This window comes from Hyaena hyaena, unplaced genomic scaffold (genome assembly GCF_003009895.1).
Source record: "Hyaena hyaena isolate Hyena2069 unplaced genomic scaffold, ASM300989v1 scaffold_1438, whole genome shotgun sequence".
Taxonomy (NCBI): Eukaryota; Metazoa; Chordata; class Mammalia; order Carnivora; family Hyaenidae; genus Hyaena; species Hyaena hyaena.
In genome coordinates this window covers 181,214-320,252 of record NW_024082061.1, presented here as the reverse complement: position 1 = coordinate 320,252, position 139,039 = coordinate 181,214, and the positions used below count along the sequence as shown (strand labels likewise).

The 139,039-nt window shown below is 46.5% G+C and overlaps 9 protein-coding genes and 1 non-coding gene across 13 annotated transcripts in view; 3 read left to right on the top strand and 7 right to left on the bottom strand.

Annotated features, from left to right (window-relative positions):
* LOC120225541 (paired immunoglobulin-like type 2 receptor beta) overlaps nt 1–11,993 on the top strand; it is a 16,490-nt gene extending 4,497 nt beyond the window's left edge. The window contains 3 exon segments of the mRNA XM_039223730.1: nt 4,078–4,245; nt 10,821–10,900; nt 11,308–11,993. Coding sequence (XP_039079661.1) covers nt 4,078–4,245; nt 10,821–10,900; nt 11,308–11,313 — 254 coding nt within the window. The 3' untranslated portion in view covers nt 11,314–11,993.
* Nucleotides 11,994–13,139: 1,146 nt separating this feature from the next.
* Nucleotides 13,140–14,774, bottom strand: MBLAC1 (metallo-beta-lactamase domain containing 1). The gene has a single exon (XM_039223720.1). It carries the CDS (start codon nt 14,122–14,124, stop codon nt 13,372–13,374), a length of 753 nt encoding a protein of 250 aa, XP_039079651.1. The 5' UTR covers nt 14,125–14,774; the 3' UTR covers nt 13,140–13,371.
* Nucleotides 14,775–15,395: 621 nt separating this feature from the next.
* On the bottom strand, nt 15,396–19,209 carry CNPY4 (canopy FGF signaling regulator 4). The gene is made up of 6 exons (XM_039223721.1): nt 18,952–19,209; nt 16,952–17,078; nt 16,758–16,854; nt 16,390–16,512; nt 15,764–15,881; nt 15,396–15,670 (listed from the first exon to the last, which is right to left on the bottom strand). Exons 1-6 carry the CDS (start codon nt 19,064–19,066, stop codon nt 15,510–15,512), a joined length of 741 nt encoding a protein of 246 aa, XP_039079652.1. The 5' UTR covers nt 19,067–19,209; the 3' UTR covers nt 15,396–15,509.
* Nucleotides 19,210–19,404: 195 nt separating this feature from the next.
* On the top strand, nt 19,405–28,315 carry TAF6 (TATA-box binding protein associated factor 6). 2 transcript variants are annotated; one of them, XM_039223718.1, is made up of 15 exons: nt 19,405–19,508; nt 23,295–23,510; nt 23,612–23,698; nt 23,846–23,999; nt 24,193–24,249; nt 24,359–24,478; nt 24,904–25,049; nt 25,172–25,249; nt 25,359–25,460; nt 25,565–25,747; nt 26,003–26,077; nt 26,202–26,327; nt 26,845–27,018; nt 27,293–27,490; nt 27,734–28,315. In XM_039223718.1, the coding sequence occupies exons 2-15, from the start codon at nt 23,355–23,357 to the stop codon at nt 28,112–28,114; spliced, it is 2,037 nt and encodes a 678-aa protein (XP_039079649.1). In that variant the 5' UTR covers nt 19,405–19,508; nt 23,295–23,354; the 3' UTR covers nt 28,115–28,315. The 2 variants fall into 2 exon arrangements, with proteins under 2 accessions (XP_039079649.1, XP_039079648.1); XM_039223717.1 differs by lacking the exon at nt 19,405–19,508 and adding an exon at nt 19,518–19,613.
* Nucleotides 28,252–32,453, bottom strand: AP4M1 (adaptor related protein complex 4 subunit mu 1). Its single transcript, XM_039223719.1, has 15 exons — nt 32,248–32,453; nt 32,058–32,146; nt 31,628–31,734; nt 31,452–31,548; nt 31,211–31,321; nt 31,051–31,131; nt 30,805–30,867; nt 30,634–30,700; nt 30,143–30,196; nt 29,897–30,003; nt 29,705–29,799; nt 29,386–29,430; nt 29,093–29,143; nt 28,848–28,959; nt 28,252–28,708 (listed from the first exon to the last, which is right to left on the bottom strand). Exons 1-15 carry the CDS (start codon nt 32,303–32,305, stop codon nt 28,484–28,486), a joined length of 1,362 nt encoding a protein of 453 aa, XP_039079650.1. The 5' UTR covers nt 32,306–32,453; the 3' UTR covers nt 28,252–28,483.
* A 166-nt stretch (nt 32,454–32,619) lies between these two features.
* Nucleotides 32,620–39,769, top strand: MCM7 (minichromosome maintenance complex component 7). 3 transcript variants are annotated; one of them, XM_039223725.1, is made up of 15 exons: nt 32,620–32,738; nt 33,915–33,994; nt 34,264–34,428; nt 34,580–34,704; nt 34,784–34,964; nt 35,252–35,389; nt 35,676–35,825; nt 36,017–36,131; nt 36,220–36,351; nt 36,547–36,630; nt 36,878–37,271; nt 37,516–37,599; nt 38,190–38,358; nt 39,114–39,223; nt 39,387–39,769. In XM_039223725.1, exons 1-15 carry the CDS (start codon nt 32,708–32,710, stop codon nt 39,586–39,588), a joined length of 2,160 nt encoding a protein of 719 aa, XP_039079656.1. In that variant the 5' UTR covers nt 32,620–32,707; the 3' UTR covers nt 39,589–39,769. The 3 variants fall into 3 exon arrangements, with proteins under 3 accessions (XP_039079656.1, XP_039079658.1, XP_039079657.1); XM_039223727.1 differs by lacking the exon at nt 32,620–32,738 and adding an exon at nt 33,286–33,304; XM_039223726.1 differs by lacking the exon at nt 32,620–32,738 and adding an exon at nt 33,526–33,629.
* A 634-nt stretch (nt 39,770–40,403) lies between these two features.
* COPS6 (COP9 signalosome subunit 6) lies at nt 40,404–43,070 on the bottom strand. The gene is made up of 10 exons (XM_039223728.1): nt 43,001–43,070; nt 42,654–42,779; nt 42,314–42,445; nt 41,872–41,960; nt 41,716–41,778; nt 41,330–41,377; nt 41,139–41,253; nt 40,954–41,046; nt 40,773–40,873; nt 40,404–40,667 (listed from the first exon to the last, which is right to left on the bottom strand). The coding sequence occupies exons 1-10, from the start codon at nt 43,056–43,058 to the stop codon at nt 40,527–40,529; spliced, it is 966 nt and encodes a 321-aa protein (XP_039079659.1). The 5' UTR covers nt 43,059–43,070; the 3' UTR covers nt 40,404–40,526.
* Nucleotides 43,071–61,476: 18,406 nt separating this feature from the next.
* Nucleotides 61,477–95,585, bottom strand: LOC120225535 (zinc finger protein ZFAT-like). The gene is made up of 11 exons (XM_039223723.1): nt 95,534–95,585; nt 91,169–91,322; nt 86,554–87,039; nt 85,427–85,616; nt 82,609–83,432; nt 71,662–71,894; nt 71,379–71,493; nt 67,862–67,946; nt 66,524–66,615; nt 66,115–66,241; nt 61,477–64,234 (listed from the first exon to the last, which is right to left on the bottom strand). Exons 3-11 carry the CDS (start codon nt 86,938–86,940, stop codon nt 63,165–63,167), a joined length of 3,123 nt encoding a protein of 1,040 aa, XP_039079654.1. The 5' UTR covers nt 86,941–87,039; nt 91,169–91,322; nt 95,534–95,585; the 3' UTR covers nt 61,477–63,164.
* An 11,357-nt stretch (nt 95,586–106,942) lies between these two features.
* ZKSCAN1 (zinc finger with KRAB and SCAN domains 1) lies at nt 106,943–130,032 on the bottom strand. Its single transcript, XM_039223716.1, has 6 exons — nt 129,922–130,032; nt 119,236–119,748; nt 118,837–118,987; nt 116,837–116,928; nt 116,434–116,560; nt 106,943–114,035 (listed from the first exon to the last, which is right to left on the bottom strand). The coding sequence occupies exons 2-6, from the start codon at nt 119,659–119,661 to the stop codon at nt 113,143–113,145; spliced, it is 1,689 nt and encodes a 562-aa protein (XP_039079647.1). The 5' UTR covers nt 119,662–119,748; nt 129,922–130,032; the 3' UTR covers nt 106,943–113,142.
* Nucleotides 122,967–123,070, bottom strand: LOC120225542. Its single transcript, XR_005526827.1, has one exon. It is a non-coding gene; the product is annotated as a U6 spliceosomal RNA (small nuclear RNA).
* Nucleotides 130,033–139,039: the final 9,007 nt, after the last annotated feature.

Sequence of the window (139,039 nt, the reverse complement as noted above, 5' to 3'; positions counted from 1 at the left end):
GATTTGGAGTCTTTTGTTGGTTCCATACAAATTTTAAGATTGTTTCTTCTAGCTCTGAGAAGAATGCTGATGCAATTTTGATTGGGCTTGCATTGAATGTGTAGATTACTTTGGGCAGTATTGACATTTTTAACAATGTTTATTTTTCTAATCCATGAGCATGGAATGTTTTTTCCAATTCTTTGTGTCTTTTTCAATTTCTTTCATGAATTTTCTATAGTTTTTAGCATACAAATCTTTTACCTCTTTTGTTAGGTTTATGCCCAAGTATTTTATGGTTCTTGGTGCAATTGTAATTGGGATCAATTTCTTTCTTTTTGTTGCTTCATTATTGGTGTATAAAAATTCAGCTGATTTCTGTACATTGATTACATCCTGTGACTTTGTTGAATTCATATATCGGTTCTAGCAGCTTTTTTGGTGGAGTCTTTTGGGTTTTCCATGTAGAGTATGATGTTGTCTGGAAAAAGTGAAAGTTTAACTTCCTCTTTGCCAATTTGGATGACTTTTATTTCATTTTGTTGTCTGATTGCTGAGGCTAGGACTTCCAACTAAATGGCCTTTTTTGAGAGGTTTTTGCTTTCTTCAGACCCCTCTTTCTCCTTCCCTGATCCTCCTAACTCTCCTCATCTTTCAGTTCAGTCACATTTACCATGAGTTTTTCATTAATAAGCTAATTTTTCAATTAATACAATTAATTGGATATTTATGCTCATATTAAAAATACAGGAAAGTAATAAAAAGAATTTTTTTAATGTTTATTTATTTAGAGAGAAAGAGTGTGAGTGGGGGATGGGCAGAAAGAGGGAGAAAGAAAACCCTGAGCAAGTTCCACACTCAACGTGGAGTCTGAGAGTCACTCAATCTCACTACCTACTGTGACATCATGACCTGCGCCGAAATCAAGAGTCTGAGGCTTAAGTGACTAAGCCACCAATGCCTCCAATTACGTGTTTTTTAAAAAGACTGCAGGGTGTCCCTTTGCAGTAATGTATCATAATGCACTTATTCAAGTCTCCTATATAAAGACATTTAGGTTAGAGGCTCCCGGGTGGCTCAGCCGGTTGAGTGTCCAACTTTGGATCAAGTCATTATCCCAGGGTTCTTGGGTTTGAGCCCTGCATCAGGCTCCATGCTGACAGTGTGGAGTCTGCTTGGGATTCTCTTCCTCTCCCTCTGTCTACCCACCCCCCGCTCATGCCTTCTCTCTGTCTCAAAAATAAATAAACCTAAAAAAAAAAAAAGGCATTTAGGTTGTTGCCACAACACAAAGCTGCAAAAAATACCCTGAAACACAGGCCTTTGAAGACTTGCCCAGTATTTCCACAGGATAAATTCCTAGCACTGAAATCACTGGGTCAAAGAGCATGCCTTGGTATTTTGCATTTTGATAGATATTCCCAAAGGCAATGCCAACCTATCCATTTTCCTATAGTGCCAATACTGGGTATGTCCCTCCACTTGGATCAGTAAAAACAAACAAGTAAATAACACCCCCATTGGCTTCTTATTTTAATCTGTATTTTTAAAAAATTATTCAGAATAGCCTCAGTGTTCTCATATTATAAGATTTAGATTTGCAAAGTGTTTTAGAATTGCAAAGATTGGGGTGCCTAGGTGGCTCAGCTGGTTGAGCTTCCAAGCCTTGATTTGGAATCAGGTCATGATCCCAGGGTCATGAGATCGAGTCCTGCATTGAGCCCCATATCAGGTTCCATGCAGAGTGTGGAGCCTACTTAAGATTCTCTCTCTCTCTCTCTCTCTCTCTCTCTCAAATAAAAACAATTTGGGGGGCACCTGGGCGGCTCAGTTGGTTAAGCGTCTGACACTTGGTTTCGGCTCAGGTCACGATCTCACAGTTTCCTGAATTCAAGCCCCACATCAGGCTCTGTTCTGACACTGTGGAGCCTGCTTAGGGTTCTCTCTCTTCCTCTCTCTCTGCTCCTCCCCCACTCACTCTGTCTTTGTCTCTCTCAAAATAAATAAACTTAAAAAAAATTTTGGGGGTGCCTGGGTGGCTCAGTCAGTTGAGTGTCCAACTTCGGCTCAGGTCATGATCTCACAGTCCATGTGTTTGAGCTCCACGTTGGGCTCTGTGCTGACAGCTCAGAGCCTGGAGCCTGCTTCGGATTCTGTGTCTTCTTCTCTCTTTGCCCCTCGCTCTCTGCCTCTGTGTCTCAAAATAAAATAAAGACATAAAAATTAAAAATTTTTTTAATTTAAAAAATAAAAATAAGAATTACAAAGTTTTCCATTTCTCTGTGTTCTGAAACCTTCTGTTTAGAAATTATCTATTCCTTGACTTTTCCAACAGTTTACTCATAAAACCTTCTGAGCTTAGAATCTTTATAAAAGGGAGTTAATGGTGTTCTCAATTTCATCTCTGACTACCTGTGAGTCAAAGTTTTTATGTTTTTTTTAACATTTATTTGTTTTTGAGAGACAGAGAGAGACAGAGCATGAGCAGGGGAGGGTTAGAGAGAGAGGGAGATAACAGAATTTGAAGCAGGCCCTAGGCTCTGAGCTGTCAGCACAGAAGTCTCCCACGGGGAGATCATGACCTAAGCCGAGTTGGACACTTAACTGACTGAGCCACCCAAGTGCCCCTGATTAAGAAATTTAAAAATGTTTTAATTCTCAATTGAGGGATGGTATTTACACTTTTATTCTTCATTTCTAATAAGAGTGGATAGTGAATTTGGTCCACACTTATCTGAAGATTTTATTCAAATGGGATTTTTTCCTTTGGCTTTGGTCAACTTTTTAATGGTCTATTAAAAGAAAATACAATCTGTTTGTAAGTCTTTATTAATTTAACCTTAAAAATACATTCCAGGTGGCTCAGTCGGTTAAGCGTCTGACTTTGCTTCAGGTCATGATTTTGCGGTTTGTTAGAGCCCTGCATCAGGCTCTATGCTGACAGCTCAGAGCCTGGAGCCTTCTTTGGATTCTGTTTCCCTCTCTTTCTGTCCCTCCCCTATTCATGCTCATGCTCTCTCTCTCTCTCTCTCTCTCTCTCGCTCTCGCTCCCTCTCAAAAATAAATAAAACATTAAAAATTGTAATACATTACAATATAAATTAGAGGTGCTTCACAGATGTTTTCTCACTGATTAGAACAATCCTGAAAAAGGACAAATACTGTTAGTTTTCACTTGTAAGAGGTCGGTCCCTAGATCAGTCAAAATCATAGAGACAGACTAAAACATGTGGTGTTTTTCCAATCAGACCGGGGCCCCCAAATATGGGGGGATGATTGGTGGAAGTAGGTGGCCCAGGCAGGTGAAAGGATGCACCCAAGGCAGAACAAAGGTGATAGAAGTTTTACTGACGACACCCAAAGGGAGCAGCAGACAGGACAGCAGAGGAGAGGCTGTCTGCAGCAAGGCAACGGGTAGGAGCCGTTTTGAAAGCGGGGAAGGTGAGGAGGTATGGCGATGTATGGAATTTTCCCTTTTTTGGGCCCTTGTGCCTGGTTGTAAGTAGCCCATTGGTCAGTTAGGGCTTATGGACATTTTGAGGTCACCTGATAGGTCTGTCTGTGTTCAGCCAGGGAATCCATGTGGGCCCTTTTGCCTTGATCAGTCTCCATTGCTCAAGCCTGTTGTCTAAAAGCAGCCTCTACAGAACAGTGGGTCTCAGTGGTGGGGCCGGTGGGGGGCAGGGAATGTCTAAGGGGTATGCAGAGTTTCAGTTTGGGGAAAATGAAAAACTGGAGAAGGATAGCGGTGATGGTTGAACAAGAATATGAAGAAATTTAACACCACTTAACTATACACTTACGGCTAAAATGGTCCATTTTGTTACATATATTTTACAATAGAAAGTATTTTTTGTCCCTGTGGATTTAGTGATCCCTGTTTGTCAGGGATGAAATGAGGTTCTGAGGTCACACCACGAATCAGAGGTAGAGTCAAGATTTAAGCTGAGTGACGTGGATTCATCATCCTACCCTATGTGAGCGCTTCAGAGTCGCTCCCCCTAACATTCCCCACCCTAGGGAACAAGGTTTAACAGTTTCATCCAGCTATCTCCAGGCCTCTGAGGCGGAATCTGCTAAATTCTCATGTTTTCTCAGCTGCCCAGATGACCACTGAGGGCCCTACCACCACCACACTGGTGGCTGTCACCACCATCACAAAGGACATGAGTATGGAAACCGTGGTCAAGGTGGCACTGCCCATTGCTGTGTTCAAAACTGCAATTTTGGGACTGGTTGCCTGCCTCTGGTGGAAGAGAAGCAAAGGTAAGTTATTCTGGGCCACGCCCCCAACCAACCTCCACACCTAGAGTGGTTCTTAGAACCCATCTGCCTCAGAATGACCGCAGGTGCAGGTTAGAAAATGCAGGGGCGCCTGGGTGGCTTAGTCGGTTAAGCGTCTGACTTTTGCTTAGGTCATGATCTCGCGGTTCGTGGGTTCGAGCCCCGTGTCGGGCTCTGTGCTGACTGCCAGCTCAGAGCCTGGAGCCTGTTTCGGAGTCTATGACTCCCTCTCTCTCTGACTCTCCCCTGCTCACGCTGTCTCTCTCTCTCTCCTAGAAATGAATAAAACATTTAAGGAAGAAAGGAAGAAAGAAAGAAAGAAAGAAAGAAAATGCAGATCCCTGCAGGGCTTGAGGTCGGGGCTTGGGAGTCTGCATTCCTAAAGGTCTTATCAAGTGGTATCTGTGTGTGATGCAGTTTGAGAACCGCTGCTCCAGACCAATCCCTCCCCACAAATCTGATCATTTTCTAGTTTTTTGTCTCTTAATCATTTCTCATCAGTTCTCAACTTTTGGTTCATGGGGAGGGGAAGGTCAGCCCTGGGAAGAGTAAGGAGAGAGCAGAAGGGAAAGGAAGTTGGTTCAGCTCAGCAAGCATTGGTTGAGGGCCTGGCTCTGGCATATATATATATAATTTTAATATTTAAAATTTAATTTTGAGAGAGAAACACAGCATGAATGGGGGAGGGGCAGAGAGAGAGGGAGACAGAATCTGAATCTGAAGCAGACTCCAGGCTCAGAGTTGTCAGCACAGAACCCAGGGCTCAAACTCACAAACCATGAGATCATAACCTGAGCCAAAGTCAGACGCTTAACTAACTGAGCAACCCAGATGCCCCCAAGGTCTGGCTTACAATTGGAGATATAAATGTGAATAAAACCTAGGTCCTGCTTTCAAGGAACTCAGTGACAGAGGTAGAAGAAAGGGGGTGACTGCCTCATTTAGAAAGGGCTGTGGTAGTCTGGGACAGAGGAGAATCACAGAGAGCTTCCTATAGGAAGTGACACAACAAAAAGTCTCAAAGAGTATAATAGAATTAGCCAGGTAACTGGTGAGGGTGGTGAAGAGGTCACTGTCCATTCAGGCATGGGAAAGCAGTGGAGGAACTCTAAGCAGCTCCGTGCCGTCAGGAGGCTGGAGATGGGAGAAGAGAACCTCCTAAATCACACCCAAGAGCCTCTGCTCCCAGAGGCAACATGAAGCAGTTTGCCATGCAGATACATCAGTCTGGGGTGGAGGCGCCCAAGGTGGACCAGACCAGTCTAATGCAGTGGCAGTGTGGGTGGAGGGAGAGAGCCAGACCTGGGAAGAGTTCAAGAGAGAAAATCAGTAGGACTCGTGATCAGGCTGGTATAGGGGTCAAGGGAGTGGGAAGAACTTGGATGAAACCACCCAGCAAATTAGAGAACACAGGAGGTCAAAGACCATGTTTGGAGGGGAATGATGATTCCTTAGCGGGGGACATGTTAGACATACCCATGTGCATCTGAGCAGAGATGTTCATCAGGAACTTGGATATATGCATTGATAGCTGAAAGAGAGGACAGGGCTAGAGACATTAATGATTTACACCCCCAACACCTTCCAATACTGATTTGAAATTCCTCTAAAGAAAGATTTCAGTGAGAGGAGATTAGCCCTATCAGATATTAAAGCGCAGAGGTGAGCAGCATAGACTCTAGATTGCCTGCACTCAAATCCTGGCTGGGGAATCTCTGGTGCAATGGTTGTATTACTCTGTGCCTCAGCTTACTCATCAGTAAAATGAGAATAATAATAGTCCTCACCCTGGGGGGTTGTCGTGACAATGAAATGAAATTCATTAAGAATAGATCCTGGCACAGAATAAGGACTATGTAGCACTAGTGCTTGTAATTATTAAGCTGCAATAATGAAAATGATTCGATGTTGTCATATTAATACACAGATAAACCAATGGAACAAAAGAAAATATCCCAAATACAGACAGGACAACAACAGACCCAAATGCACATGAGATTTTAGTAGGTTAAAAACTAGCATTTCTAATGAATGGGGAAAGATGAGTAATTCAGTACCTGGTGAGGGATCAATTGAACAGCCATCTGAGAAAATAATGTTATCTCATAATTTGCACCAAAATAAATTCCATGGAAATCAACCAAAGAGTTAATGAGGGGAAAGAAGCCTAGCACCAGAAGAAAGCATGTGAGACTATTTTATAACCATGAAGTGGAGATGATCTCCCTAAATATGACATAAAACCTAAGAGCCATGAATAAAAATATTGATGAAGTCAATGATATACAAAGTGTTTTTAATTTTGCAGAGGAAAGATCAGTGGTTGTCTCTAGAGTGAGGATGAGGGTTGGAGATGAAGAAAAATGTGACATAGTCACTGAGGAAATGGAAGACAGTATTTAAGATTTCAACGCAGATGAGAAGCCATAAACTCTGTAAAAGCATCACCGCACATGATCATGTTTTTCCCCATGCAGGTTAGAAACCTCTGGGACTTGTGGCGCCTGGATGGCTCAGTCGGTTAAGCGTCCGACTTTGGCTCAGGTCATGATCTCAGGGTTCGTGGGATAGAGCCCCGCATCAGGCTCTGTGCTGACAGCTAGCTCAGAGCCTGGAGGCTGTTTCAGATTCTGTGTCTCCCTCTCTCCCTGACCCTCCCCTGCTCACGCTGTCTCTCTCTCTCTCTCTCTCTCTCAGAAATGAATTAAAAAAAAATAAAAATAAAATAAAAAAAAAGAAACCTCTGGTACTTGTTCATTAGGAGTTATGTTCACTTGTTGGCACCAGAGACCAAAAGTAACAGCGCTTAAATAAAACTGCTATTATTGTTTTCCCTCATATAAAAGGATGAGGAAGCAGATATCAGGCCACTGTCCTTAGGATTCAGGCTTCTATCTTCCTGTTTCCTGTCCTGGCTACTGGATTCTTTCCTGAATGTTGCCTCATGATCCAAGATGGCTGCTTAGACTCCGGCCATTATTTCTGAATCCAGACAGGAAACAAAAGGAAGGAAGAAAAGAAAAAAAGACTATGCCACACCTATCTGTCCTCCTTTTAAAGAGTCTTCCCGAGGGGCGCCTGGGTGGCTCAGTTGGTTGAGCATCCGACTTCTGCTCAGATCATGATCTCACATTCATGGGTTTGAGCCCTGCATCTGGCTCTGTGCTGACAGCTCAAAGCCTGGAGCCTGCTTTGGATTCTGTGTCTCCCTCTCTCTCTGCCTCTCCTCTGTCCCCACTCTGTCTCTCAAAAAAATAAAACATTAAATAAATTAATTAATAAATAAAGAGTCTTCCTGAAAATCCTACCCACAACATCCTCCTGAATCTTACTGGCTAGGATGTAGTCCTATGGCCCACATCTATCAGTAGGGCAGCACACTGTCACCCCAAATGAAATCAAGGTTCTGTAACTGAGTAAGAAGAAATGAATGGTGGGGCGCCTGGCTGGTTCAGTCAGTAGAGCAGGTAACTCAGCTTGAGGTCGTGAGTTTGAGCCCCATGTTGGGTATAGAGATTACTTAAAAATAAAATTTTTTAAAAAGGTATGAAATGAATGGATATATGCAAATAGCATTCCCTGCCATCAGCCACATCTGGAATTAGAGCTGTGTCAGCTAAGTGTGACATAAGGATAGGGGAACACAGGCAGTCAGGGGGCTAGTGAAAGGGCAGGAGTAGAGAGTAGAAGATCAGCAAGGAGCTTGAACAGCTCGAAAGAAAGTAGATTATTAAGGACAAGAGTTCATGAGGTCAAAGCACAGATATAGCAAACAGGCTGATGGCAAAAGAGAGCTGGAAAGAAAGGAAATTGTAGCATAAAAATGACACTGGCATTTAATATTTCAGAGTTCTCAATCCCAGGGATTAAGAGTCCACGGTATGGTTGAGTGGAGTGAAGGTCACTAGAGTTTGGGGGACATAGGAGTCCCGTGTGTTCAGAGGGTTGTCCCTGTCGATGATGGGACCTCCCAGGATGGTATTGGGTGGTGGAGGGGATGTCTGTGAACCAGGAGCTGATCCTTGGGAAACACTGTAGACAGACCCAGAAGGACAGGAGGGGAGATGGTGGCGGAGGGACAGCAGAGGTTTCAGTGGCAGAGGTTGGAGAGGAACTGGCTGCAGTGCAGACACAGATTCCAGCCCTGAGGTTCAGGAGGTGGGAGAGAGAAACAGCCACCACTCCCCTTCCACTGGCTCACCGCCTTTTTCTTCATTCTCCCCCAAGATGAGGCCCAGGATGACATCGGCATCCTCTATGCCTCCCTCACCCTCTCCAGCCCCTCCCTGCACCCCTCCCATGAAGAGCCCCAGGAAACCCTGTACTCTATCATAAAGGCCCAGTGAGTGGGACTCAATGGGGACTCCCTGAGACTAAGCTGCACAGAGGGTCACAGCTTCTGGTAATAACCCGGGCCAGACACAGACAGCTCAGAAGCCAGTGGGTATGGAAAGCCACCCAGGATCAGAGAGAAACAGAGCCATCTGCTTCCATTCCCTCTTCAACTTCCCAGCCTTTGCCCACAAAAATAAAAGTACCAGTAGAATTTGCCTGAAGGCACCCAAGGAGAAACTGATGGCACCTCTGTCTTTTCCTTCTCACCCAAACTGAGCTATTAAGAAGTAGCTCACACCCAGGATTCCTCCTCCATTGCTGGTGTTCAGTGACTTCCTCCAGGCAGGAGACACCAAACACTGGCAGCCAGCGCAGAGCCCAGGGTCTGTCCCCTAATCTAACCTTTCTACTTCCACTACAGTAACAACCGACATGTACCCATATGCCTTGTTAAGTGCATCACTCATGTAAGCATCACCAACAACCTTATATGGTCCTGAATCCACTCACTGGAGGCATAAAGAGAAGACCCAGAATGGTTAGTGCTTTTCTCAAGGCCACGCACTTAGTAAGTGGCTGAGCCAAGATCTGAACGCAGACCTGCCCTTCTCCATGGCCTCCTCCCAGGACTCAGGTCTCACTGCCTTCCCAGATCCCTATACTGTGCTGGCCTCGCACCAGAAACAGGGACTTGCCACAGGGACCAGAGGGGAGGGAGAGATGCCAAGGGAAGCATGTGGTTAGAGATGAACTGAACCACTTAAGCTGATGACCTGTTTTATTAACACATAAACTGCACAGCCGTGACTTTAGCCAATTGACCTGTAGCCGACAATCCCACACTTAGCAACTTCTCAGGGACCCTCTGAGGGGCTCTCTCTGCTGCTCCTTTGGAAGCGGATGAGAGAGCAGCAGGAGGCAGGAGCACACAGCTATTCCTCAAAGAAGGCTGTGGGGAACTCCCCAGCGTCCTCTCCACATTGCGGCTCCTCCAGCTGCTCCGGCTCTTCTCCAACATCCTCCAGGAGTTGCTCCAGGTCCAGGTCACTGGAGGCTTCATCGTTAGGAGCAACACTTCCAGCCTCCTGAGGATACTGCCAGCCTTCTTTCCCCACCATGGGACAGGCCCCGAGATGAGCTGGTGGGGTCAGGCCCTGTGGCTCCATCCTGGCTTCTTTGTCTTCAGATAAGCTCGTTCATGCAGCCTTACTGTGGGGAGCTTCCTGTTATCTAGCCTGTTATGTTTTTCTCCCTCCTACAGCTTTGACCCATCGACTCCCATACCACCCTAGGGTCCCGCCCCAAAGCCCTCTGGCAGGACACCTGGAGCCTCATGTAGGTAGAGGTGAACAGGGAGGACTTTGAGTGGCACCCCTTTGTTTGCAGAGTGCACAGTCTCCTGGAACTTCGCCAGAGAGTGGGGAGAGACAGACCCTGAAGTCCTGGGCAAGGAGTCAGAGCTGAGAAAATTGCATGTATCTATTACATGACATTTGCAGGCATAACGCAAGCTCTGGAGCATTCAGAGAAGTAATTTTTTTCTTAGTTTCTGCTCTCAAAGGGCACAGTGCAGAGAGAACATTTCCAGAAAAAAAGTGTCCAACACAGGGTATATCTAACGCTCAGTGATAGAGAATGCACTGCAAGAGTTTGAAGAAGGGTTGGAAAAATCAGGGGAAGTTTTTCTGTAGATGAGCTGAGTTGAGCCTGGATCGCTGGATGGTACAGAACAGAGGGAGGCCAGCAGGAGGATCAAAGGCCTGCAGGAGAGAAGGAGGAGAGAAGTCTGGAAGGAAGCAGGCAGTCCTGCCAAACTGGAGCAAGGAGCTGGTCTTGGAGAGGACTGGACAAAACAGTTTGCAATGTGGAGCCACTGAAGACTTGCGAGTACGAGTATCTAATCATATGGGTCAAGTTTTCCTAAGAGTTTACACAAAAAAGAAGCTAAAAGAAACTTCTAAGAGTACAATCACTGTGGGCCGCCCCCCCCTCCTGATGCTGCTTTCCCACTGTTCCCGAGGCCTCTCTAATGGGTCATTTCCACCAATGTTTGTATCCACCCAGGACTCCTCTTTTCTGAAAACACAGTCAAAGCCGTTCGGGCAGCAAAGGGGTTGATTAGCCCCAGTGACTGAAGGGTTCCGCCGTGGATCTGGCTAGAATTCAGCACTCAGATTTCTCCCAGGGTCTTTCTTCTAACTGCTCATTTCTGCCCCCTACAGTTCAGCTTCATTCTCAGCCTCCACTTGGCCCCAGTGCCATGGGCTCTTCCCACAGGGTGGCAAATGACCTATCCTCTCAGGTCAGTGTGTTTTGCTTTTCACTTTTTTAGTTTTTATTTAAATTCCAGTTAGTGAACATATAGTGTAGCATTTAGTTTCAGGTGTACCTATAGTGATGTATGTAAATATAGTGATTCAACACTTTCATACATCTCCCATGTCAGTCTTGCAGGAAAGAACTAGACTTTTCCACTAGCTCCAGCAAAACCCCTAAGATGACCAAGCCTGGACTAGCTTAGGTGACCTGTTCATCCTGGAGACAGTCAGTGTGGCCAAAGAGGTGTGTTGGCTCTAGATGACCAGACCAGAGTCATAGGCAAGAGTACCATGTTCTGGAAAGTAAGTCGGGACTGGAATTGTATTTGTACAAGTTGAAAGTGCATAGTTCTCAATAACTCCCATCCCCTCCTTTTCATCCCCCTTACAGCCCTGAAGCTATTGGATCTACACTCCACATATCAGATGGGGCCGCTGATGGCCACGGAGGCACAGTGCTGCATTGGTAGGCCCACGGCTGGCCCCTACACTCCCTCTGCACACCAGTGCCTTCCTCGTACTCTGTGTCCCAGAAGCTGGGGAATCTGGCCAAGGGCCCCCACACCATGGTAGTTCTGAGGCTGGGTGCCCACAGCACCATCTTTGCTTCATTTATCTTTATCTGATGACTGGCAGGGATCTGGGCAGCTGTGGCTGCACTGCTGGTCTGGCAACCGTGCACTCTTGTGGTCATCAAACTGGCCAACCCCAACTACAGATCTATGTATAGCAGCTTCCTCTTTTTTTTCACCTTTGGTGACCTCCACCTGGCCTTTGTGCATGCCTGGAAAATAACTCCCAGTCTGGCCCTGTCCCCACAGCATCGACCCAGGGGACTGTATGGATGGAGGGCCTGGGGCACAGTTGTGAAGAGGGCCACAGCCAGAACAGCATTTCTGGGAGAAGAGAAGGTACCACTGACTTCTCTTGCCTGGAAGTCTGCAGTAGTTTCCTAACCAGTCCAGCTAATTCTATTCTTGCCCTACTCTGACCACTTGATTCAGAGTAGTACTTTAGAACTATCAGAACAAGAGTAGTTACTTTAAAAAAAAATTTTTTTTTTAGTGTTTATTTATTTTTTACAGAGAGACAGAGCATGAGCTGGGGAGGGGCAGAGAGAGAGAAGAGACATAGAATTCAAAGTAGGCTCCAGGCTCTGAGCTATCAGCACAGAGCCTGACACAGGGATTGACCCCATAAACCGTGTGATCATGACCTGAGCTGAAGTCGGATGCTTAACTGACTGAGCCACCCAGGCACCCCAAGAGCAGTTACTTTAAAACATAAATGAGGGGCGCCTGGGTGGCTTAGTCGGTTAAGCGTCCGACTTTCGCTTAGGTCATGATCTCGCGGTTCGTGGGTTCGAGCCCCGCGTCGGGCTCTGTGCTGACTGCCAGCTCAGAGCCTGGAGCCTGTTTCAGTCTGTGACTCCCTCTCTCTGACCCTCCCCTGCTCACACTGTCTCTCTCTCTCTCCTAGAAATAAAAAAAAAAAAAACATAAATGAGACCAAGTCACTAGCCTGCTCAATAGCCAAGGCTTCTCTTTCAGTACAAATCCAAACCCTTAACCGTGGTCCATGATTGCCCGGCCTAACTCTGTCCTCATTTGTTGCCATTCTTCCCTGGCACTCTACGATCTAACCCCAAAGTCTTGCTGCTCAAGCAGGTCAAGCTGTCCTGCCTCAGGACATTTATACCTGCTGTTCCTCTGCCTGGTATGCACAACTGCCAGATCCTCATATGGTTGGCTTTCTTCTCATTCAGTTCCCTGTTCAAACATCATCTCCTCAGAGGCTCTTCCTAACCACCTTAAATGAAAGAGTCCATGTTCCCATCTTGGTACTCTATCCCCTTTTGCCCTCCTTTTCTTTCATATCACTAAGCACAATCTGTAATTATTTGGTTTACTGTTATTGTTGTTTAATTGTTTTTCTCTCTAGAATGTAATCTCCATAAGGGACAGGGAGTTTGTGTAGGTTGCTCACTGTTGCATCCCCATGACCTAGGGCAGTGCTTGCAACATTGCAGATGTTAAATATTCCTTACAGATGGATGAAAGTCAGATGACTAAGGTGTTATTTCTAAGCCCTGCGCCTTCACAGCAAACCTCTATCTTATGAGAAATAAGCAATTGGCCCAAGTGTCCCCCTGCTGCTGGTGCTGCTAAGTACCAAATTTTATGATTATCACTATTAATCATTCACATTTATGTTAGGACTGTATGATTTTCCATGCAGTTTTCTATTTTTATTTTGGACGACTCTCCCAAGAACATTCTCCCATTTTACGGAGGCCCAAAGAAGTGGCACACAGCGGAGCCAGTCCTTGGTCCTAGTTTCGTTGCAGAAAGTGATATCAGTGACTGTCCTTGCTGGAAAACCGGCTTCTTGCAAGAGCTGTAAGTGATCACCCCGATTCCTCCGACTCAGCTGACTGGGTCTTCTGGTCTAGACGTCAGTTCGTTGGCTGAGGGGCTTCCCTGACCACCCTAAAGGGGGCTCCGTGACCAGGCACAACCACGTCCGCTGTGCCTAGGACCCTCTTTCGGCTCCGCTCCTGGGCCACCGGGTCTTCGCTCAGCGCTTGCCAGGAGTCTTCGTCTCCACTGCGTTCAAACACGTCACCGGCCACCACCACGGTGCCCAGGGCCGTACCCGCCACCACCACGCTCACGTCCCTCTGGCCCCCATGGCCCGGCGTGGCCCACACCTCGAGCCCCGGCCCCAGCCTCAGGGGCCGCTCCTCACCTAGCCCGTGGGTGAGGTAGCGGCCCCCGGGGAGGCAGAAGTCGTGCGAGACCAGCAGAGCCGCCCCGGGAAACAGCCCCAGGTTCCCGATGTGGTCCGAGTGTCCGTGGGTGCCCACCACCAGAGTCACGTCGCCGGGGGCCACGCCCTGCCGCGCCAGGGCCGCCAGGAGTGTCTCCCGGGCCCAGGGGCCCCCGGTGTCCACGAGGATGGGGCCGCGAGCTGCCTCCTCTAGGGCGGTGTTCGCTCCGCCGCCCTCGGGCGGGGACTCTTGGTGCCCGGAGACCGAGCCCCAGGCGTGGGGTAGCACCAACGTTACGGAGCCGTCTGCTCGCACCACGTCGCCCACCCCCTCGGGCTCCGCGTAGCCCTGCAGCAGGACCACCACCGAGTAGGGGTCGCCGCGCACCAGCAGAGGCGGCTCCCCGAGCAGCGGCTCGGTCCGCACCAGACCGCTCATGGCAAGAGATGGACGACTGGGGAAGGAAAGCGGGGTGTGGGATACTGTCTAGTCCCTTCAGGTTCCCACACGCGCCCTGCCTCCGCCGAGTGGCACCTTCCAGTTCTTGGTTCTTTGCCACCCCCTCACACCCTTAAGGTGGTATCGCCCCAACCCCGGCCCGTAGATGGTATCGTCCAATTTTCCCTTAGCGTGAGCTCGCCCGGCAGTCCCTCAGTGTCTTCGACCGTCGCCGCGCTCCTATGCGGTAGGTCCCCACCCATCAACCCTCTAAGGATATCCTCTTTATTCCCCTTATTCTAACCGGAGCCGCTCCCGGCCTTGGACATAGTTTCATCGCTTCTTTTAATTATTGTCCCATTCCGTGGGAACACGGGCCCTCGGAAAAGAGTGAGGAATTTTGTCCCCTCCGAGCTCCCGTAAGCCCACAGTACGGTGGCCGAGACGCACTGCCACACGCTGCTTTTTCTCACGCTGGCGCCTAGAGGGGCTCCTTGCAAGTTACTGGACTGGACTGCAAATTACCAAGCACTACTAGCTTCTAACAGACGGCGACCAACGGCCTTATTCTCTGGGCGCTGCTATATCGGCCAGCTATGTTGTATGCAGGTCAGTTGTTTGAAACTACAGGCCCGGCTGCTATTTTAAAAAATTTAAATTAAAAAAAAAAATTAAATTAAAAATTTAAAAAAAAAAATTTACTAGCGATGTAGAAAATTTGGCACCTGTGATATTCCATTGTGGGCCCTCGGTGAAGTTAGACCGAATATCTGCCCCACCTAACTTATCAACATCGCCCCATTCTGATACAGCGTCTCCCTCGCGTTAAGTTTGTTGGCCCGTAGCCTCCTAGATGCAGGCAGTGTGTGTGTGTGTAGGTCGCAGACGATGTCCTCGCTGGCTTCTTCCTTGCAAGGGTCTAAAAACAGATCCCTGAGGGGGCAAAGTGACTTTTCTGTGTGACTTTTTCACACAGAAAAAGTCACACACTTTTTCACTTTTTCAAAGTGACTTTTCCAGTGCCTTCACTGACCTCTGGGTGGGGTGGGGAGTAGTAGAGATATTTAAAGTAGAGATATTTAAAGGGGAAAGCCTTCAATACTGTCACCACACACACCTGACAGTTAAGGGCTAGATGGCAGGCAAAGGGCTCATCTGTTGGGGCAGGCCTTCCCCTACTGCTCCCACCTTTGTCCCCATAGCCATGCCATGCTGTACCACCAGGATCCTGCCTGAGACCAGATAGGAGAGAATAACTACAAGCTCTGGGGTGGGATCACTAGCACATATTCACAAACCCTTATGTGGGGCAGGGATTGCTCAGACTTCAGACGGTTCTTCTCCAAGACCCCTGCCCCTCCTGGGGTCTCAAACAAAGGCAAGGGTCAAAGATCCTCTGGGTCATGCTTGGGATGCCCTGGTGTGTCAGTCATCCCTTCCTGCTCTTCCTCTTCTTCCTCCGCCTCCTGATCTTCCTCCTCCTCTTCTGTCTTCTCTTGCCCATCTGTGGTCTTTTCATTTCCTGTCCAAGTTTCCTGTAGACATGCTAGTTTGGGTGATAGAAAACAATGTGGATATTAGTCCTGGGGGTAGGGGAGGTTGTGGCCTGGCAGGAAAGGGGCCAGCCCCATACACTTACCAGTTTCAGCAGCGGGGAGCACGTGACCTTCACAGAGAAAATGCTGTAGGGGCTGCTCCTGATGGTGGAAGTACCAGTCTCCCACGACATCTTCAAATTCCTCCAGCATCGTCTCACACTGATCAAACGGAAGGGTCAGAAGGAGCTCTGCTCTGCTGGGCTTTGGAAATCCTCCTTTCTGCTCTTCACTCCCTTTCTACCCACCCCACCTTGGAGAGGCAGGCAGTCAGGAGACTAAACTCTGCTTACTCGCTGTGTGATCCTCATTCATTCACCAGACATTTACTAGCACCTATTCTGCCAAATAGGCTATTAAACTCTATGTCTCAGCTCCTTACCTATAAAATGGGAAATGGTAATAAATACCTACCACATAAGGTTGCTGTGAGGCAGCAGCTGGAAAGTATGGGGGCCTGAATCTGACACATAGTAGGTGCTCAGTAAGTGTTGGTAGATATTATTAGCCTCTATTATTACTCCTTGATATGCTCCTGGGCCCACTTTAATCAATGACAGAGTCCTCACTCTACCCCCTTCTCCCTGCTCAGAGGTGGACCTCCTTAGGATCTAGATCTCCCCTCAGGTTCCCTTCTTATTGCCTTGGGCAGTGCATTATCCCATCCTACCTGCTTCTTGAGGAATGTGACTTCCACGCTGGGCTCGTCCCACAGCTCCAGAGGGATCCCCAGATCCACTTTCACCCCCTTCTGCACCAGGCCTTTCAGTGTTGCCATGGTCTGACTCTGACCCTGAGAGATGGGAATCTGGGATCAGCCCAACCCACTGTCCCACTTCTTTCTTCCCCTCTCTGCCATATCAGCATTGTCAACTACTAGAGACTCAAGAGTGGAGCTCCATGAGGGTGAGATGAGGGAGTTTAACTATAGAGAGGTCACACTCTCCAGAGCTGGAGGGAGATGGTCCCAGGGGATACCCATTGTTGTTTCTGAAAAGTGGGATAAAAGTGGGATGCTGCCCTAGGGAAGAGTCTGACCTTGGCGTATCTCAGTGAGCCCTTGCGCTCAGCATGAACACTGTAATCCAGGATCCGCTCACACAAATTCTCCAAGGCCTCTTCCAGCCTTGTCTCTCTATGGGAAGAGGGGAAACAAAGACTCCTTGGGTGCTGTAGGAGCTCCCAGGGCTCCCTCAGGGGTTGGAAGGAGAGGAGCACCAAAAAGAACTCACGAAACACTGTAAGGGACGTGTCTCTTCCTCTTGCCCGTGTCCAGCACCTGCCCCAGCTCCAGCACCTCTCGAGATCGGCCAGTGCGACTCAGCTTTTCCTGTAGCTCCAGGCTCAGCAGCTTACACACTACATGTCCAAAAGATGTGAAAGACAAATATACCAGCAACTCATTCAGTAGATGAGCAAAAGCAGCAGAGCATGATGGTTACACGTGTAGACTGTGGAGCCAGACTGGCTGGGTTAGAATCCTGACTCAGCCACTTAATAGCTCTGTGACAATTCTGCTGTGCCTTGGCTTCTTCATCTCTAAAGTGGAGATAATAATATAACTCCCTCCTACGTAGGGGAGTTGTGATGTAAATAAATCGATCTACAAAAACCCCTAAGATAACGCCTGGCATATAGTGAGCACTGCATAAGTGTTTGCTTTTAATCTGCAGTTATTTATTGAGTTCCTATACCCACAACAGCAATATAGAGAGCAATAAGACCCATGACTCCTATCCACAAGACATTGCTGATGCAGCTGGGGACAAATAAAAAATAATGACAGTGCACTGTGATGGGCCCTACACTAGAGGTTAACAAGAAATTTAATCTCATTAGGAAATGCAGAATTCATTGAATGGTCATTTACTGACTTCCTACCAGCTTATAATTTCCTTAAGGATGAGGGTTGTATATGTTTCACCACTGTCTTCCAGCAAGTAGCACCTGGCCTAGCATGAGGTGGGTCCCAAGAAAGGGAGTGGCCTATACAGAAGTGACAAGCAAACTAAACACAGGGCAGGTAACAAAAGTGCCTAAAATGTTCCAAGCACTACGCCAGGACTTTGGAGACACAGATACTCTCCTTCCCTCCACAGACTTAACAATATAATGGGAGGTGACAGAAAAGGAAGAAGGCTTCCAAAGGAATTATCTGGACTGGGCCTTGAAGAACCAAATGCAGAAGGGAGAGGGCTATTCCAGGCAAAAGGACAAACAGTGCTAAGGCAGAGAGGATGAGACAGGCTCAGTGACAGGTGAGAAGTTCAGGGTGCTGAAGCATGGGCACTTTGAAGGAGTTGAGGTACCAAAATGTAAGAAAGGTCAGGGCCATAAGATAAAGAGACTGTGCCAAAGATGGCCGTATGTTGACCACAGGAGGAGGCCTGCAGAGGTGTTACAGCAAGGACTGACATGACCAGGTCTGTGTGTAGAAAAGTGACAAGTGTGGGGAGAAGAGCAGAGGACACAAATGAAGGAGAGGTTAGGTCCAGGTCATGCAGAATACTGACACTGAAATTCAGTGTGAAGTGAGGTGAAGGGGAAAAGAATCCAAGGAGGAAATTAAAGTCAGGAAGGCAACAAACTAGGAAACCAGGGCACTCAATGATCCAGGTCTGAAGTGTCCGCACCCCACCGCTGTAGTGCAGCCATGTAAGATGCTGCTCCCAGTAAAATCCGTAAGTACACATCCTCTGCAAAGCCTCCCATGTGTGGGGAACCTCCACTTCTGTGGCCTCCTCTCTTTTATGAGCTTCAAGGGCTTATTTACTTATCTCCAAACCCGCCCCAGGAGAGCGTGGGGCCTGTAATTTGAGAGCGTCTCTGTAAGGGTGGAGCAGAGGATGTCCAAAAGGTATGAGCCTCGCTCCCAGCTCCCGCAGGCTCCACAGACTTAGGTTTAGTGGCAAGGGGTAAACACACACTTTAGATGCTCAGTAAAGTGGGAGATCCTGGACACAGTCTCTGAACTACAATTCCCACAAATCACTGGGGCTACTCTAGTAAGTAAAAGCGGGCTTCTCCTGGATGTCCTATGGGAATTGTAGTCCCATAGGGTAGCGCTCTACGTTCCCTCCCTTGACCCCCTTCAATTTCAGCCAAGCTCCACCAGAATCTCCCTGAGGTCATCACAGAGATCGAGTGACCCACCCATCACGGTCCATTTGGTCCGGTCCAGACTAAGGAGATGGGCAGAGGGATCCGAATAGGGACTACTCCCTTTAGATACCTTCGCATTTGCTGGGCAAGCGTTCTGTGTCATCGTCCTCCTCCTTCGACGTTCCAACCCAAACGCCGTACGCAGCCAAAATGAAAAGCAACATTCCTAACCGCACAGGTCCCATGACAAAGTGCCGTCCACAACCAACAACCCCTTGCCTTCAAACCAACTTCGTAAAAGCAGCGGGCCCTTTAAATTTCGAGGACGGGTCGGCGGGAACTTCTAGCCAGCCTGGCGTCCGAGGCGCACGCGCAGTCCTGGCCCGAAAGGAGGTGGAGACTCAATGCGTTCCCGGCTGTCCCGCCTCGGTTTTGTGGCGTCTCCTGGAGTCCTGGTTGTCGGGTAGTGAAGGAATAAACTGAAGTTAGTTGCAGCCGGACGGTGTGCTCTTTACATGCAGATAGAGAAACCCGTTTTTTATAACACTTCAGGCCGTGAGCCTAGGAGACTCATTCCGGCTCGGGGAAGGGGCAGTGACTTGCTTTCCGTCTCTGCCAGGACCTGTTCCCGGGAGGGGGCGGGGCGAACATGGCGCCGAGCGCCGGGTGAGAGGCGCTTTGGCGGCGGTGAGAGACTTTTAATGCGTGGGGCGTTCGGCTGGCGGGGACGGGTCTGAGTGCTACCCGAGACGAGGCCCTTTGAAGGCCCATTTGGGAACCGGGAGGAGGACGGTGGGTTGTGTGTCCGTGCGCGAGGGGACTCCGTACGTGTGTGTTTGCATTGGAGGATGTTGGGGGGATGAGGTGGGCTCTCAGTGCCTTCTTTGGCGCTGTACCCATTGCCTGGGGACCTTCGACTTGCTTCCTTGCTGGGGAGGCCACTACCCAGGTCTAGCTCATGTTAACCATCTTCTGTGAAGCTTTCCTGCCAACTCCACTGACCTGAGGGGCTCCTGAGGCCGTAGCGTGTTTCGGGAGCCGTTTACTGGCAGAGGGTACGGAGGGTATTAAAAGATTATTAAGAGTTCACCAGTGACCTGGTACACGACAGCGTCTTGTATACCCGGCGCCAGGCACAGAATATGTGTTGAATAAATGTGTTCCGTGAACATACGACTTAAACCCGTGGAGGCGGAGACCAAATTCTCTTTCGCCCCTCCCCCCCACTGTGCTCACCCCTCCAGCACACCCCCATCAACACCCACCTTACAGTCAGTCCTAAACACTTTTGACCTTAGTCTTACTAACTTGAAGCGAGCCATTCTGCTTTTGGCTACAAAGCAGTTTCCGAGCTTAGACCTATATGTTGTTCATCGAGAGAATAGTGGTGTCTTGTACACTATATCTCTAAGCCTTACAATTCACTGATTTATTCAGCAAATATTTACTGAGGACAGTGGCTCGGGCACCAGTCTGGAGTCTTGGAATACATCAGTGAACACAACACATGGTGGGGTCCGGAAAGGGAAGATGTGCTGGTGACAAATAATTATAAATGATACAGTATATATTACCAGATGTTAAATACCATGGGGGGAAAAAGAGCAGAGTGGGACTGGAGTGTGGTATTAAATAGGGTGATGGGAATAGGCAGCCAAGCTAACATCTGGGGAAGAGCATCGAGGCAGAAGGAAGAGAGCAAAGGCCATAAAGCAAGAGCTTGCCTGTGAGGTTTGAACAGCAGGAGGAGAATCAGGCTGCATCAAGATAGAAGAAGGAAGGAAAACTGAGATCAGAGATGTGATTAGGGTGAGAGCAAATTATGAAGGGCCTTATCGACTATAATTAGGATTTTGGATTTTACTGTAGGACAAATGGGGAGCCATTCCAAGGCTTTGAGCAAAGAAGTGACCCAATTTGATTTATATTTTGACAGAATCAGTCTGGCTGCTATGTTGGGAAGAGATGTGGGGAGCAAGGGTAGAAGCAGGAAACCTCATCAGGAGACTATTGGAATTAGCCAGGCGAGACATGGTGGTGACTTGGGCATGCCGTGGGAGTGGAGGAGTCAGGTTGGATCACCTAACTGATTTGATTTGAGGGCTCACATAAAGAGTGAGTACCTAGATAGATGGCATTGCCACGAAGATAAAGGAAACAAGGCCAGAGCTGGTGGGGAGGGAGAGATCAGGAGTTCAGTTGTAGAAGAGATTTTAAGTCGGCAGTTTGATATACAATGCTGGTGTTAGGAAGAATGCCCTGGACTGGGGATATAAATTAGGCCATCATCAGCCTATAAGCAATACTGAAAATTGAGGGTAGTTGACATTACCAAAGGAATTAAGTGTAGTTACAGAAGAAGACTAAAGACGGCCCAGGACACTCCAGTATTAGGCAGATGAGAAGAGGAAGAACTTGTCAAGGAAACTTGAGAGAGAGTGGGGGTGGCCAGTGTGGTAGGAAGAAGCCAGGAGAAGGTAGTGTGCCGTGGAGTAGTATCTTCAGGAGGGAGTGGTCCAGCTATACTAGATGCTGCCAGCAGATCAAGTATAATGATGACGGAGAGTAGACCTTGGGTTCCACAATGTGGAGTCATCGGCGACTTGAGCAGTTTCAGGGACCTGGTGGGGTCAAAAGCCTGATTGGAGTAGGTGTGAGGAGAGGAAGTAGAAACAGTTCAGATAATTCTTTCAGGGTGTTTGGTTGCCAAAAAACAGGGCTCTTCTAGAGAAAGTGGAATGAAGAAAGTAACATTTTTTTAATGATTTTATTTTTGAGAGAGAGAATGAGAGCATGAGCAGGAGAAGGCAGAGAGAGGAGACACAGAATCCAAAGCAAGATCTAGGCTCTGAGTTGTCAGCACAGAGCCCAACGCAGGCTCGAACTTGAGAACCATGAGATCATGACCTGAGCCAAAGTCGGACACTTTACTGCCACCCAGGTGCCCTGAAAGTAACATTTAAAATTCTTAATTGTGGTGAAATACACATAACATAAAGCTCACCATCTGAAACAATTTCAAGTGTACAGTTTAGCAGGATTAAATACATTCACAGTGTTCTACAAGCGTCACACCATCCATCTCCAGAGCTCTTCATGTTGTAAAACTGAAGCTCTGTTAATACTAACTCCCCATTCTTCCTCCCCTAGCCCCAGCAACCCCATTCTGCTGAGTCTATGAATTTGACTCCACTAAGAACTTCATAAAAGTGGAATCATAACACTGCCCTTTTCTGGCTCCCTTGTGTCCTCAAGGTTCACCCATGTCCTAGCACATGTCAGAATCACCTTCCTTTTTAAGGCTGAATCCTAGTCTGTTGTATGGAGATAGACCACTGCCTTGTTTTCTTGAGAAAGGAGAAATAAGTGCATTCATTTAGTAGGCTGACGGGAACCACCGGCCAGGTAGGTTGAAAACATGATGCAGGAAGATGGGAGCAGTGTTGGAGTTGGTGAGGGGCATGAACAGCTTCTCTATGGTAACAGGCGGGAAGGCAGAAGTTGTGGGTACCAGTGCTATTAGGTTGATGTGGTGGGAGTCTGTGAAGGTCCCTTCTAATGGAGTAAAGAGAGGAGAGGTCATGCCATGTAGGACAGAGGGGGACTGAGTGCACTGAGGGGTGGTATGATTGTCAGGCAGCATGAGGGGAATGTGGGACCATTGGTGCACCTGGGTGGCTCAGATGGTTAAGCATCTGACTTTTTTTTTTTTTTTAAGTTTATTTTGAAAGGAGAGAGAGAGAATTCCAAGCAGGCTCCACACTGTCCGAATGGAGCCCTACATAGGGCTTGAATCCACAAGTCATGAGGTCATGACCCGAGCTAAAATCAAGAGTCAGATGCTTAACCAGCCGAGCCACCCAGATGCNTTTTTTTTTTTTTTTTTTTTTTTTTTTTTTTTAAGTTTATCTATTTATTTTGAGAGAGAGAAAGAGGAGACCTAGAGGTGGAAGGGGCAGAGGGAGAGAGGAATTTTAAGCAGGCTTCACACCCAATCCACAAACTGTAAGATCATGATCTGAGTGGAAATCAAGAGTTGGATACTCAACTGACTGAGCCACCCAGGCACCCCTCAGCTCAGGTCTTGATCTCAGGGCCATGAGTTTGAGCCCCACATTGGGAAGAAACCCAAAGCTGGGAGGATGTAAGTAACTTGCCCAAATAACCTAGCTAAGTAATCTAGGGCCAGGGTTTAAATTGAGGACGTATCCATTCTTGTCTATCTCACTTGAACAGCACCTGGCACAGAATTGGAGCTCAGTACATTTTGTTGAACTGGATCAGATCGCTACCTGCTTCTTTTACAGCCAATGCTGATTCACATAGAGATGGACAGAAGGACTCCCCACCCCCCAAGTTCCTTCCCTCACATCTCAGCAGTCTTTGGTTGTAGCCTTTCCTGAACGAATAGCCCTCTTCTTTGGGTCTCACGTTTCTTTTTTTATCTTTTCTGCCCACCCATCCCCCTGCCAGGATCTCCATCTCTCCACCCCAGGGTATCACTCTTTGGGGGAGGGAGAAAGAGGCTCCAGAATGGCTGAGGAGAAGAAGCTAAAGCTCAGCAATACTGTGCTGCCCTCGGAGTCGATGAAGGTGGTGGCTGAGTCCATGGGCATCGCCCAGATCCAGGAGGAGACCTGCCAGCTGCTGACGGATGAGGTCAGCTACCGCATCAAGGAGATCGCACAGGTACCCCGACTGCTCCGCCTGGCCGTACATTGTATTAAGGATGCTTTACAGACCCCCTTCTTCCTCCAGCTCCTGAGCTGATGTTTGTTCTCTACCCCCAGGATGCCTTGAAGTTCATGCACATGGGGAAGCGGCAGAAGCTCACCACTAGTGACATCGACTACGCACTGAAGCTCAAGAATGTCGAGGTGATTGGGACACGTGGGACTGAGGTTGGCGGGATTGGTGGGGAGTAAGGTGGTGAGACTCATCCTCCCAGACGCTGCATTTGCCTTCAGCCATGGCGCCTCAGGCTCCCTTCTCATCTCAGTGTCTCTGTCTCTCTCCTGATCCAGCCACTCTATGGCTTCCATGCCCAGGAGTTCATTCCTTTTCGTTTCGCCTCTGGTGGGGGCCGGGAACTTTACTTCTATGAGGAGAAGGAGGTTGACCTGAGCGACATCATCAATACGCCTCTGCCCCGGGTGCCCCTGGACGTCTGCCTCAAAGGTTGGGGGCAGGGAGAGCAGGGTGTCAGGGAGGAGGGAAAGGAGTTGAGGAGACTCACAAGTGAAGAAGCCCTCAGTATGAGATCGCTAGGGAGTTGCAAGAAGTGGGGACAGGACAGAAAGCACATTCTAGTGTGGAGTGACTCCTAGTGTCCGTGTCCAGCTGTACAACTTGACACCTTCTTTCTTCACAGCTCATTGGCTGAGCATCGAAGGCTGCCAGCCAGCTATACCTGAGAACCCACCCCCAGGTAACCTCCTCTGTGCCCAGGACCCGCCCCTCTCTATCTCATGTCCCTTCTCCTTCCTTTACATCCTCTGCCACTCTTGTCACTCCTGCCGTGACGGCTTTCCCACCAGCTCCCAAAGAGCAGCAGAAGGCTGAGGCCACAGAACCCCTGAAGTCAGCAAAGCCAGGCCAGGAGGAAGATGGACCTTTGAAAGGCAAAGGTCAAGGGGCTGCTCCAGCTGACGGCAAAGGTCAGTACTGCTAGGCCAGGCCCCTTGGGGCTCCTGCCAGATGGCAGTTTGTGAGGTGGCTGAGGGCAGGACAGAGGGTGACACCTGTGGCCAGAGAGCCCTGGAAAGGATCAAGAAACCATGGGGGTGCCTGGGTAGCTCAGTTGGTTAAGCGTCTAGCTTTGGCTCAGGTCGTGATCTCACGGTTCGTGGGTTCGAGCCCTGCATGGGCTCTGTACTAACATCTAGCTCAGAGCCTAGAGCCTGTTTCAGATTCTGTGTGTCTCTCTCTCTGACCCTCCCCCACTCATGCAGTCTCTCTCTCTCTCAGAAATAAATTTTTAAAAATTAAAAAAAAAAAAAAGGATCAGGAAACCTGAGAGGAGCCTGGTCCTTGGCCTTTTCTGGAGCCTTTGTTTTCAAACCTGTCTTGGCTATTCACACAGGGAAAGAGAAGAAGGCGCCACCCCTGCTAGAGGGGGCCCCTTTGCGACTGAAGCCCCGAAGTATCCATGAGCTGTCCGTGGAGCAGCAGCTGTACTACAAGGAGATCACCGAAGCCTGTGTGGGCTCCTGTGAGGCCAAGAGAGCGGTGAGGCCTGCAGACCTGCTCCTCCCTGCCCAGGGCATTCCTTCTCTTTGAAGTTCCAGGAATCCCTCCTGGTCTCCACCCTTGCCCCCACCCCTCACTTGCTCCCTCCCGCCCACCCACAGGAGGCGCTGCAGAGCATTGCAACGGACCCAGGACTCTATCAGATGCTGCCACGATTCAGCACCTTCATCTCAGAGGGGGTGAGAGGAGGCAGAAGGCCAGGACCCAGGATGAGGTTCTGGGCGGTGAGGAGGCAGCCGGGGAGCTCATCAGACGGTCTCACTACCCCCTCTCTTCCCCCTCCCGCAGGTCCGTGTGAATGTGGTACAGAACAACCTGGCCCTGCTCATCTACCTGATGCGCATGGTGAAGGCACTGATGGACAACCCCACACTGTATCTAGAAAAATACGTGAGCAGCCCTGCCTACCCACCTTTCAGCCCAGGGTTGGGCACCCTGTTGCCACCGACAGGAAGCCATTCATCAGAATTGGCAACTCGCCACTTCTCTCTTAGGTCCATGAGTTGATTCCAGCTGTGATGACATGTATTGTGAGCAGACAGCTGTGCTTACGGCCAGATGTGGACAATCACTGGGCCCTCCGGGACTTTGCTGCCCGTCTCGTGGCCCAGATCTGCAAGCATTTCAGCACTACCACTAACAACATCCAGTCCCGGATCACCAAGACCTTTACCAAGGTGAGTGAGGAGGAGGAGTGCAGATGGTCTCGCATCTCCATCCCAGGGTGGCATCCAGGACAAAGAGCTTCACCCACACCAGAGGTAGGTCAGTGTGGCTAGAGGAAGTGACAGTGGAAAGATGGGGGACAGGGACAGGGACTGGAACCTGAGCCACATCTGTTAGTGTCGAAATGATCCACAACAGAAGTGTGTTTGTTCCTTAACAAAGCCTCTCAGGCCCTTTTCCCCGGTGTATCTGCCTTCCCCTTACAGAGCTGGGTGGACGAGAAGACTCCATGGACCACGCGTTATGGCTCCATCGCCGGCCTTGCGGAGCTCGGACACGATGTGAGACCCTGGCGCGGGGAACACTGCCAGAAAGGAGGCGTCATGGGTCCTAGTGGGCAGGGGCCCCACCTATGAGATCTGTGGTGACCCGAGGGCTCTGGCCCGTCCCCTTCCTTTCCAACAGGTGATTAAGACTCTGATTCTGCCACGACTGCAGCAGGAAGGGGAGCGGATCCGCGGTGTCCTGGATGGCCCGGTGCTGAGCAACATTGACCGCATTGGAGCTGACCATGTGCAGAGCCTCCTCCTGGTGACTAGAGCCCCCATCACTGCCCTCCCCCGACTCCTTCCCACCACCCCTCCCCCAACACACAGGCCCAACGTTCAGTAAACAGCAGTTGTCTTTTTATTCACTCATTGCATCTTTGCCTCATATGTTCCAATACTGTTGTGCAGATGGAGAGACAAAGGCGAGAGGTTAAGTGAGAAGTAAGAGACCATAACTGATACCCTGTGAACCCGCCTAGACTGGGCCGCCCCCGAGGCTTCCCCATCACTGTGCTGCATTCCATGCAGGGCATCCCTTGTGGACCAACCACCCCTTAGAAATCACAAGTGTTTCAGCAAGTTCCTCATCTACACTGGTGCTGCCTGGGGTTCCTTCTGAAGAAAAACCGGTGTTCCTCACACATACTGCCAGCCCAGCAGCTGGCCTGCAACACAACAGACTGAAATAATAGGCAGTTTCCTTCCTCACCCTTTCCTTGTCCCTTCCTGAGAGTCCCAGCCCTCCACCTACCCGGCTTTTCTTTGCTTTCTCTCTGCAGAAACACTGTGCCCCTGTTCTGGCAAAGCTGCGCCTGCCACCTGACAATCAAGATGCCTATCGGGCAGAATTTGGGTCCCTCGGGCCCCTCCTCTGCTCCCATGTTGTCAAGGCCCGGGCCCAGGCTGCTCTGCAGGCTCAGCAGGTCAACAGGACCACCCTGACCATCACTCAGGTCAGGGACTCGGGGGGAAGAGGTGTCTGGTGAAGAAACATGTGGGAAGGGGGCAGGCAGTGGGGACAGGGCCATGGTTCCCTTCAGGGTGGGGACTCACAGATGTGAGCTTGCTTTTGTAAAACACTGCACCCTCTGAGTGAGACTCTTGGGGGAGTCTGAGCCCCCTTCGTGGATGATTCCCCAACACCAGTGAGACGTGCTGCGGAGCAGCAGTAGGTGCTCCTCCGTTTCATGGACTTTCACATTTCCTTCTTGCCTCCTCTTCATGCAGCCCCGGCCCACGCTGACCCTCTCCCAGGCCCCTCAGCCTGGCCCTCGGACACCTGGCTTGCTGAAAGTCCCTGGCTCCATCGCACTGCCTGTGCAGACCTTGGTGTCTGCGCGAGCTGCTGCCCCGCCTCAGCCTTCCCCTCCTCCAACCAAGTTTATTGTAATGTCCTCATCCTCCAGCGCCTCATCCACCCAACAGGTACTGGGAGCCAGGTGGGACCACAGAGGGTAGGGAGCATGACCAGGGTTACCTCCCAAGTACCATGGGGGCCCCAGAGGAGAGTCCGGTCCCCCCTGGACCTAAAGACAGGAGCAGAGAGGAGTGCTTTACTGAGGCCCGTGAGGCATAGCTGCTCATCCTGAGTACAGGAACAAATCATCAACTCTTCTGCTGGAGCAGGTGACTTCTCCCCCAGGCAGCTTATTTCCTTTCTCCCCCCAGGTCCTGTCCCTCAGCACCTCAGCCCCTGGCTCAGGCTCCACCACTACCTCTCCCGTCACCACCACGGTCCCCAGCGTGCAGCCCATCGTGAAGCTGGTCTCCACCGCCACCACCGCACCCCCCAGCACTGCTCCCTCTGGTCCCGGCAGTGTCCAGAAGTACATCGTGGTCTCTCTTCCCCCTACAGGGGAGGGCAAAGGAGGCCCCACCTCCCATCCTTCTCCAGCTCCTGCCCCATCCTCAGCCCCTTCCCCGCTTGGGGGCAGTGCCCTCTGTGGGGGAAAACAGGAAGCTGGAGATAGCCCCCCTCCAGCTCCAGGGACTCCAAAAGCTAATGGCTCCCAGCCCCCTGGGTCTGGCTCCCCTCAGCCTGCGCCTTAATGCTGTCACACAACTGCCAACCTTCCCTCCCTGATTCTCTCTTGTCTCTCTCTCTCTCTCTCACACACACACACACACACACACACACACACACACACACGCTGGGTGGAAGGAAGTAATAGTTTGCTTTCTCCATGTTACTTTTTTTTAGATATTGTATAGCCTGTTCCTCAGAATAAAAGTTTGATTTATAAATTCTGATCCACCTCAGTCCTTCCTGTGTCAGGGACCACGGGAAGGTCAATCGTGTCAACCAGGATTGCTCCCCTGGACTCTCAGGACTCTTAAGCCAGGTCCATGACCACGGGCTGGAAGGGTGGAAAAGACAGTATCGTCCTTCTCTGGCTCCATAAATTTTGCTGGGGAGCCTCAGATCCGAATGACATAGGCATCACTGTGACTCAGGTGTCGCACCCACTTGTGGGGGTTGGTGTTGCCACAGGGTCTGAACGAGAGCCTGAGGAAGCGAACCTGGAGGCCGGAGCACGTGTGCCGGGGAAGTTCAAAAGAGAGGCTGGCGGGGCCCAGCCCCAGTGGAGGGGTTGCGGTGGAGGGTCCTTGGCCAGGAGGCCCAGGGAGGCCTGGAACATCCATCTGTAAGGGACAGAGGCCGGGAAAGGGTGCTGAGGGCAGAGGAGGGAGGGTAGGGGGGCCAGGTCCGGTGCATGAGGGGGGTGGCTGGGGCTACACATGCAGCTGGAAGAGAGGGTCTCAGGGACTTGGCAGCTCATACCTGGAAAAGGCCTGACAGCTGGGAGCCGCCTTGCACCCGAGGCAGGTCCCAGTGGAGGGCTCCGTCCCCGAGCTCTGCCTTCTGTTCGGGGCCGCTCAGCTCCTGAGACAGGCTGGAGTTTGGAGACCAGAGGCACTGCAGTCAGCCTGCCTTCCTGGGGCAGGCGGGTCCCACCCCCCCCACCGCCACCCTGTCGCCCAGGGAAGCTGGCAAAACCTCCCAGGCCCTGTGGCCCCAACGCTAACCTGATCACCCCTCGCGGCAGGGGAAGGTGCAGCCTGACGTTGAGAGCCTGGCTGCCAAGAAGAGAGGAACAGGGTAAGCTCCGGGAAGGCAGTGACTTGTCCTCCCTCTTCGTTAACGCCATGAGTAAGGATCAGTGCAAGTGCTACCCCCGTTCCCCTGCCCAGCCTTCCTGCAACTAACTGGCAGGATTCCGAAGCCAGTGGACACATCCGAAGGGGAAAACAACAGGTATTTTGGCCCTGTGTCCTGCCCCACAACCCTGAACCAGGCCTGGGAAACCCCTGACTCGTACCTCTTTGGGGGTAGGTCGCACCGTAACTTCAGGTAAACCTGGAGCCTGGGTGAAAAGACGGTTCTCTTACTCACTAGCCTCTCACCATCCCCACCCGGGGCCTCCATGCGGGGCTGCTGCATAGGTCCATTGTGCCCCAGGCAGGAGAGAGAAGGGATGAAATCCAGCCCAACTCAACTAAGGGCTGAGTCCATGTGGGGGGAGGGTGTCCTTTTCTGACTTGTGCCCTATTACCACTCCCCCTTCACAATGTGCTTTGGGAACATATATGCATTGGCTTGGATTCCAGAAAAGTTCTAGAAGAGAAAAATGGTCTCACCTGCCTGAGCCTCGGTCCCACTGCACAGAGGGAAAGAGCCGGAAGGGGAGTGGGGAGGGGAGGTCGTCTGAGAGTTGGTACCGCATCACAGTCAGCTGAAACCAGATAGGAATGGAGGTCAGTTTGGTCTCCTCACACCTGAACTTGCCTCCCTTTCCCACAGCGGACGTGCTAGGCCAGCCCGATCCTGACCTCGCCCTGAGGGGGCTGCAAGCGGAGAATTCGATGAGACTCAAACTCCTCCAGAAGCACCGAGCTATGAAATGAGACCTCGTCCACCCGGATTCCTGGGCCGTAACCTGGAGGGAAGGAAAGTGGGTTACCACATCGTGGGTGAGAAGAGCAGCAAGGTGGTAGCTGGGGGAGAACCCATCTCTGATCCACAGAACTTTTGGTGGTGACCTGTACTTAGGAGAGAAGAACCCATTTTCTTCTCACCTCTCAGTTCTGACTTCCCCACACAAAACTCTTCTGTCAGGCCGATGCGCATCTCTGTCATAGAAAAGAATATCAGAAAAGGCCACCATATTTATAGCAATGTGGTTGGAACTTGAGGGTGTTATGCAGAGTGAAATAAGTCAGGCAGAGAAGGACAGATACCATATGTTTGCACGTATAGGAGGATTAGGAGGAACTTGACGGAGGACCATGGGGGAGAAGGGGAAAAATAGTGGGGGAGAGGAAGGAGGCAAACCATGAGAGATTCTTGAATGCCGAAAACAAACTGAGGGCTGATGGGGGTGGGGGAAAGGATAAAGGGGGTGATGGGCATGAGCACTGGGTGTTATATGGAAACCAACTTGACAGTAAACTAAGAAAAATAAAGAAAAAAGAAAAAAAAAAAAAAGACCACCAAATACCAACATTCACACACCCACCAAGGAGCCCGTCCCAAACCCCATCCTGGGCCAAGCCTGCAGATTTCTCACCAGAGCCACTGGGAAGAAAGCTCTTGAGCCGGATCTCTCCCTGCACATCTACCTTCAGCAGCGAGCCCTATGAACAGCAGAGAGATACCTGAAGGTGACACCCCTCCCCAACCCCATACGTTTCCCAAGAGCCATCTGTCCTCGGTCCCAGAGCTGGGGGCCCAAACTCACGTTAGATGCTATCAGCACAGACAGCCTCTCGACCACGTCCAAAAACACTTCATTCTTTTGGCTCTGAAGAAGACAGGGGATTTGGAGGCTAAGCGGCCTGGCACAGGCAGAAAGGACAGGCCAGTGGAAGCTAGGACCCTGGGGTGGGGACACAGGGTAGGGAAGGGATTGTCCATGTCCCGGAACACCAGGATCTTGCTCTCTGGCATTCCAGAAAAAAAATCAGGGTCTCTGAATGCATCTCACCTGGTCAGAGCGGCTGGACAGGACAGGGCGGCTGGCTGCACTGCTGGGGGCCACTTTGCTCTGCTGTGTCTCAGCCCCAAACTGTAAAGCACCCAAAGCAAGGAACCTTCAGGTTTGACACTACCCACCACCCCTCATCGTCCTCTTTCCCTCGACTGACCAAGCCAACACTGCTGAGGTCAAAGAGGCTGAAGGGCTTGCTGACCACAGCCTCTGTCTGGATGAAATTCCTTAGCATCTCTGTGGATGTGGTTTGCACATAGCCATAGTCCTGTGGGCAGAGGAAGGACAGCCTGTGGGTGGTCAGTGAAGGGAAGGGGTGAAAATGAATGGACTTAGGCTCCCACTCAGTACATATTTGCAGGGACTGGGGTGCAGTGAGGGAGATGCTTGGTTCTCACCAGCACTTCATCCAGGAGCTCGTAGACAAGAGCCACATTGCGGGATATGGTCCCTTCGCCCAAGGAGCCACAGTAATCGCCCAGGAGAGTGGCCAACCTGAGAAAATAGGCCTGAGTGTGCATATCCCCGTCCTGTCACATCCCCGCGCCCAGGTGCCCAGCCCTGCCTTCCTCACCGGGAGAGCAGCTCTAGGAGGCTGAAGGGAGAAATGTTTTCTAAAGTTGTTGCCACCAAATAGAGGCCGCTGCGTCTGATGTGAATAAAATGACGGTCATCGTGGTGCTGAGGCAGAGGCGGGGAAGAAGCATTAGGAAGAGAGCTGTGATTAAGGGCCCAAGAGACTTACTATCAGTGTGCCTTGGGGCCCTTGGGAAACAAGTCAGGGGAGGTGTTAGTACCTACCCTGGAGTTGCGGGAAATTGGGACGCGAGAGGAGCCTGTGCCTGGTGCATGGAGAGCTCTTAATAAACTTGGCGTTCACATTGTCTGGCATGACGTACCCCCAGGCAGAAGCTCTCAGGGAAACAGCCCTGGGTGGAAGGAGGCGCCCTCCCTACCTACCTCACGCCCGCCAGGCGCATCCCCCACTCCCCGCCACTGGTTACCATGACAACCGGGGACTCATCTCCGGGCAGTCCCGTCAGCTTCCGGTAGAAGAGCTCAGCCACATCCCGACCGCCACTGTCCCCGCGGACTGACCCGGTGGAAGGACAGCTAAGGAGCCGGCGACACAGGCTGGCCCTGGGGCACCACTCCCACCCAGGGTCCCCTTCCCGCCCCGCAGGTCAAGGATACAATCCTTGTAGATGAGCGGGTCCCCTTTGGAGGAAAGAATGAAGAACTGGGAGATCATGGCGGTTCTGGAGAGTAGGCAAGGAGACAGCGAAAGTTGGGCCTGCCCCGCCCTGCGGCTCCGGAACAAAAGGACGCGCGTACGCTGGCCCTTTAAGAGCAATTCTCCGCCCGCGCCACCTCAGACCGCGGGAAACTGGTGTCCGCCCCGCCTTTCCTTCCCATTGCCCGCGCCGCTTCTCTGTCAATTCAGTCCAGGCTCGCCTGGTAATTGGCCGAGGCTGAGGCTGGCGGCGAGTGGGCGGGGCAAATGGCCTTCTCTTTGATAGGACCACAGGCAGCGGCGCCGGTCACGTGAGGGGCGACGTTTCGCGCCAATTTCGGTTGGTCCGCAGTAGCGGCGGGGTTTTCTGCCGTCCCGGGAGTGAGAGCTCTGAACTTGCCAACTGCTGCCGCACGGGCGATGGCAGTTAAGGACTACGTGCTCGAGAAAGGTGGGGATATGCCAGCTTTGGAGGACCGTTCAACGCGGAAAGCCAGCCAACACCTGTTGGTGTGAGCTGGAGTCCTGGGGGACTCGGCTTGGCGTGCAAGGCCAGAGGCAGGGTCGGGAGGCGGAGGGGCCAAGTCAGACGGTGCCTAGGAGGAGCACGAGTCGCCGAGTTCGGAGAAGAGCCGGTTATCGTGTCTGGGGAAGTAGTGGGGGTCGTGGGAGGTGGGGGCGACGGACAGTCCGGCTCGGGGTTCCAGAGGGGGACAGTCGCGCCCAGGAGAGACCGGGACCTCAGGAGACCCTGTGCCAGGGCCTTAAGCCGCAGGGACGGGCACCCGGGTTCGCTTCCATCTGCGCCCTTAGGCATTCGGAGTGCCCGCGTTCTCCGGGGACGCGCCGAAGTCCCGGGGGCGGGCAGGTCCGGGTCGCTGAGCGCGGCGATTGGCCATGTTAGGCCAACCTCCAAGCGGAAGTGAAGGCGGGCGGAAGTTGCGCGACGTCGCTGAAGGGAGTGTCCTGTGTAAACAGTGTCCTTCCGCGCGGCAGTCTTGGAGCGAGTTGCTCAGGGTGGGGGCGTGCCTGGAATTGGGGGACTTACCGGGAGGCCGAGAGAGGAGGTGGTGGGATGGGACGGAGTGGCTGCAGACAGGCCGGCCGATTGCCAGATGGGCTCCCGCCCTAGGCGGAGGAATCCTGGGCTGTGAGGCGGCTGCATCTGGGCCCATGTGCTTCTTTGTTTACTAAGAGCGGAAGCCGTGGCGGGAGAGGGGGTGGGGTGGAGGACGGGCCTGGTGGAGAGATTTAAGAGACCGAAAGGAGAGGGAGAATCGTGCGCTTGTTCCGAAAAGTGGGGGACCTTAAGATCTGAGTGTGTGGAAAGCTTTGGGAAAGGGTACTGAGATTTTTAAGGCAGAGACTGGAATTCCCTTGGGGGGAGGTTGTTGGGTAATGCTCTTAACTGCCGGGGGCCCTTTCTTTTTCCTTAGGTAAAAACAGACTTGTTAAGAGGAGTTCTGTCTGATTCTGGGAGAATTAAGTAGACTTACTTAGATGCTCATGTAAACCGATTAGTTCATATACTTTGTAAAGAAATGAATTTTTTAGAAGATTCGCATCAAGGGAGTTTGGGTAAAGTACCTGAAAAACTGATTCTCATGATTTTACGTTTTCCTTATAGAAAAGGTTAAGAAGTTCCTGCAAGAGTTTTACCAGGATGATGAATTTGGCAAAAAGCAATTCAAGTATGGGAACCAGTTGGTGAGTTTAAAATGAAGTGGAGGGAATGGGTGGTGGTTTAAGGAGCTGTAAGAAGTGGGCCTGACTTGTTTCAGCGAGTATAGATGGGACATGTTTAGCATTCTGTCTAATGTCTGGTAAGTGAATTTAAGTCTACGTGCAAAACGATTAAAGTATCTTAGGAATTTGGAGGCTGAGAAGTATACACTGCTTTGTCTCTTTCTTCTTTGGGTGGTGGACGCTCCTGGCATGGTAAATATGGCTCTGTTGTTGTCTCTTTCTTACCCCAGGTTCAACTGGCTCATCGGGAACAAGTGGCAATGTACATAGACCTAGATGATGTAGCGGAGGACGACCCTGAGTTGGTGGACTCCATTTGTGAGAATGCCAGGCGCTACGCAAGGCTCTTTGCTGATGCTGTACAAGAGCTGCTCCCTCAGTACAAGGAGAGAGAGGTGAATGGTTACCAGAAAATCCAGAGCGGGGAACAGAGGTTGCTTTCAGGAAGCTTCTCAGATACTAGTGTTTTTTGAGCTGGCAGTAATTTCTGCCTGGTTCCGTTTATGGTCTTTCCTCGTTCTGCCATTCATTTTTTTCTGTCTCTAGGTGGTAAATAAAGATGTCCTGGATGTTTACATTGAGCATCGGCTGATGATGGAGCAGCGGAGCCGAGACCCTGGGGCAGCCCGAAGCCCGCAGAACCAGTACCCTCCTGAGCTCATGCGCAGATTGTGAGCGGTCTCAGTTGGGAAGGGTGTGGGAATTTGTCCTCTGGGACTTTATTAATAAATGGCTGTTTTCTCCTCCTAGTGAGCTCTACTTTCAAGGTCCAAGCAGTAATAAGCCTCGCGTGATAAGGGAAGTACGGGCTGACTCTGTGGGGAAGTTGGTAACTGTGCGTGGAATCGTCACTCGTGTCTCCGAAGTCAAACCCAGAATGGTGGTGGCCACTTACACTTGTGACCAGTGTGGGGCAGAGACCTACCAGCCGGTATGTATGGAAGAAGGAATAGGAACATACTTAATTGTTTGTGGTTTCCTCAAGAGTTTTATCTGTTGATGGTAATCTGTCATTGCATTGGTTGTACAGACACGACTATGCATTCATTTTTCATTCTGGTACACGGTGGTTTTTCTATCCATTTTGTGTTCTTGGTGCATGTGGTTATTGACTTGGGTTAGGTCAAGGCATTCTGAGCAGTTTGTGGTACGTTGCATGAAGAGGAAGTGTGATTCATGTGACTGGCTTCCTTTGGTGTTTCCTTTCTCACATCCCAGATCCAGTCCCCTACTTTCATGCCCCTGATCATGTGCCCCAGCCAGGAGTGCCAGACCAACCGCTCAGGAGGACGGTTATATCTGCAGACACGTGGCTCCAAATTCATCAAATTCCAGGAAATGAAGATGCAGGAACATGTGAGTTTGGGGTATGTGGCCCAGGGCCCAAGGAGGGTAGAGACTCTGCAGTCACTTAAAGAGTGAAAGAATGCAAGAAAAACAAGAGGCTGAGACAGAGAAGTTTCCTAGAACAGGAGGGAGATTTAACTGGAACTTTTTGGTTAAGGGATAAATATCTCAGGCTTCCTTCTCTAGTCAGCTCATCTGAGACTGAGAGGCAGGGGTGGGAGGCCAGGCAGGGAAGGTGAGGTCCTCATTGGCTTCGTGTCCCTTTTTCCACACTTGTGCACCTTCTCCCGTGTAGAGTGACCAAGTGCCTGTGGGGAACATCCCCCGTAGCATCACAGTGCTGGTAGAAGGAGAGAACACCAGGATTGCCCAGCCTGGGGACCACGTCAGTGTCACTGGCATCTTCTTGCCGATCCTGCGCTCTGGGTTCCGACAGGTGGTGCAGGTAAGAGAGGGGCTTGAAAGAAGGAAGAAATGTTCCCCTCTTCTCTTCCTCCCCTTCCTCTTCACTGGCCTGTAGAGAGAATGGTCAACAGCAAAGTAGCACAGAGGACTTTGTCAGAAACTCCTGAGGGAATCACGTGAACAGGCAAGTTCAAGGGCCTTCATCTGTACTCTGGCATTCTCCTGCCCAAGGGTCTCCTCTCAGAAACTTACTTGGAAGCCCATCGGGTCGTGAAGATGAGCAAGAGTGAGGACGATGAGTCTGCAGCTGGAGAGCTAAGCAGGGAGGAGCTGAGGCGAATTGCAGGTGAGGGGCCTGAGGAAGTCTGGGAACGGGGATTCCTTCTCGGCACCCCCATTCCATCCCCAAACGCTTCATATAAACTTCCATGCAGAGGAGGATTTCTACGAGAAGCTGGCTGCTTCCATCGCCCCGGAGATCTATGGGCATGAAGATGTGAAGAAGGCCCTGCTACTCCTGCTGGTGGGAGGGGTCGATCAGTCTCCTCGGGGCATGAAGATCAGGGGTAAGGTGGGAAGCGAGGGAGAAAGGATGTCAACTAGTGTCCCATGACAGATCAAATCTGTGATCTGTGTGTCACAGAATAAGAGTTAGTATCTTGGCCTCGTGAGTGCAGGGAGGGAGGAAAGGAAGCAATGCTGGGTGTCGTTGGGCAGCTTGCACTGGAAGAAGGCTCACCTGGGGCTTTCCTCCCTTCCAGGCAACATCAACATCTGCCTGATGGGGGATCCAGGTGTAGCCAAGTCTCAGCTCCTGTCTTACATTGATCGCTTGGCACCCCGCAGTGAGTACTAGGCCCTGGAAGAGGTACTTGTACTAGACACATGGGACCACATGCTGTTTCTCCTCCTTGGTGGGTGGGAGGTTCTGTTCTAGTGCTGGTGCTGCACAGATCTTCAGCCGCCTCAGGAAGACCCAGACCCAGTGGGTAGGCAGTGATTCTGGGGCTGGCCTCACCTCTGCCGTATTCCTGCTGCTTTCCTTGTTCCTTCCCTCCTTTTCAGCACGTCTGCTTTTTTCTGTTCATCTAGGCCAGTACACGACAGGCCGGGGCTCCTCAGGAGTAGGGCTCACGGCAGCTGTGCTGAGAGACTCTGTGACTGGAGAGCTGACCTTGGAGGGCGGTGCCCTCGTGCTGGCTGACCAGGGGGTGTGCTGCATCGACGAGTTTGACAAAATGGCTGAGGCCGACCGCACGGCCATCCATGAGGTTATGGAGCAGCAGACCATCTCTATTGCCAAGGCTGGCATTCTGACCACACTTAATGCCCGTTGTTCCATCCTGGCTGCCGCCAACCCTGCCTATGGGCGCTACAACCCTCGCCGCACCCTGGAGCAGAATATACAGCTTCCTGCTGCCCTGCTTTCCCGATTCGACCTTCTCTGGCTGATCCAGGACCGGCCTGACCGAGACAATGACCTACGGTGAGTGAAGCTCAACACTCAAGAACACATTCCCTAATGATCTGAAGAGAGAGAGAAAACCTCGGAAACTCCTCCAATTCCCTGCTTGTGGAAACTCCAGAGCCTTCCCCTCTTGTGTGACAGTTTTCTGGTAGAGCCTCCCTTCCTGCACTGTGAAGATGGCAGAGTTAAGGCGCACAGGTCAAGAGGGAATGGGATGTGTAGCCCCAAAAGAAGTGTTTCTACCTGCCTCTACTCTTCCCAGGTTGGCCCAGCACATCACATATGTGCACCAGCACAGCCGCCAGCCGCCAGCCCAGTTTGAACCTCTGGACATGAAGCTGATGAGGTAGGAGAGGCTGACCCATAGCCGTATGTGGCAGCTTCTTGGGCCATTCTGTCTCCTGGAAAGCTCTCCGTTCTGGGGCATTTTTTACTGCCACTCGCCTTGCTCTGCGTCTGGGATCTGTGAACAGGGGGTCCAGGCAACCCAGGCCTACCTTCACAGGAAGAACCAGCATCAGAACCTTTCACACCACCTGGCCATCTCTGTGTTGAGGCAGGTTCAGATCAGGCAGCACTGCATGCTGCTTCGTGAACGTGGTGTCAGTGTTTTCTCCGGAGTGGGTCCAAGGGCTCCTGCTGATCCCTCAAGCTCTCCTTTCCTTTCATTTTCTCTTCACGTAAACAAAATGTATTCTGTTCCCTTTAGCTGTGTCCTAGGTTCAGTGGAAGGGACTTTGCCATATTTTATAAGTGGATTTATCTTACTGATCATTTTTTGGAAAACTAGAAATAATTTGGAATGTGCCATTTGCAAAAACCCATCAGTAACAAGTTAATTTGATTTTCCTGCTTAAAACTGCCCTCCCCCCAACCCCAAAGCATTTTCTTAAATGTCAAACTCTCCTGCTCTCCCACGAACCTTCTTTCCCGCAGACGCTACATAGCCATGTGCCGGGAGAAGCAACCCACGGTCCCAGAGTCTCTGGCCGACTATATCACAGCCGCGTACGTAGAGATGAGGCGGGAAGCTTGGGCCAGTAAGGATGCCACCTATACTTCTGCCCGGACGCTGCTGGCAATCCTGCGTCTGTCCACTGCTCTGGTGAGTGTGCGGTCCTGCTCTGCCAGTGGATGGTCTGCTCCAACTGCCTGGGCACCCTGTGCAGTGTGCTCCTCCCATGGCCGCCTCCCTCCCACTCAGGCCCTGCTGGTGCTAAAGTGCTGACAGTGCAGATAGCGGTCCTACGTGCTACCGCACTGTGGGTACTTGCTGCTCCAGCAGGGCACGCACGGCGTCCCTGGAGGGAAAGGCCTTCTCCCCACTCCTCCAGCCTCCCTGCAGGGCGGGCAGGGTTCACCTCATTCCCCGTGTCCTGGATCCTTGCTACAAACCCGCACTTCTGTCCGTACACCTTGGACCTTAGTCCTGGGGGCTCCAAAGTGCTGTTCGTGCAGGTAGTGTGATTACCCGACCTACTGCTGAGCTAGCACTTCCCGAGCCCCAGGGATGCAGCCTCTGTCACTGCCTTCTTGGCCTAGCTCCCTGTGCTCTGTCTGTCATGGTGGGGAGTCCAGGGGTGCTCAGCGGGGTCTGGTCTCCCGCACAGGACAGCTGAACCCGGGACTGGCCAGCGTTGAGAGGCGGAGACTTGGGCAATTGCTGGACGCTGCCCGCGCATTGCACTTGTCTCGGTCTGACAGTGCCGGCCCCGCGCTGCGGACGCTCGGGGGCGGGGCGGGGGGGGGGATGCTCTGCTCGTGCCTTGTGGGCTGCCCTGCTGAAAGCTGGAGTGAGGGGGTCCCCTGACCGAGTTCCATCCCCTCCCGTTCCCATCTCTCCTCCTCCCTTTCCCGCAGGCTCGACTGCGGATGGTGGACGTGGTAGAGAAGGAAGATGTGAATGAAGCCATACGGCTAATGGAGATGTCCAAGGACTCACTTCTGGGTGACAAGGGGCAAACGGCGAGGTGAGTGGTTTAAGAAACGATGAAATTAGAAGTCACCTTGATTTTATCCTTATGGCTTCTGCATCCACACGTACGTGATGTTGGCCTCAGAGTTGTGAAACTGGCCTGTGGTCCCAACGTGCTGTTTGCATTCTGACCTTATGCACCCGTGCTGTTCCCTTAGGACCCAGAGACCAGCAGATGTGATATTTGCCACTGTCCGGGAGTTGGTCTCAGAGGGCCGAAGTGTCCGTTTTTCAGAAGCGGAGCAGCGCTGCATCTCCCGTGGCTTCACACCTGCCCAGTTCCAGGCGGCTCTAGATGAGTACGAGGAGTTAAATGTCTGGCAGGTTAATACTGCCCGGACACGGATCACATTTGTTTGATTCCGACCAGCTTGAGACCCTGGGGTCCACTCTGCGTCCTGTGTGCTGACCCACCCCTTCCTGGAAAGGTCTAAAGATGCCTTTGCAGGGAAAGGAGAGACCCACTGTTTTCTCCTGAGCTGCACTTGTTTTATTTCTTTCGCTAATAAAGTGTGTATAGGCTGCTATATTCTGTTCAAAGTATTAAGAATTTCCTAGATTTCTATCTGGTTCACTCCATGAATTTACTGTGTAAAGCACCCACTCTCCCTGCCTACACTAATGTTCCTTGCTGCTCCCTGACCATAAATCCCAGAGGTTATCCAGGGACAGACCAAGGTTGAGAAAGCATGTGGTGAATACAGGCACCGGAACCTCTGCCTCTTAGGGTTGAGCTACTGCGGGTCAGGTGTAGACCTGTGTGGTCAGCAGTAAGTGAGAAGCCTCTCCCTCAGCAATAAACAGTGTCCACAGGGCCAAATCCTTCTGGTTGTCCCTTTTAGAAACATGCTCAATACCCCTCTCCCCTTTGGAAAGAGACTTAAATTCACTTAGCTTTGGGAAGCAGTCATTGGTCAAGTTTATAGGGTTGGTCTATATGCATTGCTGTCCCAGAGAGACCTTAAAGAGAACACAGATGGCTGAAATGGGAGCAGGCAGCCTTTGGCCCAGTACGGACGTGCTCCACCCAACTGGACACAGGGTCACCTCAAGTGACAGCAAACTCCCAAATCCCACAGGGTGTCCTGCCTGAGCAAGGCTGGAATTAAGGGCCTCCTTTTAAGATCCAAGTTGAAAGACCAGCATGGGGCCCAACAGAGAGAACAGAGCCATTCAAAGGGGGTGCTGAGGGGCTGCTCCCCTTTTATTATTGACAGGTTTCTCTAATAAAGGGAGTGTAACACCCCTTCCCTGTGGGACCACTGTCCAACCTATGCATCGTCCCTTCAAGTACCCTCTCAGAAAAAAAGCCCCCGCATCCGCCTGCCGATGCCTTGTCGATCATAGAGGACGTTGAACTTGTTCACAAACTGGTTCATGGTGTTGCATGTTTTGGTGATAGTGCCAAGGTAGGCCATGAGCCCCACGTCGTTACATTGCTGGGGGGAACAAAACCAGTTGCCCAGGGAATGGCTGAGTTCGTGTCCCACATGCAGAAGTGACATCCATCAGCCACACCTCCCCACCCAGGGTTTTATACTCACATCATAAAAATCTGTCTTGAACTTGTCTGTGCTGAGCACTGGGAGGCAGTGACACAGGGCATAGGCCTCCCGCAGGATCTCATGATTAAAGGGGACCTCCCCTAAAAGCACAGAAAGACTGTTAATGTGGATGCAGTTGCTTCCCCACGAGGGAGAGGAAAAGTGGTAACACCTGTCCTACCTGCTTCAGAGGCCTTGACATACTCCAAGATGAGCTTGACCCGGCTGTGCAGCATCTTAATGGCACTGTGTTGAGCTATCAGGTGTTCAGCCACTGCAGAGAGGCAAGGACAGGCCAGGGTTGAGCAAGCATGTGGCAATACTCTCCACCCCCACTGCCGAAGGAGCCCCTCCAGCTTTTGTTACCAGTGGAGTTCTCCCCACTGCCTGTGGCTGTCATTCGGGCCACGTGGTCTACACCAATGCGTTCAGCTTCCTCTGTGGCCAGAGTGTAGGTCAGCTCAGCAAACAGCATTGTGGCCTATGGGGTGCAAAGGGAGAGTCAGAAGCAGGAAAGGCCAGGAGCAGGGTCTGAGGGTTAAAGGGTAGGGCATTACCTCTCCATTGATTATATCGATGACAGACTCGAAAACACTGACGGGAAGCTGTAAGGAAACAATGGAGAATAGCTCTTAATGACATCAACCGCACCTGAGCTTCTATATGCCAAAAGCCTGGCTGAGCTCTTCCACAGATTTTCTCATCTAATCTTCCTAAGGACCCACTGATGTAGGAGTTACAAGTGAAGCCAAAAGGCCAAAAGCAGCTGAGGTTAAATGACTAACCCAAAGTCACACAGCTAGTAAGCAGGATAGGTCACCCCCAAGTGAAAACAACCCAACAGAGATGTCATATAGAGAACAGGGGAGGAGGATAAAAAAAATAGGCACAGTGACTGATAGACAAACACGACACAGTGGGCTTGGGGTCAGTATTAACTCACGTCTGTGTGCTTGGTCATAGGGTTCAACTTAAGAAAGAGTGGGCTCTCAATGATCTCGCACACCTGGAAGGGGACGGTGGACACGAGTGTTAAATGCCCATCTTTCTTCCCCTCACCCTCATGCTCTGTCCCAGCACACGCGTGTGAACATGTTACCTGTTTGTGGACGTGGATGTCAGAGGGGTCAGGAGGCCCCCCGGTGGTATACCAACCCAGAAACTCCAGCTCCTTGAACACCTGTTTGACTAGAAAAAACCAGAGCACAATGTAGGTCTTTAAAACACCCTCCCTAATTGGAAGCTCCTGGTATATTCTTCATCAGCTTCTCCCCTCCCTGCTCAAATCCTGGCACAACTCACAAGAAAATTCACAGTAATTAACCCCTTCTATCTTCTCTCATCCTTTACTTTCTTTGGGGGAATATCTAAATATGTTCTTTTACTGAGATCTTTTCAGCCAGTCTCCTCATTCCTCTCCTCACTCCTCGCCCCCGTTCCCCCTTCTCGTCGCCTGCTATTTCTTCCCAACGCACTCTATCTTCCCCACTCCTCTGCGTTTCTAACTCCCACTGTCTCCCCCGGGTCTATTCCCCTCTCACACTGCTCCTCCTTGGTGTAGTAATATTCCTTGTCAATGATAATCTTCTCTTCCACGGTGTGGGACAGCAGCTCAAAGGAGTTCATCACCTCGATATTTCGGCCCTCCTGTTTCCCGATCAGAGCCCCAATCACTGGGGGAGGAACGACACGTAAGAGGTGAGAGTTGGGAATCCGTCCCTAATCATTACAGCCCGAGGGTCGAGGTCAGTGTAAGCCAGATGCTGGGGACACGGTGACTTGGGGGAAGGGGAACCTGCCCCAGGAAAGGAAGGGGCAAAGGCCCCTATTTGAGAGAGGTAACCAAGGAAAGGAGGTTGTAGAATTACGTCCAAGACGCACCCTGCATAGGCCGCCCCTCCTGGGAGCGCATACGAATCCAATGGTCTGAAATGTTGAGAATGACGAGGGGATGAAGAGCAACTGAGACGCTCCCTGTCACACCGGAGGCCATCACGCTGGGGACTACTGAAGGTGGAGGAAAAGGAGAGCAAATCAGAGTCCGGGCCGCACGTTCTGCCCCAGAGCTGGGAGCGGGAGACCGCAGAGCCGGAGCCATACATCCCTCCCGCAAGTTAGCCCAGGGAGCGGTATCGCCGTTCCGCCCCCTGACTCCTCCATGGAGTCCAGGGAGGCCTTGTCGCTCCCCGCGGGGCGTCACCAGAGGCCGCCCCCGCGAGGCCCGTTACCTGCTGCATCCACCTCCATCCCGCTGCTCCCTCCAGTCCCGTTCGCCGCCGCCGCCATTTTCCCCGCGCCCGCCAGCCTCAACCCCGCCCCCTCCCTCCCGGTTTCCGTAGGCCGGCGGCGCATGCTCAATGGGCGCACGTCTCGGCTGGCGAGGTGGGCGGCCCTCTGAGCCGGAAAAACCCGAGCCGATGGGACTTTGAATGACCCTGGTCCAGCTAGCCTCTCCCATGCAGCTGATCTTGAACAAATTACCTAACCCTATCCCTTTCCAACCTGATCGTCCTCGTCAGTAAAATTGGGATAAAACGCCCTAGTTCCTAAGGCTGTTGCAGAATGAATGAATAATCATGTTACTGCCCTCAGAATAAAATCCACGCCTAACAACGGCCGAAAGGCCCTGCGTGATCTGGCCCCTGCCTGCCAGACAGCCCTGTCCTCTACTTTGCCCCTTGGGCCCCGTGCTTCAGCCACACTGGCTCTCACGTCAGTTCCCTTCGCTTGCCCCACTCAGTCCCACATAAGGACCTCTGTCGCATTCCTCACTGTAGCCTCTGTGACCAACACCGTACCTGACACAGGCAACAAAATAGTTTTTCCAGTGAATTAATTTGAGGTGGAGCCTGTTTGCGAGTGGCTTCACCTGCATGTCCAATCTTTTCTCCTCCACATACCTTATTACCTACGATGCTAGGAACATTCCCAGAATTTATTTTTTATTTTTTTAATGTTTTATTTATTTCTGAGAGAGAGAGAGGGAGACACGGAATCTGAAGACAGGCTCCAGGCTCTGAGCTGGCAGTCAGCACAGAGCCCGACGCGGGGCTCGAACCCACGAATCGTGAGATCATGACTTGAGCTGAAGTCGGAGGCTTAACCGACTGAGCCACACAGGTGCCCCTCCCAGAATTTTTTTTTTTTTTAAGTTTTATTTAAGTAATCTCTACACCCAAGGTACCTGGGGCTCGAACTCATGAGACCCTGAGATCAAGAGTCCTGCACTCTTGGAACTGAACCAACCAGGTGCCCCCATTACCAGTATTTTCTAAGCCTTCCCAACAGCCTTTCAAAACTCACCTCTGGCAAACCTAGCCCTTTCCAGGCCTCTCCCCACTCCTCCACTCAAGCAAGGTGTGTACACTGCATTTACCCCCTCTTGCTGTCCCTACAATTTGGCTGGCTGGCTCTATAAGTGTATCACACCCAAAATGTAAGCTCTTAAGAAAGCAGGTGGAGACCACTGTCTTGACCCTGCAAAGCCCACTCCAGTGCCCATGACCAGCAGTACCAGGAGATGAGTTCTGATTTATCACTTTCCTCATCTTCAAGTCCAGCGTTTTAACAGCATCGAAAAATCCTTCTTCATCCCGGTGTTCCCACTGTCACATCGCCTTCTGTTGTAAAATCCCTCCTTGCTTCCCTCTTATAAATGACTCCTGGGATTACATGTAGTGCCCACTAGGATAACCCAGGATAATCTCTCCATCTGAAGATCCTTAACTTAATCCCAAAGCCATGATAATCTCCCCGTTGAAGACGTTTAACTTAATCAGATCTGCAAAATCTTTTTTCCCTGTAAAGTAACATTCACAGGTTCCAAGGATTAGGACCTGGCTGTCTTTGGAGACCACTGTTCAGTCTGCCACAGCACATGTGGGCCACTGTGGGGGAAGCTGGAAAGCAATGCCCTCTACTGAATGGTCATTGTCTTTGTGATCTAGAAGTATGTCAGTCCATGAAGAGAATCCTGGTGGCTGAACCAGAATTAAGTTGTAATTCCCTAGGCTCCCTTTTGGCTGGGCTGTACCCAAAGGGTCTACCAACCAGGATGGCTTGGGGTAGCCATGGGAGGCTGGGGGAAGAACTGTCATACCCAGGAATGGTCAGGGAAGAATCTTCAATTTTCAAAACAAGTCTAGAAAGCTCCCTTTTATCCTGATCATTACCCAAGAGATAGCTGACCAAGAGAAGATGAACACTTTCAGGGGGAAGCCACATTTAGTGACCAGGATGCCTTACTAGGGTTTGTGGACCAGGAGGAGGAGAGCGAGGAGGAGGTGATTTGAAGGAGGCCGTTCCAAGCCCTTGGCATTCAGATGCTGTGGATGGTAGGGAGTGTGGAATGTCCATCCAACACCTTGACTATTGGCCCATTGTTGGGTAGATTAGGGGACAAAAGGTGCACCAAATGTCAGACTGTAGATGGCCTGCAAAGCCTAAAACATGACACAGCTTAGTTTCAAGGGCCATAACAATGTGGCCTAAGTCAGGGGATCAGAATGGAACAGGGACACCGGCACCAAGAAAGCCCCTAGAGAGTCTCAAAGGTTTGGCGGAGTCGATTTAGGAGGAGTGGGAGAGAGCTTCCGGGCAATGTTGGCTTGATCAGCATCTTATATATCTTTCTTTCTTTCTTTCTTTTGGTATTCTTTATTATTTTAGAGAGACAGAGTGCACAAGCAGGGGAGATGGGTTGAGGGAGAGAGAGAATCCCAAGCGGGCTCCACACTCAGCATGGAGCCAGATGCAGGGCTCGATCCCACGACCCTGGGATCATGACCTGAGCCAAAACCAAAAATCAGATGCTCAACTGAAGCCACGCAGGTGCCCCTTGATCAGCACCTTAAAAGTGCCAGCCTTTGAGACCAGGTCCCAACCATGGGCATGCACACAAGTGATTCAGCTGTCAGAGCCAAGGTGTGTTTCCAAAGCTCATTGCCCCAAAGGGCATGCCTTTAATTGTCTCTATCTGTCATCTTCAAGTGGCAAACCAAGAAGCCAGGCCATTGGCTAAAAGCCCAAGTCAGTAAAAGGTCAACAGAGCACTGGCCAGATTTATGATGAGAAGAGCTTTGAGTTCTCCCCACTGAGCAGAGTTGTGACATTGGCTTTCAGTTTTGCGTAGCTGGCCCTGAAGGTGGGCAGCAGCAGCCACCAAATGAACCCCATAAGGTTTCACCTTAGCTTGGCCATCAGTGAACCAAGCCCAGGCATTTAGGGGGAATTCTTGAGATCTGAAGTCCCCACTGACCCACGTCTTTGTTTCAGGTGTTGGCTTCCAAAGCAGTAGTGCCATTTCTTCATGTAAAACCCCAGGCCAGCTGTGCTCCTAAATATGCCATCTCTTTCTTAGTAGTGAGACATTTTTGGCTCCTCTCATCTTGTTAATCATCAGCTTTAAATTGATTCACCCCAAAATGGGGGTATGAGGCTGGAGAGTTAGGAAGCCTCTCTAGTCTGGAGTTCTTCCGGAGCAGGTGCGCCCAGTAGCTGTGTCCTGAAGGTGGCGCTGTCGCACTAAGAAATGGCCTCATTGCAAACACTGGCCCGGTTTTTGAGTAAAGCTGTGATTTCCGTTTTTCCTTCCTTTGGCAATCTACATGTCCCACTGTTACCGTCTGTCCCACTGTCACATAAGGCAGTCCCTGAATGGGGAAATCCCCTCTAACACTTATGGGACTGAAAATTGTGAGCATATGACCCACCAGTTCCTACTTACATGTGTAAGTGTAGAAGCAGCAAAGACATCCGGCCCCACGCAAGATCACCGCAGCTACATTTCTCCAATTGCAAACCTTGTCCAGACCCCATCTGCTGAATTCAGGCTCAGTCTTTTCCCTACGGAAACAAGGACCAAGGAATCTAACATGTTCTCAGTGGCCACACGACAGTCAGCAGGAGACCACACTAACCTTTCAGACTGAGAGGGCAGGGTCTGGTGGAAGCAGAACAGGGGAAACTGAACCCTCAGCCTTCTTTTTCTCCCTTGGCCTCAGGCTCCAGGGTCAGCAGCCACAATTCAGTACTGCCTCTGCCCTCCTGGGGAGGAGTGGTACCTCCTGACTTTCTGTGAAAAGCTCTGTCCCTGAGCTTAGTTTAGGAGAGCTGCCTTCCCTCAGAGACCTGCTGAGGATTGGGAAGTACCCTGGCTCCTGAAGTAGCTGCTGGAGCCGATTACCAGCTTGCACAACCACACTCCAAGCATGGCTTTGGGTATAATATCGCTCCTGCAGTTGGTGTTTCCTTTAGGAGAGATTCGACCGTGTCCTGCAGGACACCTGATCTGGAAGCTGCCACATCTCTACGGCTTCAGGGCAATCTAGCACCCTGGATGTAGGGGGTAAAACAGAGCTTTAACCCATCTGGTCTTCCCTGAGTGACACCCTGTGGGGAGGGCAGCTGGCCTGTAAGAGCTGGGTCCTGAGGGCAAGGCGCTGTGCTTGTCCCAAGGCCAGGCCAGGAGGAAAGGACCTCCACTCCAGCCTTGTGCTCAGGAGCCCTCACCATGAGGCCCCAGTCTCTTCCTACCACCTGGCCCCTCCTGTCCAACATCCCAGTACAGGACCCAAGAGATACTTCTAAGTACTCGGGAAGCCTGGACACGTAGAGAAGGAGAAGGCTAAAGCTATGGTGAGGGACAGACGGGCCATCTGGACATCTCTCTGCTACAGCTTTATGGATGTGAGCATTGTGACTGGGGGCCCACCTGGATCCCGAACTGAATGAGGGTAATACGCCAGCTAGTTTTTAGTTGTTATTGGAAATGGACACGATTCCATAGTTCTTGTTCACCTTTAAACCAAATATCCTGAGACTGTACAGGGATGGTCTCTGCAAGTCATGGAATAAGAGGGAAGCCTCTCTCTCTCTCTTTTTTTAATCTTTATTTTTGAGAGAGAGAGATGGGAGAGAGAGAGAGAAGAACAGCATGAGCGGGGGAAGGGCAGAGAGAGAGAAAGACACAGAGTCCAAAGAAGGCTCCAGGCTCTGAGCTATCAGCACAGAGACCAATGCGGGCCTCAAACTCATGAACCATGAAATCATGACCTGAGCTGAAGTTGGATGCTTAACTGACTGAGCCACCCAGGGGCCCCAAGCGGCGGCGGCGGCGGGGGGGGGGGGGGCTCTTAATCCTTACTTTCTGGTCAGATCTGCTGTGTTCATTCATTCAGATCACCCCTCTACCACGTACATGCCTGTGGCAACAGCTGCTCTGCGGCGTCACTGTGTTAAGTTGCTTTCTGCCAGTAGTGGGATGTTCCTGGTCCAGGGGAGTGATTAGTGCTGTAATCCAGAGTTTCATCAGCACTTATAACTTAGCCTCTCCAGACTAAGTCCAGTGAAAAGTGGGTAAGGAAGGGTGATGTGGGGCACAGAGAGATTGCAGAATCCAAAGGCAGGACCCGAGTTAGCACTGGGGCTCGTGGGACTGCAAGGGACACAGCTGCTGTCTAAGCAAAATGGCCCAGCTTTCTCCTGTGTGTCCGAGCACGAGCCCTCTCTGCTTACTCACAAGCACGCACACAGGACCACAGGATCTGTCTGGAGGCACCGTCAGGGGCTCAGCTACCTGAGCTATCTATCTTGTCTGTAAGGGGGTTTCTCTGAGGTGGGGGTGGGAGGAGAGGGAGGAAATAGACTCATAACCAGAAGCGATTCTTGGTGATGGCCACAGAGCTGGCGGGGGGGGCCTCAGCTGGGATGTGGGGGGTGTGGATGAGCTAGCAGTTGAAGTCAACTCACTTGACAGACAGTATTTTCACATGTGGCAAAAATTCATGTGGGTTTTGTGCAAATGAAGTTATTCACTTTTGGAGAAACAGCCACAGCCCCTGTGAGCATGCCCTGTGAGCAGCTGTGTGTGCGGATGCACCCTGGCTGGAGTCCAGAGGCTCGCTGCTTCTTTTCTGTGTACGGAGTGGCCCACCTACTCCAACACGTGGCCCTTCTGCTGCTGCTGCTTCTCACCCCCCCAGGCATGCCGTTCAGTCATGGCTGGTTCCCGCAAGCTCCTCTTCGGGAACTAGGGGTAAGCTTCCTCCTCCACAACTGCTGATAAGGAGACCATGGGGATGTGCAGGCCTTCTAGGTTAGGTTAGAGGTCAGGAAGTTGAGATAAGTTAGACCAGAGAGACTTGATTTTCGGTGAAGCAGGAAGCCCAGCAACAGTGAGGGTTGCAGAGGACAGGCTTCCCATCAGGGATCTGGCCGGGGCGCCTGGCATAGGGTGCGGTGAGCAGAGATGCTCTTGGCACCCGAGGGCCTAGAAATGTCATGGTTGTAGGGGAAAGGAGGCAGCAATGGGAGGAGGAGGTTGCTAGAGAGATCTCGTGGAAGTAGAAGCAAGAGCACCTGGCAAGCGATTAAATGCCCAGGACAAGGGCCACAGAGGATCAGAAGAGAGAATAAGTTCTCCCAGTGCACTGGGATTGGCTTAGTCTACTAGTTCCTACAGCTCCCGAACACTGCACACTTTTGTTTTCCAGAATGTTAACTCCTAGGGTGGAGCATCATGGACCCAGTTATCTTTGTATCACCATGGAACCTTAATCAATTAGGAAGTTAATGATGGCTTCTTTACAGATTACACTCTTCTGGCCACTTCCAGGTCTAAATGGAGAGTAAAGACCTTATCCTTTCTCAGCCCATCCTCCAAGACAATGAACTGAGCTGTGTGTGTGTATGTGTGTGTGTGTGTGTGTGTGTGTGTGGTATTGGAGTGTATGTGTGCGTGTGCATATGTGTGCGTGCATGTGTGATCGTGGTTGTGCTGGTTTGGGCAGAGAAAGTGCCTACACGATGTAGAACTGCCAACAGGACTAGCCAGCTGTGGACCACAGGAATGGACGGGAGGCCAGCCCAAGACAGGGATTCTGTGACCTTCAGCTGACAGTCATGGCACACTGCCGAAGGTGACTGACTCAGGAGGCCTGTCCAACCCAGCCCAATAACAAGGCCACTTGTTATTCATTAATATGGACTTGTAGGGGACAGTCATGGGTGGCTCTGTGAGAGACATGGCTCCTTTGTGCAAGGCAGGCAGGGGTGTCTGGACAGTCGCCTTTGGCCAGTGCAACATAAAGCAAGTGGCCTGAGTGTCATCTGGGCTGGGCTCACCACCCAGCTGCACTACCTGGTTCCTGCTACAGCCCAGAGTGGTTGGCAGTGAAGACAGGGTGCTGGGCACGGGGGGCACCCAGGTGTCATGGACCACAGGGTGAAATGCAGCAACATGCAACTGAGTGAACACACGTCTAATAAAATTAGGGAAAACTGCAAAAACCAAAGTACAGTTTTTAGATTAAATAATGGCTTTTCCTGATCTAAAAATAGGAGAATTGAGTTAAACAATATTTCCTTTAAAGTTTTGGGGGGAATGTCAATCAATATTATATGAAAATATCACACATGGCTTGATCCAAGAGCAGATCTCACCTTTTGTTTTATTGAAAAAAAATTTTAATGTTTGTTTATTTTTGAAAGAGAGACAGAGCATGAGTGGGGAAGGAGCAGAGAGATAGAGGGGGAGACCCAGAATTCGAGACGAGCTCCAAGCTCTCAGCACAGAGCCCAACGCAGGACTTGACCCACAATCAGTGAGATCATGACCTGAGCTGAAGTTGGACACCCAACCGACTGAGCCACCCAGGCGCCCCAGTTAAGTGTCCAACTCTTGATTTCAGCTCAGGTCATGATCTCATGGTTTGTGGGATTGAGCACTGACAGCACAAAGCCTGCTTGGGATTTCCTCTCTCTCTGTCCCTCCCTAGCTCTCTCTCTCTCTCTCATTCTCTCAATATATAAATAAAAACTTTAAAGAAGGGGGCACCTGGGTGGTTCAGTCAGTTAAGTGTCCAGCTTCGGTTCAGGTCATGATCTCACAGCTCATGGGTTTGAGCCCCGTGTTGGGCTCTGTGCTGACAGCTCAGAGCCTGGAGCCTCCTTCCGATTCTGTCTGTCTCTCTCTGGCCTTTTCCCACTCGTGATCTCTCTCTCTCTCTCTCAAATATAAATAAAACATTTAAAAAGTTTAAAAATAAATAAATAAATAAAAACTTTAAAGAAGGGGGCACCTGGGTGGCTCAGTCAATTGAGCCTCAGACTTCAGCTCAGGTCATGATCTCATAGTTTGTGGGTTGGAGTCCTACCTCGGGATCTGCACTGACTGTGAGGATCCTGCTTGGGATTCTCTCTCCCTTCCTCTCTCTCTGCCCTTCCCCCACTTGCACTCTCTGTCTCAAAATAAACAATGAAATAAACTTAAAAAAAAAAAAAAAGACTCCCTCTTGCCAGCCCTTTAGGACACATCCTCCCTCCACTCCTAACCCCTGGCCACCACTGACCTGTTCTCTATCATTACAGTTTTGTCTTTTCAAGAATGTCATATGAATGGGGTGACGCAGCATGCAACTTTAAAAAAATTTTTTTTTACATTTATTTATTTTTGAGAGACAGAGACAGAGCACAAGTGGAGGAGGGGCAGAGAGAGAATGAGACAGAATCCGAAGCAGGTTCCAGGCTCCGAGCTGTCAGCACAGAGCCCTACACAGGGCTTGAACTCACAGATTGAGATCATGATCAGAGCCAAAGTCGGACACTTAACTGACTGAGCCACCCAGGCGCCCCAGCACGCAACTTTTTGAGACTGGCTTCTTTCACTCAGCATAAACTTTTTAGATTCATCCAAGCTGTTGGTGAGTGTCAAGAGCTCATTCTATTTCACTGTATTCCATTTTAGAGTATTCCGTTGTGAGATGTACTGCGACTTGGTAACTCAGTGATCCATTCTTTACTCTTACATTTGACTTGGGTCCAGTTTTGGAGATGATGAATAAGGTTGTTATAACATCAGTGTACAAATTTTTGTGTGAACATAACTCATTTCTCTAGGGTAGATCCCTACAATTGGGACTGTGGGTCATATTATATGTGTACGTTAAACTTAAATGTTTTTTAATGTTTATTTATTTTTGAGGGACTGAGAGAGACTGAGAGCGTGAGCAGGGGAGAGGCAGAGAGAGAGAGGGAGACACAGAATCTGAAGCAGACTCCAGGCTCTGAGCTGTCAGCACAGAGCCTGACATGGGGCTCGAACCCATGAACTGTGAGATCATGACCTGAGGCGAAGTCAGACGCTTAACCAACTGAGCCACCCAGGTGCCCCATGTGTGTTTAACTTTGTAAGAAATTGCCAAATTTTCCAGGGTGGCTGTACCATTTTACATTCCCAGCGGCAACAGCTATGGCACCGAGATGGTCTATTTTATGTGGCAATGTGACTGAGTGAAGGGATGCCCAGGGAGCTGGTAAGACATTATTTCTGGGTGTATCTCTGAAACACTCAAATAGGTAGACTGAGTTAAGAAAGACCTGCCCTGGGGCGCCTGGGTGGCTCAGTCAGTTGAGCGTCTGACTTTGGCTCTGGTCATGATCCCACGGTTTGTGGGTTCAGGCCCTGCGTCGGGCTCTGTGCTGACAGCTCAGAGCCTGGTGCCTGCTTCTGATTCTGTGTTTCCCTCTCTCTCTGACTCTCCCCTGCTCATGCTGTCTGTCTTTCTCTCTCAAAAAAAATAAATAAATAAAACATTAAAAAAAAAAAAAAAAAGACAGACCTGCCCTCACTAATGTGGGCAGGCACCACACAGTTCATTGAGGGCCCCAACAGAACAAAAAAGCAAAGAATGGGTAAATTTTCTCTCTCTCTTTCTCTATCTCTGTCTTTCTCTCTCTCTTTCTCTCTCTCTCTCTCTCTCTCTCTCTCTCCCTTCCTCCCTCCCTCTCTTCCTCCCTCTCATTCATCCTCTGCTCTCCAACATCAGGGCTATCTTTGCTTCTCAGGCCTTCAGACTCTGGGCATTACACCAGAGGCCAGCCAGGGTTCTCAGCCCTTTGGGACTGAATTATGCCACCAGCTTTCCTGGTTCTCCAGCTTCTAGGGGAAAATATCATGGCACAGCTGGGCCTGCACGATTGCATGAGCCAATCCCCATCATAAACACCCTATTCTATCTCTTTCTCTCTATCCTATTATTTCTTTATGGAGAGCCCTGACTAATACAGACACCAAAAGCACAAGGAACCAAAAGAAAAATGGATAAATGAGACATTGCCAAAATTAAAAATGTTTGTGCTTCAAAGGATACCATCAAGAAGAAGGAGAGGGGTGCCTGGGTGGCTCAGTGGGTGAGCATCCGACCTCGGCTCAGGTCGTGATCTCATGGTTTGGGGGTTTGGGCCCCACATTCAGCTCTGTGCTGACAGCTTGGAGTCTGGAGCCTACTTTGGATTCTGTGTCTCCCTCTCTTTCTCTTCCCCTCCCCAACTTGTGCTCTCTCTCTCTCCTAAAAATAAATAAACATTGAAAGAAAGTGAAAGGAAAGCCTATATAATGGTAGAATATTTTTATAAATCAGGCATAAATGATCAGTTTTACATCTAGAATATATCATACAACTCAATAATAAAAAGACAACCAATTAAAAGATGGGCAAAGGGTCTGAACAGACATTTCTCAAAAAAAAAGGTCTACATGTGGACAACAAGGACATGGAAAAATGCTCGCCATCGCTGGCTGTCAGAGAAATGAAAATCACAACCACAATGAAGCCACTTCACACCCAGTAGAACAGCTTTAATAAAAAGGATAGTAACAAGTGTGGTTGAGGAGACAGAGAAATCAGAAGCCTATACACAGCTAGTGAGAATGCAAAATGGGGCAACCACTTGGGAAGACAGTCTGGCATTCCCTCAAAAGATTAAATAAAGCATTTGACCCAGAAATTCCTATCCTAAGTATATACCCAAGAGAAACGAAGACATATGTCCACATAAAAACTTGTACACGATGTTCATAGCAACATATTCCTAATAGCTTCAAAGTGGAAACAACCCAAATGCCCACCCATGGAGGAAAGAATAAACACACTGTGGTACACGCATACAATGGAATGCTGCTCAGCTATTAAAAAGGATGAAGTGCAGATTCATGCTGCAACATATGTGAACGAGCTCCATGAAAGAAGCCAGACACAAAAGACCATATATTGTGTGATGACAGTTTCATTTACGTGATGTGTCCAAAAGAGGCAACTCCAGAGAGACAGACAGTAGACTGGAAGTTGCTAGTGACTGGGGTCTTGGGGGTATGAGGGAGACTGCCAAAAGTTGATGAAAATGTTCTCAAATTGATTTATGGTGATGCTGCACAGCTCTGAATAGTAAAACCCACTGAATTGTGCACTTCACATGAGTGAATTGTATGCTGTATGAATGATAACAGTTATTTTAAAACACACACACACACACACACACACACAAAGAAACCCAAGCAAGCAAGCAATTACCTCAGGAACATAAGGCAGGCAGAGTCTTTGCCAAAGGGCTGGTGGAGCAGGTAGGGATTCGCGCTGAGGAACACCCTGGATGCCTACATGAGCCGCTTCTTAGAAGAGGCAGCACGTGGAGGGTCAGATGTGGCTTGACATGAAAAGATCCACACTAGAAATTACCCTTGTGTGTATTAAGGGTAGCAAGATTTTCTGTCAGAATTTCAACTGGACTAAGGATCAAGGTTTTGAGAAAAATCCCTCAAATCTGATGATCTGGCTTTTAGAATGCAACGCTTCCTAGATTGCAATGCCCTCGCTGTTCCTGGAATGGGTCAAGCACATTTCTCTCCAAGAAGCCAGTGCAGTGGCTGTTCCTCCCACTTAGAAGGCTTTCCCTCCATATTAACATACTAGGATTTTAGCAATCAAGGAAAGAGGGAAGGACACTGCAAACAGAACAGCACCAGCAAAGGCAGGATGCTGGAGAGTAAGTGGCATGCTCAAGAGAGAAGATGCTGTGTGGGAAGGATGGAAGGATGGTAAGGTCACTGGTTTTTAATGCCGAGTCATGGGGTAGGTGGTGGAAATTCATGATGGGGCACCAGGCTAGTTCCTAAACAGGTGTGAGACATGAAAAATCACGTGCAGCTGCTGTGGTTAAGGTTTTTCTGCTTCTAACTAGAGCAGATAAGTATTATTAAGAAATTATATTTTCAGGGGCACCTGGATAGCTCAGTCGCTTAAGAGTCCAATTTCGGCTCAGGTCATGATCTCGCGGTTCAGGAGTTTGAATCCTGCATTGGGCTCTGTGCTGTCAGCACAGAGCCTGGAGCCTGCTTTTAATTCTGGGTCTCCATCTCTCTCTCTCTCATAAACAAACAAACAATTTTTTAAATTATATTTTCAAGACAGGTAATGTAAGTAGCTTGAAAAGCTTTTTTTTTTGGTCATTTGTTACTGTTTATCTGTTTATGATTCAGATGGTGCATCAGCTTCTTCCTACAGAAGAGACAACCTAAACTTTCTTTTCACTGACACTTTTCTTCCTGGTGTCAGCACTGTGATGAGGCAGACAGGAGTGCAGGGAGCGGTGGTGGTGGTATTTCCTGTTTCTGGCCAAACAGTTTTGTTCTAGCAATTCCTACCTGCCCATAGTCTTGTACATGCAGAGGAACTCTAGAGAGATACGATGGAGTCTTGAGGGAAAAGGAATGATTCTGTTTCACCTATGCATGTTCTTAATTTAGCTTTAATGCCATTTCCTTGATGAAGCCTTTTGTGATGGCTCTGTGCCTCGCATCTCCCCAAGCAGAGCATAAGCTAATGTTCTTTGAATGCCCCATTTCATTTGTAGAGATAGTGCAGCAGTGTACTTAAGAGCCCAAGCTCTGGAGCCAGGTTGCCTGGGTCCAAATCCCTGCCCCACTACTTATTAGCTCTGTAGCACTGGGCAAATTACTAAGCCGCTCTGGGCCTTAGTTTTCTCATCTGCAAAACAGGGGCATGAATAGACTAACAGCACCTATGATTGCTGCGAAGACCTCACACACTGGCACAGAGGCCAGCTTATCAGTAAAGATGAGTGCTCACGGTCACTGCACCTCTCCCGGCACCTCATTCTGTCTTATTTTATCCATGCAGGCTTCCCGTCTCCCAAGGTACCAGAGCCCTATTCAGTGTGGGAACCATGCTTCTTTCACCATTGTGTCCCCTTCAGTAACCACAGAATTGCAGCTGAAGAGCTCCAGGGACTGGTGGGAGAAGAGGGGCCTTTCAAGAGGGCTGGGGGCTCCCTCTGGCGGTCTGCAGAGAGTGATAAGGAGATGAAGCCTGGCCTGTGGGCTCCAGATGCCTTAGTACCTCACTGCACCTGAGGGGCTCCCCTCCCTCCTATCTCTTCCTCCTTCCTTCCTTCTTTCCTGAAGAAAGGCAACAGAAACTCGGGCAATGATAGTACCTACCTCATGGAATTGTGATGAGGATTAGATTAGGCAACATAGAAAGTGCTTAGAACAATATGCCTGACACAACGTAAGTGCTCAGCGGATGCTCCTTCTTACTATTTTCTTTTTCTTTTCTTTTCTTTTTTTTCTTTAATTTTTTAAATGTTTTATTTACTTCTGAGAGAGAGAGACAGAGAGGCATTGTGAGTAGGGGAGTGAGACACAGAATCAGAAGCCGGCTCCAGGCTCTGAGCTAGCTATCAGCACAGAGCCTGACATGGGGCTGGAACTCACGAACCGTGAGATCAAGACCTGAGCTGAAGTTGGACGCTTAGCCGACTGAGCCACCCAGGCGCCCCTTTATTTTCTTTTTCTTAATATTTTTTTTTTTCTGATTAAGAAAACAATGCTTATTGTGGTAGAAAAGTGTGAAAACGTAGGGAAAAACTCACCACAGTGAGGAAGTCAGATAGATGAACAAATAATAAGAGACAGGGAATAAGTGCAATAAGGAAAGTGAGCATGAGATGCAGAGGCAGCTCAGAGGAAATGAACGTGGTGGGGGCAGAAGGGGACAAGCACAATTCCTGGAAAGACTCCACAAAAAAGGTGAGCTTACAAGGAAGCTTTCAAAGATGAACAGGAGTTTGTTAGGTGGACAAGGAGGGGAGGGCATTCAGGAGGCAGGAACAGCATGTGTGCTCCTGTAACTGTAGTTTTGCATGGCTCCAGTGTAGAGTAGATGGGGGGAGGGAGTTAGGGTAAGAGGTGTGCTATGAGGCAGGGCGGGAAAGTAGGCAGGGCTAGGAAATGAAAAGTCCTGCCTCTCAATAAAGAGTTTGGACATTGACCTAAGAAATGAGAAGGGGCCACTGAAAGGTTCGGAGGTGGTGTCACACATACACTTAGCATTTGAGCGAGAGAGAGCTCATGTAGAGGTACCAAGAATGGATTGAAGAGCAAGGCTTTGGAAAAAGACACTTTTGTAAGGCTGGGGCCAGAGTCCCAGAACAAGTTAAGGACAGCCCAGGCCAACACAGGAGTCGAGGGTGAGCAACACAGGATGGGCTAGATATTATCTGACAACTGTAGGGGTGGGGAGATGCAGAGAAGTACTGTGTCCAGAACAATTTCCAGGTTCCTGGCCTGGCTGAATGGGAAGTGGATGATGGCAGCAACCAAAGTAGGAAAATACACAAAGAAAAATATACTTGTGGAGAGAAACCACTCTGGTGACCAGATTTATCTTTGTATGTAAAAAAAATTGTCCATGTAATTTTTGTTTGTTTACATAAGCTCTACACCCAAGGTGGGGTTGAACCTGTGATCCTGAGATCAAGAGTTGCATGCTCTAATGACTGCACCAGCCAGGTGCCCCTACTCCATGTAATTTTTTATTCATTTAAAAATCTTCATTACTGGCATATTTAAAATAATGCAGCTGACTGGGCTTTATTCTGATTTTTTGAAGTAGAAAACATTTTTCTTCTCCACCATCGTTCCATGGTTCATACTTCTGTCAGCTGACATGTTCAGGTAAAACCAGGGTTTTCCCTTATTTGGAAACGTATCACATAATATCCTTTCTCGGAATTATTTGAGTTGGATCTCAAGAACAGATGACTCAGGATGGGTGAGGGGCATTGGGAATGAAACTGCTTTTGCTATGACAGATAATGTCCTTGGAAATCTTGCCCATCCCTCATTTCACAGATAAGAGGCAAAACCAGAAGCTAACTACGGAAGGCTAACAAGGAGGCACAATTCAGCTCAGGTTAACTTTCAGCAAGGAGAATGCTCAATGGGAGAACTGCCTGCTTTTACTACCAGTAAAAGTAGTGAGTCCTGAAGTGAGTAGTGAAGTGTCCTGTCTTCAGAGTCCTGAAGACAGTACAGAATGGATGGCTGCCTGTCAGGCACTAAGCAGGAGGCTGAAGATTGCTTCTTTTTAAAGTTTATTTTGAGAGAGGCACCTGGGTAGTTCAGTCGGTTAAGCGTCCAACTTCGGCTCAGGCCATGATCTCACGGTTCGTGGGTTCAAGCCCTGTGTCAGGCTCTGTGCTGGCAGCTAGCCCAGAGCCTGGAGGCTGTCTTTGGATTCTGTGTCTCCCTCTCTCTCTGACCCACCCTGCTCATGCTGTCTCTCTCTCTCTCTCTCAGAAGTAAATAAAACATTAAAAAATTTTAAAGTTTTTTATTGAGAGGCAGAGAGAATGAGCAGGGAAAGGGCAGAGGGAAAGGGAGAGGAAGAATCCCAAGCAGGCTCTGTACTGTCCATGGAGAGCCCTATGCAAGGCTCCCTCCCACCAACTGCAAGATCACAACCTGAGCAGAAATCAAGAGTCAGATGCATAACTGACTAAGCCACCCAGGCCTCCCTGAAGATGGTTTCTAAAGCCCTCTTGGACTGATTTTTATTGATTGAGGAGTCAGAGCAGGACAGGGGAACACTGTGAGTGAACAAACTCGTGAGGTGTGTATGGGGCCCTATAATATTACTATTTGATGTGACAAAAATTCTTTGCTTGACCAAAGCGAACTCGGGGTCCTGAACCTTTGCCTAGGTCCATCTGTGCATTTCCTTGTAAAATCTAGTTCTAGCAAGAACCCTGTGAAGTCAGGATGAGTCCCTCGTCCTCCACCACCACCCCAGGGTCGGGGACCTACTCACCTGGGCCCACCTTCAGCAAGAATCCAATTATTAGGGGTCAGTTTAGCCAAAACCCCTCTTGCACCCATGTTTTTTTTTCTTTTAGAAATTTCCTATCCACTGACCCCCACCCCCACCCTGTCCCTTGGCTATGAATTCCCACCCGACCAGCAATATTTGAACATTAGCCCAGTTCTATACAGAGGCCTCTTTCCCCCTTTTGCAAGAGTACTGAATAATAAAATATATTGTTACTGCCCTAACGGCTTACCAGCGCTGGGGTTGTCACAAATCTGGATTTTAGGTGTGTGAGGAGCAGCAGATATGCAGAGACCAGCTCAAGGAAAGCCTGGACTACACAACTAAGGATTTCCCATTTTATTCTTTAAGAAGGGAGAAGACACAAACTTTTTTCATAAAGGAGTGACAAGATGGGTGTAGTGTCTCAGAGAGAGTGAGAGCAAATAAAGATAATAATCCACTTAGGAAACTATTTATATACTCCAGGGGAGGAGTAATAGGGACTTGAACCCGAGGCTTAGCAGCAATGGAAACAAAGGACTACGAAGGAGGTAGGGACGGGACAAGGCAATCACTTGGAGGAGGATTCCTCTTCACACGCCTCCTCAGCTCACTGCGAAGCTGTCTGGGCCACGTGGTCCAGCCTCCCACCAAGTAGAGCAACCCAGGGTCTCACTATCCTATCTCACCTGGCAAGTTCAACGGTTTCCTCATCTGTAAGATGGGGTTACTACGAACACCCACCCCAAACACAGGTGGTTGTGACAATTACCTGGCTTAATATCTGAAAACCATCTGGAAAAGGGCCAGGCAGAGTGTATGCTGTATGTCAGCTACTATCACTACCACCACGTGGAAATCCGACCTCTTCACAATCTCAATTCTGAAACCTTCCCCAGTCCATGCTTACTGAACACACCCAGGACTTGACACTGGTTAGATGTAGGAGGATGAGAAGAACCAAAGAAAACTCTGGTCTGACCCTGAGTTTATAGAAATTTTGAGAGGGGGCAGTTTATGGGAAAGATGCATCTGGTTTGAAACTCAAAATTGGAAACTTAGAGATCCAAGTATAAATGCCCTGAAGTCTTCTGGAGACCCAAGACTGGAACTTGGGAGGGACCAGAACCACAGGCGCAAATTTAAAACTTATCACATAGAGGGAATAGTTGAGACCACAGGAATAAGTGGGTTCCAAGGGTAATGGTGTAGAGACAAACTCGTATGATGACCAAACATTCCTTTAAGGAGTACTCAGGGAGTGAGAAAAGAGGAACCATTATGGGAAATAGGAATAATCAGGAAAATCAGATGAATAAGATGTTATAGTAGCTTCAAAAATACTTAAAAGGGGCGTCTGGGTGGCTCAGTTTATTAAGCATCAGACTTCAGCTTAGGTCATGGTCTCATGGTTCATGAGTTCGAACCCTGCATCAGGCTCTGAGCTGACAGCACGGCTGTAGCCTGTTTCAGATTCTGTTATCTCCCTTTCTCTGTGCCTCTACCCTGCTCACGCTGTCTCTTTCTCTCTCAAAAATAAACACATTAAAAAAAACAAAAATATATATTTAGGGGCGCCTGGGTGGCTCAGTCAGTTAAACGTCTGACTTTGGCTCAGGTCATGACCTCCCAGTTCGTTGGTTCGAGCCCCGTGTCGGGCTCTGTACTGACAGAAAGCTCAAAGCCTGGAGCCTGCTTTAGATTCTGTATCTCCCTTTCTCTGCCCCTCCCCCACTTGCACTCTCTCTCAAAAATAAACATTAAAAAAAAGATATTTAAAAAATATGGAACCTGAGTGGCTCGGTTGAGCATCCGACTTTGAATCAGGTCATGATTTCATGGTTTGTGGGTTTGGGCCCCACACTGGGCTTTGTGCTGACCTCATGGAGCCTGCTTCAAATTCTGTCTCCTGCTCTCCCTGCTCCTGAGCTCAGACATTAAAAAATACATAATTTTTAAAAAGATATTTAAAAAATAAACACAATTTTCATGCAATGGTTCAGATCAATCCCAGGTCTGAGATGTTCTGAGGGGAGTCATCAAGTCTTTGTGCAGTGGGGGAGTTCAGCGTGTAGGCAGAGCAGTGGCTGATCACGTACAACCAATAGTGACTATTCACCTAGCAGCCTTGCCTGTCTGGGGGTCTTTTCTGGAGCTCTGCAACACGAACTTCCACATAAGTGGCCATGCTTGGCCCACCCCAAACTGGCCTGTCTGGAACCTCTTCTCCTCTAAAACATACAATGTTTTACAAGACCTTGCTCAAATTTCTCTTTTCCCAGAACTTTTCTCTTTTCTATTACTGGTTCTTCCTATTCAGTGTAAATGTTTAGGTTCTATTCTCAGAAACTATTTTATAGGTCTGATTTGGAGGGCTTGGGAACCTGCATTACTAATAAGCAGCCTGGTGATTCTTTTTTTTTTTTTTTTAGTTTTTTTTAAATGTTTTATTTATTTCTAGGAGAGAGAGAGAGAGAGAGAGCGTGAGCAGGGGAGGGTCAGAGAGAGAGAGGGAGGCACAGACTCTGAAACAGGCTCCAGGCTCCGAGCTGGCAGTCAGCAGAGAGCCCGACGCGGGGCTCGAACCCACGAACCGCGAGCTCATGACCTAAGCGAAAGTCGGACGCTCAACCGACTAAGCCACTCAGGCGCCCCAGCAACCTGGTGATTCTGGTATGGATAGTTCATGGCCTACACTGTGAGGAACAAAATCAATCTGGAAGGACGTGGTGAACGTCAAAGACGAGCCAAAAGAATGAGTTTCATTATAGCTTTAAGACAGTAAAAACATTAGGTGGTCAATCACAATATATGCTCCCAAGTTTTTTAGAGGCCAGTTCCAGACATTTCCTCATCTTCTCCATAAGACTTTCATCTCAGTCTTCCTTCTCGTGACTGGAACACCCTCCCACCAAGCGCCCAAACAAGAAATCTACATATGCCCATTGCCACCCAACATCCAAGGACACACTTGTCAGGGGGCCCACACCCAGTAACACCTTTCTAGTTTTGGTTCCTGGTCTTAAGTCAAGAGCACGCAGCACACAAAATCCGACATGTGGGTATGAGGTGGGAGCAGCTGTGTAAATGGGAGTCTGTGGCAGTACCTGGTGTCTGTGGCAGTACCTGGAGTCTTGAGAGAAAGAGGTCATGTGTTTGTGACTGAAAGAAAAATAGCTGTCTGTAAAAAATTTTAAAGATTCATTTTTAAAGATTCCAGTTATAGTCAGTTTCCTATTTTAACTGAAATAAATTTGTGCTCCTTGCACAAAAACACACTCAATCTCTCCTAAAAAACTATTCTGTTTAATAGTGCACTTCATTTATGCTACAGGATGAGCAGGATTGGGAAGATAGAACCAAAGATCATCCCTTCAGCTGGGGAAACTCAGGAGCTCCATCCTAACCCAGTAATGTGGCCCGGTCAGGCCAGAGACTCCCTTCTCTGGGCTTTGCCTTTTCTTTGCATTCATACTTGGCTGCCGAAGTCAGAGGTGGGGTCAGGAAAGGTCCGGCTGCTGGGGCCAGACGTCCTAGGTCATAGGGGACAGAGGGCAGGGCAAGCTGGCTGAGTGAGTTCCATAAAAGCATTCCTAGTAACTGAGGGTTTGGATTAAATCACTGCTCAACACAGGAGTGGGGAGAGGAACAGGGAGAGAGGAGGAGGGGAAACAGGTGAATGCTAAATGCTTCTGATCCTCTCCCTGTTAGACTTACTGATTATCGGAGGGATTTCCCAATCAGATATATCACAGTAGGGAAGTACAAGTTCAACAAAACTGCCTTGCTGCTCTTGGAATCCTGGGCTTGCTGCTCCAAGAGCCCTGCAAAATAGTTATCACAGAAAACCTCCTCGGGTTTCCCCCACCACCAGTAAAATAACACTACCCTCAGCACCAAGTTTTTCCATAATTAATGAAGTCATGGGACAACAACAACAAAATAGCACATTCCATATCAAAACTTAAAGCTGAATTAGGAACAGTGGCTTTGAAATACAGCCTCCATTTCCCTTTCTTATCAAATAGGACTCAGAACATTCTTCCCACTGTCTTCTGTGCTGACTATATACTGACTCCAACTACAGGAATCCTTGGAATTTTATTCCTACTGTGCTTCCATTCCCCACCTTAGAAAGAAAGGCTTCTCTGGTGTGAGAGAAATGGTCTAGTGCAAACTCCCTTCCAGAATGGAAGGTGATGGGTCCCAGAGCCTCCCTCTTATTTGTGGCACATAACCTGCCACTCACCTCCTGATGTCAATCTTGGGGAAACAGACTAGGTAGCTCATCACTGTGCCAGGATGATTTGCCCAATTTGCCCCATTCTCTAAAGTGAAAGGGCTGAGTCGGAAGGGACACATCCTAAGTTGTTCATACTCATATAGTAAGGCAGGAGCTCTTTAGACTCAGAGGAAGTGAGGAAAATAGGTGTGTGGCTCTCTTTCATGTAGACTCTTGGATATTTAATTCAGCAGTAACTCTGAGAGAACTTTTGCTCATTCCCATCACATTCAAAGGCTTCTCTCCAGTGTGAATTCTCTGATGGCGAACAAGGGCTGAGCTATACCTAAAGGCTTTCCCACACTCACTACATTCATAGGGATTCTCCCCTGTGTGGATTCTTTGATGCTGAATAAGGCCCGAACTATAGGTAAACTTTCCTCCACATTCCATACATTCATAGGGTTTCTCTCCAGTGTGGATTCTCTGGTGCTGATAGAGGTGTGAGCTCTGGCTGAAGGCCTTCCCACACTCGTTACATTCATAGGGTTTCTCTCCAGTGTGGATTCTCTGGTGATGGATAAGGGTGGAGCTCCTACTGAAAGCCTTCCCGCATTCATTACAAGCATACGGTTTCTCTCCAGTGTGGATTCTCTGATGGTGAGTGAGGGTAGAGCTCCAGCTAAAGGTTTTCCCACATTCGTTACATTCATAGGGCTTCTCCCCAGTGTGGATCCTCCGATGCAGGATGAGAGCAGAGCTACAACTGAAGGTCTTCCCACAATCGTTACATTCGTAAGGTTTCTCTCCGGTGTGGATTCTCTGGTGCTGAATAAGGTGTGAGCTCTGGCTGAAGGCCTTCCCACACTCACTACATTCATAGGGTTTCTCTCCCGTGTGGATTCTCTGATGTTGAATAAGGTCTGAAGTTCGATTAAAGCTCTTGCTACATTCATCACACTTATGGGGTCTGTCTCCCACAGGAAGTCTCTGATGAGAAATGAGGTTAGGACTCACAGTGAAGCTGTTCCCAAAATCATTAAATTTCTCACTTCTCTCTCCCGCAGGGCTTAGCTTTTCCTCAACTGTCACTTGACCAAAATCTTCTATCTTCCTATTCAATCTTTCTCCAGAGGAGTTCCCCATTTGCCTCTTTAGACTGACTTTTTGTTCATAGGCTTCTTCAAACTTAAGACCCTGAGAAATATCCTTTTGGAATCTTCCCAACAGCACCCCATGTGATCCTGTATCTTCAGAAATTTCTTGATCATGCTCAGTTCTGGTCTCACCATCTGGCACAATACAAAATACAAACATCACTTGTTCCTTGTGGAAGAAAGAATCAAAACCAGAGGGCAGGATAATTATGAGAAGAATGTTCACAGGGCTAAAGGCACATGCCTCTTACCCGCGTGCAGACCTGCCCAGGCTGGGGGCAGCTGAGGCATGCTAAGAGAACTGCCTTGAGGAAACAGTGAAGGAGAAAGGCAGGAAGCAAAATCAGAGTGAAAAGAGCTAGAAGTACAGAGAAGGCTGGAGATGGGAGGAGAGGAAGACAGACCAGGCAGAGGCAGGAAACCAGAAACAGAAGAAAAAAGACATGCTGTTCAATGAAGTGACAAAGACCCCAAAAAGGTCAGAGTCTGCAAATACAAGTGGGGAGATGGTGGCTTCCAGAAAATAGGGGAGAACAAAAACAAGCAAGCAAGCAAAGAAGGGTGACAGGAAACAGCAGCAGAGCAGGAAGAGGCAACAAGGGGGAGGCCAGAGTAACCACTACAGTCCCAGGTAAAAAGAAAGCACATCTGGAAGCCACACATGCCAAACCCATGGAAACAGGCAAAAGATGAGAGTTCAGTCCATCTCTGGGCCCTAGGCCTAGGAGGCTGTGCTAGGATGTGAAGATACGTAAGCATCTTCTTTTTTTTTTAATTAAAAATTTTTTTTTAATTTTTTTTTGAAAGAGAGAGAAAAAGAGAGAGAGAGAGAGAGACAGCATGAGCAGGGGAGGGTCAGAGAAAGAGGGGGAGACAGATCTGAAGCAGGCTCCAGGCTCTGAGCTAGCTGCCAGCACAGAGCCCAACACGGGGTTTGAACCTAAGAACCGCGAGATCATGACCTGAGCCGAAGTCGGATGCTTAACCGACTGAGCCACCCAGGTGCCCCTATGTAAGTATCTTCCTGTTTGACTTCTCTATTTTCACTACTTTGGGGTTTTCAAAGGGAGCTTCAGGGACAGAGGATGAGTGAGAAGGATCCGGACAGTCAACATTTTTAGTCTGTCAATGTTTTAAAAAGTAAAGACAGGGCAATGGACGTTAGTGACAGAAACAGCTGTTTCTCTCTCATCTGAATAGGCACCTCTCAGGACTTCTCTGTTCTTAGCTCCATTCAAACCCAGGACCCTCAACTCTTCCTCTCAATGCAGCCCAAAGATTGTGTCAAAATCCAGAAACGGAAATCCTACCCATGGGGGAAGACGTGGGATGAGGTCACTGTTAAGCAGTCCCAGAGCTCAATTCAAGACCCAGGGCTTGCAGGGGCCCAAAAGGAAATGGGAGACCCCTGGCACTGCCTAGACAATGTTCTCACCAGCAGTGAGTGACAGACAAGGGATTAACAGTCCACACACTAAAGGTTAAAGAGGCCAGATGCTCCCCAAAACAAAGCATCCTGAACAAAGCAACAGATCCCCAAAGGTAGTACAACAGAGAAGGGAAGCAGAGTTCCAGAATGTGCCCTTGGGCACAGAGCAGGGCCTCCACGTTTAGGGTCCCAACAGGCTAATTGTTTGGAAGAGGCTCTCAAATATACGTTAAGAATCACAAGGAGAAAAGCACCAGATTTGGAGCTGAAAGACCAGGGTTCAAGTCCTGCTATTCACCAGCTACATGACCACACTGAAGACCTCTGACTTCTCTTCCCTTGCCTGTAACTTGAGAATACCAGCGGCCTCCATCACTGTGTTACTGTGAGGTATAGAGAATGTATACAAAAGCTCTTTATAAACTGCAAGTTATCGTACAAACAGGAGTTACTATCATTATTGTTGTTAGAACTTTCTAAGATTAAGTCAATCCTTGGCTGATCATTTTGTGACTCGACTGTTATTAGCAAACAAGGAAACAAAGAAATGGCACAGGATTTTTACCGAGAAAGCGGAACTCCTTACCCAGCGAGAACACATTTCCATAATTCTCCAGCATCACATCCCTGTAGAGGTCCCTCTGAGCGGGCTCCAAACGCTTCCACTCCTTCCGGATGAAGTACACAGCTACATCCTCAAAGGTCACCAGCTCCTGGAACAACACGGTCTTGCATGCAATTTCAGGGTGAAGGATGGGATTGGCAGCACCAAAAAAAATAAATAAGTAACTGGGGATGAGGCTGGATGATGCGTATCTAAGAGGTGGGGGGAAGGAGGTTACAGTGCAGGAAGACAGCAGTCCGTCATTCAGCAGGAAAAGAACATGTCCCTGATGGAGAGAATCCTGGTTTAGGGCACCGAATGGATGTCGCTGCACAAATGTTTCCACAAAATGGGAAGGAAAAGAAGAAGGATAAAGGAAACCGTAGCTCACCTGGGACTTGGCCTTTAGCAGTGCAGCTGCCAACATCTCATCCCCCAGGCTGTCCTTGTCAGCAAATGCAGGAACTTTTGAGGAAGGAAGAGCTGAAAGACAACAGAAGGGTCCATGAGTGAAGCCACCTGCTTTCTGGCCTCCAAACCACAGAAAACTCCTGGGGTCCCGGGACAAACTAGGCCCCACTCCCTTACATGTCTACGTTTGTTTCTTCAGTGGCTGCAAAAGGGGCTGACACAGGCACATTCAGTGTGCATCCCTCTTCCAGAGGAGGGATGCCCAAAGCCCTGTTGATGCTGCTCTCCATCTGTCCCAGGCCCCTTCCTTTCTGTTCAGTCACTGCTTCTCAGGGAAGCTGGCCAGTCCTCCCGTTAGTAATCAGCACCTTCTTGTCCTTTCTCCCAAGCTTGGACAGAAATGCAGACATTCCTGCTCACGTCCCTTCCACCGTTCTCCACATATCTCAACTCAAACTCATGCATGAAGGTCTCTTATACCTGAGAAAACCAGCAGCCTGACTGAACACATAATGCCCATTATTCTTTCTCTTCATTCCCAGATCAAGTCTCAACACTATACGTGTTTCCTGCTTCCGCACTTGATCACATATCTTCTGTAATTTTTTCTTTTTCTTTTCTGTAAGTAGGCTTCACGTTCAGTGCTGAGCCCAACATGGAGCTTGAACTCATGACAATGAAATCAAGACCTGAGCTGAGATCAAGAGTCAGATGCTTAACCCACCGAGCTACCCTGGGGCCTCTTCTGTAATCCTTAAATTAACATATTTGCCTCTAGAGACCCTGGATTGTGTACAATCACCCAGAGAATTCCTTACATGCTTCTTCCTGATAAGCATGCCCTTTAGGACTGTAACTGGCTCCAAGTCAGTTGCACAGTCAATGGAAACAAAATGCAAATATTTTAGTGGCTTCTATTCATTTTATCCTCTTTTTGCCTGTGACCTAGAGTGATTCCCAAGAGCCTTCCCCAAGTGCAAGCTCCTAAAGTACACAAAAAAGGACTAAAAACTTGGCTGCTACCAAGCACCTGGAAGTCTGTGATTACAGCAGTTTTCTTAATCCCGCATGAGGTACCAATAGCTCTTCAAAAATGCCTCAGCTATAAAACCTGTCAAGCTGTAGATTCATTATCATCTTCAGTCAGCTTTCCCACTAGACTATAAGCTACTGACCGAGGCTATCAGCTACCAAATGAGAAGGACTGTGTCTCAGTCACATCTGGATTCCAGTGTTTAGCCCAGCACCTGGTGAATAAGGGACTCACAGTGACTATGGAATGTCTGCATGAAAGAATAAATGAATCCCTGTTACTTACCACTCTCAAGCAGGGCCTGAGGTTCCTGAGATACGCAATCAGCCTGAGTTTCCATGGGTAGGGCCAGAAGTTCTGGGTCTCTGGTCTACTATCTGTAGACTCAGCAGGAAAAAGGTTTTGAATGAGAATGAGGAAGCACTGCAGAAGCAAAGTTCAAGGTGCAATGGTTAAAAAAACAACAACAACAACAACCGAACCAAAAAACCTCCCTGGATCAAGTATTTCAGGGAGTGCCCAAGACTAGCAAGAGAAAAACATAGCAACCAGGATCAGCCTTCCAAATCCTGGTAAATACATACACCTGCTCCCTGTGATGAGCCTGCATGGGCACCACAGAAAAGGCCCCAGTTCCTAGACAACATCGCAGCTGTGGCTCCCACAATGTACTCAGTGATATTTATAATGACAAAAGACGTGGAACACTGGTGCCAAATAATGACACTAACAAAATGAAATACTAAGCAACGACTGAAATAAAAAACAGAAGAAAATGAAAAAGTATGTACACATAGATTCACAAAATGTGTATGTATTGTATCAGTTTTTAAGGATTGTTGGGATAGTGGATAACACTAAATATTTACAGATTCTATCTCTCATTCTCTATCTCTCAAAGTATTGAGAGAGATAGAGCATGAGCAGGGGAGGGGCAAAGAGAGAGGAAGACACAGAATCCGAAGCAGGCTCCAGGCTCTGAGCTGTCAGCAAGGAGCCCAACGCGGGGCTCAAACCCACGAGCCATGAGATTGTGACCTGAGCAGAAGTCGAATGCTTAACCAACTGAGCCACCCAAGCACCCCCCTTCACAGATTTTTTTTTTTAAACCCTCAAAGACATTAAAACTAGTAGAAGGAAAAAATTTATTTCATTAGGCTTCTGACTGTTATACAAGGAGCCACGAAATAGCACCCAAAGAGCAGAGACTGGAGAAACTTTCCAGGAGTTTTCTGCCTCCCATTTAAAGAAACCCTGGGGAAAAAATACCTGATGCCCAGAACCAGGACTCAGATTAATTAAGATAAATCCTTCCTCCCCTAAAACAGCTGTCTGCTTCCAGTCTCAGCCAAAGGCAGGATGCCACCGAGGGCTGAGGGCCCCTTCTGTGGTCCTCGTGCAGTGTCTTCACAGGTGGCAGGTGTACATGTTCACCAGATCTGGAGGCCTGGCACCCATCACCAAGAAGGCAGCAGCCAGCCTTCTTTCTATATCCCTTTCCTCCTAATACATCTCCTTGGAGAAGAATCTAAGTCCCTGAAACAGGGACCAACACTTTGTTAAAAAACATAAGCTTACACGTTACTCCCTACTGATGTCCCCACTCCCCACTTGCTATGATCAGCAAAAGAGGTCTGTTCCTTGTGGCTCATGTGAATAAAATGGAACATCAGTATTTAGACCACGGTTTTGATCTCAAGCGGAAGTTTCTACGGCTCTCTTGAACGCTGTGACAAGAACTAACACACCCAGGAAAAGTGCAGTGACCACCAGAGCTTGTGGCACTTAGGCGAGAGCAAAGAAAAAAAAAAAACCTGGATTTTGTCTACCTTTTTTATTTATTTGCTCGTAACTGTTCAGTACACAACACTGCAAGGCACTACTGAAAGGAGTAAAAACACACGAATGCAAGAGGGATCTGCTTCCTCATTACAGACTGCTGCATTCACAGAAGGCATAAAAAGGGGAGGGGCCCAGAGAGTGACTCAAAGTTCACAGAACTCTGGTCTTTGGGCACCAAGGAGGTACAGAATGGCCACCACCAATGTCTTTACACAGAGAAAGGCCCTGAGTGAGGCATAGGCCAGGACCAATGGCAATCAAGGTGACACACCCTATTGCCACCAGCGCCCTCCTTGCTGGGTCCCGTCAACTCTGTTTAAGAGCCAGCCATCTTTTGTTCCTACCAACCAACCTGACAATTTCCAGGACTGTTTATAAGCAGACCCACTCCAACAAATCAGTTCTTAGTCCAAACTCTCTTTAAAAAGGAAAATCAGAGGCTCTGACTCCAGAGGAAAAAAAAGCAAGCCTCCCTCCTCACAGCTGGGCTAACTAAAGCTGGGCCTCAAAGGCATATTGTTGAGAACAAGTCCCCAGTGTCTGGATCAGTACATAGTGTTTCTCATGGGAAGAAAAATCTCCATTGTGCCCCCACAGCTTCAGGTCCAGGCAGGGCCCTTCCTTGCTCTGCTGCCAACGCCTCTCCCTGAAGCTGCTCCTGGGGACCCAGAAAGAGAACCTGGCAGTGAGAACGAGCCATGAAAAGCTTTACCTGCTGGAATCTTTCCTTCCTTCTTTGGAGTTAGTTCCTAGAGTGGCAATTACCGGGAATTTGGAAGCCTCTCTTCAAGTTCCTGGGAATTCTAACTTTAGTTGATGCCAATGCTTCTGTGTGATTAAGGGGAAAAAAAAATTTTTTTAATATTCATAAACTTCATTTCTACCCAGATATAAGAAAAAAGAGAGAGAAAGACAGAGAGAGACAAAGAGAACATATACTAATTAATATAATTAAGACCACAACTGGTATTTGGGTTGCACCCCTGGAGAGGTGAAAGGCAACTGAAATTTCTCCAGATCAACCTCCCACCCAGTTTAAGAAATGGCTGAGTGGCTCGCTCAGTCAGTAGAGCATGTGACTCTTGATCTCACAGTTGTGAGTTCAAACCCCATGCTGGGAGCCTACTTAAAAAAAAAGAAACAATGAAATGCCTTCTCAAGTTCCCGATATTCTGACAGCTAATACGAAAGAAACTCTCAACTTCAGCAGGGAGTCTGTTCCATGGCTGCACAACTCAGCCATCAAAGGTCTTCAGCTGGAGCTGAAAATCTATCCCCCTCGGACCTTCACCTTACAGAGGCCTAGTACACATACGGAGCTTCAAGAATAGAATCTTCTTTCCATACAACTGTTGGTCAAACACTTGTAAATCAAACTGATGTCCACTCTCCACAAACTTCTCTTCTTGGGGATAAATATCTTTAGCTCCTCTCATCATTCCATAGATTTCAGGTTCATCGTCCTCCTCTCCTGGGTCCTACAAATGCCATTTGGAGCATAAACATCTGTCTGCGTTCAATCCCACTTCAAAAGCGGATCAAATCAGGGATCTAACACAACTAAAAATGGGCACCAGAGATAGCTGTTCCATTCCCCGTTAAGAGACTCAATTTATTGAACACCCTAGTTCTAACTGCGAATACTTCGCTGAACTCCTCAGATCCGTATAAATAAAAATAGTCTTCCCCTGCCACTGGCGCCAACTATCGCGTCAACAACAAATAAAAGCGTCTGGGAGAGTTACCAAGTTAGGGGCGCTGTCATCAGCTGTTCTAAAGAGAGGGACCCGTTTACAGCCATACTGGAACTTTTAAGTGCTCGAACTAGGCAAAGTCACAAAACCAGAACCGGAGCCCCTTTCCTCCAGTCCTGGCAGGGCCCCGTTTGGAAGAAGGAGGCCCCCGGGGAAGCGGAGTCCTGGACTGGCTGCGGGGGGGAGGGAGCGGCGCGTCCCGGCACCCTGCTCCGGGAGGGCCTGGGGGCCCCGCGGACCGCAGCGGTGCGGACACCACCCCTTTCCCCGGCGACCACAGCCTCCGCCTCACCGCGAGCCCCGGGGACGGCCGGACTCACCCTGGGGGCAAGGACGGGAGATTTGCGGGGCCGGACAAATGCAGGCCCTGCTGGACCCTGTCACAGACCCACACACCCGGACAGAACAAAGAACGGAAGTTCTCTCTGTTTCACTTCCGGGTCGGCCCCTTTCACCGCCCACGCCATCCCCTGTGGCCCCCACGCCCACTTGTTCTCTCTAGGAACATTGGAGGTGTTCTCCTCTCGGTGGTTCGCTGTCTTGGGACCTATGCCGCCGGGCTCGGCGTTCTGGCTCAAACCGGCTTTCCGGCCCGCCGCCGCGCCCCTCGTTGGCTGGGCCGAGCTAAGAGCAGCGTACTTCGGCCTCAGAGCGCGTTCTCGGGTGCAGCTGATCCGGAGCGGGCTGCAGAGGCGGCGGGAGAGGCGGGAGTCTCCCGTGAGCTGCCGAGGGCCGAGGAAAGTTCACTTTGTCCGGGTCTCGAGCCAGCCCGCTGCAAAAAGGAAGACTTTTGAAAGATTCATCAATAGAAAAAAAAAAAATCACCTTTATTTGGAATTTCCAAATAAATCAAGTTTATGCTTCAAAAACCAAGTTTTGTGCTTGTTTCATGCAAAAATGCCCCCTAAAATCTGAAGAAGACATTGCAGCCCGTAAGGGAGTTATCGTAAAGACAAAACCTGCACAAATGGTGGGAGAGAAAAGTTAGGGAAGTCATCCGAAGAAAACAAACAGGCAAAAACCCCTGCAGGTGCCGAATGTGTGAAATGCTTGAGGGAGTGAGGGAAAGGCTTCCTGGTTCACTCACTTTTATGCCCTCACAGGAGGATCCCCGTAAGTGTCAGAACCAAATCCTTACGTAAACAGACCTTGTGATATCCTGAGTAACGAGGGCCCTCCAGGCTCCCCTTATAGCCCTGCCTCCCGTTTGATCCCAGTTTCCACTGCATCCAGTATTTATGGTGCCCATGGTCAGCTCTACGATTGCAACAGACCTTACTCTCCACTGACTTGCAGTCTAAGGGCCGTAATTTAAATAACCAGTTCCAGGAAAACATGATAAGTGCTAGGAAAAGGAGACTTTCCAGAAGTGTGGCAGGCCCTGGAGGGGAAGGGGGGTGCAATAGACAGAGGGAACAGCCAGGGCAAAGGCCTGGAGGCCAGACAGAACAATGCACAAGTAACTGATATAACTTGTGGGTGGCCTGAGAAGGGTGGGTGCTGACCCATCCCCAGTCCTTCTAGACCACAGTGAGAATTTGAGCAAATACTTGGCATATCCAAGCCATTCAGTAAACTCAATACCCATCCCCCACCAACCACCAAAACAAAACAACACACACACACACACACACACACGCACACACACATACACACCTTGGGGTTTGTTTGTTTGTTTTTAAATCACTCCACCATTCCTTTTTCTTCCACTCCTAACCTCAAGGACAAGAAGTTCAGAGATAAGGAAGGAGGCAGTGGCAAGGAGAACAGGGAAGTTTGGAAATAGAGGGAGTCTCTTCAAAATGGGATTGTTCTGTAAAAGGTCTCCTAATGCCAATCCAAAGGGAACAGCTCTTAGACTCCCAGCACCTTCAGTGCAATCAGCTCTATTACTCGGGGGCTCAGAAGTTAATTTGTAATTTACAGTGGGCATTTGCCCAAGAGTCCAGTCACTTGGGTAATTCTTAGCTAGTTCTCAAAAGCCATACTCAGATTATTCTTCTGAGTCCATGATCTCTATAGTGCCATGAAATCACCTAAGGGATGTTCAAAGCAGTCCACCAAGATGGGAAAGAAAGTATATAAACTTCTGTAAAGCTTTTATCTAAAACAAAGAGGGGGAAAAATGGAGTAAAAAAAAGTAAGCCTTATCAAAAGTCAATAGAAGGGAGGGCATGCAATGGTGGCCTCATTGGGGTCTTGTGTCAGACAGACTATAGCAGTCTTCAGACAATGATATAAGCAACCTGGCAGGTACTGATGGGGGATGGAGAACACAAATATCCTTAGAATATGTAGACAGCTAGTTTTGAGAGAATCAATTTTCAGAGTCTTATATTTTCTATCTGTACATCTTTAAAATTGCTCCCTTGGAAAACATCCCTATGGCCAGGGTGCCCTCCTTCATGGTCATCTTCCCTCCTGGTGGAAGACAGCTAGGCTTCTTACTCTCAAATCTTACAGGGATGTATTGCTCTGGGGAGTCAAACCTTTTGGGGTACCAAACAAAAGGATTCACTTGAAATACTGCTGTGAATAAGGATTAGGTGAACAAATCCTTTGTGATTCACGTGGTTTCCTATTATATCCTGTTGCAGACTATGAGTCTGGAGTTCTCTTGTCCAGCAAGAGAGCAGACACAGAATTAAATACAAGAGAGGCTAATGTCTATGTGGAGATGAGGGCCCTGAGTAAGGGTCCTTTCTCCATATTTATTAGGATCTTGAAAAATTACAAAGATGACGGACATGCAGAAAGAAACAATAAAACAGTAATCCTTAACTCATGTGTGAGAGAATAAGGATCTCAGGGACATGCATTGTTAGAGATTAGGGTCGAAACATAACAACCTCTCAGCGCTGCAGAGACGGCCATTTCCTGCAGGTACTGCATCTGGCTATCTGACTTTTCTAAGCTCTAAGATAAATGGAGCATGCTATCCTGAGATTACTCAAGATACTCAAGTACTCAAGATTCCATTATGGCCTATATATCATAAGCTGTCCTCAGGTGCTTTCCTCCTGTTAAGGAGGCTCTCTGCTTGGTGGTTTGTTTTGCTCAAATAGCTACACTTAGATGCTTTGGTCCTGTTAAGGAGGCTTTCTGCCCTATGCCTTTTTAAACCATTTGAATAGAGAATTCTTAAATCTATTTCCCATAACTTCCCTCCAGTAAAAGGAGAGGAGGACAAAACCATTTCTGTTGTAAATCACAGTGTGATTTTGCCATGTAAAATCGACACTGCTGTAACTATATTCCTTTTACCACTCATCTCATCTATGTGAGCAACTGAGACACCCAGGTGCCCCAGGCTCTTACATTTCCTAGAAATTGGTGATTAGATCTATACCAAAGACTAAAAAACTTTAAATTTCTATACTTTAGTTTTGTGAAATTTGAATACAATTTAACATTTTTTTTTGTTTCAGTCAACTTTTGCATCTGCAATCAGAGGGATGAATATATACAAAAGACTTTATCTCACTATATATGGGGTATATACTTGGGGCTTGTGCACTTGCTCTTTGTTTTCAATAAACAATAACAAAATAACTGTCCCCCATAAAGTCTCTCAAATATGCACTCAGAAAACACTTGAAAATAAAATTTTCTAATCAATTTAAAAATATTCCACTATTAGTGGCTGGAATTATTCGTGTATCTGTCTACTTCTCATCATCAGTATTCCCTCTCCTACAGCCCTCCCCAGGGGATCTGAGAGCAGGGACACTTGACTATCTTATTTAACATGGTAATCCTCCAGAACCTAGAACACTGCCTGACACTTAGCAGGTGTTCGGTAATAACTGTCCAATACCTAACAAATAAGGAAGTAAATATTTATGGGATTCTTTGTTTTCCTCCAATATGTCCTCAAATATGTATAAACTATGCCCCAGATATTGTATGAGACATTATTATTATATTAATATTTATTTGTTGCTCACCTGAAACTCAAATTTAACAGGTCATGTTGCATTTAATCTGGCAACCCTATCTCCACTGAAACTGTACTTGTTGAAATCAAGGAGAGTGACATTTAGCTCACTTCCCTGAATTCAAGTCATACATGTGTTCAAATTCTTCTCTGTGCTAATGGAATTCTGCAGCTCCCACCGTAGGGGATAAGTACGTACACTTCTTCCCCCTTCTAATTTATGGGATCTTCCATTCTTTCATGTTAGTAAAACCATAAAGTTTTTAAGGAGACTTAAATTTGTATTTGCATACTTTGCATGGCTTTGTCTAACTTAAGATAAAAACTTAGTCTTTTTTGATGTTATTTCCTTTGAGTCACAAAATACTTCCTCACCACTTATTTTAAATTATTAATTTCTGTCCTCATCAATACTGTAAAATAGTCCATAATACCAATGTGTTTAAATAACAAGAATCAATAGAATTACTTCTCATTCTGAGATTCCAATGGCCATTCTTTTATTATTTATTATTATTTTTTAAATGTTTATTTGAGAGAAAGAGAGACAGAATGTGAGTTGGGCAGGGGCAGAGAGAGAGGGACACAAAGAATCCAAAGCAGGCTCCAGGCTGTCAGCATAGAGCCCAACATGGGGCTCGAGCTCATAAGCCTTGAGATCATGACCTGAGCCAAAGTTGGACACTTAACCCACTGAGACCCCCAGGTACCCCTCCAATGGCCATTCTTTTATTTTTTTTTTATTTTAATGCTTATTCATTTTTTGAGAGAAAGACAGAGACAGGATGTAAGTGGAGGAGGGGCAGAGAGAGGGAGACACAGAACCCAAAGCAGGCTCGGCTCTGAGCTGTCAGCACAGAGCCCAACATGGGGCTTGAACTCACAAACTGCGAGACCATGACCTGAGCCAAAGTCGGACACTTAGCTGACTGAGCCACCCAGGCACCCTCTCCCCCGCCAATATTATTTTTTTTTTAATATTTTATTCATTTCTAGGAGAGAGAGAGAGACAGCGTGAGCAGGGGAGGGTCAGAGAGAGAGGGAGTCACAGACTCTGAAACAGGCTCCAGGCTCTGAGCTGGCAGTCAGCAGAGAGCCCGACGCGGGGCTCGAACCCACGAACCGCGAGCTCATGACCTAAGCGAAAGTCGGACGCTTAACCGACTAAGCCACCCAGGCGCCCCTCCCCCCCAATATTATTAATATAAAAATCAATATGGGAAGATTCAGGTGAAGTCCCATCCCTTTAACCTCTCCCCAAAGTCACCGCATTGATGTGTATAGTTCCGGTTCCTTTTGTATATCTGTACATATATATACACACACCTTTATCCACAAACTATATGCCTGTTTTGTGAGAAAACACCACACATGTTATTTTTCATTCTTCTAATTTAACATTTTTTTAAAAAACACTTTCCATGTTGATGCATAGGAATATATTGATTCAGCTTAACTGCTATATAATAGTCATCATGTGAATATATATCTATCAGTTCCCCCGTTGATAGACATCTAAGTTGTTTCCAGTTTTTTCATCAATATGAGGAAGCCACATCCTTGTAATAAACACCTTTACTTCTCACTTGGTCTTCAACATTCTGAGTGGGTACTAGTTTTTCTTCTATAGTGCAGACTTTTATTTCTTTTTCTTGGTGGCATCCAACACTATTTATAACAATGTCTCTAGCTATTTTATTCATTGGTTACTTTTTTTTTTTAAGTAAGCTCAACGCCCAGCCCAACCTTAGGGCTTGAACTCGTGACCCTGAGATCAAGGGTCCCGTGCTCTACTTGACTGAGCCAGGCAGGAGCCCCGATTGTGTTTTTTTTTTCCCTTCTAATTTTATTTATTTATTTATTTATTTATTTATTTATTTATTTATTTATTTTACAAATAGTTTATTGTCAAGTTGGTTTCCACATAACACCCAGTGCTCATCCCAAGTGCCCTCCTCCATGCCCATCTCCCCCCTCCCCCCCACATCTGTCAGTTCTGTTTGTTCTCAGCATTCAAGAGTCTTTCATGGTTTGCCTCTCTCCCTCTCCCCCACTATTTCCTCCCTTCTTCTCCCCCATGGTCATCCGTTAAATTCCTCCTAATCCTCCTATACGTGCAAACATATGGTATTTGTCCTTCTCTGCCTGACTTATTTCACTCAGCATAACACCCTCAAGGTCCATCCATGTTGCTACACATGGCCATTCTTTTAGAATACTTGATAGCAACTTTTTTATTTTTGTTTATCATCATAGACTCTGGCTTTTTAAACTAAATATATGACAGTCAACCTCAGCCAATATTCTCTTTGTTGCTCAAATTGTCATTATTTTAGCCAGTGTGAACTCATTTTAGGTTGGTCGGTCCATGAGTCATTTCAATATAACCTCATTAAATCTGAGTCTTTTAGTACAACAAAATTGGCAGGCTCACATTCTTCTGTATGTAAATTTAGCTATTTCTCCGAGGAACACTGATGCCGTGTAGTGGGGGAAAGAAAAATATGCATCTTGGGGTTCCCATGATTTCTGGGTAGTTGCTCATGAACAGAAATTTTAAGAGATAGGTATTAATTTTTCTTATTGTAAAAAAAAGTTAATATTCATTCATACTGCCAATCCAGTTTTACTTAAATTCTTAATTCCACAACTATACTCCTTTACCTTCTGTTGAAATACCGTCTTCATTTTAAAAAAATGTTTATTTTGAGAGAGTGCAGGCACATGTGCACACACCCATTTGAGCAGGGGAGGGGCAGAGAGGGCAAAGACAGGCTCAAGCAGGCGCAGAGCCTGGTAGGTTCAATCCCACTATGAGATCATGACCTGAGACAAAATCAAGAGTTGGACCCTTAACTGATTGAGTCATCCAGGCACCCCCAGCCATTTTCATTTCCTTAAGAAAATTTTAAAAAGTAAACTCTACTCCCAACATGGGACTTGAACTCACCACCAGGAGTTGCATGCTCTACCAACTGAGCCAACCAGGCAACCCTTTCATGTCAAACTAAATAAATCTAATGGCTTATTTTTTCTGACAAGTAAATAGTTCTCAAAATAACAATACAGTATCTGCGCAAATTATACAATTACTGAATAAAGTTTAAAATCTTTTAGTCGTTTTTCCATCACTGTCTTTATTGCTGCCCTCCTTTTTTAAAAGATTAATCCCAGGGGTGGAGACTGCTTGGGATTCTCTCTTTGCCTCTCCCTCACTCACCTGCATTCTTTCTCAAAAATAAATATAAAAAAAAATAATTTCAGTATAGTTAACATTGTTATATTAGTTTCAGGTGCACCGTGTGATTCAACAATTCTATACATTCACTCAGTTCTCATCAAGATAAATTACTTAGTTCCTTTCACCTATTTCACCTATTTCACCCATCCCACACCCACCTCCCCTCTGGTAAGTTTGTTCTCCAAAGAGTCTGGGGTTTTTTGTCTTTTTTCTTTGTTTCTTACATCACATGAGTGAAATCATATGCTATTTGTCTTTCTCTGGCTGGTTTATTTCACTTAGTATTATATGCTGTAGGTCCATCCATATCATTGCAAATGGCAAGATTTCATTTTATGGCTAATATTCCACTATGCATGGAATTCCGTGTGTGTGTGTGTGTGTGTGTGTGTGTGTGTGTGTGTGTGTATCCATTATATATAATACATACCATATCTTCTTTATCTGTTCATTTATCAATGGACACTTGGGTTGCCTCCGTAATTTGGCTACTGTAAATAATGCATAAACATAGGAGTGCATATCTTTTCAAATTAGTGTTTCTGTATTCTTTGGGTAAACACCCAGTAGTGGAATTATGAGATTGTAAGGTAGTTCTATTTGTATTTTTTTGAGAGACCTCCATACTCTATATGGTTTTCCACAGTGGCTGCACCAGTTGGCATCCCCACAACTGCATGATTGACTCCTTTTCTCCAAATCTTTGCCAACATTTGTTCTTTCTTGTGTTTCTTATTTTAGCCATCTGACAGGAATGAGGTGCCTTTTATTTCTTCACTGAAATTTTTAATAGTTTTCATGAGGGAAAGATATTATTTAAATAAATGCCATTAAAAATAAAGTATCGGGAAAATACTTTAAAAAGTACATATAAAAAATTTGAGGGGCACAGGGGTAGTTCAGTCGATTGAGCTTCTGACTCATGGTCACGGGATCAAGTCCTGTGTTAGGCTCTGTGCTAGGTGTGGAGCACGACTGTGATTCTCTCTCTCCCTTTCTCTCTGCCCCTTCCCTGCTTGGACTTGCTCTCTTTCAAAAACATTTTGAGAAATATTCTAACACATATGACAGAAAAGATCCTAAGGTTTTTAATATATAAAGAGCTTTCATAAATCAAGGCGACAAAGATGAACAACTCAATAGAAACAAAAAGAATAAAAGAGGCATTTGACAAAAAGAAATGCAATTGGCCAATAAAGATAAGCACATATTCACCATCACACATTTAAAAATTAAAATGAGAAACATTTTCTATTAGCTGCGTATAAAGTTTATATATACCTTTAATAAGTTTTATATTTAAGGTATTATAACATGGTAAATTTTATTGTGTATTTTACAACTTAAAAAATTGAAAAAAAGGGACATCTGGGTGGCTCAGTTGTTTAAGTGATTGACTTCAGCTCAGGTCATGATCTCACGGTCTGTGGTTTCGAGTCCCATATCAGGCTCTGTGCTGACAGCTCAGAGCCTGGAGTCTGATTGGGATTCTGTGTCTCCCTCTCTCTCTCTGCCTCTCTCTCTCTCTCAAAAAGAAAATAAACATTAAAAATTTGAAAAAAAATGATCAAAACCTTAAGATATATTGGCTGATATCAGAAATGCACTAATAGTCAAAAATGGCTTATTCATCTAGAATGTTTTTGTATCATATACTTTACTAATTTTTTAAATATTGAGAGAGACAGTGTGAACAGGGGAAGGGCAGAGAGAGGAAGACACAGAATCTAAAGCTCAGGCACTAAGCTGTCAGCAGAGCCTGACATGGGACTTGAACTCAGACAGTGAGATCATGACCTGAGCCAAAGTTTAACCACCTGAGCCACACAGGTGTCCCTTTGTATTATATACTTGAACTGTATTTTAAGTCACTGTAGATAGACTACATGGGGTGAAATTAAGCCATTTACATAGAAATGTGGACACCACTGTGTTATTTCCCATCTCAAAATAGATCAGACGCTTCTCTCTCCTAGTAGTGGACAATCTCTACCAAGAGAATTCTGGAGGTGGACTGCAAGGTAAGAGATGCTGTCTTGATTTCCAGGCTAGCCCTTAGAGGTTATTCTAGAAGAATGGATAAGTCATGTGTTTCCTAGGATGCACAACGCTCTCACCTCATCAGCAAATATACATTCTATTGGTGTAACTAAGTCCCCTCAACTCATCAGATCACAGTGTTTGGGGAGACAAAGGGGCGGAAGGACTGCTGCCCACAAATGCCAGGGGTAGGGTTGCCAGATAATATGTAGGATGCTCAGGGAAATGTGAATTCAGATACACAGTGAATAAACTTTTTAGTAGAAGTATGCCCCAAATATTGTTTATTGAGAATCCAAACGTTAAGTCCTGTAAGTTTATCTGTGTGATGGCGGGGTGAGGGGGAGGGCATGCTCACAAGCATCTTCAGACCCTGAGAGCCTCAAAGTCCCCTGGGGGCAGTGTTTTTTCTGGCCTACCAGGACTCCTCAATCACTCTCCTGGAGCCAAGCTGGCACTCCACTTAACCACAGGTGGGCACTGAGACTGAAGCAGTGCCCACATATACCAGTTTCTCCCATTTGTTATGTTGTTCTGTGAAGGTACCCAGCAGATTTGAGCACTACTTCCTTACAGAAGCCACTAGCACAACAGTGCACCCATTATTGGCTTTTCTCTCCCTTCTCTTCTTGCTCCCTCACACCTGGCTTCCTTGAGTCACCTCACTAAATAAACTCTAGGCCCTCAAGCCCTTGTTATCAGACTGTTTTAGGGAAATCCAAACTGTTAAGAGTCAGTACTGGAAGTGGCCCTAGAAACTGAGCCCTCAGGATGGGATTCTGGAACAGGTCACTTACAGGGTTAGTAAGAGGAGCCTGGGGATGAGTGCAGTGGTGATAACCCCTGGCATACTATACATGGCAATTACCAAGATTCTTACCAGTTACAGTAAGAGATGAGGTACAGGTAGAAGGGGAAACATTAGCTTCTGGAATAGTCCTAGAACTTGAACATTACTGGGAAAGCGGCAATTATTAGGACTGCAGAGTTTCTCTGTGAAGCTTTGAAGAAAGAAAACTAAAGGCTTAGTTTGGCAAACTATCACTTCCGGGCATGTTGTGGAAGCCAAAGTCACTCATGGGAGGGATGAGCGATCCCCATCTTCTGCAGCAAGAGCAGACTGGCCTGAAATCCAGGCACGAGGTTTACTGCAAAGATAGCTAAATGTAAAGCCTTGCCAAGTCATTTATGCCACAATTCTGGGCCCTGATTGGGAAAGATTCAGATCCTGATGCATGGGACATCTGGGTAGGTGTGTCTGAGTACCTCAAACACCAAATTCTCCAGAATCTTCCAGCCTCACAGACGCATCTCCCTTCCCCTTTTCTGTAACGAGTACCTTCTTCGTCTGTGGAGAAGGTGCAAAGATCTCACCTGATGACAGTCAGGGGACAGACAGGATGGACTTAAAGGAATCCTGTTGTATATTATTGACTTGTGGAGTTTAGAAGGAAGTTTTGAGTCAGATTTTCAGACTTTGGCAAGGCAGAATATATATACACAACCAAAATCCACACAAGGCTGATGAATGTTTCCAATGATGGAAAAAATGTTATCTGGTGTGCAGAAAAAAATTAAGTGCAACATAGCCCAAGATGCAGGTACTCTAGATGCTCTACCCCAATTTCCCAATACACACACCTTCATAAGCACTAAAAGTTCTCATGACCTCAAATCCAAATTTTCCAAAAGCCACAACCAGGCAGGAATTCTACATTTCCTCTCTGTAGAATAGTGTCCAATAATCAACATACCATTTACTTGAAAAGTCCTGAGGCATTACAAGATGTTAATACGTTTATTCTGAATCAGATTGAATTGTGTTCAGGGTGGCACAATTCTTTACAAATCATACTTCTTGAATATATGTTAAAACAGTTAAACAGTTTCAGTGTTTCTTCCTTAATTATACTGGATATACTCAGTTTAACTATACAAAAGGCAATGTCGGCCTGGTTCAGGGGACCCAAAGTGTGGTGAGGGGACCCCGTCCCAGTGAGCTGGCCAATGGGGAGTGAGTACTCTGACGCCCTCCAGGACCTCCTTCCCACTGCACCACCACTTGGGCACGTATTCCTCAGACACCCTTGACACTGAGTGAAACAAAATCTACCACTAGAGTTTATATCGCAATTACTGGGCTTCTCCCTAGCATCCACGTGCTAAAGCTTGAAAAAAACAAAAACTACCCAGAGAGCAGACTCACAAGTTAAAGCACTTCTCCCTCTCCAGTGTGGACCCTCTGATGTTTGGAAAGATTGGACTTACTACAGAAGGTTTTTCCACAATGATTACACCAATAGGGTTTCTCCCCCGTATGGATTCTATGATGTTTATTAAAATTTGAGCTGTGGTTGAAAGCTTTCCCACACTCCTTACATTTATATGGCTTCTCTCCAGTGTGGAGCCTCTGATGTGAACTAAGACCCGCGTGCTGACTAAAGCTCTTCCCGCACTCATTACACTGATAAGGTTTCTCCCCAGTTTGTATCCGGTAGTGTCGAATGAGGCTGCCTTTACCACTAAAAGCTTTCCCACAATCTTTACACTGATATGGTGCCTCTTCAGTGTGCATTCGCTGATGTTTAAGGAGGTCTGAGCTCTGACCAAAGGCTTTCCCACACTTACAGTCATAGGGCCGGTCCACCAAGTGTGTTCTGTAATGAAGGGTGAGGTTTGAACTGTGACTGAAAGCTTTCCCACATTTGGTGCACACATATGGTTTCTCCCCAGTGTGTGTTCTCCGATGTTTAGTAAGATTTGAGCTATTACTAAAGGCCTTTCCACATTCGGCACAAATGTAACGCCTCTCTCCTGGGGCAGGTTTAGTGGGAATCAATTCTCTGCCTTTCTTAGAACCTTTGTCTAGGAGGGGAGTTTTTGTTCCTCTTTCCTTTTCAAGGTTTACCCACTGCCTTTCTAACCTGGACTCACATTTACTGGCAATAATCACGGGAATAATATCCCTTTTGAATTCTTGAGACTCTTCAGAACTTTTCTGCTTGTCTGTTGATTCCTCATTCTGGGTGTTCGATTTATGATCTGAAAACAGTAAGTAGAACAAGAGTATGTTAGTTGTGCTGTGTTCTGAGAAGCAACCGTTAAAGGAGAAATTGAAACGTCAGACAATGTGAATGGGCTCTAAAGGGTAACCAAGTATCGCTCTGTGAGAGGTCACAATATCACATTGATACACAAGTCACCATCAGATCCAGTTTACAGTACCAGGCTTTCACACAAGCCCCCCAACCAGCAGCTATTAGGATATGACGAATACACAGCTTTCTCTGCCAGGAGAAGATCTTCACATAAAGAGGGCAGTAAGGCAAAACCAGGCATACTGGGATAGCAGCAAAGGAGATGGTGATGCCCAGGCAGAAAGAAACATGGGGTTTTTTTTTGTTTTTTTTTTTTAAATGTTTTATTTATTTCTAGGAGAGAGAGAGAGAGACAGCGTGAGCAGGGGAGGGTCAGAGAGAGAGGGAGTCACAGACTGAAACAGGCTCCAGGCTCTGAGCTGGCAGTCAGCACAGAGCCCGACGCGGGGCCCGAACCCACGAACCGCGAGATCATGACCTAAGCGAAAGTCGGACGCTTAACCGACTAAGCCACCCAGGCGCCCCAGAAAGAAACATGTTAAGAAATATTGCTGAATGGTTAAAGTTGATTAAGGAAAATAAAAAGGATAATAAGGGAGACTAGGCTAGTGGCAAACTCACATTCTCAAAGAAGTGGAATATAAAAGCAACAAAAGAGGACATTCGGTCCCTGTATGATCATTCTAGTCCCAGATCATTATTCATTTAAATGAAAGTGCTAACCTCCCATGAGAGTTTGATTCTCATCACATAACCTACAGTAGCTATGTCTTATAAATCTTTTAGTTCTAAAGTTAATACTGCCAAAATCAGATGGAAGCAATATATCTTCTTCAGAGCACTGCACTAGGCAATGACACAAATCCACCTAACCCATCCATATACATGGAAAAGGGAATTAAAAAGAAGTCCACACTGAACCATAGCCTCCCTCCGAGAACTGTCAGCCTTCTGTGAGTACAGAAGCCTCAATCAACAAGGTACTTTCCTCTCTGCCCCTTCCCTGGCCCCTGGCTCTTTCTCTCTTCACTCAACCATCTATTTCCTTCTACCTGACTGCTTCCATGCTCACCCCCTACTTCCTGTCTGCTGGGGACCACAGTAGCAATTGATAAAAAGTCCCTTTCACTCTCTGTGATGAATAATCACTTGGCTACCTGTACAGACTTTTCCTTAAGTTGCCATGTACTATGTGTGGGAAATAAGTAATTTAGTAAGTAAGCTAAAAATATGTTTTTAAGTTTATTTACTTATTTTGAGAGACAGGCAGAAAGAGGGGGAGACAATCCCAAGCAGGCTTCATGCCGTTAGCACAGAGCCTAATGCAGGGCTCGATCTCAATGAAGTGTTGAGACCATGACCTGAGCTGAAATCAAGAGTTGGCTGCTTAACCGAGTAAGCCAGGTGTGTCTAGGTAAAAAATTTTAAATAGGCAGAAGCTGAAAATCATCTCTTACTGTTTTATTCAACCTGTCACACCTCTGTGAAGAGTCCCTTTTTTTAATTTTTAAAATGTTTATTTTGAGAGAGACAGAGAGAAAGAGAAGGTGCTATTAGGGGAGAGGCAGAGAGGGAGAATCCCAAGCAGGCTCCTTGCTGCCAATGCAGAGTCCAACGTGGGGCCTGATCCCACGAATCAAGAGATTATGACCTGAGCTGAAATCAAGAGTGGGACAGACTGAGCCACCCAGGCACCCCGAACAGTCCCTTTTTTAAACTCACTTCAACCAATCCTTTCAAGAGAAGAGTATGTCATGTTCCCACGCTAGGAATCTGGCTGAGATGCACCTAGGGAGGAAAGGCATTCAGGCACTCATCCTGCCCCCACAGTCAGACCAGGAAGTCAGTCTAGAGCACTGCCTCACAACCACGAATTATTGTTTCTTCCACTACAAAGAACTGGGGCACCAAGCAGGTGGCATGACAGACCATCCTGACCTTGACTCTTTCTCAGCTCTGGAGTGAAATCCTGCTCTTCCCCAGTCTCCTGGATGTATAAGGGCTCCCATGCTTCGCATCTGTGACTGGTCTCCACAGACTGGGGCTGCGGGCTGCTTGGGAACTTTGCTGTTCCTGAAGAGGACCTCTTCTCCCACATCTGTTTCTGTTCATTCGGAGGTGGCGAGACCTAGACACAACAAAGAATGACGGGGTTTGCGCACAGCTCACGTCAGAACTATAATGGGTCTGAACTAACCGGGTCCACTTAAACACACATCTCTTTTTTGAGACATAAAATACAGTAAATGTGTTTTCTCTTATGATTTTCCTAAGGTTTTTCTTTCTCTAGCTTACTTTATTGCAAGAATATAGTATATAACATATATAACAAAGTGGTTTTGAGCAAAAATCCACTTTACAATCATATTTGTAGGTGTTAACATAACATTCTTCCCTCAGCATTTTCTAATATTTTTAAATGTTTTATTTATTTCTGAGAGAGAGAGAGAGAGAGACAGAGACAGAGACAGAGACAGCGTGGGCAGGAGAGGGTCAGAAAGAGAGGGATATACAGAATCTGAAGCAGGCTCTAGGCTCTGAGCTGGCTGTCAACACAGAGCCTGACACAGGGCTCGAACCCACAAACCATGAGATCATGACCTGAGCCAAAGTTGGATGCTTAACCGACTGAGCTACCCAGGCACCCCTAAACAAAGTAAGTGTTAATTGACTATTTATGTTATTGGTAAGGCTTCTGGTCAACAGTAGGCTATTTAGAAGTGTTGGGGGAATCCAAAGTTATATTGGGATTTTCAAATGCACATGTGCTGGGGAGGAGGGGCTGACACCCCTAACCTCTGTGTTGTTCAAGGGTCAACTGTAGATGAAAGAAAACACTAGGAGAGATAATGTACAACCTTTAGGAAAAGAAAGAAAGAAACTCATCCATCTCATTCAATTCCCATGGCTAAAGATCAACACTGGATGGTAGAAGAAATATAGGAGGAAACATGATCTAAGTCAGCAGAAACTTCCATTCAGCTACTCGCACTGGATGGAAAAACCCAGCCTACCCCGAATGCTATGCTCTTAATCTCATAGTGGAAAAGGTCTCCCCAGCCTACCTGCTGCCCTGGCTCATCCAGTTCTTGCTCCAGATCTTCTAGGAGAGTGACAGCCTCTTCAGCGCTCTCCGGGCAATGCTCCTGCACCCAGGCCTGGAGCTCCTGGGGCAGGATGGTCAGGAACTGCTCCAGCACCAGCAGCTCCAGGATCTGCTCCTTGGTGTGGATCTCAGGCCTCAGCCACTCACAGCAGAGCACCCGGAGCTGGCTCAGGGCCTCCCGGGGGCCAGGTGTGTCATGGTACCCAAACTGCCGGAAGCGCTGGCGGAACACTTCCAGGCTAGGAAGGCACTTCCCTTCCTCTTCCTCATCTTTAACTACCGCAGGGCCTCTCTCCCGTGGAGGCCGAGGGCCCCGAACTGTAGCCATGCCCAAAACCTTGGTCATCACGAAGATTCCAGAAACAGCCTCACTACAGATGGGACTATGTGGAGCAGGAATATTGGTTCCTTTGGGTTTCTGGTTCTTTAGGGCTACACGTTAAACCTGAGAAAATATGGTTACCATAAATTACAAGAAGAAAAAAAGGATGCTGTCAGCACAACAAACTGTGGAAATTATGGCCACCATAAAACTATCATAAAAATTACTGTCCAAAATCATTCAGAAGTCAGCTTGGAATATCCTACTTCAGTTTTATAGTCTCCACTCTAATAAAACATACTACAACATATTTTCAAATTAAACTTATCATTTTGAAATTTAAAAGTTTTTTTTTTTATTTGAGAGAGTGTGCACGAGTGGGGGAGAGGGCAGAAGGAGAAAGAGAATCTCAAGGAGGCTCCATGCTCAGCGTGGATCCCAATGTGGGGCTTGATCCTACAACACTGGGATAATGTGTTAGCTCAGCTGAGATCAACAGTGGGATGCTCAACCAACTGAGCCAACCAGGCACCCCTAAAATTAAATTTAAATTAACTTTGCTCCAAAAACTGTTTCAGAATCTTACAACTCCTGAGATTTCAACAGGATACCTAAAGGGCAAATGCAGCCTGTTTAAATCTAAGACTCTGAGCTTCAACATTAAAAATCTGTTAGTCAGGGGTGCCTGGCTGACTCAGCCAGTGGAGAATGTGACTCTTGATCTCCGGGTCATGAGTTTGGGCCCCATGTTGGGCATAGAGCCTACTTAAAAAAAAAAAAAAAAAGTGAATGCCAAATTAGACTAAATGTAACCTATCTTCTTATACAGGTATTTATTTTGATGACATATGTATTGTTGAGAAGAAAAGGGAAAAAATTAAATCATAGCATATGATACCCAAAAAACGCTTAAAGTATTTTTCTTTTAACTATGAAATATTCTAAATATCTGTCCGTTGATACATTAGAACACCAAAAACGTCTGTGGTAAATAAATATAATTACTTCTTTTTCCCTCACTTGCCCAAAAACTGAAGTCCATTCACTCAACATTGACTGCCATGTTGAATACCTGCCATGGGCTTAGAGCTGGGACTGCGTGACGAGTCAGACAGATGCCCTCGCACCCCCACAGAGCTTTCAAGTCTGTGGGGGAGATGGAAAGTAGAGGAGTAAAGAGACAACAGAATCAGACTATATAATTACTGGCATTCATGAAGTATACTCTGAAAGAAACCTGCATGAATTAACCTTTACATGCTTGTGACTGGCTTTCCTGAGCATGTTTCCAAACTTTAAGCAGCATCTGTCGTGTCACATAGATGTCCCATTCTGGGTTTGGACAACCGAGAGCAGGAAACCAGCGGTCTCAGCGAAGAGCCAAACAGATAAAAATCTATGCAGGTTTTTGTTACATGACACGATAATGGTAACAAGGGTAAAGACCATCAAAAGTATGTACAAATAGCTTACAGAAGATGAGGAAACAAAGGAGTCAAAGATAATCTAAATCTAAGGCATTTAAAAACTGCAGTATTAAAAAATGAAAATGAAAATAAAAACTTGAGTATGCTGATGGCTAACATGCATGCCCATCTCTGGCCTGATATCACTCCAAGTATCAAGTCTCACATATATCCCCATAATCATAACAAAGGAAAAAGGATAAAACACAAACAGTAATATTACTGCTTTATAAATGAATTCAATTTTTTAAATTCTTTTTTTCATTTTTTAAATTTTCTATAAGGGGTATTATTACTTCTATACCAGGTGCCCCTAGTATGTTACTTAAGTATTTACTTTCACACATTTATTTATTTTTTGGGTGTTTTTTTTTTTACAAATAGTTTATTGTCAAATTGGTTTCCACATACTTTCACACATTTAATAAACACACATTAAAAACATACATTTCTGTGACTGCTCTCCACTGATTTTTGTGACCAATTCTGATAATTTATTTCTTATTTAATTCTACTAATTTTAAAAATATAAAACGGGATCCTAGTACTAGAATCTCAATACGTAAACTTTTATGAAAAATTCAATAATTATCAGCTGCTAATTAGTTCGGAATTCTAGGGATGCCAGTACTTGGGACTCCTCTTCACTGCACCCCAATTCTGAAGCATCCTAGATGTCAACAGGTGTCCTGACAGGGTGGACACAAATCAGCACCATGCAGTCCCTCACGCTGCCCTGCACACTTCTGGAGCTCCCAAGTTCAGGAGAACTCAAAAACAGCCAGGAGAGAAGCACGCCATCTAGTTTCCCAAATAAAGGCACTAGCATGAAAGGCTAAAATAACCTCAAAATAACAGATGGAGTAGTGCCAGGAGTAAGCATTCATTTGAAAAATTTTTTTTTATGTTTTTATTTTTAATTTTGAGAGACAGACAGACAGTGAGCGGGGGAGGGACAGAGAGAGAGAGACACAGAATCTGAAGCAGGCTCCAGGCTCTGAGCTGTCAGCACAGAGCTAATGTAGGGCTCGAACCCAAGGACTGTGAGATCATGACCTGAGCCGAATTCTGACACTTAACCGACTGAGCCACCCACGCACCCCAAAATACTTAAAAGTAGATCTCCCCAGGGGCGCCTGGGTGGCTTAGTTGGTTAAGCGTCCGACTTTCGCTTAGGTCATGATCTCGCGGTTCGTGGGTTCGAGCCCCGCGTCGGGCTCTGCTGACTGCCAGCTCAGAGCCTGGAGCCTGTTTAGGAGTCTGTGACTCCNTGCTGACTGCCAGCTCAGAACCTGGAGCCTCTTTCAGAGTCTGTGACTCCCTCTCTCTCTGACCCTCCCCTGCTCACGCTGTCTCTCTCTCTCTCTCCTAGAAATAAAAAAAAAATAATAATTAAAAAAAAAAAAAAGTAGATCTCCTCAGTGATGAAATATCTTCTCATAACTAGTTACAAAATTTCACACTCCACCCACAGAAGGGTATTCCTAGAATAGGAAAGACACTGGAATCTGTTTGGGCTGCTCAGCTTCTGGAACCAAGCCTGGCAAACTCAGCAAGACGGAAGATATCACTTAGCACAGGTGGCATTAAACAGGGAGTGACCTATATCACATTCATGTGGGTCTAATCCCAGAATGGCATATCCAGTCTCACAGATCACATAACTACCTCTGAAAAGCATGTACATAGTCAACATTTAAAGAAAAGGTTGGGGTACCTGGCTGGCTCAGCCGGTAGAGTGTGCGACTCCTGATCTCACGGTTGTAAATTTGAGCCCCACATTGTATGTGGAGATTATGTTAAAAAAGAAAAAAAAGAAAACCTTAAGAAGAAAAAGTTTTCTTAGATGCTGCCCACAACTCAAATCTGTGTCTTTGCAAGACCACAAATGAGTGGAGGGATAAGCGCTTGGACCCTTTCATCCCTGCTGCATTCATTCTTCCTAGAGATTTCATGCAGTCACATGGCCTTAATTACCATCCACGTACTCCCAACCACCAATATATCTCCAGCCCAAACCTCTTTTCTGAACTCGACTCATGTGACCAACTACCTACATGACATCTCCATATGTCCAATGGCACCTCTAGTTCAACTTGTCCAAAACCTCAGTCCCCACCATTCTCCTCACAGCTATTCATCTCAGTTAATGGCAACTCCATCATTCTGTTTTCTTGGAACAAAAAACCCCAGACTCCTCCTTCTCATTCTACATATAATTCATAAGCAAACCTATGAGCCTACATCCGAAAGATCCGATGTTCAACCAATTCTCACTACCTCCAATACTGCCATCCCAGCCCTTCCCCTACTTGCCCCGAGTATTGCAAGAGCCTCTTAAGTGCTTCCACCTCTGCCCCTGGATCTAGTGCCAATAAGCAGCCAGAACAACACTATTAACATACAAATCAGGTCATACCATTCCTCTGCTCATGCCTTTCGAGGCAGTGTCTCCTAGAGTAAAGGGCAAGGTCATCACAATGGCCAGGAAGGCCTCACAAGGTCTCAGCTCTGTTGTCCATCTGACTTCATCTCTCACTTCTTTCTTGTTCATTCACCGCAACCACACTGTTCCCTGAACGTGTGAGGCAAGCTTCCCACCTCAGAGCATGGCATTCCCTGTGCCTAATCCCTCCTCCAGATTATATACAGCTGGCTCCTTCAGTTCTGTACTATGTTCTTCTCACCAAGGCATCCCTAACCCCATGTTGTAAACTGCACACAACCCTCCTTCACCCCAGAACTCTTTATGCTCCTAATCTATTCTTTTCGTCCACATTACTTACCTCCATACAAATACTGTATCTTTTACCTTTTTTTAAAATCGTCTGTTTCCTTCTTGAATATCAACTCCTGAGGGCAGAGACTTTCATATGTTTTCTTCACTGCTATATTCCAAATATCTATAATATGCCTGGTATTTTGCAGGTACTCAAATATCTGTAGAAAGAATTAATGTGATACATGGATCTTTGGGGGTACTCGCTGTAAAATCAGGCTTTAAAAAAATATCAGTACGGGGGTGCTTGGGTGGCTCAGTCGGTTAAGCCTCTGACTTTGGCTCTGGTCATGATCTCACCATTCATGAGTTCAAGCCCCGCCTCGGGCTCTGTGCTGACAGCTCAGAGCCTGGAGCCTGCTTCAGTTTCTGTGTCTCCCTCTCTCTCTGACTTTCCCCCTGCTCATGCTATCTCTCTCAGAAATAAATACATTTTAAAAAATAAATAAAATAAAAATTTTAAATAAAAAGATGTGAAATAAATATCTGTGAATCCATACAATGCTTAAAAAAAAGTGAATAAACAGAGAAGAGGCAAATCTCCCATCCAGAATTATGCCAATTTATTATGCAGATACTCCCCTGTCAAGAAGACAGACTTAACTTTTCACCCCAAGTGTGGGCTGCACTTAGGGACTTGCTTCTGCAAGAAGAGTGTGGAAAGGGGCTAAAGGAAGTACTACCATGCAGAAACCAGGTAAAAACTAGCTCAGCCAGGTCACCAAGGTTAATATCACCAGTGGTAAGTGCACCTGAAAACAACAAGGTCTCATCACCTCTGTGGTCTTCCTCCTCCAAACCTGGATTAAGGGACATTCTACAAAATACCTGGCCTGTACTTCTCAAAACTGTCAAGGTCATCAGAAACAAGGAAAGCCTGAGAAACTGTCACTGACCAGAGGACATTAAGTAGACTTGAAGACTAATCTAATGTGGTACCCCAGATGGATCTGGAACAGAATAAGTACGCTAGGGAAAAACTAGTGACATTCAAATAAAGTGTAAAGCTTAGTTAATAGTAATATAACAATGTTGGTTCCTTGGTTGTGACAAATGTACCCAGTGATATAAGGGGTTAACAATAACTGGAGAAGAGGTATATGAGAATTCTGTACTATCTTTGAGTTTTCCTATATATCTAAAAATATTCTAAAAAACATTTAAGGGACACCTGGCTGGCTCAGTCAGTGAAGCGTGTGACTCTTGGATCTTGGGATTGTGGATTCAAGTCTCATGCTGGTCATAGAGATTACTCAAAAATGTTAGATATTCTTAAAAAGTTGTAAAGCCTTTTTATGATTTTTTTTTTTAGAAAGGTACCTGCTTTGTCTCTAGGAGCAATAATTAATTTCTGACTCTCATTCAACAATTATTAGAATATTGGCCTAATGAAATAAAGTTTCTAGCAGATCTACTTCAAACATATCACAAAACTTACTTTGACTTTTTTCAAACTGTCGCAGACTTTGAGTTTGGAGTTCTCTCTGAGATGTCCAGCAAAAGACCAGACACAGAAATGAATACAAGAGAGGCTGATGTCTGGGAGGAGACAGGAGCCCCGAACAGGGGCTTTGTTTCATCTCTATATTTACTGAGTTCTCAAGATTTTATATACGTGATGAACGTGCAGAAGGAAATGATCTGATAGTGACCATTAACTTGTGTAAGAAGCAAAGGGTTTAGGGGGTAAGTGGCATTTGAAGTTGAGATCAAAGCACAATGATATACTGGCGCCAGATGAAAAGTGTTTTTCTGTAGGTGATACAGCCACCTAGCTGTTAACACTAAAGTTTAAGATTGGCTGGAGCTTGCAGTCTCAGGGTTAACAAGGCGCTCTTCTGACTACCTTACCTTAGGTGCTTTCACCCTGTACATCTCTTAGCTTCTGCTTCTTCCCTAGGTCTTAATGGCTTGGTTTTAATGACTTGCCGTGGGCGATTTCCCCCTGTGGTAGCTTTCCGCCCTAAACCTTGTTAACCCATTGGTGCAAGCATAAAGAATTCTGAAACTTATTCCACACGTCAAATGTTTTTGACTAGTTGATGCTACAATCTTTTCCTCCTCTGAAATCGCACAGGCCATTTTCCAGTTTGGCAACTCCAACTCCACAGGCTCAAATACTACCAGCAGAGGGGGCACTTGGCTGGTTCAGTAGGAAGAGGATGTGACCCTTGATCTCGGCATTGTGAGTTTGAGCCCAATGATGGGCGTAGAGCTTACCTTAAGGTTTTTCTTTTTTCAACAGGAGAAAACCAAATTTAGTTTTGTATGTACGGGGAATCCATGCAGACATGAAATTCCAAAGGCAGTTAGGCAATATGGAGGCTTATATAACAACCTGAGCTAAGGAAAGTGGCCTGAGGATACAAAGATGAGGAAGACCATTCACAGGAAGCTGAGAGGAGATGTTTGGAAAACAGTGCCCTATTCTGTAGGTTTCTTAGGTAAAGAAGAATCTCTGGTATAGGCAAGCACTTCAGGGGGAAGGTAAAGAGCCTTTCCTGAAACTGCTGGGTTTCAATTGCTTTTAACTCAAAATAATATTCATGCTAAAGTTAAAGTGCCCCATCTTGGGGCAGACTGCCCTTGACCCCTGAAACTCCCTCCTCTAAAAATCAAGTTTCACACATTAAAAGTCAAGTACCAGCAGAGGTTTAGAATACAAATCTGCACATATCACCTTGCTGTTTACAACCATTTTATTAACTTCTCTGTAAGGCAGAAAAAGACACAACTTGGCCTTCGCCTCTTCATTCCATCTCGTTGCTTCCCTGTTCATTCCCTATGCATTGATAATGCCTACATCTTAGGACAAACTTCTATTTGTCTTTCAAATCTCAGCTTAATAATAAATCCAAGGGGTGCCTAGGTGGCTCAGTTGGTTGAGCATCCTGCTTTGGCTTGGGGCATGATCTCACAGTTCATGGGTTCCAGCCCCGCATCGGGTTCTGTGCTGACAGCTAGCTCAGAGCCTGGAGCCTGCTTCAGATTCTGTGTCTCCCTCTCTCTCTGACTCTCCCTACTCACGCTGTCTCTCTCTCTCTCTCAGAAATAAATTAAAAAACATTAAAAATTTTTTAAACAATAATAAATCCAAGAAAAGATGCTTAACCTTAGTTACAACAGAATAAATGGAAATTAAAGCTACAATGAAATGCTTCCATATATTGGACTGGCAAAGTTTTTAAATTTTTTTAAAAATCTGGTAAAGCTCTGTCATGATTTTTTCCCCCTGAGCAAAGCCAGTCATTTCACATTTGGTCATTCTGAGTTTGCCCAAAGTTTCATTTAGGGATGTCCTCCAAGTCGTGGCTTCTGAATTTCTTTTTAATTAATTAATCTATATATTTGTTGTAAACTCTACACCTGCCTACCTACCTACCTACGGACCATAAGCTCTACGCCAAATGTGGGGATTGAACTCACAACCCCAAGATCAAGAGTCCCATGCTACACTGGCTGAGCCAGCCAGGAGCTCTGGCTTCTGAATTTTTCTTAATACAGTATTTATAAAACCGAAAAAGCATGTGGATAGAAAAGAGGAGGCTTCATTGCTAATTCTGATCGTCTTCAACCACAGTGAACTACTTTCTTTAGGCTATCTAGAATGTTTAGCACAAGAGGCTCATCAAGCAAAAGTCATGGTCTACTATAACTAGAAGGGATTGTTCCTTTTCCCAGGTGTTTATTTTTTTCTCTCTTTTATAACAATTTCCCAAAACATATACTCTTTTACAGAAGTGCCCCAAATCCATTCCGGAACAAGATGAGGCAGAAATAAACCAAATTATCATTGATTCTAACAATTTAATGGTACTTACCAACTAATGTTAGGATGCCTTTAACACACTCACCGTGTACCTGAAAACTCGTAGGCAGACAAATCTGGTAATTCTTGAGGTACAGAATTCTACTGTACAGTACTTAACTTTCTCCATAACAGCTCCCCAATCCCTGAAAACAACTGCTTTGCCTCTTAACTCTTTTCTTCAGTTCTTTCAACTCTTCCTTTATATAACATAGGTTTCTAAGGATCTCGCCCACCAGATCCCCTTTCTCTCGATAAACTATTAGCCCAGGTCAGAAGACAGAGGGCCCGCCTCAGGGAGAGCACAGAAAAGGTGCTCTGGAACGCGAAAGAAGCACTTTGTTTGAGAACCCCCCGGGGCGGGCAGGAAAAGGCTTTCCAGCGAGGACGCGCCTCCACCAGATGGGGCTGGGTAGGAGCGCGGGGCTCCTCCCCACAGCACTCCAAGGACCGGTCTGGGAGGTTCTCCAGAGGCCACAGCTGCTCAACCGCCTCCCTCTCCGAATCCTTTCGCCCAAGGGTCCCTCTCCCGCCGCTAAGCAAAGCGGGTATCCAGAGACTCACCGGATTTCGATCCGCTCGAAGCGCTGGTGCCTCGACGCACCCAGCGGCCGGCGCAGCCGGAAGTTCGTCAGAGCCCCGCCTCCCGCGGGAGTTGTCCTGGGCCGTAGCGGTCCGTCTAGGAACGGGGGAAGTCGACTCTGCATCTCGGTGTCTTGGTTCTTCGGGAGCTGTGGAGTCTTGGGGACAGGCGCAGTGAGCTCCTGCCACCACTCCCCACCGCAGTTTATTTCTTTTCTTCTTTTCTTTTCTTTTCTTTTCTTTGCCAAAGAAGTGCCAGCCAGGTGAAGGCTTCGCGGTTCTCGCACTCAATCTCCGCTGTCCGGGTCCAGGGAGAGGTGAGGGTTCGGCGTGGCGACCTCGGTCCCTTCGTGGATTTCAGAATCCGGTTCGCCCGTGACCTGAATCCGTCACCTCATGAGAACGCGGGGGCCCAAGTTTATGGACACGGAGCCCCCCGCTTGGCCTACGAAGCCAGAGATTCAGTGATCACTCTCGGGCCTGGGTCACGGTGGCATCAGTCTGAAGGAGCCGTGCCTTTGGGGGCTTTCACAGGTTCTAAACTTCCTGGGCAGAAATCTCGGAGGTTGCCCTCTAAGTGCTCCTGATGCTGAAGGACTGGTTAAAGAAGTTTCTGCCTACCTTTTCCTCCTGATGCTCCTGCTCGGCTGCAGGTTTCAGACTTGATTCTCAGTGTTTGGTTTTGCTTTTGCCTGATTCCTCAAAAGGCACACATACTGAAGGACAGCAACATCCGTGCCACAAAATTCCTGACTAAATGCACCATAACTTTATAGAAACATGACAGCATTTCTCCCTATTTTTCTAGGATCATTAAAAAAGTTTTAATTTTCAAAGACAAAAGTAGAGGGTGGGCCTCTATGTGGGTCTCCATGTGGGCCTCCATGTACCAACTGGCCAACAGTCTTGTTTCATTCAATCCTTCCTACATGCATTGGTCAGACATCTAAGATGGGTGTGTTCCCAGTGCCACCTGTTATAGGCACCAAAAGCCAATGGTCATCCAGAAGTGAGCAAATTGGAGGATGTGAGGTCTGAACACCATACCTAATTTGACTGGAGAGAATCTGAAGAATATTTCCTTCCTTACTTTAGATAGGAGAAGAGGAGGGGGAAATGAGGGACAAAGTAGTCATAGTTTTCAAATACAGGAAGAATTGTCATTTCCAAAAGAAATTTGTCTTAGGCGACCTTGGAATTCAGAACTAAAATCAATGAATGGAAATGATAGAAAAGTTCAATATAAGGAAGGACTTCTATTAGAGTTGCTCAATATGGCCACTTCCTGTATCATCTTGTGTGCTGTTTTGAAGAGGTGGGGGAGCCCCTGGGAATGTGGAAAACACCTTTAACATCTTCATACAGCTTGCTCCATACTCCTGTTAGTTTTTTCCTTAAGGTCCAACCCTTTCACAACATCTACTGTTACCATTCCCTCCATACACCTCCTTAGAGTACTTAATATGGGCAAGGTACTGTTAAGCACTTGGTTTCACTTCTTCATTGCTGCACTAAAAACTACTTCAAAACTTAGTGCCTTAACACAACAGTTATCAGTTCTCATATGATCTCACAAATCTGTTGATTGGCTGGGTTCTTCTGCTTCCTGTGGCATCCACTAAGGAACTGGGATGGCTGGTGGTTGGGGCTGACCCACAGACTGGAAATTAAGCTGGGATGTTGGCCTGGGGATTCCGAACTCCTCCATGTGAGTGTTTCTGAATGGCTGCTTGGGCTTCCTCATGACATGACTGCTGGCTTCCCCAAGAGGAGCATTTTAAGAGGTCAAGGTGGAACTTGCAGGTGTTTAGGGCCCAGCCTTGGAAGTCACACAGCATCATTTCCATCATATTAGATTGTTTAAGCAGGCCACCATGTGCAAGGGCGCCTGGGTGGCTCAGTCAGTTAAGTGTCCAACTTTGGCTCAGGCCATGATCTCATAGTTCATGAGTTAGAGCCCCGCATTGGACTCTGTGATGGCAGCCCAGAGCCTGGAGCCTACTTTGGATTCTGTGTCTCCCTCTCACGCTCATGCTCTCTCTCTCAAAAATAAAGTCATTAAAAAAATTTTTTTATATTTTTTTATTTTTTATTTCTAAGAGATAGAGAGACAGCATGAGCAGGGGAGGGTCAGAGAGAGAGGGAGTCACAGACTCTGAAACAGGCTCCAGGCTCTGAGCTGGCAGTCAGCACAGAGCCCGACGCAGGGCTCGAACCCACGAACCGCGAGATCATGACCTAAGCGAAAGCCAGACGCTTAACCGACTAAGCCACCCAGACGCCCCATTAAAAATTTTTTTAAACAGGCCACTGGGCCAGATTCAAGGGGAAGAAAACAGACTTTATTTCTTGGTGAAAGAAATTTCTCTATTTCATTATGAAAGAGTTATGTGGGATGGAAGACAATGTTGTGATTATTTTTGGAAACAATCTAGTACACACATTTATCTTCATTGTATCAATCCTATGAAATATTATAGGCCTGAGAATCCTTACCCCTGTGAAGTATTGAAATCTCTTGTTTTTACAGATCAGGAAACTGGGGCTCAGGAAAGTAAGTACCATGACCAGTGTCATACAAGTGATCTGCTGGAAAATAAAGATTCACACTTGGCTCTTTTCTCCAAAGCCTGTGCTTTTAGGCACTCTGCTGCCTCTGAATGAGACTGGAGGGAGAAGAGATGGTTGAAGGGAACAGGGGGAAGACCAGGAAACCTGAACAATTCCATGAACCATATGTGTGTTGATGTCTTGGTAGGGCTTGATCCAGTCTCTTAGTCAAAAGGATCTTTGCCTAGCCATGCAACCAATGAGCTGTGATGTTGAGGCTTGAAGGAAACCCTTCCAATTCCAAGCCTGTTGCTCTGTCTAAAGCAAAAGGGCCCAGAGTTGGAAAGTATTAATGCCAAAATAGACCTTAAGGATAATCTGGTTATGCTCTTGTTTTCAGATGAAGAATGCTGGGGCACCTGGGTTGCTCAGTCAGCTAACGTCTCACTTTGGCTCAAGTCATGATCTCACAGTTTGTGAGTTCAAGCGCCGCATCAGGCTCTGCACTGACAGCTTGGAGCATGGAGCCTGGTTCGGATTCTTTATCTCCCTCTGTAAACATTAAAACAACAACAACAACAACAAAACAAAAAACCAATGCCTGGAGAAATCAGATCCAAGGCACACTAGTGAGCTAGTTGGTAGTGGAGCTGAGAGTAGAATACAGATTCTCTAATTCAATCCCATGTCCTTACTATAACTCAGAAGTTTTTTTTAATGTTTATTATTATTCCCTCTCCCTCCTTTTTGAGAGACAGGACGATCAGGGTAGTGACAGAGAAAGGGAGACAGAGGATCCAAAGCAGGCTCTGTGCTGACAGTGGTGAGCCCGATGCGGGGCTCGAACTCATGAACTATGAGATTGTGACCCAAGCAGAAATCGGATGCTCAGTCAACTGAGCCACCCAGGTGCCCCTATCTCAACAGATTTTTTTTTTTAATGTTTTATTTATTTCTAGGAGAGAGAGAGAGAGACAGCATGAGCAGGGGAGGGTCAGAGAGAGAGGGAGTTACAGACTCTGAAACATGCTCCAGGCTCTGAGCTGGCAGTCAGCACAGAGCCCGACTCGGGGCTCGAACCCACGAACTGCGAGATCATGACCTAAGCGAAAGTTGGACGCTTAACCGACTAAGCCACCCAGGCGCCCCTCAACAGATTTTTAAAAACAACATTAGGAAGATAAGGCTGCTTCGGTGGCTCAGTAGGTTAAGCGCCCAACTCTTGATCCAGGCTCAGGTCATGATTTCATGGTTCGTGAGAGCAAGCCCCAGTTGGGCTCTGTGCTGACTTGAGCCTGCTTGGGATTCTCTCTCTCCTTCTTTCTTCCCCTTCCTTTCACACGCTGGCTCTATCTCTCTCAAACTAAATAAACTTAAAAAATTTTTAAAAAGCAATAAGAAGGTCAACATAATATCCATACAAATCATACTCTACTAAAGCAAATTAATTTAGGATGAGTCACTATTTTCTTCCATTAAAATAACTATGACCATATGGCACAACCACAAGAGAGCAAAGGAAAAGTTAGCCAGCTTGACTGGTTGGCTCACTGTGATGTGTTGCCTGTATTTCCTCTTCAGAATTTCCAAGAACCTCATACTTTTCCAATGAATTAATTTGACAAACACTGAGAATGTGTCACGCATTGTGTTATGACACAAGGAAAAATGAAAAAATACAGCTCTTGGCAGATATGTAAACAAATAATTGCAGATGTGGTCAATGAAAATAGAGATGAGACCAATAAATGGTGCCTGAATAGGTCATCTGGGGCAACCTCAGTCTAATGTCTTTCTATGCAAGAAACTTTCCATGCAAACACTCTTTCTATGACATCCCTCTGCTTCTAACAACTTACTCAGCAGGGACCTTACTCATTTAGAGAACAGTTCCCTTCTTTTGGGGCATTCTTTTTTTTTTTAATTTTTTAAATGTTTTTTATTTATTTCTGAGAGAGAGAGACAGTGTGAGCAGGGAAGGGTCAGAGAGAGAGAGTTACAGAATCTGAAACAGGCTCCAGACTCTGAGCTGGCAGTCAGCACAGAGCCTGATGCGGGGCTTGAACCCACGAACCTGATCATGACCTGAGCCAAAGTCGGATGGTTAATCAACTGAGCCACCCAGGCACCCCCGGAGCATTCTAATTGCTGAAATTCCTTTAAATTAAAGCAAAAATCTGTTTTCCTACAATTTCAATTCATTGACCCTGGTCTTGATTGGTCCCTTTACCACAAAATGTAGTTGTTCTTCTTGTCAGCCCTTCAAAATATTTGAACTCTGTCATGTCCCAGTAATCCCTTACAACAGTTCCATGATCATGTCTGAAAGTTGCTCCTGAATCTTGGAATGTAAAATGTCCGAACTGACCCAAGGATGCTCTGAAGGTCCATGGTTCCTAAATGATCTCCATACTCTCCCATTTTCTCTATGTTATCCAGTTCTTTTTTGTCTTGAAAGATTATTTGGCTTGCAAAAGAAAAAGCATTCCCCTACCCTTAGCAGAAATCCAGAAGGGGAAAAGCTACCACTGGTTACTGTAGGCTCTAGCTTCCTCCCTTCTCTGCCAGCAGCATGGTGGTCAAGTTTCTCCCTAAAATGGTGGCTTTCTGGATCATCCTTGCTCATTTTCACCAAGGCTTATTTTTGCTGCCATCATTATGATTAGCCAGTAGAGGGTGATCAAACCTTGATTTCTCTTAAAACTGGACTCTGCAAACTTCTGTCCCATTTCAGCTGTGAAAACTTCCTTTATTTCTTCCTGGAAGGAGTCCACACATACAGCATGTTGGGGAGCTGCAAAGACCTTCATTCAGCTAAAGAAAATGAAAAGAGGGGGTCCTGGCTGGCACAGTGAGTAGAGCTGGTGACTCTTGATCTTGGGGTCCTGAGTTTGAGTTCCACGTTGGGTGTAGAGATAACTTTATAACTATATATATATAACTATATATATATAACTATATATATATAACTATATATATATAACTATATATATAACTATATATATATAACTATATATATAACTATATATATAACTATATATATAACTATATATATATAACTATATATATAACTATATATATAACTATATATATAACTATATATATATATATATATATATAACTATATATATAACTATATATATATAACTATATATATATATATAAGAAAAAAGAAAATGAAAAGAAAAGAGAATAAAAGCAGAGTGATTGTAGTTAGACAACCTCATAGTTTGGAGCTAGAGCCCCATTGCTGAATGAGCCTTGGGAAATTTAGATCTGCAACTTGATTATCTGGAAAATGGGCATTATAGTACCTTTGCTGACAACTTTAAGTAATTTCTACACCCAATGCGGGGCTCAAACTCACAACCCTGAGGTCAAGAGTCTCACACTCTACCAACTGAGCCAGCCTGGTGCCCCACCTTCTCTGACAACTTAGTGTTTAGATCATATGAAAGTGAACTAGCTCTGTAACTGACTATACCAGCAGTGAGATTTTTAGTCTTCAACACTGTTGGCTACAATATATATTTTTTACTCATTTAAAATGTTTATTTGGGGGGGGGTCACCTGGGTGGCTCAGTAGGTTTAGCGCCAGACTCTTGGTTCAGTCCAGGGCAAGATCTCATGGTTCGTGAGATCAAGCCCTGCATTGGGGGGTTTTGTGGTGACAGCACAGAGGGTACTTGGAATTCTCTCCTCTCTCTGCCTCTCCCCCACACTCACTCAAGCACTTGCTCTCTCTCTCTCTCTCTCTCTCTCCCTCAAAACAATAAACTTTAAGAAAATATTTTAAAAAGTAAAATGTTGGGGCGCCTGAGTGGTCAGTCGGTTAAGCGTCCGACTTCAGCTCAGGTCATGATCTCAGGGTTTGTGGGTTCAAGCCCCGGATCGGGCTCTGTGCTGACAGCCAGCTCAGAGCCTGGAGCCTGTTTCGGACTCTGTGTCTCCCTCTCTCTCTGACCCTCCCCTGCTCATGCTGTCTCTCCTTCTCTCTCAAAAATAAATAAAACATAAAAATTAAAAAAAAATAAAATAAAAAGTAAAATGTTTATTTGGAAACAGTATTATTTTTTTAACCTGATCATTTCATTTATTTTTTAAATTAAAAAAAGTTTTTTTTAATGTTTTTTTTTTTTTATTTATTTCTAGGAGAGAGAGAGACAGCATGAGCAGGGGAGGGGAGGGTCAGAGAGAGAGGGAGTCACAGACTGAAACAGGCTCCAGGCTCTGAGCTGGCAGTCATCACAGATCCTGACGCTGGGCTCTAACCCACTAACCGTGAGATCATGACCTGAGCCGAAGTTGGACCCTTAATTGACTGAGCCACCCAGGCACCCCTTATTTTTTAAATTTTAGTTAGTTAACAGACAGTGCTATATTGGTGCCAGGAGTAGAATTCAGTGATTCATCATTTACATACAACACCCAGTGCTCATCATAATAAGTGGCCTCCTTAGTACCCATCACCCATCCAGCCCATCTCCCACCTACCTCCTCCATCAACCTATAGTTTGTTCTCTATCATTAAGTATTCTTGGCTACAATATTACTTCTGATCCCCTCTCTGATTTAATGTTGGCCTCCACATCCCCTTCCCCAGGGATAGATATGGCTCCTCCCATCACAGCTACTGTTTTCAAATCTGCCCTCTCTGGAGGGAGTCACCTACCTTCTCCCTCATAAGAGGTGACTTTTGCAAGTGCAGGTTGCAGGTTGGTCCCCTAGCTTCTGGAAGAACCCAGAAAAAAAAATGTGCATCATGTCAGAATAGAAGATCACAAAGGGCATCTTGCCTGGGACTCTCCTATGCAAAATTCCTTCCTGTCCCCACTCCCCCCAAAGGATCCCCCAGCCATACCTGAGTGCCTGAATTCTCCCAGCTCTGGCTGGCCCTGCATCAAGGTTCTTTCTTCTTCCAGTGGCTTCCACAAGGGCTACTCTGGTTATGCAACTTGTACCCTGCCACCACCCCAGGGGCCAGCAGTCACCTTATTATCTGGAAGTTATCAATGGGTTGTGTGGTTATCACAACTTGCTGGCAGAAGGCAGTGGAGGAAGGGGTGCCTTTTTCTCACACGTGATGGTAGCAGCCAGGCAGAGCCCCTTCACTCATCTGCCTTACTCATTGCCGTTGCTCTGTCCTTTTCTTATTAAGGCCTGTCAGTGTTTGTTGCAAAGACTTTTTGGTTCTATGTCTTGGGACTCCTGCAGAATAAATTGAATCTCTCTTTTATCATGACAGGCCTTTAGGTGTTTGAGGGAAGAGACCAAGTTCCCCGTGTTTTCTCCTCACCAAGCAAAAAATAAAAACAAAAAAAATACCCAAAATAAAAATCCTTTATTGTACACACGAGGTGGTTTTGCTTTTATTATCCTGCACATGGACTGTTTCTCTTTTAAAATGTGCAATCCAGAACCAAATGTAGGGCATGCTGATAAAGATAACCCAGGTAGGGTAGAGTCAGACTGCCACCTCCTGTGTTCAAGCATCCGGAGTAGAGGCCACGCTGAACTTTTGGAGGCGGTGGTAACAACACTGTCAAAGGGACATGGGTAGTTTGGGACAAGCAAGAAAGGGCCCCTTTAAGTCTGGGCAGCAATTTTCACTCCTCCAGGGGAAATTCTGGTTCATTGGAGGATTGGGGATTGCAAAGGGACTTGAATCAGCTGAAGAAGGAGTGAGGCAACTTTAATCACAGAGGCCTTGTGAAATTTTTGCACATAACATTTGGGACCGAAATGGGCCCAGAGCCAGGGTCCCCAGTTTCACAAGGACCTGATTTCAGAGTTACATGTTTTAGGGACTCGTGGGATGGAGAACATGCCAGAATGTTTCACTTAAAAAAGAAAAGTGAGATTTTTGTGAGGGCTAAATAAATATTCAGGAGAAAAAAAAGGGGCGCCTGGGTGGCTTAGTCGGTTAAGCGTCCGACTTTTGCTTAGGTCATGATCTCACGGTTCGTGGGCTCGAGCCCCGCGTTGGGCTCTGTGCTGACTGCCAGCTCAGAGCCTGGAGTCTGTTTCAGAGTCTGTGACTCCCTCTCTCTCTGACCCTCCCCTGCTCACGCTGTCTCTCTCTCTCAGAAATAAATAAAACATAAAAAAAAAATTAAAAAATATTCAGGAGAGATTGAGAGGCTGATGGAAGAAATAACAGGTGACATATTTTTGGAACACTTATGTCAGGCACTGTTGCACGATTTACATGAAATGGCTCATTTAATGCTTATAGGAACTCTCTTCCCATTTTGCACAATGTAACTAAGACACAGCAAACAAGTGTAGGTGGTGGATGAAGGGTTTGATCCTGGGCAAATTGGCTCCATCCGAGGCCTGTGTCCGTTTAACCACTGTGTAAGGCTATTCCAAAAATGTAGTTTTGAGATCATGTAAATGATTTATGAAGGAAGGAGAACTGAGCTCATAACAGAGAATGGTTGCTAGAGTCACATTTCTGGTTTTAAAATCTAGTTCTGGGGGCACCTGGCTGGCTCAATCAGAAGAGCATGTGACTCGGGGTTGTGAGTGCAGCCCCACATTGGATGGAGAGATTACTTAAAAATAAAGAAGTAAATACATTTTAAAAAATAAAATAAAATAGGTGCACCTGGGTGGCTCAGTCAGTTAAGCGTCCGGCTCTTGATTTCAGGCCAGGTCATGATCTCGCTGTTCATGAGCTTGAGCCCCAGCTTGGACTCTGCAGTGACAGTGCGGGGCCTGCTTGGGATTCTCTCTCTCCCTTTCTCTCTGCCCTTTCCCTGCGCATGCTCTCTCTCAAAATAAATAAAAGTTAAAAAATAAAATAAAATAAATCAAGCTCTGCCATTTACTGGGTAAGCAACTTCATTTTCTAGGCCTGTTTCTGCACTTGTGAAATGAGGCAACTATTTTTTGGCAAACAAAAAATAGTTCATGGTTATTATTCACGAGTGAAGAGAGCGCCACCAAAGGATAGTGTCATACAAGACACTGACCAGGTTTCAAGGAAATGGCCAAATGCTCTAGAAAAGGGAGAATGAAGACAAGAAAATGCTATCAAGATCTTCTGTGATCTCCTATTGTGCCATTTAAGCTGCTGGGAAAGAGCTGAAGAAGTACAGGAGTTTTAAGAGGGAGATCAGGACGGAAGAGATGATAACAGTGGTCATGGTCCACTTGAGAGGAATTTGGTAGCTCAAAAGGAAAGGACAAAGTCAAATGAAAGATTTTAAAAATTTGCTTTTGCTCCTTAAAGCTACAGGTGTGTGCTTATTTAAACGTAGAACAGGTGTTGGAGGGGTGAGGAGGAGCATGGAGGCACCAGAGAGCAAGGCCAGGGGCTCCAGGGAGCAGGAAGGACCAGGCAGTGAGGCACGTCCCGGTGGCCTCAGGCCATTGGGAAAGAATACTGACGGGCATCTGCTGAGAAAGAGTGAAGTGAAGTTGTGATCAGCACAGGGGACTGGAGGGCAGGAGACACCCACACTGGGAACCCAAGACTCCAGCAACGAATAGGAGTGTCTACCAAGCCACAGGTGGAAGGAAGGTGGCCACATCTGCTTGTTTCCATCCTGCAGTTGTTATGAAGCCCCAGCAAGAGAGGAAAGGGAGGCAGCCACCAGGGTTTGAACTGGACCACAGAGTAAAAAGTTGAGGAGAGAAGCTTCTGGAAGAAACCCAGACTCTTGGCTCTTGGAGCTCCAGTTTGCCCAGTTTGTGGTTTAAGTTCCAGTCCTCTCTGTGCCCAAGACTGACTTTTTTTTTTTTTAATTTTAAAAGTCTTGTTTTGAGAGAGAGAGAGAGCATGAGCGAGCGTGAGCATGGGAGGGGCAGATAGAGAGGGAGACACAGAATCCAAAACAGGCTCCAGCCTCTGAGCTGTCAGCACAGAGTCCAATGTGGGGCTCGAACTCGGGAACCACGAGATAGTGACCTGAGCTGAAGTCGGATGCTTAACCAACTAAGCCACCCAGGTGCCCCAAGGCTGATTTTATCAGCTAGGGGCTGCAATCTGCCATCCTCCACAGCAGTGACCAAGTTCAATAATGGGTTGGATTTCCTTCCCACCTACCTCATCCCTCACATCGGTTTTCTGGAATCACTTCCTAAAATAAATCAACTGCACACAAGCCCTCAGCTCAGGTTCTGCTCTCTGGGGGGCCCACGCTAAGACCTTTGGACAGGACAGGGGAAAGTTCCCCTGAACGAGGATTTTAATTGTGAAGTTCAATGCATAAAAAATAGTTTTGTCTTTTTCACATGTGCACCTTTTACTTCTTTTATTTACTTAAAAAAAAAAAAAAGTTTGCATATTCCTCTAGAGCCCTGCAAAGCAGGCAGGGTAGGAGTTAGTAGTCCTTAAGGACCCTGAAACCAAAGCAGCTAGAACGTTTTGCACCTTGATTCTGGTTTCTAAATAGGGTGAATAAATCATTTAAATGAGACAAAGTAAAAAAAATCAAATTGAGTTTGTTTCACCATACCGTGCAGTAACAGAACCACGATGTCAGGGGAGAGGTCACAGTGTGAAGATCCGAACAGATCACCGGCTGCAACAACTGTTAGGGTGTTAATTTTTTTTCAGTGTCACAAATTGGTCAAAGGTTGTATTTTACTGGTTCCATTTTATGAGAAAATCGTGTTTTGGGGTATCATGAAGAGCTACTTTACGCCATGGGTTTTCATTGGTTACCTTCCTTTTGAGAAACCTCCTGGAACTTGCTCCCGTTACTTACAGCACGTTCATGGGTCTGAAGAGGGGTCTGTGGGGTGCAGTTGTTTTTAACTTTGAAATTATACTTTTTTCTTCACCCAAAAAGTGTGTATTTATGCAACGGAGGACAAAAATCAAACGCCACCAACATTGCCACCTAGAGGTGATAATTTATTGTTTTACCGTGACCCAGAAGAGAAATAACATAAAGAGATATTTATTACAATTCCCCACAATCTCCTTCCCCAACCTCCCTGCTCTAACATTCGTCAGACACCACCAGCTGCCTACAATGGACCACTGACTATAAATGCATGTAAATGTTATTGTGCTGCCATTTCTCGTGATGGAAACTTTAGTCCTCAATCAAGTTTTCAAATGATTTTCAATAGAGTTCCCTAGCTTTTAAAAAAAACAAACCACTTTTCTTTTTCCTTTAAGATTCTATTATTTATTCAAAGAAGCCTTCCTAGAAAGGTTAATGAGGATTTTAAAGGAACAAATTCAATTTAAAAATCACTTCTTGAACATCTACCAAGCATCTGGACTCTCCTAAGACTAGTGAAATGAGAAGCCAGGTTTAAACAGCAAGAAGTTAATTCTGCGGGTTTTACAAAGACACGTTTCTTCTTTTGCTCTAACTTATTCTAAACTAAGAAACTAGGGACTGACAGAACAGGAAAGGTTTGTCTTATCCAGTCTACAGATAAACAAGACAATGCCTGAGTTAGCTCTCTATATAGATTTAGGCTTATCATGTTGACCTGGTTGTAATCATCTATATTTAACTACAAGTTAATAAAAATACAGTATATTCATTTTAAAATAGTCGCTGATTTTGCTTGTAACCCCCCACCCTTACACTCGTATTATATTTAGACCAAGATTTTCCTGCACAATCACCATCTGCCTTCTCTCCCCTCCACCCCCCCACCCCGCGCCATCTATGTGTTTTCATGTAAGAACCCCTGTTACTAGCAGAAGCAGGTCTGAGCCTAACACGCTGTGTCCTCGCTAGGGCAGAAAGAAACCTTACTTAAACCGGTCAGAGGCTGAGGTGAGGAGGAAGGCGAGTGAGCACAAACACACCTGAGTCGGGGCGACTGCAACGGCCTAGTCTCTTCCCTGACTCAAGAAACTTAAAACCCAAATCTGAAACTGGAATGAAATCTGAGTTTTATAACCACCTTTCAATCACTCGCAGGTCTCATTTTTTTGTCTTAAAACACGCAGCCTCACTGCTTCAAGAGTGCTTGCTGAAGGGAGAAACTTGAACTTGAAGACCAATTAGCTTTGCTAATTAATTGCTAAGTAAGCCATGATTCTTTAAGTAAATGGAGGAGAAATCTCAAACATTAAAAAAAAAAAGCTGTTAAAGTAATAATGTTTAGAAGTCAAACCTCATGTCTCTCCTTATCTTCCACTGTTTTAGGATAAGAGAAAAACATGAGGTTTGTGGTATCCACTGTCAAACGGAACAATATGAAACCAAGTTCTCACATTAAGACATTCTGTCGTATGAGATGTCCAAAGTTACTTGTCCAACTTTTGTTTGACCTGCAGAATTGGAGATGGCTTAGCCTCCCTATAACTTCAAGTTTGATTTACAAAGCTTTGAAAAGTAAAACAGATAATTTCATCTTCAGATATAATAAAAAATTTGAATAGCAAAATAAGTAACTGCTTTTAAATGTACAGTAGTGTGTCCATTCTAAAAACAAAACCTAAACCTAGGTTAGGAAAACTCTGCAAATAATGCTTTTTATTAAACTCTCCAGTAGTAGTTGAAATAAAAATCTACTCTAACTTCTATGAAAAGATCTATTTATACCACTTAGTTTCCTCTTCTCTGACTCTACATTTCACTTTGCAACCTGCAGACAGACGTTCATTTGGTTTCCCAGATGGGGAACCCAGCCCCCTCATAAATATTTCTGAGAAGTTGCTCAGAGTGGGACACACAAAAATATGGCTCCTCTGGCAAGTATTGCTGTCACTGTTTGACTACATTTTAATACTGTTATTCCCATTACATAACAAATCTTCCATGAGGATGGTAGGACGAACCTGGTTAGCTAGCTTCAGATGAAGACACCAGGGTGACCAGACCCTGGAATAAAAGGTGATCAACTCTAGAGTAAAAAGGAGGAAAAAATTCCTTCACAGCTATGAATCTTTACAAGCCTTCTAATAATCACGGGAAGTAACTGGGTGCAGGGAAGGTACATAGAAGCACAGCCAAAGCGAATACTACACAACGCTTCTAAAGCCTTATCAGAAAAACTTCCTGCCATGTCAGGAACTGGATGTATTTGTGCCTATTTTCCAGGAAAGGGCCCATCCTGGCGTTCTGCTAACCCAAACTGCCTAAGCATAGAGTTAGTGGGTGAAGGAGGACCATGATTTACATGAGCAGGTCAGGTTAAGGGGTCCCACTGGGGCTTTCCAGTGCACTACTTTCGATTCCTGGAAAAGCCCCTCTTCCCCACCTCACAAACTCAGAGAACCCATTTTCTTCACCTGAAATGGTGAGCTGGCAGCTAAGAGGTCCACTTCCTGGCTTTGAAGAGAAAACGTGCGGGAAGCTGCAGATGTTTATAGGAACTGTTCCATTTTAGAGCCCTATTAACCTGTCTCTCTAAGGGATCTACTAATCTCTTCTGATTTGGTGAGCACCAAACTCTGAAGGTTTTCTCTCCTCTTCCCCTCCTCCGTTCTGTAAACCGACTTTTTGTCTGTAACCACATCAACTCCTTCACCACTCACTCCAGAAGTTTTGCTCTTTTGGAGTGATGTGTCTGTCAAATAGATTAAAATAAAATACATTACCTGTTTACAGGGAAAACACAGAATAACAACCAGGATTGAAGGTACAAAACACAAGACACTGACATTGTGGTCATACAAAATATACAGAAGTACCCAACATGAACAATTTTTTAACAATAATTTTTGCCTTCTTTTTAGCATTTCCCCACATTTTTTTCTTCTGTGGATCCTCTGGAGTTAAGATCGAGCTTCCTCTGCAGTGTTTCTGAAATTCATTACATGATTGGAACGTACTGACGGAATTCATTTTCAGTCCAAAGCAATGAGTGGCATACATGAAAGTTTTCCTCACATACAATATTAATAAAGTTTATTTACAGTGTAAGCTTTTGGATGCTAAGGGCTGAGATGTGATGAAAGGCTTTGCCATTATTTATCGCATTCTCGAGGTTCTTTTCTGGAATGAGTTTTCTGATGTTACATAAGACGTCAATGGTCTCACATATCAAATGCAGCGAGCTGTCTGTACACATTTAGCACAGTTTCACTTTTATGCCTTTAAACGAACACCAAGTGTCTTATATATCAAGATGCCTCAGAGATCTGTATTTTCAGGCTGGAGTCTTGCCTGCCAGGTGGAATACAAATTCCCCAAAATCTGAAGAATTTTACTTATCTTCCTGGCAGGTATATTTAAGGTATATCCTTCAAAAACCCTTCAAAAACTTCCATCAGGTCAACTAGCATGCTAATGATTAACTACGGGGTAGTTAACTTAAACTGTTAACAGGCTTCAGACCGTCAAGAACTTCTGAGTGTCCTGACACACTAATGAGATGTGGTGAGCCTTTCTGATCATGACCCAATTAAACTCTGCACCAAGCAGCTAATAAATGGACCGATATGAAAGGTTTTCATAAACAGACATAACCTGCTTCCCCCCCCCCCCGCCCAAAAAAAACACATTTTCAAATGGCTGCTTTCAGAAGTGCATCTGCTGAAGATATGAGGCAACTGCTACGGCTCCCCCTGTGGTCAGCACAGAAGAGAAACAGGAGGGCACAGGCTGGACTGAACTTTCCTTTAAAAACCAAAACCAAAACCAAAACCAAAACCAAAACCAAAAAAAAAAAATCCCCAAAAATGATGGCTGAATTAATGTCAGCATGGAGTTGTGGCTAAAAAAAAAGGCGGCGGGGGGGGGGGGGGGGCAATGTGGAACCCACCGAAGTTTGTTCCCTCCCTCTCCAGAACAGTCAGTGCTTTGAATAATGCCTGGGGTCAAGTGGCTCGCTGCTCAAGATGCTCCCCAGTGGCAAGTCTTTGCTGACGAGCACCAGCCATGAAGCCTCCACTGTGGCTTCCTCTCTGAAGAAAACCTTAAAAGCACTTCTTCCACCTTCACTGACTATAAAAAGCTATGCAGGTATACTCCTCTGGAGTATCTCTTTTGTTGGTCTGAAACTGGACGGACAGAAATAGTCTGGTCACCAGCGGACTTCCTTGAAGCTTCCTCACGCAATACTGACGGGACTGCTTAGAAGCTACAGGGGAGCTGTGGTCAGTCCCAGCTCTAAAGAGAGGCCAAAGAATTACTGCTGCGCAGAATTTTTAGTTCGGTCTGGAGCTGAGGCCACAATTGTCCCCACCTCACTGGTTCCCCATACAGCCATGCTGTCTCCCAGGCTTGAGCTGTTGGTCACTGAACAACGGTCAATGAGTTTTAGTTGTTTCTTGATGGAAAACCTCAAACTCTATGTGGGGTTCTCCCATGAGGGTGAGTCTTCAGGTCTGCTCTTAGTCTGTTCCTAAGTTCCTACTAAGTTCCTAGTCTGTCCACCATCATTTGCATGCTCTCAGGAGCAGAATCCTCTCTACCCAAGTCCCTGAGGACTGTCTATGTAGCACATGCTACCTGGGTCTCCTGTATGTGTATCTGAAAACCGCCTGCCATTAGCTTCCAGGCAGTCAATTGCTTCCTCCCGCACAGATGATGGAACAGATGAGTTTCAGAACCTCACCTCAGTCTTCAGGGATGAGAAACAGAAAAGACGCTGTGCAGTTCACCTACGATACACCTAACTGCGTCTCAGCTTGTTGGTGAGCTCCTCAGAGCAACAAACTTGCTTGATAATTTCCAGCTAACAATATCAAATGCTTTTGCAAAGCTTCTGGAAGGGGGGGGAAGGGCGGGAAATGCACTCTACGTGTTTCCTTTTTCTGAAAAGCAACAAAAATTACAGCTTCTGCACTATATTATTTAGTTACAATTGAGTCAGAAAGTGCCTAAATGATCAGCTGAATTAAGAGAATTCTGGCTAAGATCTTGTGCCACAGAAAGATGTCAAAAACTGACCTTAGTAAATGTTCCTATTTTTCTTAAAATGATGATAAAGTCATTCTGACATTCCATGGTATTTACTCACAGATTTGTGTTTAGGAAGTCTACACAGGCAGCTGGCCAGCGCCTTTCTTTTATATTCAGGATAAAAACAGCATCAGATCACAGAGCTTTCGCATGCCTTGGACACTGAAGGTCCTCTTCAGAAGTTGGGCCAGGCTACCATACTTCAGGTACTCATGATTCACACAGGGCTTTATCATAAGCATAGAAAGTCCTGTTAGAAGTCAGGTATAATGAGTGCGTCTTAGGTGTTCAGCACTGTGTCCAGCACTGATGGGGATGTAAATATATCCCCTAACGATCAAAGCATCTCTTTGCCAGGGGTGTGAGGGGTGGTGGTGATGAAAACTTTCATACACGAAGCAATGGAGGATTAAGACAGCATACAATCAAGTGCTAGCTTGTGGAGAAATGCATTTAGGAGTGCCATAGTGCTTTAGGGATTTCGAGAAGGGAGAGAAGGGTTTTGAATTATTGTTGCCATTTCAGTAGGATTTATCTCAGTGATGAGGATAGAGCCATCTACATTTGTTGCAGTCCTTTGGAACTGTAGACTGGTGCATGTACCCTCATTCAGGAAGAGCCAGAAATCTTTGGTTTGATACCGATCAGCACAGTCCTAGATTTCTATAGCTTTGGCAGGCTACCAGTGATCACACATATAACTTATCGTCTCTAGAACTAGTTTGAGCAGCATGTCCCAATGCAGTTTTTGTTTCAACTGCTCCTCTTCTTTGAGAAATAAGGGATAGCAAGATGCTGGCCAAGTAGGGTTTGTTTGCGGCAAGCAGCTTTAAACCTCAGTATCATTTTCACAGGGCCAATCTTAATCTTTCAATTCTGTATTGTGGTTGATGAGGCCAAGAGCGCCTTAAAAGGTATCCTCATTACTGAAAAGCTTGACGTTTTGCCGTTATGTGTGCTTTCGTCTTGTACGGAAGTATCATGAGGATTCTCCATGTGACTAGCTTTCCCTTGCAGGGGCTATGTGGAGGGATTACATGCCCACAGACTATGCAAAGGCAGAACACTGCTGATGTAGCTACAAGGATCCTTAAGTGTGACTTTTCCTTTTAATCTGTTGAGGCCACCTTTTTTTCCCCTCCGTGGCACACGTCTCTAAGGTAATTTTGGAAACAGAAGGGGGAAATAGCTTGTTGACAAATTCTTGCCTTACACGCAGCTTTTCAGGAATGCTCCAAAGGCATCAAGAGAGGCAGGGCTGTACTCAGGGGCTCGCTCTCTGGTGTGGATTCTGTGGTGCAGAGTGAGGGTCGAGCTCCGGGTGAAGGCCTTGCCGCACTTGGTGCATTTATACGGCTTTTCTCGCGTGTGAATTCTCCGGTGCAAGATAAGGTATGAGTTTCGGTTAAAAGCTTTTCCGCACTCACTACATTCATAGGGTTTTTCCCCCGTGTGGATCCGCTGATGTTTAGTAAGGTCTGAGCTCTGGCTGAAGGCCTTCCCACACTCGTTACATTCATAAGGTTTCTCTCCAGAGTGGATTCGCTGATGGAGAATGAGATTTGAACTGTGACTGAAGGCTTTGCCACACTCATTACATTCATGAGGCTTCTCTCCTGTGTGGATTCTCTGATGCAGGACAAGGTTTGAGTTAAGACTGAAGGCTTTCCCACACTCGCTACATTCATAGGGCTTTTCTCCAGTGTGGATTATTTTATGGCGAATAAGGCTTGAACTCCTCGTGAAGCATTTACCACATTCATCACATCTGTGGGACTTCGTTCCCGTTGGAACCTCTTCAGGGGCGTTAAAGTTTGAACTCAGACTAAAGCTTCTTCCCAATCCTTTGCCCTTCTCCCTTGGACCTCTCTCTCCCGTGGTGGGTTTTTTTTCCTTGACTGTAGCTGGCCCCGAATCTCTCTTTTCTCTTCCGGTTTTTTCCTCAGGGTTTCTCTGCTGCCTTTCTACTATTCTGCCCTGCTGTTCACGTTTCTCTGCAAAATCTTTCTGGAATCTTCCTGTTGTCTCCCCACGTGATGCTGAGTCTTCTGCGGTTTCAGCCTTTGAGGCTGACTCCTCATTCTCATTCCTGTTTTCACAACCTGACACAACAGAAAATACAAATAGCACTATTTTCTTTTCAACATGTGGGGTAATCAATCAAGTGACATGGTTCTCCAGGAAGCTTCTCAATGCCTGCGAAGTGGTCTCATAGTATCCATCGGGGATGAAATAGGAGAAAAACAGGGGAAGAGAATAGGGACAACAGGGAGCAGAGCTGCGGGAGGGGAGGGCAGGCTGAATGGAAGGGCAGCAGGGAGAGCACGCGGAGAGCACGGGAGTGTGCACCCGGGGGGAGCAGAGGGACAGGACCAGTTAGGGAAGGAAGGGATGAGGAATGCAGGAGGTCACCATTCACAGCTCTATGGCTGGTCACCCCATAATTAATTTGAAGGAATGTATGATAAAAAAATCATGTTCCATTTCTAATGTTAAGTATAAGTTTGAAAAAAGAGAATGGATAGGTCTCTCCAGAAAACAGTTAAGTGGTATTAGCACAAAGAAAAGCATATATTTAGTTAATAAAAGAAAAATGAATACTCCTCCAATTCTGTGAGCTTTTTACAAGTTCATGGTTAACAGACAAAACAAGGAACGCTGGACTCGGCAGGTTGCATGGGCCTTTAAGACACAGGAGTTTATCTCCCCCAGTGAGAGCAGCACAGAGCTGACAGTGCTCAATTATCAGAGATGAGGGTGAAGCAGCTGGTTAGGGGATTAGTAAGCGTAACTAGAACCTTCACTGACCACTGAGAATAACAGAGAACAGAAATGAAACTGAAAACAATTCTGGATATGGCCCATGATGGAGATAATGTAAAAAACCAAAATTTTACAAACGCAAAGCTGATCCTCTCATTCAGCAACCAGCACATTAAAACACTGGAATACACCTTTATTGTAGACTGCTAAATTCTGCATGTCATTATTTTTAAATAGAGATTTAAAATTGTTCAATAAACATGCACGTGTGTGTGCGTGTGTGTGTGTGTACATATCTATACTCATCTAGGGAAAAACCCCAGATATCCCAACCCTATTCTTTATTTTATTAAAAAAAATTTTTTAATGTTTTTTATTTCTGAGAGAGACAGACAGACAGCATGAACACGGGAGGGTCAGAGAGAGAGAGAGATACAGAATCTGAAACAGCCTCCAGGCTCTGAACTAGCTGTTAGCACAGAGCCTGACGTGGGGCTCAAACCCACGAATCGTGAGACATGACCTGAGCCAAAGTTTGATGCTTAACTGACTGAGCCACCCAAGCACCCCCTCAACACTACTCTTTACTTGGGCTTTAAGAATCCTTTCCAAGTGGGTCTGCACCATCCCAAACAGGCCTCCGAAAGAAATTATGGAGAGTTGAATAGAATCTAACCTCTGACTTTGGTGATGAAATCGCCATAAACACTGAACCACTCTTAAGTTAACGGGGAATTGGTCCTCTTCTTTTGAATTCCAAGCCCAAATCCTTAGTTATTTGGACAGTTCCCAAACTGTTTGAAGTTATCACAGGGTAGGTTAATACCCTGCTCATGAACACAGATCAGTTCTTCGGCTTAACCAGGAAACTATCACCCAGTTATATCTATGGTTCAAGACAAAACCTGAGGTTCCTTCTTCAGTCTCCTTCAGTGACACCCCCCCGCCCCCCGATCCCGCATTCCCCCAGGAAGAAGTCTCACTGTGGACCTTCCATGACACTATTTATTTGGGACCTGCTTTCATGTACCATCTTCCAGGGCTTGAGGTCTTACAGGGACAAATGGGAATGTTTGTCAATTGTGTCATTTTAACTTATCTGGATGATGTCTCTTAGAACTTCTTTTTGTTCTTACTACTCGTTCAGGAACAGACCTCTCCACAGAAGATGAGCATTAGGTTTGGAAACTGGGAATCCTAATCATAAGGGAAGTAACAGGCGCAAGTTCACGAACTGCACAAAGCTGTTGTGGAGCTGTGCTCGCAGGATGGAAAAAGATAGAAAGCCCAGGGGAGGATGCTTGGTAAGTCCAGGAACGTGGTCCTAGATTATGACTGGACCAAAGATCAGATCTCACCAGGACCTAACAGGAAATACAGATTCTACCCCATCGACAGAGGCACCTACATTGCAACCCACAGGGACCAGAGAAGAATCCTAGGATCAGAGTGGTTGAACAGGTGAGGAGTCAGAACTCAAAAGTATTTAACTATTTCTCATTTCTAAAGCAAAAACTACCAAAAGGAAAAAACCCACTTGGAATCAGGAAATCACAGATCAGGCCTTGGGGGCTAAATGAACAAAATCACGCTCCTTCTCTTAACTGACCTGAAAAAAGGGGCTCAGTAGTCTCTCAATCCTTATCAACTCTCAACTGACCACATCCGAGATCCCATAACAAAAAAAAAAAAAAAGACGCGAAACAATCTTAGGCAATAATCCTGCATTAGTCTTACCCTGGGAAAACACGTTCCCATAATTCTCCTGCCTGTTGTCCCTACTGAGATTCCTCCGAGCCAGGTTCTGACATCCCCATTCCTCCAGGATGAGGGACACGGCCATGTCCTCGATCTTCACCATTGCCTGAAATAATATGAGAGCCCCACACTCAGTTCCCCCAAAGCTCAGGGACAATCCCATCACCCAAACCTGGAGTCAGGGACAGAGTTGAATGCAAACCTGCAGGATGCTGGGAAAGAAAAGGTGACCATAAGGCTCTGGTGGATGGGGTCGGGGGGACTGGGGCTACTCTGTGGGTAGGAGCATCAAGATTGTGTCCTGGGTGGAGAGGGCTAAAAGAGCTCCAGGAAGAGAGGCAGACATGAGGGTCTCAGGAGGGCAGAGGGGCCCACAGCTCACCTGGGAATCTGCCGTGAATAGTGCAGATGCCATCGCCTGGTCTCTGGGACTCCCCTCGTGATGAGGGGCAGGAACGTGGGTGGCAGGGAGAGCTGAGGGAGGAGAAAGGAGCTGTGAGTGAAACCAGCTCTGTGCTGGGCCTCCCCTCCAAGAAGGGCCCGGGGCACTCTCTTTCCTGCACTAGCATATTCAACGTTCGGTGTTTTAACTACAGAATAGTTAACTACAGAGAGCCTAACAAAGAAAAAGACTTTTAGGCAGGAGCCACAAGGCATCATAAAAGGGTCCTTAAAATTACCTGGTCCAATCCCTTTAGTTTATGAGGGGGAATTCAAGCCCTGAGAGGGTAAATGACTTGTCTAATGTCACAGAGTTAAGAATGGCAGAGCCAGCTTCCTATTCTCAGCTATGGATGTGGGTAATTCAGTCCGTGATTCAAGTTTGGCTCACAATTTAATTTTCTGCAGTCCAAGGAACCAGAGCATCAGAATTTCATTGAGTTGTGAAAAATATTAACATGAGTACTAACAATCTTTCATAGTAATGTCTCAGAATGCAGGGTACCAAGGGAGTCTTTTCTGGCCATTTTTTTGTGCTCCTACTTTTCTCCCTCCCTTAGCCACAGTTTTCTGACAAAATGCATACATGGTTCAAATGTCTACAAGACATTTACAAGTACATAAAAGTGTGGGTTGCCACTGATCTAATACAAGACATCAATCAGATGATCACACGAACTGCAACGTGTAAGTACAACTACACAAATTTCTAAACCGCAAAATTAAAATCTTCCCATGCCAAGAAATATGAGATTTGGAAGTGTTATTGGATAAACAGATGATACTACTGAGCTGCAAAGATAGAAGAAAAATGAATTTGAAACTGAACCCTCTAACTATTTCAGACCACGTGGTTAGAAGACAAGCCACAGCAAAAAGTGCAAAAAGAACAAGTATCTAGCATTTTAGCCTTCCGAGAACTAGGAAGACTCTAGAAGAGGGGTAGTGCCAAGAGGGATTTGAGGATAAATGCAAATGCTGAATTCTCTGAAAATCTATTTACTAAGTATCAATGGTAGGTGTCAGGGTCTCTAAAGCTGCTACTCTGGGGACAGAAAGCTCTAATCTGGCACTTAAAACTAAAAACACCCTCTTCAATGTTCTGATTCCCCCCTTCTGAAGTGTGGAGAGACCTCGCAACCCCTAGATAGGACAGTGGTAGATCAAACATCACCATGCACACTGAGTTACACAGATTTCTCCAGCACGCAGAGAAAGGTTTCCTGAAGCTCTAATATTCACGCCCTAAATGCCATCACAAAAACACATTGGATAAGGAATGTGCCTTTGTCAACTCTTCTCAAACAACCAGACTTTTAGTATATTATTGTTTTTAGAGATGTTCTATATACCTACTTTGATTTTTATGTTGGATAAAGACATTAATATGTCCCTCAAAGGAAAAAAAATTCAAACTGATTTTTATTTATATGACCCTGAAATGATTTTTTTCCTCATGTTCCTCACAAAAAAACAAAATATTTTTTCCACTCTTTCTTCACTTTTTGAAATGTTTGGAAGCAAGAAAAAGACATTATACAACATTCCTACACATTTTAAATAAAATGAATTTTAAAAAACGACCCTTTTCAAGGCAACTTAAGACATTAACAAGAGTGTTTCAAAACCCAGGCTGGAAACATATTACTTCTTTCTGGATTTTTCCTGTTAAAAACATCTGCTGGGCATCCAAAAATGGCTAACCATTCCAAGAATAACGTAATGTCCACCCCAATTTTATTTACCTTCTCAGTAACATTACCTCCTAAGGTTGAGCTGTAAGTTTCGTTTCCCCCAATATTTAGTAATAATGACAAAAATGTGTAATGATTAAAAAAGAAAAACAAACATATTTTAAAAAATTTTTATTACAGGCCCTCAGCAACACAGAGATAGCACCCAGACAGTTTGCTTTCCCCCACATGAAACCTTGCTTCTTACCCCGTGACTGCAAGAGGCGAGGCTTCCGAGATGAATGCTTGAAAGACTGGGTGGCCTCCTGATGAAGGTCAAAGCTCGAGGACTCCTGCACTGGATCCAGAGGCACCATGCCCCTGGCAAGCATCTCAGGCCCATGAACTTGACCTGGGACCTGAGGACAAACAGTGGGCTTGTGGGTAAATCACTTTTTAAACAGGAGTTTAAACAAGCAAAAAGATGGTACGCATAGTGAATGGGTGCAGGGGAAGGAGGCCAGAGCGCCTCTTAGCATCCAAGCGGAGCAGAAAGAATAACCGCCACAAAGACCACCAGTGCCAGCTTCAAACTACAACTCTCTCTTTGCTCCAGGCTTACAGCCCAAGTGCTGATTACACAGAATAGGTTTGACCCTCTTCTTACCTGCTGTCCTGACAAATCAAGCTCCAAATCTTCCAGAAGGGTCACAGCCTCCTCCCCACTATCAGGACGGTACTCCTGCAGCCAGACTTGGAGCTCCTTGGGCAGGATGGAGAGGAACTGCTCCAGTACCAGCAGCTCCAGGATCTGCTCCTTGGTGTTAATCTCTGGTCTTAGCCACTGATGACAAAGTTCCTTCAGTCGACTCAGAGCCTCTCGGGGCCCAAAAGTGTTTTGGTAACAGAAGTGCCTGAAACGTTGGCGGAAAATCTCTGGATCAGGAGGAGGCGTCTCCTGCAGGCTGGAATCCTGCCCCCACATGTGCTCTTCTTCATCTTCCTCTTCTACCTTCACTATTACGATACCATCCTTCTCCTGGGCAGCCTGTGGGGACAGACCTGTGGCTTCCCTGGATTCTGCAGTCATCATTCAGGCTCAGGGAACTGACTTGATCCAAACAGGGACTGTACTTTCCTTTCTGTTCTAGATGTTTTCTGATATGCTTCGGTACTGTTCCTGACATAGTAAACAAAATTATTAGTGCCTTTATGAAAAGTGACCTGTGTCAATACATCATACAAGGCTGCACACATCAAGGCACTGAAAATGTCTCTGAATAGCAAAAGAAAAAACAAAGCCTCCAGAGTCGTACTGTTTTCACTGTCACTTTTATATGTTAAGGCTTGCAGAGAGAGGGGTGCCTGGTTGGCTCAGTCGGTAGAGCATGTGGATTATGATATTGGGGTTATGAGTTTGAGCCCCATGTTGCATGTAGAGATTACTTAAAAATAATTTTTTTAAGTTTATTTATTTACAGAGAGAGAGAAAAAGTGGTGGTGGGTGGGGGGAGAATCCCAAGCCGACTCCACATTGTCAGTGCAGAGCCTTAGGTGGGGCTTGAACTCACGAACCATGAGATCAGACCCAAGCCAAAATCAAGAGTCAGGCACTTAACTGACTCTTGTTATAAATAACTGAGCTATAAATAAAATCTTAAAAACAGAAAAAGATTGCAGAGAGAAACCAACAGGCCAATTCCACCCTTAGGGGGTGTCCTTGAGTCTGAATACCTAACCTCCAGGACAGCAGCAGGTTACACCACCATGATTCTACAGTGTGCAGCCCAGAGAGAGAGCTGCGTGTTGGCAGGGTGCCAGGTACCAGGCTTCAAGCAGTACGTGCATCGTCTTATCTCCGCACACAACAGCCCTAGCAAAGAGCCACAGCCACCGGTGCCATTTTACAGATGGCATGTTGCAAACTAACATAGCACCCTCCCTTGGTTAAATGCCGAACCGTCACATGTCACAGAGTGCGTCCCAAAGAAAAAGTGGGAGCCTCCCTCCTCCAAACAGAGGGCTGCCAAAGTTCTCTCACTTCACTTGTTCACTCTTAGGTACTGTGGTATTTCCCGGTTTATCAGAGACCAATTATGTGGAATAATGGATTGTTTTATCCAGCTTGAACTAATCTTGCCTTCATGAAAAAGACAAGTACAGGAGCAGGCAAACTGGGTGACAGGGTTCAAACGATAGACTTCCCCAGGTCTTAAATAAATAAATCATAGGAATATAATGTACAACACAGGGACTACAGTGAATAACACTGTACTGCATATTTGAAAGTTGCTAAGAGATCTTAAAAACCGTCATCACAAGAAAAAAAAATGTGACTGTGGTGACAGATGTTAACTAGATTTACTGTGGTGATCATTTTGCCCAAATATCAACCCATCGTGTTGTACAGCTGGAACTAATACAATCTTATATGTCAATTACATCTGGAAAGAAAGAAAAAAAAAAAAACCAAGCAGCTTAAAGACTCCGGCAGAAAAAGCACAATTGGAGGAAATACAAACGGTGGAAACACATGTGAAACAAGAAAATGGCACAGATGAAGCTTCCATCTAGAGCAAGGTTTTACTCTAACAGATTAGTGGGTAAAAATCAATGTCAATCTAATCAAACAAGAACTCAACCAGTAAGTGACATAGCAGCCGCTTAAAAAAAAATAAAAGTGTATGCAGGGAAATACTGTTACATAATTGTAACTGCCAGAGATGATACTAAGTATCCTGGACAAACCTTCTCATCTGTAACATTTAAAAAACTTGTAAATACTTTCTATACTGTATAAAATCTTCCAAATGAAGAATTTTAGGGTCTTGAAAGTCTGTTTTTGTGTTTTTCAAAGAGAAGATTTTTTTAAATTATTTATTTATTTATTTATTTTTTAATGTTTTATTTATTTCTAGGAGAGAGAGACATAGTGAGCAGGGGAGGGTCAGAGAGAGAGGGAGTCACAGACTGAAACAGGCTCCAGGCTCCGAGCTGGCAGTCAGCACAGAGCCCGACGCGGGGCTCGAACCCACAAACGCGAGATCATGACCTAAGCGAAAGTTGGACGCTTAACCGACTAAGCCACCCAGGTGCCCCGAGATTTTTTTTAAATGTATATTTTGAGGAGACAGAGAGCGAGCATGAGTGAATGCACAAGCAGGAAAGGGGCAGAGAGATAGGGAGAGAATTTGAAGCAGGCTCCATGCTGAGTGTGGGGCTCGACCCCACTGTGATATCATGACCAGAGCCTAAATCAAGAGTCTGAGGCTTAACCAACTGAGCCACCCAGGTGCCCCAAAAGTCTGTTTTTTAAAAAACCTAAAACAGGGGTGCCTGGGTAGCTCAGTTAGTTAAGCTTCAGACTCTTGATTTTGGCTCAAGTCATGATCTCATAGTTCATGGGATTAAGCCCCGAGTCAGGGTCTGCACCACTGTCAGTGTAGAAGCTGCTTGGGATTCTCTCTCCCTCTATCTCTGCCATTCTTCCCCTGCTTGCATGTGCTTGCGCTTGCTTTCTGTCAAAATAAATTTTAAAAAACTTAAAAAAAACCCTAAAACACCTTTGATTCTTTTTTAAAGTTTATTTATTTTTGGGAAAGACAGAGGCAGTGAGAGAGAGAGAGAGAGAGAGAGAGAGAGATATGGGGGGGAGGGGGAGAAGGAGAGAGAGAGAATCCCAAGGAGGCTCCATGCTGACAGTGGTGTAAAGCCTGACATGGAGCTCAATCCCATGAACCGTGAAATCATGACCTGAGCTGAAATCAAGAGTCGGATGCTTAACTGAATGAACCACCCAGGCACCCCTTTTTTTTTTTTTTTAACTAGATTCTATGTCCAACATGTGGCCTGAACTCACAACCCCCAAGATCATGCTCTACTGACTGAGCCAGACAGGCATGCCACCTTTTGATTATAAGGACAGATGGTTTAAGGGTATGAAAAATGGAAATGTACTAGCTGAATTTCAACAACAAAAATTTTGCATGGTGACTAGGACCAATCATGAGCTACTAAGCAGAAGTGACAATGTGTTTCTTCCATCTGAATTGACAAATCTTTGCGAGGTATCTTTTTCATCTCAATGGCATCAAATTCAAGTTTTAGAGACAGAGCATTCAACTGCTGTATCATCCAAAGCCAGGAACTTTAAACTAGAAAGCATTTTTAATTACATGGCTCTCATTTAAAAAAATTTTGGTAATTCTGGGAGAAAAAGGATCATATACAATTAAAGCACAACAATAATTTTCAATATCACAATTAAATGTATTCTTGTTTTATTATACAAAATGCTGATATAATAGTACATGTATACAATTTTTATAAGTAATTTTTAAAGATAGGAATGTGTCCAAAAAAAAAAAAAAAAAAAAAAAACCTGGGAGGGAATTTTTTTTTTTAATTGAACGCTTCACCATTTTGCATGTCATCCCTGTGCAGGGGCCATGCTGATCTCAGCATCATTGATATTTGACCACATGTGCTGCCGAAGCGAGCACTAGCGACGAGTGTTTTAGTCTGAGATTTCTCACAGGGTTGGTTTTTCTATCTTACTTTTTTTGTCCTTAGAAAAATCAAAATCCTTATTAAAGTAGCAGACTCTAAGAACAATAAAGAATGTTACATTCCAAAAGGCTTTCTATAGACATAGAAATAAAAAGAAATGTGGGAATTCAGTCATTTTTTTCCAGTGATTTTAAGCTAGTCAAGTCCAGTGCAAATGATCCCCCAGTCCTTCTGCTGATTCCTTTCAAACCGGTTTTACACCTCACCTTCTTTGCTGCAGTAAAAAGTTTTCTTTTTTTTAAAGTTTTAAATATTTATTTCTGAGAGAGAGCGAGCAAGCATGAGCAGGGGAGGATCAGAGAGAGGAGACACAGAACCTGAAACAGGCTCCAGGCTCTGAGCTGTCAGCACAGAGCCCGATGTGGGGCTCGAACCCACGAACCATGAAATCATGACCTGAGCTGAAGTTGGACGCTCAACCGACTAAGCCACCCAGGCACCCCAGTAAATATGTTTTCCAACTTCAGAGAAGTCTTAGTAAAATCCTTACGGCTAATTTCCTAAATATCTCTCTTTCCAGAGCTACAATATGCCAAGTGTCCTCCTAGATGGAGGGGGATACAAAGATGAGAAGCAGGATTCCTATTTTTACATAAATAATTAGAGTACCAAGCAGAGGGTACCAACTGTTCTAAGGAGGTTTCAACATCAGCACTAGAGGAGCCAGGGAAGTAACGGATGTGTCAACAAGGCCGCATCTGGGAAGAGACAGGCCTGGAGCCAGGGCATGGGAAGAGCCAAGACCCCCATAGGAGAGCTGCCCCCACAGGAACAGGCCAGCCCAACAGATCACTCTTTTGCCTGACATCTTCCCAACCAGAGACCAAATCATTCCCGTAAGCTTGTTTCTTCAATTTCATTCTGAAAAGTCAGAAGAAAGGCTACCTTGTCCTGCTGCGCCCCCACAATTATTTTCTTCCACCCTAAAGCAGGCTTCCTATCTGTGACTAATGCCACGTCCCGAAGTCTCTCTACCTTCGATCTCTCCCAGGTCCGGTACGAACCAAGCAAGGTCAGTGCCGTATTGCCAAAGTATGCTTCCGGGCATCTCTTTCTCCCTAATTAGCTTCAGTGAATCCTTGGTATCTATCAATTTATGGTTCAAAGAACAGACCCTACTCTACTTTTCTAGTCTTCTCTTCCTCTCCTCTTCTTGGTAGTGACCCCCTGTATTCCAGCCTATCAGGCCATTCATGCCCCCCAAGCACAGGATGTGATATTCCATCGTCACACTTTCGCGGTGAACAGATTTCTTCCATGTCAACTCTGTTGGTCAAATTTTTACCCACTCTTCAAAATGTAAAATGTCTGCCGTTCCACATTAAATAAGCTACTTTCCTCTTTCAAACACCCTCAATACTTTCTCTGTTCCTACTTATGCCACATATATTCTCCTTGTATTATCGTTATTTGGGTTGCGGTTCCGATCACCTCCCAACCAAAATTTAAACCCTGAAAGACAGAGACTCTTGTCTTCTTTGTACTTCTCCACTCGAGAACTTGGAAGTTTATATCTGTTAAACTGAGTAGAAGAGGAGCTACTCAAAGTATTACCGTTTCTCCTGCCACTTCGTGTTTCCATCTAGTGGCAATTAGCGATCAGATATTCTACTAATACCTCATTCACCAAAGCTCAGAATCTCACCTTCCTGGATTCCTCTCCTGACACACATTCAGTCTCCAAGCACCAGGGAGAATTACCTAGTTCTGTCAGGCCTGGCTTCCTTTCTTTGGTTTCCCGTTTCACTCCCCTTCCCCTACTTCATCTCCTACCTTACAAAACCTCTATAGCTTTCTTTATTCTTTCTTTTCTTTCTCTTTATTTTTTTAAAAAAAATTTTTAAATTTATTTCTAAGAGAGAGAGAGAGAGAGAGAGAGACAGCATGAGCAGGGGAGGGTCAGAAAGAAAGGGAGATACAGAATCTGAAACAAGCTCCAGGCTCTGAGCTGGCTGTCAGCACAGAGCCTGATGTGGGGCTCGAACTCACGAACTGTGAGATCATGACCTGAGCTGAAGTCGGATGCTTAACCAACTGAGCCACCCAGGTGCCCCTCTTTCTCTTTAAAAAATGTTTATTTTTTTATGTTTATTATTGAGACAGAGAGAAACAGAGCATGAGCGGGGGAGGGGCAGAGAGCGGGGAAGACAAAGAATCTGAAGCAGGCTCCAGGCTCTGAGCTGTCAGCACAGAGCCAGACACAGGGCTAGAACCCACAAAATGTGAGATCATGACCTGGGCCAAAGCCAGATGCTCAACCAACTGAGCCACCCAGGCACCTGTTTGCGGGGGAGGGTCAAAGAGAGAGAGAGAGGGAGACACAGAATTGGAAGCAGGCTCCAGGCTCTGAGCTGTCAGCACAGAGTCCAACATGGAGCTCAAACCCACAGACCATGAGATCATGACCTGAGCTGAAGCCGGACACTTAAACGACTGAGCCACCCAGGCGCCCCTAAACCTCTACAGCTTTCCAGTCACCACCCTCCAGTACCTGGTCTCAGTTTCCCCTCAAGTTCACTGTCAGCATCAATTTCTTCCCCTCTCCTGCATAAACCTTTTCCATCCACAAAAGGAGTAGCTCCTAAATATGCCTTGGATTCTGATCGCCATCCTTTTCTCACATCACAGTCGATGTCTGGGACTTCCTCTCTCAGTTTTCTTGGCCTTTTCAAATCCTACGTATTCTTTAGAGTTTAGCTAAAATGCCACTTGCCCCTCATCGCTGTTCAAGAACATTCATTCAGGGGCAGAATGGTTAAGAACTGATATTCATTGAGTGTTTCCATGTACAGATATTAAATACTTCACAGAATCATCTTAGCAGGGAGCTAGATGATCATCTCACTTTACAACGACAGAACTAAGGCTTACTGATGTTAAATAACATACCCAAGGTCATGCAGCATTTAAAGGGTGGAGGCAGGATTTAGGACCCCTCAGTTCAAGCTCTAGGCATCATGCCAAACTCTTTCTGTCCCAACACGTGGGGTAAGGAAGAACTTCTTGTACATACATATTCTTTCCCAGAGGAAAGCCTGTGAAGGATCACCTCCCAGGAATGGGCCTCATCTGTCATCTGTTTTCACCAGGGAGCTGTGTGGCTAAGGAGACGCAGCAGGAGACACACGTAGGAATCATCTCAAATCTAACCAGGGGTAACTGAGCAGGACTGGTGCAGAAATTAGCCTAGCATCAGAAAAATTTTCATATTTTTACGAGAATTTTATTCTGTCTCGGCTATATAAAGGAGACTAAAGGAAAGGAAGCTTGATTTGTGCCCACACCAAGGCCAGAGTTTTAATGACTGGGATACTTCTTAGGGCACCTGGCTGGCTCAGTTGGCGGAGCATCTAGGTCCTGATCTCAGGTTGTGAGTTCAAGCCCCACATTGGGCATAGAGCTTGTGTGGGGAAAAGAAAAAAAGTGGGATGTTTCTTGGGTCAGTGGGATCAATAGGAAGAGACTTTGAGCAGGAAGTGAGACCCAAAGGGGGCAGAGATGAATACTCTGGTTTCTCTTCAGATCGAATAAATCTTTCGCCTTTTACCAAAGGGGGCAGAGATGAGGGCATGGGCACATTCCCTCTTCCCCCAGTTATGAGGCCCTCTCCCCCATCCCTCAACATTTCTGCTCCCACTCAGGGAAAGAGAAAAGTCACAACAGCAGTGGAAAGGGCTGGGTTTATTCTGGGTTTCTCAAATGATCTGAGCAAACAATCTTTCCTCCTCTCTCTAAACTTCTAGCCCAAATACTCTCTGCTAAGCGTCTGCCATGCAAGTTATATTTCTTTCTCTGTAATTTAATTGTTCATGCCTTCATCCTCAACTGGACTAATTGCTAACGTAGGTTTCTTCATTTTTTGAGTTATTTTTTAAAGTAAGCTCTATGCCCAACATCGGGCTCAAACCCAACACTTAAAGATCAAGAGTAACAGGCTCCATCAACTGAGCCAGCCAGGTGCCTCAGGGTACACTTCTTTGTACCTCTTAGACCACTTAGTAGGATTCTTTGCAAACATCAATTTTAAAGAAATGCTTGATTGAATTTACAGTGTGAATTTTTTTTGCTCACTCATACAGCACTCAGTACAGCCCTCGAATTAGCCCCAGGGGCAACTTGAAAAAGCTTCAATAAGCTACCCTACCACTTACCACCTGATCATTTTACGTAAGTTAATATCTCTCTGCATTTGTGCAATGGGGATTAAAAAAAAACTTTATTTTCCTCAGAGTTGTGATGATTACACGAGTTAACATATATAAAGCACTTTAAACAGTGTCCAACATTCAGTAGGCAGAAGTACCTTAATTGTTTTCCACAAACTTAAGAGCTATGACTGTCCTTTCCAATTTTCAGCGGGCTTAAAACATTAAGCAACAGGAGAATTCCTGTAACAGTGAAAGCGGCACAGGTTGGAGTATCTAACTTCTAGTCTCCCACAAATAAGTTACACATCCCTGAGTGAGTTAATCAACCTCTCTGAAACTTGGTATCCTTATCTGTCAAATGGGGGAGGGGAGCAGAAGACTACCTCTGGGGTCCCTCTGAGCTGAAAAACATTCTGACACCCTACCCGATTTAGATAAGATTACCCCCAGCCACTGGTTCTCACCAAGGATAAATACCAACGATTTTCTTACAAAAAGGGCTTGGAGTTACAAGCTTGGTTTATTTCAAAGGCTATTTTCTAAGCAGGCCAGTATCTCTTCCAGGGCACAGTCTTGAAAGTTTAAACAAACAGCACCCTCCCTTCCCCTTTCTGAACAGAGTTTTAAATTTTTTAAAAAAATTTTTAAGGTTTTTTAAAAATTTATTTTATTTTTTTATTATTTTATTTTTGTTTTGTTTGTTTATTTTTGAGAGAGAGAGAGAGAAGCGTAGGTGCGCAGAGGTGGGACAGATAGAGAGGGAGACAGAGGATCTGAAGCGGGGTTCCATGCTGACAGCAAAAAGCCCAACGCGGCGTCTGAACTCAGAAACCCCTAAGATCATGACCTACAACAAAATCAGATGCTTAACCAACTGAGCCACACAGGCACCCTGTTTTGTTTTGTTTTGTTTTGTTTTGTTTTGTTTTGTTTTGAGAGAGGGTGAGAAAACGCGCCTGAACAGGGAAGAGGGGCAGAGAGAGAATCTCAAGAAGGCTCCATGCTCAGTCTGGAGCCCAATATGGGGCTCGATCTCACAACCCTCAGGTCATGATCTGAGCTGAAATCAAGAATCAGTCAATCAACCAAATGAACCACCCAGGCGCTCTAATTTTTTTTTTAATATAAAAAAATCTCCCTTTAAGAGACAGCCAGCTACCCAGAGAATACCAATACTACCTCAGAATGAAAAGGTAAAATTTAACACACCACTCACCTGTATTTAGAAGCAATATAAAGTTAGAAAAAAAAATTAATGTTTAGATCAAGTAGATAATCAGCAAGAGTATGTGTATTAAGTAGCTAGCTTCCTTGTTGGTACTTTAAGACTGGGGAAAACTGCCTGAAATAATGAATGGGTATCTTGCACAGTAATTCAGAGACAACATAAACTTGGAGATACATTCTAGGGCAAATTATCCTTATGGTTCCCTTTGTAATAAAGCTATTTCTCCACATATGGCCAGCATATATACTAACAGTACTTTGTTGATTTGGTTACAATGAATTCTCTACAATTCAATTCAGTATTTACGGACCACCTCCAATCCGCCTAGCACTGGCCTGTACAATAAATGCTTTCTTTGGTCCCAGGCCATGTAACAGCCACTCTCTATAATGAAAGTATCTTATTGTGTCCTGGAGGCACTGCAGGAAAGGGGCAGGGGTGGGGGGGGGGGGAAGCGCAGTGTCAGGCTAAACTGTAGCTTAATTTTTTTCTATTGCATTGACCAAAGACCAAATCAAATAATTTCAAAGTGAGAAGTCCTTTTCGGAAAATCGAGTTAATTTTATTGATGACAAAACTGAGAGCTGGAGAAGAGTTCTGCATTATCCAAGGTCACTCGGGCAATCACTCCTAATGGCCTGGTGCAATTTCCACAAAGTCCCTTCACTCTTCACCCACTCTAAGACAAGCAGAGTTAACTACCCAAAACGGGGGGGGGGGGGGGGGGGGAGAAGCCCGACGTAACCTTCTGGACATAACCATTTTTTAAAGTCTTCAAAAGACTTTTAAAGAGAAAGTGGGATGTACAAAATCTCTACCATATCCGAACTACGTCTTTATCCACTCTAAGCTACCAATACTCTTCAATCACCTCTCGCGGGTGGGGTGAGAAGCAGGTGATCTGGAGACACGTAAGCGGCACCTCAAAACGTGCCCATTACTCAGTCTTCCGCATTTTTCACCTCGAGGCCCTGAAGGACCCCCCCCCCCCAAAAAAAAAAAAATCCCTCACTGGAATCAAAGCAAATGGCGACGAAGGACGGGCAGTAAAATCAGACAGGGTGGGCTCGCTCGCGACCCGGTTCTCAGAAACGTCAAAGGACGATGACGACACTGCGGATGAGGGGACTGGAAGGGGTCCACAGACGGCTTCTCCCCAGAGATCCGGGTACCCCTGGCCACTAGACCCTCGCCCCCTCCCCGCCTGGACCGGGGGGCGGGGCGGGACGTCTCCCAGGGGAAGGCGCTTCCAACCACCGAGCCAAGGGAGGGACAGGGGTTTGGACTCTCTCCACACTCCGCCTGGGCCACCTGGAGGGGACCCCGGGGCCTCAGCTGCAGAGCCCACCCTCACGCACACACCCGGCGGCCCCGCCCGCCCTCCCCTGAGGCCGGCCCCAAGTCTCACCGTGAGCCCCGGGAGCAGCCAGGGGGTGCTGGGCGAGAATGGGGAGCTGACTCTGGGGCTCAGGCCGGCCGAAGGGCGCTGCACACGGACCTAGGCCCTCCCGACGCTTCGACACAGACACAATGAGTCACAAAGGCCGGAAGTGTGTCAGCATCTCGCCTTCCGGGACTGCGCTGCACTTCCGGGTCCTCTCTAGCAGCGCAGGAGGATTTTGCTTCTCGGTTCCCAAGTCTCAGGACCCCTCCCCTTGCCCTCTGTGATCAAGCCTCCAGTCTTTTTTTTAAAAAATAGCTTATTGTCAAGTTGGTTTCCATATAACACCCAGTGCTCCTCCCCACAAGTGCCCTCCTCCATGCCCATCGTCCCCCTTCCCCTACCCCCACCCCCATCAATCTTCAGTTTGTTCTCAGCATTCAAGATTCTCTCATGGTTTGCCTCCCTCCCTCTCCCTAACTATTTTTCCCCTTCTTCTCCCCCACGGTCCTCCGTTAAGTTCCTCCTAATCCTCCTATACGTGCAAACATATGGTATTTGTCCTTCTCTGCCTGACTTATTTTGCTCAGCATAACACCCTCAAGGTCCATCCATGTTGCTACACAAGGCCAGATTTCATTGTTTCTCATTTCCATGGAGTATTCCATGGTATAGATAAGCCACATCTTCTTGATCCATTTGTCTGTTGATGGACACTTAGTCTCTTTCCATGTTTTGGCTATTGTTGAGAGTGCTGCTATGAACACTGGGGTACATGTGCCCCTATGCATCAGCACTCCTGTATCTATTGGGTAAATTTCTAGCAGTGCTGTTGCTGGGTCATAGGAGAGTTCTATTGTTAATTTTTTGAGGAACCTCCACACTGTTTTCCAGAGGTCAAGCCTCCAGTCCTAAGTTTACTGCACTTGGCTTCTGCGCTGGGAGTTAATGTGGGGAACGGACCGGAGCGACTGCCCAGCTCAGACGCCAATTCATATGATAATTCGATTCCTCTCCTGTTCTTTCCATTTCGGGCAGTCATTGTACTAATTATAGTTATCATCAAGCAATAATAATTCTTAGTAATTGTCTAAGGAAGATCAAAGTGAAGCCAGGGGCGGTTGTTTTCATAAAACTGCCATGGTAGCTTCTCTCTGACCCTGGAGATGTCAGTCTATTAAGTGCATGGTGTTTTCCAATATCTGGCCTGTAGACAAAGGACGTATTTCCACAACCAAAGTAGTTACAAGATTCTGTGTTTTGCTTATGTGGCATATGTTATTACAGCAGTGGAGTTTTCAGAGTAATAATAGACACTTTTGCCTTCAGGGTGCTTTCACAACCTACAATAATTCTGGCCTCACCTTTACCTGGGAAAGTCAACTTTGCTCCACCTTCCATGTAAAGGTGACCAAGGGCTTTAATGGTTGTAACTTTGCTCTATATTCCATGTCAAGTTCATGAGAGAGACTGAACTTAGTAGTGATTGCGTGACTCTTATTGCTTGGGAGAGATTACTTAAAAAAACAAACAACCCCCTCTCACACAACTTGATGGGGTGCCTGGGTGGCTCAGTGGGCTAGGCATCTAACTCTTGATTTTGGCTCAGATCATGATTTCATGGTGGTGAGGTGAGATCTAGCCCCATCTCAGCATGGAGCCTGCTTAGGATTCTCTCTCTCTCTCCTCCCTCTGCCCTTCTCCCATCCTTCTCTCTCCCCCTCAAAAAAAAAAAAACACATGAAAACTAAGAGGCAATTACGGTATCATTAAGTGAAAATTGCAAAGTGGAGAAAAAAATCACTTGTAATCTCTCTACCCTAACCAGACTGTGATGGCTTTAATTTACCCCTTTCCTATCTGCTTTCATATATATCAACTCTTTTTTATTATTATTTTTAAAGTTTATTGACTTATTTTGAGAGAGAGAGAGCAAGCATAGGGGAGTGAGAGAGAAAGAGAGGGAGGGAAGGAGGGAGAGAATCCTAAGCAGGCCCTGTGCTGTCAGCATAGATCCTGATTTGATTTGGGGGCTCCATCTCATGACTCTGGGACCATGACTTGAGCTGAAATCAAGAACTGGATGCTTAACTGACTAAGCCACCCAGGTGCCCCTTTTTTATCTATTATTTTAAACATCGTTCAAAACTACAGTCGTATTGGATAGGTGGCTGAGAGGCCTGAAGTACCCACCACACTCATGCTGTGTGACCACTTTTTGCACCAGAATTGAATGGATCAGATTTGGGCACGTGATGGAAGCCAAGCTTGGATATAATCTGGCCACTGGAACTATGGAGGTGGCCCTCCCTGAGAGTTCTAACGGAACAGTAGGGAAGTAAAGCATTAGATTCCCTTTCTTAGGGAGTTTAAATAGGATATACATATTTAAACAATCGGAAAGCAGGGTAAGGGGCGCATGGCTGGCTCAGTCCAAAGAGCATACAACTCTTGATCTCAGGGTCATGAGTTTGAGTCCTATGTTGGGTGTAGAGATTACTAAAGAAAATAAACAAACTTAAAAAAAATACTGTGAGTACAGCACAGAGTTCAGCTTTAAAAAAAAATAGAAGGGCAAGAAGAAATCAGTAAACTGAAGCCATTAGGTGATAGAAGCATGGAAGATATGAGCTTTCAGTTTCTTCATCTGTAAAATGACAACAGTTAATAATTGATCATTATTGATTAATAATAACTGGTAGCTGGTAATGATGATCCTAGCCTCAAGATGTCTCTGTGGAAGGTAAGTGTCTGATAGCAAAGCGTTTGGCACACAGTGAACACTCAATGCATGTTACTTATCTTGATCATTGTTATTTTTATCTTTTTTATTTTTATTTTTGAGAGAGAGAGCACGAGCGGGGGAGGGGAGAGAGAGAGAGGGAATCCAAAGCAGGCTTCAGGCTCTGAGCTGTCAGTGCACAGCCCGATGTCGGGTTCAAACCCACAAACCATGAGATCATGACCTGAGCCAAGGTCAGATACTTAACCTACTGAGCTACCCAGGTGCCCCCTATTGTTCTTTTAATCATAATCTTAACTAGAAAAGGGAATGATGGCACTTACATCAGTATGGGGGAAAAGAGACAAGTAAATAATCCAAGAAGACACTTTCTCAGTGGCACTATGGGAAAAGCAAAACATCTTTGTCTGTGATTACTGAAGACCTCTCTGATTATTTTCTAAGGACAGATTCCAAGAAATGAGGCTTGTCGGGCCCACAGCAGAGGGTCTACATGAAATAGTGCTGGTGACCCCAAAGTTTGAGACCTGTGGGCAAACAAGCCCACCTAATGAGATCAGGTGACATCCGCAGGAGAGTTTTGAAAGAACTCCAAGTACCACTAAATGTAATGATTTACTTTTACAAAGCAACACCATACCTAAGGCCTGGCAGGCTGCCCTGAACAAATAAAAGTTTCTGAAGGGCTCTCCAGAAACTGTGGGCTCCCAAGGTTGACTTGTGTGTTGTGAAAGCTGGTGGGGTTAATACTAATGGGGTGCATCCCTGACATGCTACTGACACTAGACACTAGGGCCCTGGGGGTGTTTCCTCAAGTGAAAGTCTAGTTGAGTTCCTGTTGTGAGCTCCTCAGCGTTCTCCCTATGGGAGCCAGGTGGGCCCTGGGTTTATAGTAAGAATCTGTTTGATTCCGTCTAATACCCAGGAACATTAATGCATTGGGGTCACTATAAACTAGATTTAGCTAACAGGATGCCTGGCTGGCTCAGCTGGTGGAGCACACAACTCTTGATCTCAGGGTTGTGAGTTTGAGCCCCACTTTGGGTGTGGAGATTACTTAAAATATTTTAAAAAAGATTTAAAAAATTTTAACTAGAGATCTTTTGGGTCACTCAGATAGTGTGATTTCAGGTACCAGACCTTTGTGAGGGTGGCCTTGTGCTGAGGAGTTTTCCATGGCCCAAATAACCACATATACCCATGGTTTTCTTCTTTGGTGTGGAGTTTACTCTTTTTTTTTTAACATTTTATTTTATTAAAATTTTTTAATGTTCATTTTTTAAATGTTTTATTTATTTCTGAGAGAGAGAGAGAGAGCAGGGGAGGGTCAGAGAGAGAGAGGTACAGAATCTGAAACAAGCTCCAGGCTCTGAGCTAGCTGTCAGCACAGAGCCCGACGCGGGGCTCAAACCCACAAACCATGAGATCGTGACCCGAGCTGAAGTCGGACGCTTAACCGACTGAGCCACCCAGGAGCCTCTAATGTTTATTTTTGAGAGAGAGAGAGAGAAAAAGCGAGCAAGCGAGTAAGGGATGTGCAGAGAAAGAGACACAGAATCCGAAACAGGCTCCAGGCTCTGAGCTGTCAGCACACGGCCCAACGTGGGACTTGAACCCATGAACTGGAAGATCATGTCCTGAGCCTACGTCAGATGCTTAACTGACTGAGCCACCCAGGTGCCTCAATACAGGTTTTACTCTTATTCACCTTTCAAGGTGTTGTCCTTTGAGGTTCCTAACTTTAGGCCGAGGGCTCAGGTCCCTGGCATTGTCACCTATCCCCCTCATGTGTGGCCTATTAAAACCCATGTTCTGGGCACCAGAGGTGAGCAGACACTCCAGGGAAAAGTCACTCCAGAGTGTGCTTATCCCTCTGGATTACTGCTTTCTGTCATTTTTTCCCCCTGGCTTCCAAGGGATTCCCTTACTTCCCCACCAGCTCATTCATGTGTTAGTAAAAGATGCTTTTTGCATGGAACCCATCATTTGTCAGTGTGCTATATGGGGAGGGTTTCTCTGCTCATCTTGGCTGCCATATGGCCAGAAGGGGAGTCCAGGAGGATATATATTTAAGACTTGCAAGTCTGAAAAATTACAGATGGCGTGTCTGGAGTAAAACAGGCCCCAGATTACATCTGATTACATCTCAGAACACTAAAATGAGGAGGCTTGAGCAGCATACAAAGGACAAATACCTGGAGATTCTGCTTTTATAGAGAAGATAGTGTGTTTATGGAACTTATTCCAAGGAAACAAGCCCTCCATGAGGGCTTGCAAAATGAATGGGAGGCAGGTAAGGGCAGAGTCTGATGGGGTTTTTAGTTGGTTGAATAACCAGACCTGAGTTATATTGACAAATTCACAGCAACTTAATTTTTTTAATTTTTGAGATGTTTTATTTATTTTTGAGAGATAGAGAGAGGCAGGGTACTAGCAGGGGAGGAGCAGAGAGAGAAAGAGACAGAATCAGAAGCAGGCTCCAGGCTCTGAGCTGTCAGCATGGAGACCGATATGGGGCTTGAACTCATGAACTGTGAGATCATGACCCGAGCCAAAGTCAGACGCTTAACTGACTGAGCCACCAAGAGCCCCTTACAAATTCACAGCAGCTGTGAATGCACTCTCCAGAGCAGCTACTACTGGGTTCCACCCTGTTTCCTATTCAACAGGATCCTCTTATATATGCTTTATACAAACTGTTTCCTATTTTGTCAACATTATATATTGTAATGTTGGTGACAGAAAGTTAGATTTGTGCCTGACCGAGGCTAACAGTGTTAATGTGCATGTTGAAGGTGGAAAAGCAAGCCCTGTCCCTACACCCACACCCCAAACAGGGATGAGTAAGTTAAAATGTAACAGACCCAAACGTTCTGCATCCAGATGGAAAAGTCTACAACACATCCCTGTGGCCACCATCCAAGATGAAACATCAGCCTAGAAAAAATGTCAGAAAGGACTGGATGTGGAAGATGTGGCTTTTTGACAGCAACATGAACAAGGCTCGGGGCTCTCCATGGACTGTAAACTCTGAATGAGCCAAGAGTGTGGTTCAATAACAGTTGAGCAACTCTTGGGCTCTGTGGACAGCAGCACAGAGTCCAAACATGAAGTGAGAGACATGCCTTCCTCCACAACAGTCAGCCCACCTGGGTGCAAGGCCTTGTCTTTTGGGCACCAGAACAAGCCAGAGTGCAGGGGAGGAGGGTTAGCAACATGGGAAAGGGGCAATGGAAGCTTCTCCTCTAGGTTCCCCCAGAAGAGCAAGATCAGCTTAGGCTGAATGGGGAGCCTCGGAGGGAGACTGTGTTAGTTTTCTGGGGCTGCCATGACAAAGTACCATGGGTTGGGGGGGGGGTGTCTGGGTCCCAGTTGGTCAAGCGTTCAGCTTTGGCTCAGGTCATGATCTCATGGTTCTATGGATTCGAGCCCTGCATTGGGCTCTGGGCTGACAGCTCGGAGCCTGGAGCCTGCTTGGGATTCTGTGTCTTCCTCTCTCTCTGCCCCTCTCCCGCTTGTGCTCTGTCTCTGTCTCTGTCTCTGTCTCTTTCTCAAAAATAAACATTAAAACACACACACATACCACAAAGTACCATGAACTGGGCAGCTTAAACAATAGATATGCATCGTGTAAGGTTTGGAGGCTAGAAATCCAAGATCAAGGTGTGAATTGGGTTTATTCCTTGGCTTGTAGATGCCTGTCTTCCATCTTTCGTGTCCATCTGTCTTCATGTAGCCTTCCCTCTGTGTGTCTGTGTCCTAATGTCTTCTTTTAAGGAGCCCAGTCCTATTGGATTAGGGCTCACCCAGTGACCTCGTGGGGTTTTTTTGTTTGTTTTGTTTTTGGGTTTTTTTGTGTTTGTTTGGTTGGTTTGTTTTTAGATTTTATTTTTAAGTAATCTCTACACACAGGAGCACCTGGGTGGCTCAGTCAGTTAAGTGTCCACCTTCGGGTCAGGTCATGATCTCATGGCTCATGAGTTCAAGCCTCGCATCAGGCTCACTGCTTTCAGCACAGAGCCTGCTTCATGCTTCAGATCCTCTGTCCCTCTTTCTCTGCCCCTACACTGCTGGTTCTCTCTCTCTCTCTCTCTCTCTCTCTCTCTCTCAAAATACATGAATAAACTTAAAAAAAGAAAGTAATCTCAAACTTACAACCCCGAGACCAAGAGTCACACACTCCACCAACTGAGCCAGCCCCTGTCGTTAAGTAATTTTTGAGATACAATTGACATATAACATTATATTAGTTTTAGGTGTGCAACATGATGATTTGATATAGATATATACTGCAACATGATCACACTAATAAGCCTGGCTAAGGTCTGTCACCATAGTTACACATTTTTTTCTTGTGATGAGAACTTTTAAGATCTACTCTCTCAGCAATTTTGAAATACTCAATATAGCGCTACTGACTGTAGTTGCCATGCTGTCCATCATGTCCCCATGACTTATTTATAATTTGAAGCTTGTACAATTGATCCCCTTAACCCATTTTGCTCAATCCCCTCCTTCACCCCTCTCTGGCAACCACCAGTCTGTTCTCTGTATTTATGAGCTTTACACCCCCTTGATTCCACACAGAATTGAGATCATACATATGCTATTTGTCTTTCTCTGTTTGATTTATTTCACTTAGCATAATGCCCTTGAGGTTCATCCATGTTGTCCCAAATGAGAAGATTTCTTTCTTTTTAATGTCTGAATAGTATTCCATTGTATCTGTCTGCCTATCTACTTATCTATCTACCTATATCATTATATTTTTTAAATTTTTATTAAAAATTTTAAATGTTTATTTAGTTTTGACAGAGAGAGACAGAGCATGAGCAGGGCAGGGGCAGAGAGAGGGGGAGACACAGAATCTGAAGCAAGCTTCAGGCTCCAGCTGTCAGCACAGAGTCCAATGAGGGGCTCAAACCCACAACCATGAGATCATGACCTGAGCCGAAGTCAGATGCTCAACAGACTGAGTCACCCAGGAGCCCCTGTCATTACGTTTTCTTTATCCATTCATCCACCTGTGAAAACTTAAGTTATTTTCATGTCTTGGTTATTGTAAATAATACTGAAATGAATATGGAGGTGCAGATATCTTTTGGAGTTAGTTTTAAATTTTAAACATGAGGATTCTTGTCTTTATGCTTAAAACAGTGGTTGGACTGTAGCAAGGTGGCCAGAGAGAGGAGGAAGTCAAGTTCAGCTCAGTTCTGCTCAGCTGGGACCATTAATGATCCTCCTGCAAGTGAACTTCCCCCTTGTTTACAGGTCTATTCATATCAGGGAAGGGTATGTCTACTGGGTCTCAGGAGAAGGTCACTCTGGAAGGTCACTATAGGATTCAGACAGCCTTGGTTCTAACTTTGTCTATACTACATACTCAGTCTAGTTATGTAACCTTTTGGGGTCTCAGTTTCTCTGTAAACTGGGATTGTAACAACGTATACCCCATCAGGCAGTCATAAGGCTCTAGTTGAGTTGACTCATGTAAAGCCACTGGCATGGTTCCTGGCATGCCGTGAGCTATTGTGGTTAGCTAGTAACGCCATTGTTATCATTATTATATTTTTGGACTCACTCACATGGGACACATGATGAGTTTAGGGCTCTGGGCTGTTGAATGATCCTTGGGGTTAGCCTACACATGTAGGCTCATCCACCAGCTCTTTCCTGCTTGTATGTCAATGACTGGGCACCTCTGTCTACATACAGCACACAAAGGTGGCAGGGATATAGGAGAGCTCAGTACAACTCCCGTGGCTCTGACAGGCACCCAACTGGGACAGAGTGACCTTCCTCATCCTTTAAGAACCAAAGTAAAGAAGACAATGATACCACTGGGCTGTGTTCCCAGGTCTTGCTTTCACTTGCCCAAGTCATACGCAAATTTTGCATGACCCTCTTTTGAAATTCTGGGACTCAACCTTACAACGTGTTACTAAGGCTTTTCTGATCATTGGAGTGTCAATCACAGGCAAACTGAGAGTCATTTATAGCACTGCCTCCCCCAGATTGCCTTCAGTAAAAGCCAAATGGCAGAGGAGAGAGATACATGGCACGGAGATGCATCTCAGAGCTGGGCCAGAACCCGGGAAGCAGCTGAACTAACCCAGACCTTCCTCTAAACATCCAAGAAGTCTGTAAAGGAGGAGGAGCCTCGCCACTCCAGGGAGATTGCAGCATAAAGAAAATGTACAGACACGTCCAGGCAGCATGAGGTGGCTGGCCATGGAGTGAACTGTCATTCATGACCACATGATCCTTAAAGCTTCCAGTTCCAGGAGTCACAGTCTGATTTTAATAATCAATGACAGGCACTGAATGTTAAGAGAGAATAAGGAAGGATACAGGAGTGGGCTAACTGGAATTTTTGGAGGACTCCACAGTAGTTAGAACACT

Bases quoted from the DNA above. Each gene is read 5' to 3' on its own strand.
- MBLAC1 (XM_039223720.1), bottom strand. From the start codon at position 14,124: ATGAGCGGTCTGGTGCGGACCGAGCCGCTGCTCGGGGAGCCGCCTCTG.
- CNPY4 (XM_039223721.1), bottom strand. From the start codon at position 19,066: ATGGGACCTGTGCGGTTAGGAATGTTGCTTTTCATTTTGGCTGCGTAC. The intron at 15,882-16,389 runs GTAGGATGGGAT...CCGTTTGATCAG, and splicing joins TCACATTCCTCAAGAAGCAG to TGTGAGACGATGCTGGAGGA. The intron at 15,671-15,763 runs GTAAGTGTATGG...CACCCAAACTAG, and splicing joins GCTCCCCGCTGCTGAAACTG to CATGTCTACAGGAAACTTGG.
- TAF6 (XM_039223718.1), top strand. From the start codon at position 23,355: ATGGCTGAGGAGAAGAAGCTAAAGCTCAGCAATACTGTGCTGCCCTCG. The intron at 23,511-23,611 runs GTACCCCGACTG...CTCTACCCCCAG, and splicing joins GCATCAAGGAGATCGCACAG to GATGCCTTGAAGTTCATGCA. The intron at 23,699-23,845 runs GTGATTGGGACA...CTCCTGATCCAG, and splicing joins TGAAGCTCAAGAATGTCGAG to CCACTCTATGGCTTCCATGC.
- AP4M1 (XM_039223719.1), bottom strand. From the start codon at position 32,305: ATGATCTCCCAGTTCTTCATTCTTTCCTCCAAAGGGGACCCGCTCATC. The intron at 30,004-30,142 runs GTGAGAAGAAAA...CCTTCCCTCCAG, and splicing joins GGGGAAGTCAGAACTGAGAG to GTTACGGCCCAGGAATCCGG. The intron at 29,431-29,704 runs GTGAGACCATTT...CTTTTCACCCAG, and splicing joins TGGGACCGAGGCTCAGGCAG to GCTCCAGGTTTACCTGAAGT.
- MCM7 (XM_039223725.1), top strand. From the start codon at position 32,708: ATGGCAGTTAAGGACTACGTGCTCGAGAAAG. The intron at 34,705-34,783 runs GTGAGCGGTCTC...TTCTCCTCCTAG, and splicing joins CCTGAGCTCATGCGCAGATT to TGAGCTCTACTTTCAAGGTC. The intron at 37,272-37,515 runs GTGAGTGAAGCT...TACTCTTCCCAG, and splicing joins GACCGAGACAATGACCTACG to GTTGGCCCAGCACATCACAT.
- COPS6 (XM_039223728.1), bottom strand. From the start codon at position 43,058: ATGGCGGCGGCGGCGAACGGGACTGGAGGGAGCAGCGGGATGGAGGTG. The intron at 42,446-42,653 runs GTGCGTCTTGGA...TTCCTCCCCCAG, and splicing joins GGAGGGGCGGCCTATGCAGG to TGATTGGGGCTCTGATCGGG. The intron at 40,874-40,953 runs GTAGGACAGGTG...CTGTGCTTTTAG, and splicing joins TGTCAAGGCCTCTGAAGCAG to GGGAGGTCCCCTTTAATCAT.
- LOC120225535 (XM_039223723.1), bottom strand. From the start codon at position 86,940: ATGACCAAGGTTTTGGGCATGGCTACAGTTCGGGGCCCTCGGCCTCCA. The intron at 85,617-86,553 runs GTAGGCTGGGGA...TGTTGTGTCTAG, and splicing joins TGGATGAGCCAGGGCAGCAG to GTCTCGCCACCTCCGAATGA. The intron at 66,616-67,861 runs GTAAGTAACAGG...GTTGTCTTTCAG, and splicing joins TCAGGCCCTGCTTGAGAGTG to CTCTTCCTTCCTCAAAAGTT.
- ZKSCAN1 (XM_039223716.1), bottom strand. From the start codon at position 119,661: ATGATGACTGCAGAATCCAGGGAAGCCACAGGTCTGTCCCCACAGGCT. The intron at 118,988-119,235 runs GTAAGAAGAGGG...GTTTGTCCTCAG, and splicing joins TTGATTTGTCAGGACAGCAG to GTCCCAGGTCAAGTTCATGG. The intron at 116,929-118,836 runs GTAAGAAGCAAG...CTCCTCCCTCAG, and splicing joins TCGCCTCTTGCAGTCACGGG to CTCTCCCTGCCACCCACGTT.